This window comes from Oxyura jamaicensis, chromosome 2 (genome assembly GCF_011077185.1).
Source record: "Oxyura jamaicensis isolate SHBP4307 breed ruddy duck chromosome 2, BPBGC_Ojam_1.0, whole genome shotgun sequence".
Classification (NCBI taxonomy): Eukaryota; Metazoa; Chordata; class Aves; order Anseriformes; family Anatidae; genus Oxyura; species Oxyura jamaicensis.
In genome coordinates this window covers 118,492,535-118,615,479 of record NC_048894.1, presented here as the reverse complement: position 1 = coordinate 118,615,479, position 122,945 = coordinate 118,492,535, and the positions used below count along the sequence as shown (strand labels likewise).

The following is a 122,945-nucleotide window of genomic DNA, read 5'->3' as shown; positions in this document are numbered from 1 at the left end:
TCTCTTCTGAAAAGCTTATAGCCATTGATTGCAGTGTTCCAGTTTTGTGATAATATCCAAGCTCAATATTGGGTATAATATTTGAAGTATTTATAAATTTATAGTATTTATAATATCCAAGCCCAATATCCTCCAGCCCCAAGGAGGAGCCACCTGCAGGTAAGGCCAGATGTTCATTCCTGCTGATACTCTCCTGTTCTCCAGCCATCTGCAGCTGATGTATATGATTTCTGCCTGTTTAGTAACACAGTGGATTTCTCCTCATGCTACTTATCCAGTTTTCCCCTGGAGCCATCATCTGGCAGTGAATTGCACAGGTCTGTCAGCTGTTGCATGAGAAGTCACCTTCTTCATTTCTAATACGGCTTCTATCAGCTTCCAGTGACACTAGCATGTTAGAAAACTGACTGACCTGTATGCAGCTGCTATGCTACTGGATTATATATATGTCAATCATATTCCTTGTAATCTCTTTCCCAAGCTGAAGAGCCCTGGCATATTCAATGTTTCTTCTCTTGTTTTAGTTGGACTGTGTCCTAGAAGAGATATCTCCTTTGGACCAACACTGCACAAGTAAGTCTGACTGAGGCAAGACAATGCACTTTGAGTATGATTTTTAGCAGACAGGGTTTTAAAATGTTTTACTAACTAGCAGAAAGGTCTGTGTAACAGTGCTTAGGTCATTTTAGCTTGCATTGGCAAATGTGTTTAAGCAAAAGTGAAATAAGCCACCCTTAAAAATACCTGCTGAGGATACAGGTTTTAAAAAGGCATATGTAATGAAGCTGGTTTAAGTTTGTGCTTGACAAGGAGTTTGTCTTGTAGGAAAGTAATGCTTCACATTAGCACAGTTTGTGGTTGAGATGCCCTTCCGATGGAACTTGAAAAAATTTACCCGGTAAGTACAAGTTGAGTCAAATTTGTAGCTTGTAGCAAATGGACCTTGCCTTAGTGTGCCAGGGGAAGTTCATGAGAAGGACACATATAGAACAGGGCAATGGGCTGCAACCAGTGGCAGAGGGCATTGTGCATGAGCCCTCCACTTCCACACACCTGCATGACTCTGGTGGTCCATCTTTTTTTCTGCCTACCTTCTACTGGCCCATGTTCTGTTCTCACATGTCCTGGCCTGAAGTGCTGCCTTGTCTCATTCCCTGACTCTAACTTCTGTTTTCTGCTCTCACACATCATGGTTGCCCACAGCATCAAAGCCCTTCATGGACCTTACAGTTATTATTTTTTTTTTTTGTGATAGCAAAGACCTCCACTTGCCAGTGACCCTGGGTTTGTAACTTCTATCTGTGCTTCTCAGTGTGGCATTGCCTCCTGGCTGGCTTCAAAGCTGTTCATTTCTTCCTTCTTTTGAAATCCCTTATCAAGACTAACTTCCATGACAACAATTGACCAAATAAGGGTAAGTTGAGGGGTGTTGAGAATGCTGCCCTTAGCAGTTGAAAGCAAAACCAAAACAAATCTATGGAATGTGTATATTTTATGTACAGAAGGTGTTCTCAGAGTAACTCTTCTGTAATTCTGAGCTCCAGCCTTACAAGCACGTGTACCGTACTGTGTGTAAGAAGTGCTGTAGAAGTAAGGCAAATATTTTTGAATCAGGCTGGGGTTTATATTATATGCTTATGGAAGAACTCATACTCTCCACTCTTTTCGTGGAGAAAATGATTGGATTATACAGCTATCAGAATATAACCAGAAACCAAGTCTTTTATCAAAGGCTTGGTTTATAAACAGATTTAAACAGAGCAAAATTTTCTGGGTTACATGTTACAAAAGACAAAGTCATTCTATCACCTTTCTGTAGTGGACAAGCTCAGAGAAATATCTAAGAGTAGTTTAATTCACTGTGCTGTATTCTCTCTTACCAGCAAGTGATATGTAGCCTGAATCCCATACATGAAAACCTATAATCTGTGCAATTTATATATGGGAAGAATAGATTCAGCTGAAGTATCAGGAAGACTTTCTGCATTGTGTTCACTGGTTCTGGTTGAACTAAATTCCAAGTATATGTTTTTATCTTATGGCTTCCTGCTTGGCATCCTGTACCTTTTCAGTCTTTTTCTTTACATTTGCCAGAGAAAGAATGACTTAAAGGGACATTATTCCAGTAAACTGTGGGACAGAAAAAGGCAAATGGCAGTATACAATGGAGTGTATATGGTAAACTATGACATAGTGATTTTTTGTTTGTTTGTTTGTTTTTGTTGTGTTTTTTGTTTGTTTGTTTTGTTTTCTTTTTGGCTTGAAATACAGACTCTAATAAAGAGGAGAAACTGGAGGAAATGTCAGTTCTTCAGCTGTAGATGTTTGCAGAATGATATAGAACTGAATTAAGCTTCAGTGACCCTTGAGTCCTCTAAAAAGGTGTTTGGCAATGTATAAATGAGCAAATACTCAAATACTATTTGTGCCTTGAAGAACTACAGGTCTCTCAGAATTATCCCTTTTTTTTTCTTTCTTTCTTTTTTTTTTTTTTTTTTTGAAGGCTAGAGCCCATTGTGCAAGTGCTATCAAAAGCTATCACAAGGTCAAGGTAGTTTCACAGATGATTTCATGGCCATCTGTAAGAGAGATATTTTTCAGTGTCAGAAGCCCCTTTGGCACTTAGATATGAGTGATCTGGTGCATGAGGAATTAATCTTCCGCAGCAACGGTGTCTCAGAGAGAATTAAACTCTTGTAGTCCCAGAAACATTGCACTTCTAATTCTTATTCAGCATATATTCATTTTTCTTTGTTTTAATTTTGAAATATATTAATAAATTCAGCATATTCTTTAAATGTTTGATGAGCCAAACAAATGTTTAGAAGGACATCAACAGAACATGATATCCAGTCATGTTATTTAGGTCTGCTGGTTACTACATCGTGCATTTTTGATCCCATGATTGCCTTCTTAAGTCTCACCCTTCTAGTGATGGGCAGACTCCTCTAGTTTTGCTGTGGCCATACTCAGATTATTATCTGTCATTATACAGATCTATGAGAGATACAGGTTCCTGTAATCATTGTGATTGCCTTACCTGTTGAGGTTTGTTTGGCATGTGCAATTGCAGTGAAACAATAGCAATATGATGAATATGAATAACGTTGAACAACAATTACTTAGCTTTCACAGATGCAAAGCAAAAGTTTTTAACAGAAAGTCTATTGAAAAGGAAGTAATAAAGGAGTGCTTAGGTCACAGCTATCCATCCTATTTTAAATCAGAATGAATTTTAATTGCTCTTGACTTTATACATTGAAGGGTTGGGTAGGTGTTTTTTAGGGGGGAAGAGAGTTGTGCATTTGGGGGGGGGGGGGGAAGGGGGCAGAAACTTTTCTGTTTCTTTTTCAGTATAAACCATGACAAATAACCTTATGTGACATTTTGCCAGCGTAGGAGAAATTCCCACAGAATAGATAACCGGTTTGTTGCAACACTGGGGAGTCACATCAGTTATTGGTAGCAGCTTTAATTCCTACATGAAGCATCTTTTAGCTCCCACTTGGAGACAAAAGACAGAAGGGCTAGAAAGATAACAGGTAACTTTTGTAATGCTTGTACCATGGTTTTGATCGTCCCATTGTTTCATACGTCTTCACAGTGCCAGAACGAATACCGCCAGTGCCTGCTGTCTTCAAACAACTCTGAATCCTGGCTGAACAATAATTAATTGGAGCAGTACCTGTTTGGTCTTGCCAATTGTCAGACCCTGGTGGCCTTATACTTCTGTTTCTACTGATTGTAGTCTCTGGTTTAACTTTTTATATTCTCTCTTTTTTTTCTCTCTTTTTTTTTTTTTTTTTTTTTTTTTTGTATGGTAGTACATGCCATTAAATCATACCCAGTCATGTAGTCCTAGATAATGGACCAAACCATTAATTTTTAAAGCAGCCACGTTTGAAAGTGCTGCTGATGTAGCTGAAGCCAGAGAGACCACATCCTGTGACTGTGAACACACTGGGAACACCTTAAAAAATTAATTTAAAATGTGTAGCTTTAATTCTTCTTTACTGTAAAGTGCATTTCTCTTTGAACTGGGCTAGATTTCATAGGTGCAGCCGTCTCTGACTGTGCCTATTAGGAAGTTTTATTACAGTTCTCTTCTCCAGGGCAGCTCTGAAAATAATAACTTTATGTTTCTCTGTTCCTTATTAATTTTTCCTTTCAAGTTCGTATACTTTCTGGCATTATATAAGAGCTGGAGTGACAGACTATTATAAAAAATGCTATGCACATATTGAGTGCTTCTAATCTAAAGAGTGGGTAGGATTCTTTACTTTGTATAACAAATGCGAGAATTTTGTGGAGATTTATTAAACTTTAAAACAGGCCAAAAAGTGATGTCAAAGAAAGACAAATCAAAGGACATGGCCATAGGCAAGAAGTTATAGAAGCAATTAATTTTTCACCTCAGCAGCTACCACTGACCACAAAACAAGATCATACTGGTTGAAATAACTGCAGGGTAACAAAACTAATCTATCAGATCTAGCATCCCAAGAAACAGGGTAGCAAATTAGGGACATGCCCTTGCCTATCTGCAGTAGAGCAATTTAATGTTAGTGCTTCAATAATAAAAGTAATATCTTCCATACAGTCACTGTATTTGTTCCTGCTGAGGTCCTGACATGCAGATGCAAGTATGACCTTGGGTGCAATGTAAGACCTGAAGTTTGGGCAAGATTTAGCCATAGGCTGGCCATTTACTAGAGCTTCTTATGTTAGAACTTTAAATGACCAGTAGCTTTATTAATTTCTTTCTGTTAAGTTCATAACAACTGTATGTGCATTTTTTTTTATTTTTTATAATTACATTTTTATTATATGGTTTTAAATTTATTTGCTGTTTTTCATGATTAGTATTTTCTGTAAAATTCTTGGGGATATATTGTTTCTCTGGAACTACTCACCGAACCATCTTGCTTCCCAGTTCGTATCTGAAAATCCCAAATCTTGAGATTAATTTTTCTTTTCATATTTTTTTCCAGAATGGGAAACTTTAATTTCTTTCTGCTTCTTTTGCACTCTCCTAGCCCGACAAGTATTTTTAATTTCCTTATTTTCTCATAGTTGTATATTTTAACTGAAGACAGTTTAATCATTTAGGAAGTAGCTCCCAGAATTCAACAGGTTGGTTGCAAATAGCACTGAAGTACTTGAGGAGAGACTACCTATTGAAATACAATTTACAAATAAGAAATTTCCTTTCTCTATTACAAATTTATATTAAGTGGTGACCACACAGAGAGAGGACTGACACACAAATGCACCCAACCAGCAAATTCCTTTGAAGTGAAGAGCAATATAATTAGAGGATTAGGAAGATGTAATTTCTAACTACATTTATCCTATGAAATGAAATATTCAATCATCAGACTTAAAGAGCTATTGTAAATTGAGTGTGATTCAGGGGTACTTAAGCTAATTGCTTACTATTTTTGTAATAGTAAGGTCCTTTTTAAGAGGCCACGTTACTTTTTAAACATATGGGAGTGTGGCGGAGAAGACTTGCTCGACTCACAGGCTTTAACTCAAATCAGGATTAAAGTAGTTTATTGATTTATTAAACAGATAATTATCCAGCAATTGGTGAACTTTACATGGTGGATCAATATCAGCAGTCCAACAGAGAAACCAGACTACAAGGCACTCAGAAAACTCTGACAAGCACCTATAGGTTACCAAAACCCTTTCATACCTGGTGCCTAAAGCTCCAATCCCCCATGTATGTTTGTGTATGGGCACCCCTCTCTCGTCTCTTTGGGCTGTGCAGGTTCTCCATTTGACGATGGGGGTGCTCCTGCTTTGTGCAACCTGCTGATCCACGCGTGGGTGAGAGGCCAGGCCAGGAATCTCTGTGTGCACTCTGAGATGTGGGTTCTGCTGCTGCTGCACCCCAACCCATCATCCGACCAGCCTGCCTTCTGCATGGGATGGGGAGGACACCCCATCAGAGCTAGATGGGGAAAAATACGAGGTGGTCCAGCACTTGGTGTTCATTACTGTGGAGCCATCCTTGCTGACTGCTTGTATTTCTTTGCTAGGTTACCCAGCCAGAGGTGCAGTAGCTGGTCACTGTATATGTACAATATGAGGAAAATATTCTCATTGCATGAGAGAATCCTAAATAAGAAATATTTTAAATTAAGATATTTAATGAAACTCACAGATATATCTACAGTACAACTGATGAGAAAATAGTAATGTAAAGAGACAAACCAAAAGGGCAATTATTCCAGTCATCCCTCTTCAGCCATGTCCAACCATAGCTAAACACGGCTAAGGAAGAAAATAAGAATAAGCCAAGTATGCTGTGGTAGTTCCCAAATAAACTTCCCAGCCTTGATTGATACTTAGTGGGTGTAATGATATTTTCTGTTTTGTTTTCTATTTATTTTCTTCTATTTGCCAGCATTCACTTTACTTTTGACCATAACTGAGCATTGAACTCAGTAATAGCATTTTTATAGCATTTTTATTTTATTTTATAGCATTTTAATTTTATTTTTATATTTTGTAATCTATTAAAACTTTAGGATCTCTTCCCAAGTGGCTCTCACAACCTATCCCAGACTGAGCTTATTTATTACTACAGAAACAGAGCAACTTCCTACGTCTTAGGAAATCTGTGGTGTCCTATAGCTCACAATTGCTAACAGAGAATAGCTTGCCAAAAACTTCTAATGTAGCATTAACATAAAACATAGCAGTGCCTTTTCTCCTGCTCAGCATCTCATTTATTAACATTACATTTTATCTAGTGGATATGCAATAAATTTCTGTTCTGCCCTCTCTCCACACACCTTGATTTTTTTAGTTCTTTTAAAATATCAGTTCCATGATCCAGTTCTGAGCACAGCTTCTCTTGATGACTCCCAAAAGTGACGAGGCATGTGACAGGAACATGGGAGCAAGGGATAGGGACTTATTACATCTGGTTTGCCACTGGAGAAAATATGATGTTGGATGACATCCCAGGAATGATGGAGGTTAAGCAATGTATCATTAAATTATTTTTATTCATGACTCTCCAGGCTCTAAAATAAAGCTCTTCTCACTGTGGGCAGGTGATGATTTAGCAAGCAGGAAAGGCCATTAAATATGTTGCTGTACTCATCTCCCCTTCTGGAAACTACCATGGCCACAGCTCTGCTAGTGACAGAGAAAGTTTGTGACCATTTGGTTCACCAGAAATAAACAATCTGGGTCAGTCTAATACTTGAATAACCAGCATGAACTGAACAGGCTGGTTGAGGTTGAAATGGGCCAGCAGTGTTCAGGTGAGCTGTCTCACCAGCTGAGCTGGGAGATTGGTGGTTTCTGGCAGAGAGGCAGCAGCAGCAGCCAGGGCAGAAAGTGGTCCTTCAGCCTCTGGGACACAGGAAGAAAATCACATTTTTTTTTTAATTATTATTTTTTTTTCATTCATACGTTCACCAGACCATTTGTGCTGTGAAACAAATCCTATCTGTTTTCTGCCTGCAACTAGAAAGGTGCAGAATATTCCTTATATATATATATTTTTTTTTTCTGATAGCTCAACTGTTCAAAGATGTTCAGAGATGACCTCTTTAGGTTTTCTTTCCTTTCCCCCCAGTACTTCATTTACTGCACTTACAGTATTTCCTAATTATTTACCCCGTATTTCTTTTGCTGCTTTTATGATCCAGTGAAGATTTCACCTACACAGCTGTCTCTGAGAATGGACTGGATCAGAATGGACCCATCCTACTTGAGCACTGTGTGGGCAAACCTCATGGAGAAATTAAGCTGTTGTCAAATATAACAAAATGTGTCAGCAGCTAGGAATTGAATTCTTTTACAAAGTGTGTTTTATGAGATTTTGCGGTGGGGTTCCTTCCTCCAAGCGTTTCCAATATAACTGTATTTCCATTGATTAGAAATTCCTACAGCCTTTGGATGATGCATTTTCCCTGTTTATGTCATGAATATAAAGAGTGAACTACCCTGAATGTGTTTGTTTTTCTTTTTTTAAAATGTCTTAACAGGCAAAATTTGCGCTCCTGACTCTAAGAGACAGGCACCAAAAACACAATGAAACTTGCTGAAAGCATTATTAGAATGAGTTCCTGAACATGAGAAAGTGGACATTTTAATACATTGAAATATTTTATCCTGAGAAGTCTTCAAAACTTAATAAATTGCTAGAGCTTGTGATATTTTAAGGGAGACATTTGAATTCTTTAAGAGATTTATTTCAATGTACCTGTTCTTAAAATGAAAGTCACTGCCCATAGTAATGTTGTTCTTTCTATAGGACATCAGAAATGCATTCTCTATTCTAGATAAGCTCGTGCCTGTCTTGACCTCTAATTATCACGGAGGTTAAGTGGCAGGTGCAAGCATTTGGCCTAGGTCATAAGAAATTATGTTTGTCATATATTTTTTTCCTCTTGGCCTCAATCTTAGGCTGATTCTAGATAGGCCAAGGGATGAGACGACCTTGCCATCAGGTTGGGAATATTACAGTAAGGTTACAGGGAGTGACGCTATGAAGTTTTTGTTGAACTGTTTTTCCATTTAATAGTACACGAGTTTTTTCTGCAGACAGTTTAGCTAAACATCAAAAGGCATTCTATCTCTTTTCCAAACAAGTGATACGAGACTCAGACAATCTGTGTCACAAAAGGGTTTATCACTCTGAACTGTTTACTGTCTTTCTCAGAAAAATATGTAGGTTTAGAGAGTTTGCAGCAGAATTTTGTAGGTGATTACTCTCATCCCTGTATTTTCCCATTGGTGTTATTTTAGTGTTTGTTAATGCAACATTGTTGTTTTTGTTGTCAGCATTTTTATCTTTGAATGATTTTATAATTTACATGCTTGTTGTTAGCAGTGATTTTAGCAAAATGCACCTCTGTGATAAAGTTACAGTGAGAGGAATTACCCTTTATGTTGCTACTATATGGGGATTAGCAAAAATAAAATCTTTCCCCACTGGACTCATTCCCAGTTCACTAAAACTGTAATTGAAACTGAACTTCTGAACATAAACTAATTTTAACGGGTAGTCCTTGCAAAGGTGATTATCACTAAACAACTCAGGACTGCATTCCTTTAGACACCATGACTGAAAAACTAGTGCTGAGGAGGGCAAGATCTAAAGACAGAATAGGAAATACGAAACAAAGATTGTGTTTCCTCCCAGCTTCTGTGTCATATATATTAAATCATTTACCGTCCCTAGCATTTTGTGCAGCAAGAACATGCTTTTAATTAAAAACAGTTCCTAAAGATAAAGCTGATTGATTCTTTTCCCTACTAGTTTCTTATGTGCTTTTTTAATGAGACACACTCAATGGATTTGTTTAATGGAGTTTAGATTTTTTTTAAAAAAAATTTATTTATCCTAAATAGCATAATAAATTCCAATTTTAAAGAAGATTTCATCTATTGGGCCCTTGTGAATTGAAAGGTTGGGTTGTTCTTTTGATAATGCTTTACACAGGTCCAAGCAAAACCCATCAGTTCACCGTGTCATGTTTTTAATTAGTATGACTGTGGCAGAACCAGGCAGTAGTGAAGTTAGGATATCCCACCCATCAGGGTTCCTGGTGAGCCCACATTGGGTCTGGATCAGGCATTTCTTCTGAATTAGAAAAAGGTAGAAGAGGGAAGAGGAAGGAACAGGAGGGGAGAGGAAAAAGCCATATTCTCTTTTCCTGGGCCATTTGTCTAAATGTTTTAAGACTTCTAGGACTTAGGCACATGAAAGCAATTCAAGACCCAGGACAGGGCTCTCTTGCTGGTGTCACATCAGGTCTCACATCCTGGACATCCTGTGTTACAAAAACAGGGGCTGCCCCACTGCCCTCTGACGTACTAAAACACAGTGATTAGAAAAGATATTTCCACAGGAAACACACAGTGCTTTTTTTTTTTTTTTTTTTTTTTTTTTTTTTTTTTTTTCTTCTTTCTAATTCTGTTCTGTTAAATCTTTATATTAAGTGGTAGATTTATTCTCTGCTCATCATTAAGGATGAAGTACAATATTTCCTGAAATGGTGCAAAACCATAATGAATCCAAACAGAAAGAACTTTGCAATGTGGCATGCAGGGATGGATGCGGTGTGCAGGTAACAGACAGAGAAGGGTGTTCTGGCATTTTCTGATAACAGCGGCTTGTGGCACAGAGAGAGGCCTGGGGAAGGAGTTTTTGCATCATGGTGCTGGCTGGAAGAGATTTCCAGTTGTAAGTCCAGAAGATTTCTATAGTTGCTTGAGTCTTCCAGAAGTTGGAAAAGCAAAATGCTGTACACTATGATAAAGTTGTCCACAGTTATGTGATTTTACCACAAGTTTCTTTTAATCCACAAATTTCTAAACACTTAAGCACACCAGAAATAAGTATGCAGACAAAAACTTTAAATGTGCACGGCAGAGGTCTTAGACCTGAGGAAGATCCCTGTTCTCAGTCTCTGATTAGGATCAGCTCCATGCCAGAGGAATGACCTGTTCTGTTCGTACTAGAACAAGTACAGCGAAGCTGTAAAAAGAGGGACCAGATTTCATATTAAAACATGGTGGAATGCATGATTTTTTTTTTCTTCCCTAGGCTTGTGTGCAGAATGTCCACAGAAGAGATCAAAAGGAAGAAACTGTCTGTTCCGGCAGCTACCATCTGTGTTGCTGGGGTTGGTGTCAGTGCTGGCCTTGCTGTTGCTCTAATGATTTTCTTTGGGTGTTGTCAATGTACAAAGCTGAATGCTCTGCAAAATCACACGGAGAAATGGAAGAGCTTTCACCACTGAGGTGTATTTTTCAGATTGCACACCCAGCTCAGTGGCTGTGCTCTGTTTTTGCAAGCAGTAAAATCACTGGCACCACTGGCCATGTGACGATCAGATCAGGGGTCAGGACATAATTTATAAATCATGTAAAAAATAAAATCAAATATAAATCAAATTTTTAAATCAGGCAAGGAGGTCTGCATAAAGTCTGAAGGTCTCCCCTACAACCATCCGTCCTCTCTGAGTATTTGTCCTCCTTTACTGTGACCAGAAACAGCACAGCTCGCAGATTTATCCTATAATTATCCATTAGCAAATGCCTGTGTAACAACTGTGCATTAACCAACAACCCAGTGAGCTCCACAGTGCCTGCTGAGAGCCTCTTGCTCTCTTGCGGAGGATCAGCATAAGCAGGGTGACACAGGCAGAGTTTCACAAGTGTGCATTGTGGCTCTTACTGACACACACTGTATTATTAAATGTGGACTTGTGAAAAGGTTGGGATACAGGGGCCAGTAATTCCACAAAGATGAGCTAAAAGACAGTAGCTAACAACTAGTGTTTGTGGGTGATTAGAAGAGACAAAAAGACAACTAGTCTAAGAGACTAGAAGAGACTAAAAGACAAATAGTGCTTGTGGGTGATTAGAAGAGAGGCAGCATGGTTGGGAACATTAGTAAATGGAGTAGACTAATGCACATCTTGTTTTCAGTTTGATCCTTGTCTAATACTTGGAAGGTATTGCCATCTTCATCTGGCCGTTTGCCTAATGTACAGAGAATTTGGGATTAGCTTGGTTAGCCATAAGCACAACAAAACATCAGCATCATCAGTGGCATTTATCCTTACTGACAGCCTCAGGCACAGAGAAAGCAAACAGGATGGGGAAGGGCCAGGTGCTGGCATGAAGTCATCACTTCTGCTTAATTACTAGCATGTTCCCTGCAACATTTTTGGCCCAAGACACCCAGCAGCCTCCCAGATGGTTCCTGGGGAACAGCATTTGCCAGCCACGGTTCCCAGCAGGCAGTGTGGATGAGTGCCAGTCTGTATCCTAGTACCACACATAATGAAGAACCTGTAGGTGCCTTACTGAACTCAATACAACAATTCTACATGTGTGTGTGTTTTATATAATTGTACATATACGTATTTGTGAAGTTCATAAGTATTGGCCATGTCATTACTAAAGTCCATGAAAAAACCCTAATTGATTTTCAAAAGGATACAGTACAAGCTATGAGTATGAATTACTTTTTCCCCCATAAGGTGAGGAACTTGTTTGTTAGAGCAGTTAATTCTGTCATTAGAGTACCTAAGAAAGAGGAATAAGACCAATAAAAAATAACTAGAAATAGCACAGTTAGAGAAAAGAATCTGAAGTCAAACAATAATGGCATTCCTGATAATAAAATATAAATATAGAAAAATAAAGTGATTTAATGCTTGAAAGTAAACAATTGTATTAGACAATGCCTGGAGATGACAGTGCCAGATCAGAGAAGACATATCTGAAACTTCTGCCTTGCTTCATGGTTGAGAATAAATATGAGATGAAAGCTCTGGAAGAAAACTTATTAAAGAAGAAATTAGAACATAAATCTATTTAGCATTGGTTTATAATGACAATGTAAACATATCAGTTTTGTACCTCTGATGTGCTAAACATACAGACAGTAGCATAACCGTGAATAATACAAATTCAACCCGCCTCTGTTGTCATGCTGATAGCTCTGTGGGTAGCAAGCATGGATAATAGCAGCCACCCAATAAACAAGACGTAAACCTAACTACAGAGATTTTATCTTGTCTGTGTTAAATCTCATTTACAGCTTGAAGTCCAGGGCTCCAGGATGATGCACATTGCTTTGATAGGCACTCCTGGAAATCCCATCCTGCATGGTGCATGGTGGGCTCTGGGCACCTCCACACTTTGGTCCTCTCCTTCGGAAGAACCTGGTGCCACCACCACCATGGGATTCCCTGCTGGCCAGGTGGGTGCTCAGTGGCAGGTGTGAAATATCGACTAAAGTCTTCAGGATGTTTAGAAAACAGAATACGTAATGAATTAATTTAAAGCAGAAAAACTCCAAAGCCCACAGTAAAGCAAAATACAAAACAAAACAAAACAAAACCTGAGAGATCAGAACAAATCTACAAGAGACTGAGAAAATACAAACCAGAGAGATACACCAGCCAGAAGGAATAAGGCAACACTAGATATAAAGAAACTGTTTTCAAATATGGATGGAGAGACAGATATAGAAAAAGGAGAATCAAACATTACGCTTCTTACCAGACTAGAGACTAGAGAAAAGGCAAATACAAGAAATAGTATCATGAGAATATTTTAGGAAAGAGAAGGTGTACTTTATTTAAGCTGTAGTAATTTGATTGTTCTCAGACCTCAAGAGCAGGACAAGGAGAGGGAATTTATGTTCACATAATATAAGTACTTACTCCTATAGAGATATATGATGTACAAACATTTTTTTTAAGAAACTAAAAAATCATAACAGTCATTTTCAGAGTCATTTCAAGTCGGTTGGGGGATTGGGAGAGTTTATGAGTAGGAGATACTAAATAAAGAGTTATGAAGCTAAGCAAGAAATAACAGACCTCTGACTTTTAAATCAATTTGTCAATGACATATTGAAGAAATCAGCTTAAATATACACATCCCTTTCTTTTAGGCAAGATGATTCTGGAAAACAAAAGGATCAGTGTGTGTTGTATTTTTAGATAATCAGAAGCATTCCCCATGAGGGCACTGGAAATGCAAAGAAATCCACTGGCTGTGCTGTCATTTCAGTGTGCAGCTGTGAAGGAAACAAGATAGTGAAGAGTTGAATTACGAAGCTGAGACAGTATTTGTCCTAACATGAGAGGTTCTTTAACTGAATGAAGTAATGGTGTTTTACATACTCTATTAATTGAGTAGCCAACATACTAAGTCAGTACTGACCACTGGGGCACACTGCTTTATATACCTCGGAACACCAGAGTTAATGGAAATAGAAAATGTGTTTCCCTGAGCAGACTCAGTATGCTCTGTGAAATTAAAAGTTAGTAGTTTCACAATGGATTATGCTAAAATTGTCTATTTTTTTTTTCCTTTTCCTAAGTATGCTCTGTGAAATTAAAAGTTAGTAGTTTCACAATGGATTATGTTAAAATTGTCTATTTTTTTTTTCCTTTGTCAAATGCTAAGCACAGCATAAAACTAGTAATAAAACTGTACAACTACATGAGACATCAGAAATGAGTCCTCTCATGCTCAGTTCAGTCTCAGGCCTCCTTGAAAGATAGGTCTTGCAGGAGCTTTGGTGTACTCGGTGCCAGACATTTTAGTCCAGCCTGCTGTTCAACCTCACCCTTCCTGACTCCCTGCAGTCTCTTAGGGCAAGCAGTCTGAGTTTTCCACCCGCCTGACATTTCCTCTAGAAACAGTGAGCAGTAAGATAGCAGCTACCGCAGTGTGAAGTGTTAGGAGGCCTCAGAGCAGACATCCAGTTTGGGAAGGAAGGCCGGCTCCCCCCATGCTCCAGCATGCATTCAGTTCATGCTTTGAACAGGAGTCTCAGTAACATCAGTGCTGGGAGCTTTTGATGGCTCCTTAGGTTCTGCAGAAGAACTGTGCAGGAGTAATTGCTGCCCTGAGGATAGCCGGGAGGCCCCATAAATCTCCCTGGTGGTATTTAGCATGAAACTTTGGGGCAGAGGGTGGAAGAAGCAGGAGCAGATCCAAGGAGAAATTCCATAAATGTGGGGTAATGCCAGCTTTGAAGGAAGAGCAGCTTCTGCTGCCAGTAGGCTGGGTTCTCCACCAAGACCCTCTGCTGCAGTGGACAGTAGGCTGGTGGTGGTGTCTGTGACCTTGGGACACCATCTCCTCCCCCAGCTCTTTTTTGAGAAGGTGCCCAGGCTTCTTGGAGGTTGGTCCTGGATCTCCAGCAGACGAACCTCATTCCACCAACTGCGGTTGCTGAGCCTGGAAGCTGCTAGCAGGCCTTTTGGCCTCTCCCTCCCTCCTGGAGCACTGTTTTCAAGGGATGAGAGGGCTCTAACATGGTGATGAGCATGGGAGAGTTTTCTGTTGGTTGAACAGTGAGAGGGCAGTATGTGGAAAAAAGAGGAGCCATGGCACTTGGCCACACAATAGACTTTCAAAGGCCTAAGTAAAGGACTGTACAGGAAAGGAAAGATCTGAGATGAAAGCAGGATCTTTTACACCGCGAGCAAGTCGTGTGGGATGCTCTGGGCAAGGTATTGTTTGAATCTATGGTATCAGATAAAAAGAGTGACATCTTTATGAATCTGGGAAATGTCAGCTCTAGCATTGGCTAATATAAAAGCTTGAAAGTGACATCCTGTTAATCTTCAGGAGTTCCTATGCTAGTGGTGAGAGATTAGACTAGCAAACTGACTTTTAAACTGAAAATAAATCAGGCACGAGAAGATTATTCTGCTATACCCTCCTTATGGCATTTCAACAAACTCTGCAAGAAATCCTTGTTCAGGCCAGAATAAGAGAAGCTATAATGCCAGACATTTGATGCACAATACAGAATTTCACAGATTTATTTTCTCTTTTAAAGCAGCCCTGTGCATACAAGTGCTTCCTTGCCATCATTTAAAAAAAAATAAAAATAAGAATCCCAGTACATTGTGTTTTTATTATTATTATTATTATTATTATTATTTAATATATATATTTTTTCTGCTGCAGACCAACTCCCTAGCTGCCGTCAGTGGGGTTGCAGCCTGCAGTGCCTCCTGGGCCAGCTTCTGGAACATCATGTGTGGCTTGTGAACCTCTCCAAGCAGGGGGCGTTCTGCCCCCAAATCTTTGCTGACAGCTGTGTAAACTGTTTTTTACTACAGTGTTCGCCAGAAAATTATTATAGTTTCTGCTGCTTATCTTTTCTGAGTAGAATTTATTTATCTCAGCTTCTTTCACACGTCAAAGCTTTAGCCTTGCTCTTTTATTACCTCTTGCTTTTTTTTTTTTTTTTTTTTTTTTTTCCATCTAAAATGTCTTCATCTTCACTCCTTAGCACAGTAAATCATACGATTTACCAATGACATACCTAATTGTCATCTCTATTGGCAGTTCTGGGGTTCTGGGCTCCTTCCCAGGCTCCTTTCACTCTCACCAGTTTTGAAGAAGCACTTAAAGAACCGCACAGCTTTGAACCTGCTGTTAGAAACACAAAGAACATAGGGTGCATTGTGCTGTTAGCTAACCTGCTGCCATGAGAAACTGCCCCAGAGCCTCTTCTTGTTTTTGTTAGTACAGAGTTTTCAAGGTAATTGTGACCTGAGATCTCCAAATGAGTGATTTTTGCAGGTTTATCCTGACATATGTATTTTGCTACTTATTTTAAAACAGAGCTGCTAGAAAATAGGCTTTAGTTTCTATGGTTTATTTTATTTTATTTTATTTTATTTTATTTATTTTATTTTCTCTTCTAATTTGAGGACAGTTATTTAAAAAGTACAGTCCTTTGCTGAAGGAGGAGTCTGTGTTGTATCTTTTCAAAAAATCAAAAAGGCCAAAATGTATCCAAAGTCAAATATGCTTCCAAAATCTCAGCACCTCAGATTAAATAAAACTTTGTCTAACAGTGTGTTAAACAAACCACAAAAGTTCTTTGGCAACTTAGAGACATGGAGATTTCTTCTGAAATCCTCTTAAATTTCCAAGAGAGTACTCTTTTAGAACCTGCATTTGCCGAAGAATAACATCAGAAATTTGCAGTCACCTCTATTTAAAATGTGAAGCAATATGCAATGAGTATACACAGCTTCTTTTGAAACATCTTTATTTATTTAAAATTAAAAATATTCTCAGATCTTTACATTTTTACTAGGAGTTAAATACAAAGAGATATTTTCTGGCAGCAGAACTTTTTGTACTTTTTGTCCAGTGTCATCTAGTTATCATATGTTCTTCTAAGAGACATATACACAGGGTAGTCATCTAGAAAATGTATTTCTCTGAGCTCGCAGAAGTTTTTGCATCTGTTAAATATTGCTAAAATGCCACCAAATCCAAGAAAATATAAAGACTGTAACTTTTCAGATTTTTTTCTTTGTGCATTTTAGAGGATGCTGTGGGCAGTGTATTAGACTTCTTATTTTTTAAGCTGAAAATAGAAAATGCAATCTTATGTGAGTCTTTCAGTCTTTTGCCTGGTGGAAATTAAAGTCCCAGTGCTACCTAGAAAGCAAACAAAAGGAATGTCCATGGATAGGCTGCCTTTCTTCACCAGTTTTACTTTTTTGAGCAGAACTTTGAAATTGTGTGTGCAGGTTATTTTGTGTTTAGAATTGTCTTTTTTTTAGGAGTCTCTGTTTACTTCCACATTTCTGAATAAAGTGTAAATTTTTTTACATGTCAAATTGTTACATACAACATTATTTTTTTTAGAAGTTACTGTACAGTGTTTCCAGGGTGGATAACATAGCTCTGATTTTCAGTATTATGTTAAATCACAGTTTCTGCTTCTTCTCAAGAACAACGTAGTGGAAGCAGGATGAGTACCTAAGGGACTATGCAGATGGCTTTAACACTTGGAAAACTTTCAGATAATCAAAGATCTAAAGGGTTATGCTGTGTTTCCAACCACTGTAGTTCCAACTGGGACTCCTCAGGAGTGATGTGACTAGCAGCAGGGCCTGCAGTGTTCATTAGAACACTATGGAGAAGAGAGGCTGTGTGTTTCCTGTCTCTCAGTCAGCCTAGTTTTGAGTATAGGTACTCAAAAGTTAAAGATAACACCTTTACAACTCATATAAATACTTGTTGTGACGTACTGAGTTCTTTTGCAGGAGTAACTAATGATATTTTGCTAAGACTACATGATGGTTTATTTAATATTAAAAAAACACACACACACAAACATTTAATTAATATTAAAATATTAAAACACCATAAAATGTATTTGATATTTTCAAATTTAATAGTTTTACAATATTTACCACTTTGATCAAATATTTCCAGTTACATTAGGTGTAAAGCAGTGAGGGCTGTTTCAGAGTGCAAGGGAGCTTCTAACATCCTTTATGAGAGGACTCTCTTCTCCTAATAGCAGCCACAAAACTCCTATTAAAGCTGGCTGTTAACACCAAGACAGTAAACTCATGGCCAATGCCAAACATCAAATAAAATCTAAGCTGAGGATTTGTTATTCTTTGCAAAGTCTAATGAAAAGTGATCACAAAAAATAAGTGGTTTTTTATTATTTTTAATTTTTATTTTTATTGTTAGGACAATCTCCTGGGCTTAATGATGTGATGATTTTATGATCATCTTGTCAACTTTCAGAATTATTCTAACTTCCTTCATGTAGTCATTTATTTTGGAGTTGTTTTTAAGCATAAATTTACATTCCAAACAATAATATGGTACATATATTCATGTATTCATGTTATACAAACTAGGGCTAAAAAAAGTTGTTTTGAACTGTTTTCTACTAACTACAGAAGTGTCACAGAAGCAATATCATCAACCAGTTTTAGACCTCTGTGACAAAATGAATGATATGCAAGCAAAGCATGCCATATGCTATTCTCTTGGTTTGTCTTCCCAGCATTTTGACCATATTGACATTTTGAAATATTTGATTGCTGAGACTCAATGACAATTGCTGACATATTTAATTCATGGCTGCCCAATGAATATTGACTTGTGTACTTTCATTTATTGTGTCTCCTCAGCGTGTTATAAGGAGGTAAATTGTAGGATGACATGCATGAAGCTAGTATTGGACGTATTACATTCTGAGCACCTGCCTGTTTATGAACAGTGTGATGCAGAAAATGCATTGGGAGGACCTCTGCTTATTGCTTATTGCTGCAATGTTGTTCTTATAGATTACATTTGATTCCTGCAGTAACACAGGCTGGCTCTGCCACTCAGCAACTAATCGCTTTATCAAGAGGTTACCAGGTAAATTTTTCTATGGTAAATAAGATGTTTAGAATGTAAATTTGTAATCTAAATGCAGACATGGGCCTCCGTACCACGATATACAGAATGGATTTTTCATTCTTCTGTTCAGTATTTCATTTATGCTTGCTTCAGTCACAGCTACTGTCAGCTGGGAGAATTAATTCCTTAATTATTTTTACTATCATTGATGTCAGAGTTGCAAGCAAAGGTATGAACCATTTGACATAGCTTGTTACATCAGCATAGCAAATGGATTTTATGCAGAAATTAAATCATGCCACACTGCTGTGTAGCCAAGTAGAAAAGGCAAATAGAGGCTTTTAGAACTGTGTGAAAGAAAAAGGGGACAGCGTAGATTTGGCAGAAGCAAGAAGACTCCAGAGCTGTCTTGCTCAGAGAATGATCTGGACAGGATATGTAATTCAGCCCAAGGATTTAGATTCAGCTCTCTGTGACCTGTCTTCTAGTTTGGTGTGGCAAATCATTAGCTTAGAGCTTTGAGAAGACTGGGTTTGAGTTGTGAGGCAGCACCTGAGCTATAGTGATGCAAGGTAAGAAAAGTAAAAACTCAGACAAAGTGTAATTATTGAGGTGGCAGTTGTTAGCAACTGAAGGATAGGCAATAGCAAGAATAAAACAGAGAATTGGAAGGCAATGGTAAGCAGGTTGATGCTTAACTGGGTAGCATGTTAGTCCCAGCTATCTATTCTTTGTTTAGCCGATAAATAATTGCTGAGTGCTCTTGAGCTGTGTATATGCTGCTCATAAAATGTCTCAATGAATGATAAAATACAGTCAAAACAGTAGAGTAAGAGTTACTGAGGGTCTTTATTTAATTTGCTGTATGTATATAAGAGAGTCTGGAGGCCATTCAGATGGCTGGACCAGTTAGCAAGCTGACTGGGTCCTGCCTTCTGCTTTGTGTCTTGCCCTAGGAAGTAAAATAGCATAGCTCCTTTATTTCTATCAGTGTGCTTATCACATATGTGACTGTATTGCTCTTTCAGGATGAGGTGTAGATAGCCTAGTAATAACTAATTTTGCACACATCTCTGTCTCACGTTACTAGAGCTGACACATCCACCATTTTTACAGTTCTGCCATAGGGCCTACTTTTATTCCAGCCCTCATCCCTTCTTTTTCAATTCTTCTGTGAATATATCTCAAGTAATTTAATAAATTATAGAATACAGGCAGTAAGTATAGATATTATATTTTACAGATTCACTTTGTTTTAGTCCATACTGGTAAACCACAGGCCAATCAAGTTATATTACCTTAAACATGAAGATGTTCTCTAACGACAGGAAAGGGAATTGTATTTAGTAATACAATAAGTTGTGTGTAGCTCTATGGGCTCATGAATACAATTGCTTCAGCAATATGAAGAAAATCTCTCTGCCCCACTACAGGCCTGCATCTTGGCTGTGCAAAAACTGTCCCAGCAGGTCCACCCCCTTAGGAACATATAGCTTCCTCCTCACATTTGCAAGAATTAAGTGATAGATACTCCAACCAGGACTAGAGGGGCCCTGCCCCTGGCCAGGCAGAGGAAAGGGACAACTGGATTTATGAGACTGTGTGGATCTGATGGCCTGGCACATCGGAACTGCAGAAATATAAAGCTCTAGTGGACACAGGTGCACAATGTACCCTAATGCCATCAGGCTATCAAGGGAGAGAGTCCATCTGTATCTTTGGAGTGACAGGGGGATCCCAACAGCTAACTGTATTGGAAGCTGAAGTCAGCCTAACTGGGAGTGAGTGGCAAAAGCACCCCAATGGTGACTGGCCCAGAGGCTCAGTGGATCCTTGGCATAGAATACCTCAGGAGAGGATATTTCAAGGATCCAAAAGAGTCCTGGTGGGCTTGTGGCATACCTGTCTTGAGTACAGAGATCAAGCAGCTGTCTATTGTGCCTGGCCTCTCAGAAGACCCTTCCATTATAGGATTGGTGAGGGTCGAAAAACAGCAGGTGCCAATCACTACCACAACGGTGCATGGGTGGCAATATCACACCGACTGAGACTCCCTGATTCCCATCCATGGGCTGGTTCATTGGACAAGGAGTGATCAGCAAGATTCACTCACCCTTTAACAGTCCCATAAGGCCCACATGAAAGTCGAATGGAGATTGGAGGCTAACAGTGAATGAACTCACACCGCCGCTGAGTGCTGAGGTGCTGGACGTGCTAGAACTACAATAGGGTGCAGAGCAAAAGGTCTCATTGCACCTCCAGGCAGGAGTATCAGGATAAACGTGTGCTCAGCACCAGACAGCAGAGCCTCAGAGATAAGACTTTCCTTCATAATCTTACTACTGAGGTGAAAGTGTGCTAAAGTAAAAGACGTAGGTATAGCTATGAGCTCAGACCCTACCTTGGCAATCAGATCCAACTTAAACTTATTTTTAATACTCTGTGGTTACTTAAAACAGTGTAATATTACACCCTGTATTTAGTTCTAGCAGCTAGAGTTGAGAAGTCCGCAACTTCCACAGTTCTTGTTTACCACCATTTTCTTTGTTTCTCTTCCTTTAGCATTGCCTTTTGACCTGACTTAGAAACTTTATATATGATATGTCATTTGGCTTACTAAAAGATCTATCACTGTTATTACTTCCCTTGTTGTTTTCTCTGAGAATGTCTTCCATTTGCTTTCTGGAGCAGGTGAAGACCTTTTTGTGTTTACCTAGTACTTTGCTCTAATGGATTCTCAGTCTTGTGGTTTTAGATACTATTCAGGTTTTTACACGGGAGGTAAAACAGACTCTGAAGAAGGAAAAGAGGGAGAGGTAGGGTAGAGCACACCACTAGATAATAGGATTGTACACGCGCTGGAGCAGTTGCTTAGAAAGGGTCAAATGAGATTTCATTTTGCTTTAAATAAAAGTGTTCTAATGAAATACAGACCAAGCTGTGCCAATATCTGCCCTAAGATATATGGACAGACTGTTAAAAAAAATCCAGTAGCAACATACAGGATGAAGGGAATGTTGCAACTGCTTGCAATACATTGGCTATTACCAGAGGGGCTGGGATCAAAACAGAAGAAAGGGCGAGGAATTGAATTTCATCTGCTTATGTTCTTTTTGACCTAGGTGGTAGTCTAAATAAGTGGGAAAAAAACAAAAAAAAACAAAAACAAACACCACCACCAAACAAACAAACAACACAGATAGGGTTAAATATGAAGGAGAATTTTTAAAGGACAATATTGACACAAGATCAAATGGTTATCTTGGTAATAAATAAATGCAAACTAGACAGCATATCTGAAGACTGAGGTCTGGACTAATGTCTTGAATAGAGTCCTGAGTGTGAAAAACATACAGGGTTTTAAAACTGAGTCTGAAACATTTTTGAAAAGATCTCTCCTTTGAGAGAAAATTAAGTTCTTGCATATTGCATGTATTATTACCTCCAGAGGGGCAAGCAAGCAAGTCTGGATCATTTCATTTACATTTGTAAATCCAAACATTACATTGATCCCATGTGCTAGTGCTTCTGCTGCTTATCTTTGGAGAAGGGTAGGAGGCTTTTTTTTCCTCTTCCTTCCTAATCCTGGGCTTGCAGGACAAAATACCTTTGTTTCTATTGGCATTAACATCGCCAAGGTGTGTTTATGGTGTACACTCTTTATGTGCTCAGAGCTAATCTGTTTCCTGGATCAGCAGAGAACTTTTCCCTGAGTTGGTTTTTCAGGGACAACAGATTTTTTCCCTCCTCTTAGCACTGGACAGGTTTATGTTACAGTATCATCTGGGACTTTAACAAATTCTTCTTGTTGCAAATATCTCTGTCATTAATAACTCCCTTAATCTGTCCTGTTCTCCACCTGTGACACTTAATTGCTATGGCTCTTGATCTCTTATTAAAATTCTTAAGGTTGGTAATGTGGAAGCACTGTGTGTCATTGCAAGTGGAATAGATATTCTCTGAGCTTCTCCAGTAGCCATCAAGCTATACCTGAGACATCTGGAGACTGGGTTTGCCCCCATTTATTCAGTAGCTTGCTCCTATCAGTTTTTTTTTCCTCACTGAAGTTTTGATTATTTTTCCTAGAATGTACAAATTTCAGCTCTGATGAACACAGCAAGAATGAAACAAGAAGACAAAAATATTTATCTCACCTAATTTCAAGATTATTTTGTTTGATCCACTTCTCCTGATAAAACAGCCTGAGGAGGCTTAGTCATTGGGAATCTTTGTGAAAAAGATGTTACACCAGATCAAGTTTAATTTGGACATGCAGACTGTGTTTTGGACATCTTGCTTATCGAAAGAAGGATGTCACCTCGTGAACCAGCTGGGGTTGGTTACTGACTTATCTCCTGCTTGAATTAGCTTCCAGAATCTGCAAGGATGTGAACTACTATTCTGAGTCCTTCAAAAGGCCTGGACAATCAAAAGGGAGATTTCTGAAAAGAGAATTAGGAGCAGTGTACTTAATTTAGTTGGTAACTGGGTAACTAGAAACAGATATATTTTAAAAGAATGTTGAATAAAATGTCATATTTGGGAAAGCGAGAGAAGGAGTGATGAACTTACAGTGTTACCGTTGTACGTATTTGACCAGAGTAGTTTTTAAAATCTTAATAAAATAAAATCTGGCTAAAAGAGTGTTTGAATAGCAAATGTTACAGTACTAATTTTGTGGGCTGTCGAAGAAATATCTAATCTGGACTAGCTACAAAATCTTTCTCTCTTCTGAATAAACCTCTGGATGAGATACAAGCATTCCATCAGAGAGATTTCTCCTGTTGCCTGGGTAAAATAAGCCACTACCAGTACTTCAGGTTTTTCGTTCTCCCAGGTGAGGGTGACCATAGGTCCCCCAGGGACTGGAGACACAGGGCTTCGAAGCAGTTCTGAGGAATCAGGGAAGGAGCAACAGGCAGCCTCTCATCTCTTGTAGTTATCTTTATAGGCCAAGGTAAAATATTAAAAGAAAACCATCGACCAAGCACAACCCAGCTTACATGTAGTCTCTAAGCAGAACATATAAACAAACAGATAAGACTTTTTGCAAAATGTTAAAATCAAAATTTTAAATGAAAAGTATTGCTTGTTGCTTTTTTCTGTTTGGGTTTATTTGTTCAAAACTCTGATGTCTGTTCATATGACAAATGAAGTGTCTCTTATCTGTACTCCTGATTAAGTTGTCTGTGCTTCCTTTTACTGAGCAATTAATATTTATGTCATTTACTGTGAAGAAAAAAGACAATAAGAAATGCTTACCATGGAATTCATTATCATTATATTACAGGGAAGAGAGAATTTACAAATCAAACAGTGTTCTTCAAGCAAGAAAGTAAGAAAGCAAAAGTAAGTGGAGTTATGTATGAAACCCTCACATTACACCAATATTGTTTTGAAGTTATGATTACAGAACTTAAAAGATATTTTGAATAGAAGTTAGTATTATTGCTGATCATAGCTGCTAATGAAAAATAGTAGTGTGAGAAGTGAGGGTGTAAATTTGTAGAAGATTAAAAAAGAAAAACTTCCAGAATTGCATTTCATCTAAAACCGTGAACAATGCAATCCAGATTTAGTATGTGAAAACTGAGGGAACTGTGTTTTTATACTTCCAGCAACAAATTATGTGTTGGGGAAGAAATGTTCATGTACAATGTAACTACAAGTCTCAGCAGTGAGGGCTTTTGAATGTCTCAGATTGTTCTTGTGATACCTGGATATATTTTTTTTTCTAAATCGTAATGACCTTTTTCACCAGATGGCATACAATGGCAGAGATGAAAAAGACATTTTACACTCCAAGCCTAGTTGGGAATAGTGGGAGTTTATGTATCATCATATGTATACTTTTTAGAAATGCCTGAGGCACTTCTTTAAACTTTATACAGTAACAATATCATGCCAATAGAACAGAAGTGTTCAACCTACCAGATGTTCAATGGGTTTACTCTAATTATTTTTTTTTCAGAAACAGGTTCTAACCTCCCTTGGAGTCTCCTTCTAAGCTGGGAGTAAAGGTCTTCCTTTCAGCAGCTTTAAACATAAGGCAGGTTACCATTTCTGCGTGTGGTGCCAGGCTTTTAACTCGAGGTAATTATTGACTTTCCCAAATGACTGGCAATAATTTTGTGTAAGATGAGGAAAACTAATCAGAGGAGTGCTAGATGAAATGGTAACCATTTATTAAAATAAATCTAGTTTTCTGGAATTTCAACAGATTATTTCAACAGATGATGCAATTACCACTATTATATGAAGGGAAATATATCTGTAATGCAACTCTCCAGCTGATAGATGATAATAATTATGGGATCAAAGGATGTTACACATACATACTTACTTATGTACTCTAAAAATCCCCCGTATAAGACATATGAGATGTTGTCCTGATATACATGTTTTTCAAAAGCCTATTTTATATATTATGCACATAGGACCTTAGTTTTTCGTTTGTTTGTTTTTATCATTTACAAGCAATTTATACAAAGAAGCACTAAACAGAAATGACATTAAGATTTGCTAATGTAAAGTCTCAAATTGCCAATCTTAGGCTCACTATTGCAACGTTAGCTGCTCTCTTTTATAGACAAATGTGGTGTAATTTTCCTCCCATTGGACACACATGTTAGTGCAGATGTGTTATTTAAGGCACATGCTCAATATTTATCTTGTTATTCATGGCTTTTTTACTCTGCAGAATCCACCTCTATAAATGCTTCTCTCCTTTCAGACCTAACCTGAGCTTTGAGACCCTGATCCAAAGGAGTTAATTGAGTTCCTGAATGAGAAAATATGCTGAATTATTTTTAAAGTGAGAGACTATTTTGGATAAGAATTTATGGTGAACTAACATTCAAACATGAATTGCCAATAGTATGTCAAGGTATCAGCAGTTTAAAAACTCAAAAATGTATCATAGTATATATTTATATCAAAGTTTACTTTCATACTTTCACCAAACAAGTAAAATCAATAAAATCAATAAAAATACATAGTCTGGATCCTATATCCCTATTAAATTTGTTTCTTTGTTCAAAACAAAGAAAAGCTAGAACTACAAAAATACTTCTGTTTTTAACATAGACTTTGCTATTCTAAAACTTTATTATTAGGTACAATGCCTTATGGATCTCTTTTATCTCTTTTTAGAAAAGGAACAAACCCAAAAGCTCAGTCTGTATCTAGACATATATAAAATAAATTCAAAAAAAAAAATAGTGATGGAGAAAGACTCTCTATAATGATAACTGTTATGCAATATTATTTGCAGGCGCTGCTGTAACCCAGATGATTAATAAGATTATTTCCACACCTGGGTGGTGTTGATAGAAGAGTTAATTATTTGCTATAACTTTGATTAAACTGTTTACAAACTATGACTTTAATATCAGCTCTACAAAGTACAGTGTCTAGGTAAATGGCTCTCCTGTTAGTTTCAAAGATGGTCTTGACCCATCGTTGTGAAATAAATTAATGCTTTGTTCTCTCACTTTTACTTTAATGATCCAGGTAACTTCTGACCAGGATGCAAAAGGAGTGTGAATCTTGAAGTCTGACTTTAAACAGCTTCTCATACTGGCCACATTTCTGATAGTCAGCAGATGCTTTTTCACTGAGGCATTATCACACTGAGACACATAAATAGGGCAAGAAAGCTAAGAAAATAAAAATATACTCAAATTTATTTTTTCCTTATCAGCTACTCCCAGCTGCAGATGCAGCAGAATGGTTTTATCAGGTGAAAGATTCCAAAAAAGATACTGTTCTGATGACCCTACAGGCTATAGCAGATGAACTTTTTTTTTTTTTTTTTTTTTCAACACGTCTTTGGGATACAATGCTACTAAGTAAAACTTCTGAAAATCCTGTTAACTAAGCAGTCCGTTGATCTATCAATCTATCTGTCTACATTTCATGATGTTGTAGTGAATTGTAATGATAGCTGGATTTAAATGGAGACACTTCTTAGCAAATACCCTGTACTTTTAAGAGTACTTTCTGCACTGTATTTTAGAAATATAAAGAAAATGAGTAAGAACATAAGCAAATGTATTCTTAATGTATTTATCTTGACTCGGGATATTAAAAAGGACATAAGTTTTTAATGCATTCTTTGATTTGTTAGTTCTTTTGTTCAACTGTGTGTTCTCAAATAGAAATGGTAGAAATGTTGGTTGCTTCCTACCTGAGGATGACAGGAGCAGGAAAGCATACAAGGAACAATGGTATTTTGTTTGCAATTTCAATTGTTGGGTTCTGAGTTATGTGGATAACCAGTACCCTTGACGGCTGGAAATAAGAATGATCTCAGCTGTGGGACTGAGTCACAGGACAGACAGGCAGTCACAGGGCTGCAACTGAAAGAGGACATCAATTCAAGATGAAATCTGTAATACCATGACCAAATCACCAGGGAGTGCACTACTTAGGATTTATCCTTTACCTGATAATTACAGGTAATAATAGAGCATTTAAGAACATACAGGTATATTTATAATCTACCAGAATTATTTTACTCCTTAGGGATCAACAAACTTTTCCCTGTCTGTTGAAGAACAGATAACTAGGACCATTGTTGACATGAGACTGTCCTGAGCCCGTATCCTGTATCTGAGCTGCTACTGCATTAAGAACTGGCTAGATTATCCCATCTCTAGGTATTCTCAACAGCAAAGTAACTGGAGTTCATTAAAGTTCTTTTAAATACATTTAATATATGAATATTTGCACTGTAATGTGCCCAGTCTTTAGAGTTTGAAGCATTATCAGCCTTACAGTAAACAGGTAGGTTATGATCCCTTTTGCTTCCTTCACACGCATGAGTACACAGGACAAAAAACTGTCTGGCATCAGTCTGACTCTCTCCTGATGTCAGAATCCAAGAGTTCATGTTTGTAGTAGATTCTGGAAGAGAAACAAAGAATATCAAGAAGCAAGTATCCATAAAGACAGATCTGTTTCAGAGAACTCCAGCTGGGAGAAGTAACTTTTTTTTTTTTTTTTTTTTTTTTTTACCTTCAAGTTGTTGTTTATAAGCATGTTAACGTCATGGGTTAAACTAAGGAGCTGCTCACAGTTACTGAGTGACGGGTTTCATAATCCATTATGTAAGTAAGAAATTTAGAAGCCTTTACAACTAGTGGTGTTCCCCCCGGAGTCCTCAGTAGTGACACAGTGGTTGGAAGCAGTATGAAGTTACAGATGGGACGTAGGCAACAGAAGAATTGCATTATACATCTTTTTCTTACTGAAGACACAAATAGAGCTTGAACTGGCATGAACTGTGATGACAAAGGACAGTTCCATCCACTCTAGCAGTGTCATAACAAGCCTTGGCACAATCTGTCCTGTACACTTCCTTGATGTGGAGATGGCTGTAGCCCTGGCTTTCTTGGCTGCTAATGTAATCAGTTTACCAGACCATTTGAAACAAATAGCTGTGGAGGAGATGGCCCTCTTGATATACACTTCAGCATACACCTCAGCCTCAGATTAATGAGGTTTAGGAAACAGCACAGGTACTTTAATCTTTGGATTAAACTTCAGTATTGTTTCTGGGAAACAAACAAACAAACAAAACAAAAACAAAGCAAAACAAAACAAAACAAACAAATGAACAAAAACAAACAAACAAACAAACAAACAAACAAAAACAGTGTTAGAGGTAGCCAACCAAAAGTGAATATTAACATTTGAAGAAGCAGACACATTGGCCTTGATTTCTTCCTACTTCATCATACTGTTATCACTGGAAAAAAAAAACCATGCTGAATACATGTAAGAATGAATAAATATCCAGGGCCCCAAAAAGTAGATCCAGGAAGGTTGTGAATACTAAAATCAAGCCTTACTAACTGATGGGCTTCTAAAGACAGGAAAAAATTGGTCTATGCCTTTAAAAAGTTGTGTACAATTGGATGTGGAAATACTAAAATATTTAAATATATATATATTTGTGGAAATATTGAAAAATTGAAATGTCATGCTGTCGCCCAAGTTAGCTACCAGATTATTTAGTTCTTGATTGAACTAAAGAAATGATAGACTCCTTCAATTCTAACAGAGAGTTCAGGATGGTTTTAAAAAAGTTGAGCAGATGGAAAGGTCCAACAGCACATTATAACCTGGTGCACTTTGTCAAATGAGCTTTGTCAATTAATTCTTATAGCCAGTGAGTACCTTTTTCATAAGGAAAGAACAAGCAGGTTCTCCGAATGCAGATCAGCAAACATTTGAGCCATAAATTTAGGCAGCTGTGGGTTCTGTGTTAGTAAATTTGGAAAAGGCCAACTTCTATGATTTCTTGCTGAAAAGAAAGTGGAACTCCATATGAAAACCACTTACTTAATGCTTCTTCCTGTTTAATCCAGAATAAAATCTCCAAGATTATGCATGCTAAATTATCAAGCATGATTTTAATCACAATGTGCAAGAACTTATTGGATTGACCAAGATCTCATAACTTTCTCAAAGGCAAGGCTAGCAGTCAGTGATGAGAATACCCCTGGCCATTGCTTGTTACCTCCTATCTATCTTCCCATGACCAGTGACCAAAAAAAAAGAAAAAAAAAAAAAAAAGAAACAGAATGACATCAAAGTTCTTTGTCTTTGACTGGAAGCACCTTTGACTGGAAGCTCACACTTGCTGGTTGATGACTTGAATAGACTGCTCTGTGGCTCAGACTCCTTACCCAGAAATATCTATTTTACATGAAATCACTTCAGGAACTCCTGGAAAACAAACAAACAAACAAACAACAACTCTAGTTATCCAATAGGAAGAGAAAATTGGTCCAATCCTCAAATAGGTGCAAGCAGGACTTATTATAAAATACTCCTAGAAAAAAATTATGAGGACTATTTTTCTGATTCAAGTTATTTGATCATCAGTGGCTGAGCACAGGCACATTCACATGGTGGGCATAGGAAGGAATGATATATGTGAAAATACAAAATGGATTTTAAAAATGAAAGTAGCTACATTTTATATGTATCTCTCTATATATGTACATACTCTGTCCTTATAGAATCCCTCTTATACACAAGGGGGACAACACTGTGAAGAAGCCCAGGAGACAGATAAATAGTAAGCACCTTTTCAGGTGTATTCACACTGCTAGAGGAGTGCAAAATGAGCTCTAATGTGAATGAGAATAAAGGACCCTGCTCTGCTGAATCTTCTTTGCTATTAGAAAGATCTTTGGCACAATGAATGAAATAAAATGAATTCAGTTTACTTTAACACATTGCAGCATATCTATTAAATTCAAGCTCTATTCTGAAACATGGCCATGCAAACAAACAAACAAACAAACAAACAAACAAACAAAACAAACTTCTTTCATGGCTGGCTCTTGTTATTTTAGAAACATTGATTTTTAAGCTTTTATTAGCAGCTATTTATTGTAGATATTAATGTAACCTGACTTACAAGTAAATCTAAGGAAGAATAAAGTCACTGTATTGCAAATCACCAACTTAATTTGTTATTAGTCATCAAGTTCTTGAAAATCCTAGCTTTGATCAGGCACGGTGTGGCTTATCACTGAAAATCTAGAAATTGACAAAAAAAAAAAAAAGAACTAAATTCAAGAAGAACTTTGGTACTTTTTCTTAAAGGAAACGGGTTGAAAGACATGCAGGACAGAAAAATGGTTTAAAAGCAGAAAAGCAGTCTGGTTAAGAAAGTATGATGGTTTAGGTTTGCTTTTGTATTATTAAAATATAAACCTTTTCCCTGTTTTTCAGATGCTTTTCAAGTGATAGCTTTGCTCCTGAGAAACCACTTGAAAGCATGATTTAATATATATATATATATATATATTTTTCCCCAAGGATTACTCCATTTTACGTATTCCTGAAGAGCTCCCATTATTTTTTTCATGTGCCAGGAACTGAACATCTAGAAGCGCAAAGAGGAAAACACATGTGCATCTGTGGTTATTACTAATTTTAATGCACTACTAAGATGCCTTAATCCATCACGTTTCAAATCCCTTGCAAAGGACCTCCCAAATTCTCTGCCTTCTGAAACATGTTTACTTTACAGAAAAAATCATAACAAAATAATAATAAAAGTTTTGAAGTGTGGAGGGATAATCTCTCTCACCAGATTATTTTTAGGCTGAGATAGACAAACATCTATGAAGACATAGAAGCGCTGCCTTGGGCAAGAGGATGAACCTGATCACCTCTTAAGATCCCTTCCAGTCCTCTCCTCATGATTCTTTGGCAACCGTGTCTCTGCTCTGGCCATAGAGGGTTGTCTATTCATTTCCTGGAATAAAAAGATCTGACAGCATTTATTTTTTTCCTGTGGAGTGATAGCAGAGATCATTGCCATTGCCCTTGAAGTCCCTCAAGTTTGCTTGAATTCAGTGCTTTGTTGTTACCAGAACTGGAGACAGAAAAGTCTGGTCTACTCCTGATAGAAAATCCTGGCCTCAAATATATGAAAATCTAAAATAGTTTAAATGTTTTGCAATTAACTGTTTGAAAGGGTGGTTTATTGAACAACTGTTAAGATATATTAGTGGTCCAATCCTGGTCAAAGCATGTTATGCAGGCATTAATCTCTTGTACTTTATATCATAGGAAAAACTGCCTGAGTAAGAAAATGGACTACAGCTTCTGACTTTCCACCATCCTGTATGTGAGGTTTGTCAAATTTACAGTTTCTCTTTTTCTTCATGAATGAAACACTGCTGTAACCTGAAATAAAGTTACAGTATTTTCTCCTTTCTCGTTGAAAATATTGCTCTATGAAAATAAATATGTTCTTTGATGTTCAGATTTTCAACAAACTCAGACAGGCTGTAGCCTTTTATTTGTGCTGTGGTTTAGATGAGAATTCAGATAGCAAACAAAGAGAAAAACATTTTTCATTTCAAAAAAAAATATACACGTTAATCAGTTTCATAAATGTTCAAATGAAATAACTTGATAGTACATGAGAAGATGAAAAAGAAGAGGGAAAAACAAAACAATACAAACAACCAAAAAAGCAACAAAACATCACACCCATATAATATCTTGTTAAGCACTTTCCTCTTAAATTGCTGAAACATCCTAAATTGATCAATTCAGTAAAACCCATGTTCCTGTGAGATCTTACAACTCTTCGGCCCTGTTCAGTGTGTACATCCTGCGTGGGCAAACTGCAAGGGTGTATAAAGGAGGCATGTCACCCACACTTGCTATTACAGCTCATCTACTTCATTTTCAGTTGTGCACATTCTACCCACTTAAGCAATTGCTACATATACTCCCACTCAACAGCTTGCAATAGAAAGAATGCTATTACAGTATTTAACTGAAGTAATAACTACTGCAAGGCTGCCTAACCTCCTGACAATCAGGACCTGAATTACATTACAATGTTTGTATTGGGATTCAATGGCGAATAAGGTTTATAATGCTTGTGGTGGTGGAAAATCATTCAAGAGCAATGGAGCCCTTCAGGGGAGCCCTTCAGTTAGACTGCTCTGAAGTGGAGACCTCAGTCCTGACTATAGTCAAGCCACGGTATGAGCGGTACCATGTTATGCATGGGCAAAATGTCTGATTTGACAAACCCATTTTTTCCTGTGTCTCTGTATGCATGAGTTTCAAAAATTACCATGTATTTAGGTACACATAATAGCTAATACCCATCTAATATGCATAAATGTCCATCAGCCACATCACCACAGGGCAAGTGCATAGATATAGTTCAGTCCTGTTAAAAGATGCATACTTATGGTTATCACTAGTTTTTTGACTGCTCACAACAGCACTGGGCTTGGTTCTCTCTGCCTTGAATGGTGATGAGTTGTCAGAGAAACTACGTATGTATGTTTTGCTCATGCACAAGTGTTGCAATCCAGAAAACAGTATGTAGCTTCCGCAAACATTCCTTAATCTCTGTGTATATTTGGGATGATTTTTTTTCTTGTCTCTTCTCTGAACCTTTTTGACAGCAGGTTGGGATGTAATAATCACAATCTGGAGGCAAAGAGTGAAGTATGTCTATTCTACAGGCTATGCTCCGCTCTTAGTTGACCTTAGCAAATGCTTGTTGAGCTTTTAGCCATTGACACGAAGGCTAAATTTTTGTTCCATTGTGAAGCTGGAGTGAATGCAAGGAAATTACCAGATATATTTCTGACCTGTGTCTAGGCTGACCTACTACTAAATTTAAGTTGATGTGCTTATGTTAAAAAAGAGGGACAGTTTTTTATATCTAAATACTTACAAAGATGCTGTCCTCTCTATACACTGCATTTTGTCAAAATATATAGCGTTGATCAGACTACATCTAAAGAGAACAACTCCTCCTAGTTCTGCTACCTCTAGGCACAAGAACAGCTCAAGTCTATCAGTGTAGGCAACTAAATTTTGGGGAAGCAACTGAATTCCAGGAGACTGGAGGCAAGGAGGAGTATAAGGAACTGGTGGAGGTTGTGGGAAGGAATGTTGGTGGATTGGGAAACATCAGTGGGGCTTAAAAGATATGAAGATGGGTGAGGAGGCTGGAGAGCAGTCTTTTTTATTTTTTATTTTTTTAAAAAAGGATCCATAGTGCATAAAAGGTCGAAGAATGGACAGTGGAATTTCCAGGTAATAAAGGTGGGGAGATCCAACAGCTTTGGAGGTCCATGAAGGGGTCCTGGGAAGGATGCATTAAATCAGAGAGGGAAGCTGTCATTGGTGACATTGTGATAAACAGCAAAGAAACCAGGAAACTAGGTGATGGTGACAAGGCAGGGGTTGTTCAGGTGAGATGGGTTAATGTTGAGAACAGAAAGTCAGAGATGTGGAAAGGAGAGAAAGAATCTCAATCTAAGAACGAGCATTGGGAAATGGCGACTGGGAATAATGCAGACAGAGATTAGATGTAAAGGATAGGGAGGGAAGGAAACTGATCTGAGCATCAGTAGATAGGAGATGCATTGGAAAAGAACACAGAGGAGATTTGCAAAATATTAATATATGAAGAAAAGAAATAGGATGATACCTGCCAAGGAACAATGTTTCTTTAGAAATTGGAAGACTCAAAAATTCCTTGTCACTTGTTTCATCTCTGCCAACAGAAAATTATTTGCTGGAAACCTTTAGCAAATTATGCATGACAAGGCAGGATGAAAACCTATTATATAGTGATGGGTTATACTTCCTTGCAGTGCCAAACTCCAGCTGCGCTGTTTAAAATGTTTCAAGCCTTCATGGGCTGAGGACAATCGTTTCTGCTCGTGTTTAATCTGGGAACAGCTGGCCTAGATTAACAACTCTGAAAAAGAATAATGAGACTGAGGATATGAAAAAGAAATGCAGAAAGTGAATAGCAAAGAACCATGGATGTCATGATCTTGTATATGTAAGAGAGCTGGCACTCAGGAAAGCGTGACAGCTCTGAGGACAACTCACCTGCAGTGTCCTGGTGAGACTGGGACCTCAAGAGACTGGGACTTCCAGCTTTCCAAAACCTATTTATTAGATTTGGCTTACAAATAGGAATAGAAACTCTGTTACTTCTGAAAAGAGCTCCAGGCCCTCTTCTTCTTGCCAGAAATCTTATCTGAATATAAAACTTGCTGAACTTACAGACTGACCATTAAGACTCACTTATTCTGTGCTTCAACTGACCCTTAACTCAGTTTTCTCCCAGTTTACCCCCAAAATCATATAAAGGCAACAGCCATGACCTGTTTGAAATTTCATTTTACTAGGTGCAGGTAAGACAAGACACATGCCTCTGTCTTATTCCTAAGACAAGCTTTTGCATCCTTGTCATCTTTTGGACTTTTTAATGTATTTTTTCAGTCTAAGTTAATCTTTATGAACAGGAAGGAAATGCATTTAAATACAGTATTTTAAAGAATGTTTCAGTAATGCCTTCCATGGTTACAGCCTCTACACTGGAGGTAACTCTTCACTAATCTTACAGGAAATTCATGTCAGATACATCCTAAAGTTATTAATAAAATCCCTTCCATGGTTTCAACAAGTTGGCAGCTCTGCCACTGATGTGATTTTGTTTGTATAGTCCAGTCTTCTCTTCATCTGCTTCCACTGATATGCCTCCTACCAATGGTATGCACCATTGCACTCTAAACTGTGGTGTTTTAGCAGTTATTCCTGAAATAACTTTTTTCCCCCATTGTTTAATTATCAAGATTGTTCATCTTCCCATAGAATATTACAGTTCTTCTTTGTACTGATGCTTACAAAGCTGCTCACAAGTAAATTTCATTAGTCCACTCTCTTTATGCTGCTGAAATGGCTTAATCATTTCATTTATGATTTATTCATGATGCACACCATTTATAACATCTTCTTTCAGTACAGTGTGTTGTCACCCTCTTAGCCAGGTTCTACGAAAATCAAAATAATTCAGCTTGCTATAAGATATCATATCAAAAACTTTCATGAAGCTCAGATAGATGAAACTACGTTTCCTTTTTTTTTTGGTTTGATTTTTTATTTTTATTTTTAGTCTAGTTTCTTTGGCAAACACAGATTGGGTTAGCTTGTTAGGATTTACAATTAGAAAATGAAACATGAGTTTATCATCCCTCCACATCCGGACTTACTGATTTCTTAAAATACATTGGTCTGAAACTTATTGTGCAGTACATAATACAGGTAAATCCTAATTGTTCTCTTCTTACTTTCTCAAATATTGGTGCTAAAATTGCTATTCTTCAGTTATCCTGTATTCTTAACTTCATGAAACTGCTCAAAAATCTCTATTACTTGGCCTGCAATTGTATCTGCTAGATGTTTTTCTGGTATAGATGAAGAAAACTAATTCATCCTTACAGTTGCTGAACATTATTTTTTCCTTCCACCTTTGTACTTTCCAGTTTTTCATCCTTTCTATCAATCTACCTATGTCTTATTGCCCTTGTTCAAAATTACTTTTTTAAACCTATTAATTTTTAATTTCTCTCTCATTTTCATTGGTTGCTACTTTTGTTTTGAAGGTACAAAATCTCAACTAGTTTTTTCCTTATTTAACATATGCTCCTGATTTGCAAGAAACTGCTTCTTATACTGATAATTTCCTTTTTCTCCATTTCTCATAGAATCTCCATATTCATGATAATATGCATTGTACACTAGCTATTTTTTCAATTATTTTGGAAATTTCTTTCTAAAATTTTTGGCCATTATTTCATTTAAAAATTCCAGACTGTTGAAATTTTGCATTTCTTTAACACCTTCTCTTATTCCATGAGATTTGAATTCTTAAATTCTATTTTCATGTTGTAACATAAATTCCTCAGAGTAGTTTATCTGCCATTAGAAATCTCCTTTTACATCCAAATATGCTGCTGCAGGCCTCAATCCCTAAAACTGAAAAAACTTCCAACCATTCTTCAAGATCGTTCTTTGAAAGAGAAAGAGAGGGAGGGATAGCAAAGACAGCAATGAAATTCTTTTTTATAGAATCATAAAATTATAGAATGACTTGGGTTGGAAGGGACCTTAAAGATCCCCTAGTTCCAACCCCCTGCCATGGGCAGGGACACCTCCCACTCTCAGGTTGCCCAAAGCCCCATCCAGCCTGGCCTTGAATACCTCCAGGGATGGGGCATCTAGAGCTTCTCTGGGCAACTTGTTCCAGTGCTATTCAATACTCTTTATTCCAAATGCATCTTTCAATATCCATATTATCATGGTTGTTATTTCATTATACTTCTGTTTTTCAATAGTAGTTTCAGTTCTTTCATTTCTATGCAGATTCCGTGCAGGACAGTGCAATCATGCAAATACAGGAAAACAAATCACATGTAAACAGAACAAATCACTTTATTTCAGCTAGATTTTGCATTTGCCGGTAAGCATAACACACAACCCTTTTTCTATCTGCACTGACCACATAAATATACTTTTATATTTTTTAAAACATTATTTCTGTGTTTTGTTAACCTGTTTTGACCCATAAAAGCCAGAAGCCAGCAGAAAAGCATCACTGGTGAATGCTTTTCTGCCTTCACCAAGTTTGTGACTACTTTCCTTGAACCAAAGCTATAGCCTAATGTATGGGCAGGAAGAAATGTACTGCGGCCATAATTTTTTATCTCATGGGACTCATGCAAAGGCAGCAGTTTCTGTCTCGGCACTGTGATGAATGTGGGTATATGAGGAGATGGTCAGGTGGGAGCACTGCTTGCTGTCCTCTGCATCTTCTGAAGTGCAGGTGGCAAGCTGATCTGCTCACGTCAGCTGAATCCAAAGACTTCAAAAGTTTGGAGGGAGTCTCTGTTGAAGAATCCTCCTTGGGAATAAATCCTGCTGGACCAGCTTTCCAAATCCTCTTCAGTGTTACTGAATATTCTTGCTTAGCTCCCTGAGCATTTTCAAGTCTGGGTGAATCTTTCTGAAAGGGTGACAGCAGTGTCACACTGTGAACGGCAGCTGACAGACTATTTTGCCTGCCTTCAAGACCCATGCCAGTCTTGAATCAGCATGCTTTACCCTGGGAAAGATGAACTCTGAAATCTTCCTTAGAAGCCTCTTCAATCTTAAGAAGTTTTCTCTGATCATATATATACGATATGTATATATACATGATCTATATATATATTACTGTTCACTAAGGAAACTAGATTGTAGGTTTCTCTCATCTTCATTTACAAATCATTGTTATCTCTTAATTTCTTGCCCAGTTTTAACCAAACTAATGGACCTGTCCTAAAGAGGTCACACTAATCCTTTTCTGAACCTAAAAATTGGTATCTATTAATCTTATTTATGTACAATCTCAGTCATATTAGCCATACAGCGAGTAATAGTAAAACAGAAGGGTATTCTGCTTAATTTAGCAATAATAGCAAGGTTTAGGTGCCTTCTGTTTAGTTATACCCTATGTCTGTCTGGCATCCTGTTCTAAGTCCTTGAAAGACCCTTTCCTTCGCCCAGAGAAGCTGTGGATGCCCCGTCCCTGGAGGTGTTCAAGGCCAGGCTGGATGGGGCTTTGAGCAGCCTGGTCTGGTGGGAGGTGTCCCTGCCCACGGCAGGGGGTTGGAACTAGGGGATCTTTGAGGTCCCTTCCAACCCGAGCCATTCTGTGATGGTTCTGTGAAAAGCATTGCGCACTCCCAGCTCAACAGGTGATGCCACTGCCCGTGAGTTTCCCCAGCCGATGCAAAACACGCACTGACGGGCGGCATGCCACCAGATGCAGTGAGTGGGGCGCTCCCCCATCACGGCCGGTGTGGTGAACCCCAAAACCCGCTCCCGGGGGCTGTTTGAACCCCATCCACCCGCGGGATGCAGCGGCTGGGCTGCCTGGCATCTGTGGGGAGCCGGGTGGGAAGCCTGAGAGGGGGCGGGCGGGCGAAGGTCCTATGTCCCCCCCCCGCCGCCATTTCCTCCCGGTAGGCAGCGGCGCCCCCCCAGCACCGGAGGCAGGCTCCGTACCCCTCCATTTAAAAATGGAGGTTTGGGCACGGAGCCCGCCGGGGCTGACAGGCCCAGCCCCAGCCCCGCCTCTCCCCTGCGCGGGGGTGGCCGTGCCTCTTATCCCGGGCCAGGGGCGGCGCGGCGGGGTGCGGGGTGCTGCCGCGGGCAGGTGAGAGGGGCGGCGGGGGGCACTTCTCGCCGGGGGGGGAGGGGGGAATTAAGCGACATTTCTTCTCAGAAAGAGCAGTCTGGCATCGGAAGGTTGCCTAGGGGGGTGGTGGAGTCGCCGTCCCTGGGGGTGTTCAAGGAAAGGTTGGATGTGGTGCCTGGGGACATGGTTTAGTGGGTAATACTGGTGGTAGGGGGATGGTTGGACCAGGTGGTCTTGGAGGTGCTTTTGAACCCTGATGATTCCATGATTTTATGTGTTTGAGTACTAAGAGAGTAGATGGGAAGCAATCCACTGGGTTAGGTACCCCTGTTGTGTGCAAAAGGTGGAATATCCACCAAAAGTGGGGGACCGGGCTCTGTAGTTGCTTACAGGCTGGTGGTTTCTGCTTCAGAGGGATGGTGCCTTCAGTTTTGGGGTGGATATGCTGCTAATCCATTGAGTTAGGGGAAAGCTGTAGAAACATAGCAACATATGAGGTTTGTGGGTTTATGTGGCAAGAAAAACATGTGATGTCTATGAGAGGACAACACGAGTTATTTTCTGTGGAACTGCCATAAAAATTCTGGAAAACACGAAACTTGAATTATATTTGCATTGAAAGGCAAGCTGTAGAGCTGGAACTGATCTATTGCTTCCCTTGAGAACAGAGTGGTTGCGTTTGGCAGAACAGAGTAAGAGCCTGCCACAGAAGAGCAGGTGTCAAAAAATTCAGTACAGAAGAGTCTCCAGCTACTTAACGCTACTCATCCCACTAGGACCTGCTGAGCTTCCTGCCAGGAACAAACAGCTGAGCGCTGAGACCAAGATCATCATGCTTTTAGCTGTGGTTGAAAGGCAATTGTGAGGCTTTAATTTTTCTGCCACGTCTCTTGTGACAGTTTTGTTGTTGTTGTTCTGTTCCCTGGAATTATAACGTTAGCTGATAAAATTATCCCTATTGTCAAATGCTACCTCAGCAAGGGCTGGGGATCTGAACTACATCTTCTGCTGGAAGGGGAGCTCCCCTTTAAGTAGGGAGACATTACTTCTGTCTCCGTGTGACATCACCTGTAATTCTACATTGTCGATATGGCTATTACTCTGGAATTTGATATGCTTTATAGGTGGAGCCAAAACAAACATCTAGCATGTCAACATAGATGTTGTTCTCTGAAAGAACAACGAGATCACTCAGAACAGTAATGCTTCATCTCCCTTGCTAGATGAGATAAGGAAATATGAAGAGAACTAAAAAATATTTTTCACAGAACGCTATGTCCATTTGCTAGCTTTTTACAGGTTGTTCAGTAGTAAAGAACATGGGAGCTGTTCCTGGCTCAGATTTGATAAAAGCAGAAGAGAAACTTTTCCCTAAAGTTCCGAGACTTGGGGGCAAAACAGCAGTTATGTGTAAATGTGTTGTGGTAACTTTATTGTATTGTACTGCAGTGCATAACCAAGCAGGTCTCTAGTAACAGCTTTGTACCATGCACTCCAACAGGTATGTAGTAAGTTCTCTGTGTAGTGTTGGACACGAAGGATGCTGCAAAATTGTGTTTGTGGTCTCAGCAAGGGACTGGTGAGGGCCAGACAGTAGGAGACAGCAAAAATCGAAATCCTGTCCTGTTACAACAGTCCTGTTACAGATTTTGTTATACTGGCCTTTGTTATACTGGTAGTACGGCGAGATACGTTTGGCATGGTGGACTCAAACTCACGTCATATGATTGAAACCCTGCTGATGGTTTGTTCTTTCATTATGAAATGTTGGAGGAAGTGTACAACTGCAGTGTGGGAGCTGGAACTGAAACCTGGTCGAGCATCCTAACTACCAGAAAAAGCCGTGCTCCTTCTTGTTTTCTTGCTTAGTCAATTTTTCGGACACTCTTTCCACTTGGGCTTGGATTCAGCTGGATTGATGTAGAACTTGCTTTTATCCCAGCCACCCTCTCACCCAGGTGTAAAGTTAACTCACTCCACATGTACCAAACTACTTTCATGTGTCCAAATCTGTGCTGCTGATGCCTGTTTTGTAGGTTTTTAGAATTACTTTTGGACACTTAAGTCTTTGAATTTCTTTTTTATACAGCCTTTTTCAGTGTATATATTAAACTTTAAATCAGAAATGAATAAATAATCAATGTTCATTTGTACTGTAGTCTATGAGCAAACAAGATTAAATATAGAAATCTTCCATCCAGCAAGTCATTTTCTGTTGCATTAAAAGTGAGATGGAGAAGGAGTCAGTGGGATGTTACATTGTCTGCATTGATCAGTGTAACATCCCATTAATATTAGGAGAAAATTCTGAAAATCCTAAATAGCATGGGATACAGAATCAGCTCCCATCAGTGGCAGAATGCCCATCAAATGGGAACTTTCTTCTCATGTCACTTAACATATGAAATGAATGATGTCAAAATGAGCTTTATTTTTTTAAACAAAATGCCAAGTGGCATTAGTAATGTACTTTCATAATCACTGTAGGCCAGGTTAAGTTTGGGCTGTTCCCAGTAGTGGCTTTGCTTTGTGCCAGCATTTATTTATTAGCAGGGAGCCAGCTGGTACTGCTGCAGACAGGGCCAGATGCGGAGAGTGGTGGTGGAAAGGTGGGTGCTGCCTCTGAGCAGCTGCTCACATAAAGCCTACACAAGATATAAACCTCTCACCTCCTCGACATACTGAGGTGCATTTGCTTACAAGGTCATTTCCCACAAAACTGTAATGACTGGCATCAGTTACATTTGTCCCGTACCAGCTTTTCAGTAATCTTGCTGGTGATTTCTCTGGCTGCTGAAACTGTAGCTGTGTTGGGAGACTTTGGAGTAATATTAAATTTCTTCCATTCCTTTGGATTTTCCCTAGTGATTTGAGGATTACCAAAAATGAGGTCAGAAGGATTTTTTTTTTTTTTTTTTTTTTTAAGGATGTTAGGTACAAGAAGATACCTGGACATATTAATCTTAGACTGGAACTTGGCAATTGACATGCTCAATATATTCAAGTTAATTTTCATATCATACAGCGGTTAGAAATATTTACTTTATTAACAGTATATTTACTATCTATGTGGAAGCTTTATCTCCAAATTCAAGGAGACCTAAGTTATGCTGCTGGCTGTAGTATTCTCTGTTCCCAGTCCGAAGCCTCCATAACAACACCAAATCCCTTCCTTCATCCCATGTTACAGGTTGAATGAGTTATTCCCAGCAGTGTTTAATACTTCTGACTCGGTAGCCTGAGGCAAGTTCTTAACATTGCCTTCTCCCAGGCCCTTTCAGCGGAGCACGCTTCACAAGCACTGAGGATTTGTAGTCCTTACTCTTATCACCAACTTCAAACAAGTAGTTACATCCTTACTGCAGAGTAGCACCACACCATCCTTCTTCAACACCTTCAAAATAGAGATCTTAATGTCCAAATCATGCAGATTACTGCTTTTATTTCTTTCATGTTACCTATAAAATCTATCTTCAGTGAAAACTTCTAGATCTTGGTACATTTTAGCCAGGTACTTGTCATCAGTATATAAACAGCTCTGCTAATTTAGTGATGTTATTTGTCATGTAGGTTTCATTTGTTTGTGACATGCTGAGCATGATTTAAAGCAGTGCTTGCTTCATTCGTGCTCCTAGTTTGCTTTCCTTAGTTACTGTATTTGTTTTCCTTGGGTTGGGAGCCATCCTGTGTCCTGGAGAGCTGAGCTGTGTGGTACCAGAGCTGTGCTTTACACCAGTTCACGGAAGTATTTTATCCAGTGGTTCAGAGAAATAAAAGATAGGAGTTGAAGTTGGTACTGCAGAACAGGTTTGTTCATACAAGTAGCCAGCTCAAGTCAGAAGAGTCTGGGCTTGCCGTGCTTTATGGTCTTGGCACTGACTGGCAGCTGTGATTTGTTTCTTGTTTGTACTTGTTCCAGTGTTGGACCAGAAAGTTGCTTGTTAAACAAGCAGTAACCTGATTAAGGTAAATAAAAGCTGCGTTCAGTTATGAATCACTGAATATGATCGTAATGTCTGGCTAATTCTTAAGACTTAAAGCAAGCAAGAGATGCTGTAATGCGCTTGCACTCTAGAGAGACCGTTACCTGCTGTAATGCAGGTAGCCAGGTGCAGGAATAGGCTAAGGAAACAACTGCTTTTTGGGGAAAAATATTGCTAGGCCCACTGAGCCTGGCTAGTCTGAAAGAAGGATGTGTTGGCATGGTTGTACGGATGGGGAACAGCAGTGAAGAGCTGCTTTTTGCAGTGGTGCTAGCAGTAGCAAATGCTGTCCCAGTCACCTCTTGCCCTCCAGAAGGAGCCACAGCTGTCCAGGTTTTTCCTGCTGGCTCTTCTTCTAGCTCAGTCACTTGCTCTTTTGTTGGTTTCCCTCACCTAGCTACCGAAATGAGAGCAACCAGAACCAAAGGAGGGGTTCTGAGGAGGATCTAAAGAGCCCGTACGTCTGGTGGCAGTCTTCTTGGCCGACTGCTGAGAGCACTTATTACTTAATTTTTAGAAACTCAAAAGAACGTTAAGTCACTTAACCATAGAAATCTTGCACAGATAAATGTTTTTGACACTGGATGTGTTCCACGTGTCCTCAGACTTCCTTTATGATCCTCCAAGAGCTTAATATAAAAGTGCCTTTCTGTTGTAGCTGGTAACTTTCCAGAGGTTGATGGTTTGAGCATTCAATTGTCTTGAAGGTCTGTTGGGAAGAAAGGTGTTCCTAAGGTGTGTAGCTTGCTTTTCTGATCCTCTGGCTGTACTCCAGACTCCAAACCTTGAGTCCCTATTGCCTAGTGGTATCAAAAGATCTATAAGTATATATGATAATCTCATCACTCCTTACAGGCAATAGTGGATAGCAGCTATCTTAACATGACAGAGAGAGAAAAAATGTATAACTCTGTGCTGTAACAAAATACATCAAGTACATCTACCGTATTTTTTTTTTTTTCTAAACGAGAAGCTTGCATAATCAGAGAAATTAAACTTTTTTCCTTTCTCTCATGCAGGAAGTGATAGGTAGAAAAGAATCCTGTGCCTCAGGACAGCTACCTATGAGCTACCTAAGCTGCCTTGCTTACATACTGGAAGAATGGACTGCTGTGGAATACCTGAAGAAATATTTTTTCCATGTGGTCATCATCTTGCTGACAATTAGTGCATTGCTAATTTTTTTTATTGTTCCTTTAACAATCCTCTTTTTCATTTACCTTACTAATGTTTTGCTTTTAATATATCAGAGGAATGACGAGGTAAAAGCCACAAAAGATCCCTTGAGTGAAGTTTGGGATAGTGCAAGGAAAACTGTGGCAAGCTTTTGGGATATATATGCAAGAATATGGCACGGTAAGTGTGAAACGACTTGCCTGAGGCTTTAAATTACAATTCTGAGTGAGGTACAGTATAAATATTAGTTCTGCTAACTTCTCTGTAAGGGAAGTAAATGCATTTTTTTTTTTTTACTTTAGTAGCTGTTTGTAACCCACTTATATGATCAAAACAAAACAACTATTTGGAACTAATTACTCTATTTTTAGTTGGAGAAAACTATTCTGTTATGAAATCTTAAAATAATTCCAAGATCCATATGGAAAAATAAATGTGGCATCTAATTATTTCTGTTTGTACTGTAGCAGAATTTACAAGTAATCTGATTTTTCAGTTTTGTTATATTTAACCTTTAGATGCTTTCACCACACCCTAATCCCTAGGAAAATTCTAAGCCACAAGCTAGGCACCTGTTCTTACCACAGGTGTAGTTTAAGACTATTAGCAAGACTTAATTTGCTGCCCTAAGGATAAAGAGTAACAGACTATCTGTTATTCTTCCTCACAACTTTTTCCTGTAATTTTGAAGTGTACTGCAGTCTAAAACTTTTTCCACTTCTTGCTAGGACCTTGCCTGTACTGTCCGTCCTAGCCTTCAAATGGCTTATGAAAGGAGCTGTAGCAGGGATAGATATAAACGCAGACCAGATGGAATAGATTTTTTTTAGTTAGTAGAAGCTGTGGTTTTCTCAAGCCTTTGTATGCATTAGTTTCCTGGTCTGGTTCCACCTGAAACCTATAAATACTTCTGGCTCTTCCTACATTTGATGTAGAAGTCCATGCCTATGAGGAAGTTCCCTTCGCTTGTTGAGTGCCTTTAAGTCTAATGGAGAGAATTTCTATTTGGGATTCTTGTGGATTCTGTCTTGGACTTGATCCTGCAAACCAGGTCAACTTTTTATTATGTCAAATCAGAATGAAAGGGTCCCCAGCCCAACTCTTTGTAACTTGAATGCTTACCTAAAAGGTCATCCATTCCCAAACTTTTCATTCTGATACAAAAGGGAGATTGATGCAGCAGATGTTACAGGAAAGACTTAGCTATTTGAAGCAATGTCATTAGGAGAATGAGAGTCATAACAGTATAACGTTTTCTTGGTTGTTTTTTATTGCACTTAGAGGTCGAAAAAGTTCCCAATGGGCAACAGTTCTGGTTCAATGTCAGGTTAAAGTCTGATCTGCTGATTAAATTGATCAACAAATTAGTCCATCGAGTAGGATAATCTGTGGTGGTTTTTCTTTGCTGTTAACTGAAAATTCCATCCAGAACATAATTATTTTAAAGCCACTGCGCAGGCTTTCACAACTCTATGGAAGTCCTTTAATAAAGGACAGTAAAAAAAAAAAAAAAAAAAAGTTTTGAATTGCCATATAATTTACAGCTAACACTGTTGGTGTGTTGCTTTACATCCCAAACAGGTTATGAACTTCATGGTGTGGAAAACCTACCAGAAGGACCAGGCATTCTTGTTTACTACCATGGAGCTATTCCCATAGACTACCTTTACTTTTTATCTAGGCTCTTTCTCTGGAAGAAAAGACTTTGTCTGTCAGTAGCTGATCATTTTGTCTTTCGTTTACCAGGTAAGAGCATATTCTTTTGTACTTAGGCATCATGAATTCACTCAAACTGTTGTTGGTTTTCATGGAATTAATATTTATTACACTACAGAAGGCAGCTTTTAAACTAAAAGACGGGGGTGTAAGCTTGTAGATGCAGGAAGCAAAACAGGGTAGAATACCCTGCTTGGTAAGTGAAAAATCATAAAAATACTATTAGACAGTCCAAAGCCAAAAAATAGACATATTTGGATGAAATTTCATGCTTCATTAGAGAGTGTAGGTTAGGACTATGTTATTAATCTAATGCTGCTTCATCAGCAATGGGCTATGAGTGCAGACGAATCTGGTAAATGGTAGGGTATTAATTACCTACCTACCCTCTTTGGGGGGGTAGACATTGCAGTGGGGTGTGATGTCAAAACTATACTTTTGAACAAGGCCTGGAGTGGGGCACACAACTTGTTTGAAAAATTTACTGTCAAAGAGTGGCTCTGTAATACTGACTACTACTACTTGTCCTCTTGTTTGGGAGAAGAGACTTAGGAGAAGAGGCTATTGCTTGGGAGAAGAGCTCACCCTGCTATGACCTCCTTTGAGGTAGTTGTAGAGAGCGCTAAGGTTTTCCCTGAGCCTCCTTTTCTTTAGGCTAAATAACCCCAATTCCCTCAACAGTTTCTCATAAGACTTGTTCTCCAGGCCCCTCACCAGCTTTGTTGCCCTTCTTTGGACATGCTCCAGCAACTCGATCTCCTTCCTGTAGTGAAAGGTCCAAAACTGAACACGGTATTCGAGGTGCAGCCTCACCAGAGCTGAGTAAAGAGGGACAATCACTTCTCTAGTCCTGCTGGCCATGCTATTTCTGATACAAGCCAGGATGCTGTTGGCCTTCTTGGCTACCTGGGCACACTGCTGGCTTATATTCAGCTGGCTGTCGGCCAATACCCCCAGGTCCCTTTCTGCCAGGCAGCTTTCCAGCCACTCTTCCCCCATCCTGTAGCATTGCATGGGGTTGTTGTGCCCCAAGTGCAGGACCTGACACTTAACCTTGTTGAACCTCATATGGTAGGCCTTGGCCCACTGATCCAGCCTATCCAGATCCCGCTGTAGAGCCTTCCTGCCCTCAAGCAGATCAACAGTTCCACCCAACTTGCTGTCATAAATTGTGTGAACCATTCACTGGTTTGTGCAATGCTGAAACTGTCCTCTTAACTTGTGCCATTCGTGCATCTAAAGAGCCATACAGCAGCCCAATTTAACCCAAGTAGTTTGCAATTTAATCACAGAATACTTGATTTTATAGTTTAAAAACCTTGATGTTTATAATGTTCAAAATTACATTTTAAAAGAACACTAAAAGTATGTTTGTTTGGTGTTTATTTTTGCAATAACCTATATTGTACTGAAAAATATAAATTCTTCTGTATTAAAACCTATTTAAAAAGCAGGAGGAAGAATTAGATGTTTGTTTACAGATATCTAGCTATGAGGCACAAGTCTCAGTTGCATAGCTGCTGGTTTGATAATTACGGAAAGGAGCATATGTAGGCATTGGCTTATGGTGGTGCTCTTGATAAACTGTTTAATCTTTATAACATTTGGGCAAAAACACTGTCACTTAGCCAATATTTATTCTGTACATGTTTTATTTACTTAGCACAAATTTGCCTTAGTCTAAACACAGCAATTAGATTTTTTTGTTTAGCTGTAGTCTTGTTCTTACATGCTACTTATTTATTACAGGACTCAAGTTACTGTTAGAAGTGACTGGTGTTATGCCAGGTACGAGGGAGGAGTGTCTCAGTGCACTGAAGAACGGTCACCTGGTGTCTATATCACCAGGTGGAGTTAGAGAAGCACTGTTCAGCGATGAAAGTTACCAGCTCATGTGGGGAAATAGAAAAGGCTTTGCTCAGGTTGCTCTAGATGCAAAAGTGGTGAGTATTATGTTACCAATCCCAGTTTATGCTTATTGCATGCAAGTTTCATTATAAAATGCAGTTTAGAAGCACTGGAGTATATTCCATACAGAATAAGAGATTTGGGAGTAGAGATTTCTTTTCATTTTCCCACCACCTTCAAACACAATAAGCATGGGGAGCATGAGTTTCATGGAACTGTATAGCCTTTTTTTCCTGGATGCCTTGCAACAGCTTCATTTCTTCAGTTCTGTTTCTACACTTCCATCTTGTGGGCATCTAACATGTCTTGACTGTATTTCAGGAACCTACACTGTGGTCATTCACAATGTTGTTGTAATGTTTTTTCTCATCTTACTATACTTATTTTCTAACTTTATCTTTCTTTTACTTCTACCTACCTGATCATTCTCTTGTGGTTCTTTAACGTCTTATCGTTATATTCCTTTCTTTTCCTATATTCTGAAAGATTCCAGGATTTATTCTTGCCGTTACTTTTCTTCATGTTTGTGAAAGATTGCATCAGCTTAACACAAGGTGCGTCTATATTAGTGTTTGAGTTTGAATAATATGTGCACTTCTGAAGCAGTTTTTCTATCTACCTCACTTATAATGCTTTCATTTGCATCGTGGAATAGTGTTTGAGTACCAGAGCTGCATGCATTTTTGTCTGATACTAAACCAGAAGTGAAACCTAATACGCTCCAGATGCAAGTGTGTGTTCAGTCAATGGTACAAGACAAGAATTAGTTCTAAGTAGGTGCAGAGCACTGAAATGTATTTGGTGTTGTTGTCTGATCCTCAGCATCATCTCTTTTACTCTAGAGGAGTGTCTCTGATTCACACTGTGCAAATATTTGTATGGACACAGTTTCATTTAGATTTTCCATATGGATGATGATCTACAAATGCAAGCTTCCACCACTGGCTCTGACTTTTCCCATCTGTGAGACTCCCACATGTGAAACTCTTTCTCTAATATAGACTCTAGGAGATAATTTTATTTGGGATGGCATAGAGTTCGAAGAGCAGCAACCCTGTCTCTTTCTGAACTGCCACTTCCTATCATCATGACTAGAAACCAGTTTTCTTTCTTAATTTAGACTTAGCATACCTAGCACTGTGTGTGTTTGTGACAGTACTAGTACACATCCAGGCTTCATCTGTTCTGCTGTGAGTCATCTCATGAACTGTGAAATCATAATTTTTTTCTGTACATTCTTATGAATGCCCCATTTACTCCTGTGATTTTCTCTGGCCTTCCAAATAAATGTAATCCTTTTCCACCTATATAAGAGAATTTTTACAGGAAGTGGAGTTCTTCCCATAACACTTGAATTTCTTGTCATTCTTTTTACTTTTTTTTTTTTTTTGTATATCTGTATCTATTTCTCTTCCCCATTCAGCATGTTGATCCTCAAACTTTTGGTTATTTGTGCCTCCTACTAAAAAGTACCTAGGGTTGCAAAATGCATGCTTCAGTTTAATAATTCTTCATAACTCCATCTGTCTTTAAAAGCTTGTTGAGATAACAAAACTCTAGATAAAATTCAGAGGAATTGGATTATTCAATGGATAAAGCATTTTTAGACCTGGCGTCCTATTTCTGCCTCTTTATGTGGCCTTCTAAAGGCCACATTTTTGTGCTTTTGTTCCCCCTCTCTACCCTTTTTGAGAAAAGCACAACTTGTAAAACACCACCACTACTAGAAAATACCAGAATTTGAATAGGATAAACCCAATCAAATTGATACGGGCATTTTGAATTCCCTTATAGTATTTCCTCTTCTGTATTAATAATATACTTGAACAATCAGAAAGATGTCACTTCAACAAGTGATTTTGCTTCACTTTATTTTCATATGTCTTTCAGGCTACCTCAGACACTTCAATAATACTTTGCCAGATGTTTTCACTTCACTTGCAACTTATAATGTAACTCTTAAATGAAATGTCAATTTTTTAAATAAAAATTGAATTAAACAATTCAGAGTGACCTTAATATAAGGCCACTGGGGTTTCAGTATGGTGAGCATCCCTGTAATTAACTTGCAGACTCCACTGAATCTTGGGCGTCTTTGATATTTCTCTGGAAACCTTTGACCAGAAATACCTTACTAAAGGTGACCAAAACACTTACTAAAACAAACAAACAAAAAAACAAAAGCTGTGCATTTAACACTAGAGTGGGCCACATTAACCATATATAAATTTTATATATAAAGTTATAGAATCATAGAATCATAGAATATCCTGAGTTGGAAGGGACCCTTAAGGATCATCAAGTCCAACTCTTGACACCGCACAGGTCTACCCAAAAATTCAGACCATGTGACTAAGTGCACAGTCCAATCTCTTCTTAAATTCAGACAGGCTCGGTGCAGTGACCACTTCCCTGGGGAGCCTGTTCCAGTGTGCAACCACCCTCTCTGTGAAGAACCCCCTCCTGACGTCCAGCCTAAATTTCCCCTGCCTCAGCTTAACCCCGTTCCCGCGGGTCCTGTCACTAGTGTTAATGGAGAAAAGGTCTCCTGCCTCTTGACAACCCCTTACGAGGAAGTTGTAGACTGCGATGAGGTCTCCCCTCAGCCTCCTCTTCTCCAGGCTGAACAGGCCCAGTGACCTCAGCCGAGGTTATGCCAGAGTATTAACTGGATTCCATCTTTTGACAAAGTTTGATTTCTCTTATTTACCCTTGCTGCATCCTTTCCATTACTGGTCAAACCAGTCTCATAGGTTGACTCAAGAGTGGGGATGGACTTGTCTAAACTAACAGAAGTTGCTCTGTAATGTAGCAATCCATGTGCTTTCCTAATACTTGGATCATGGCTGAAGGCAAAAGAAGACTAGCATCACCTTGTTTCGAGTTTATTAAGCATACCGTGTAGCCATCAACTGAAGAACCAAACACACTTTACAGTACTCATAATAACTACGTGGCAGTTCCAAACCTGCCACAGCTTACTTGGACTGGAGGGTTTCAAGACAGAAATAACTTTACGTATCTGAATATATATTCCCATTCTTTATTTAATGTTATGGAGGTTTAGCAGTTCTTCCTTTGAAAAAGTTGACAAAAAGCAAACAAGGAATGTAATCTCAGCCTCAGTACTAGCCTGCAGATTTCCCCATTCAATTTCCCCTTCATCTTGTATAACTACCCTGCTTACACAGAGTCAAGAAGGAAAGCCTTACTATTTAATGTAAATCCATGATCTTCCTGGACATATATTTGTATCAATTGAAGTTAGGTATGTCAGTGACCTGACCTTCAGTAATACTCTCTGTCTGTGCCTTGATTTTGATGGGCTAATGGGGAGGAGTTGTCATTTCTGAAGATATTTTATATGTGCCAAAAAATGGTTCAAATCTACTTAGGTAAAAGATAAGCAGAAACTATTGTTTGTAACTTTCCTATAAAGATAGTGCTTTAAACACTTCGGTTTTCTTTCTTTTCTATAATTTAATATACACACATGGAAGTTAAAAGAATGCTAGAATTATGGTGCTAGCCCCTTTAGTTGGATGCTGTCGCTATGTCACGAGGCCCTGCTTTCCTGTAACTGGTGATGGTAAACTAGGGATTAATAACTAGGGATTCAGGAGAAGGGAGGGAGTAATCAACAGTCAGGTGAGGAAGTCGTGGACAGGCTCATTTAGCAAAGGGTCGAGGGTGATGTAAACAGCAGGAACATGGTAATCAACAAAACTGCTGAAGTGAGCTCATCCTGAGCATAGGCAGGCAAATAAAGAAGTACCTGTAGGACAGTGTTGGCGGAAAGCTCTCATACTGTTTCTGGGAAATAAGCCTGCTTTAGGTGCTTCTCTGAAGTGCTTGTACACTGATGAACACAGAGGAGGAGTTAATTACAAGTTTGGTCTGTGGGATGAACCAATGAGTGCTGAGGGAGCTGGCTGATGTCATTGCAAGGCAACTGTCAATTGTCTGTGGAGAGTCCTGGTGATCAGGAAAGGTTCCTGTTGACTGGAAAAAAAACAAGTATCAAACCTGTCTTCAGGATGGGCGAGAAGAAGGGTGTGGGGAACTACAGGCAAGCCAGTGCTGCCTCAATTCCTAGGGAAGATGATGGAGCCACTAGTAATGGAAACCACTTTCAGACACACAAAGTGCAAGGGAGTGATCAGTGGTAGCCACCTGATGACCTTCTATGGTGAGATGACTGGTGTGGAGATGAGGGGAGAGCAGTGGATATCGTCTGCTTTGACTCTGGTAGGGCTTTTGACACTGTCTGCCACAACATCCACATAGACAAGCTGAGGAAATCTGAGCTAGTTAAGTAGACAGTGAGAGGGATGATTGGGGACTGGCTCAACGTCTGGGCTGCGAAGGTGTTGATTGCTGGCACAAAGTCAAGCTGGAGGCTGGTCACTGGTGCAGTACCTGTGGGTCAGTACTGGGTCCAACGCTGTTTAACCCTTCGCTGATGATCTGAATGATGGGACAGAGCGTGTCTTCAGCAAGTTTGCTGGTAGTACGAAACTGGGAAGAGTGGCCAATACACCAGAGTGTTGTACAGCCTTCCAGTAAGGCCTTGAGAGATGGGAGCAGTGAGTAGGCAGAAACCTCATTAAGATCAGCAGAGGGAAAGCCAAGTCCTGCTCATAGGGGATACTAACCCCAAGCACCAGTACATGCTGTAGGCTAACCAAGATGAGCAGGGATTTTCAACTGGATGATCTCCAGAGGTGTCTTCCAACCTCAACTATTCTGTGATTTTTGAGTTGGCTGGGTGTGATCCAGCTCAGTTCCAGCACAGCCAACTAAACCTATAGGTTACTGCTTCTCAGCTAATCAGCCCTGTGGATCGGATTGTGTCTCTATTACAAGCACAAACTTACATACATTGTGTACCACTTTTTATCAGCTTAGGGCCTGAATTCTGCTACTTTCTCTGTAGTTCATCAGCTGATCATTGTATGCAAGTAACTGTTGCAGTTGCCTGCCAGGTTCCTTACAGCCTAAGAGATGTTTTCTTGCACTGTTACTAATATTTAAGTGTTTTGTCTCTTGGTAGATGGCTTTCTGGCATTTTAAATGACATAGACATACGGTATTCAATTAATAGCAGAAACTTAACGTGCTATTTTTAAACTGTCCAGTAGTTATATGACTTTAGAAGATATTACTGATTATTTTTAAAAGTTAATTTATGATAATTTCCCATAATTTCTTATTCTGAAGGATTTGCTACCACAGCTTTACGTACTTCTGGATATTTTTGCTGTGTGTATTTTTTCCCCCTCATTAAACGATCCCCATTTCTTTGAGTTCTTTATTTGGATTTACTTAGGTCTTTTTCTTATTTTTTTTTTCTGTGGTTTCTGCTCTATGGTAGTGATTACTAACAGGATGAAGGCATTCTTTCCTCGCTTTCAGAAGAGTAATTTCAGCAACTTGTTCAAAATATGGTTCCAAAGAATGGAAAGGAATGATGCAGGGGAAAAAAAAAAAAAAAAAAAGTAATTGTATGTACCGATACAATCACTGTTAGTTTGTCTGCAAACTATGAAATCTTACTGCAGACTGCAGGACATGACTTTCAAGTCCAGGTATCTCACGTGTCTTTCTTTTTAGTTGCAGTAATGAAGTGAACTTGTTTTCTTGTTCAGTAACTGCCTAAGGATGGTAGCGCAGTAGGCCATGAATCGTGTAGTTGCTCTCCAGTAGTGTAGTCCAGGTCAAAGAGGGCATATAATTGCCTTATTTGTCCAAGGGATTTCTAGAAGTTTCTTCCAATTACATTATTATATTGTGTGTACGTTGCTACTTTAGTGAGACCTTACTTTGAGGAACTGAGGTGAGCTGAATGTGAACGTCTACTTGCATTCTGCAACACTTCATGAGCTGACCACTTTCTTATTCATAACACATGATTTTAACTCTAGAGAAGTCGCAAAACTTCTTGTTTCAGTCAGCAATACTGCAATAAATGTATGCTTGTTATTTTTTTAGACTCCCACTTACATTTTATATGTACATCCAAAGGGAAAGATATAAACCTTTAATACAGTATCACTTTCCTCACAAACAGCGACTTAAAAACAGCAATGTTTGTGGGAGCTGAGAAACACAAATTGGTTTCTATTATGGAGCTTATTTATATGATACACTGACTTGCTGACTTTCAGCAGGATGTTAAGGTATTTCACTTTTAAGCTTTTATTGTAATATCAGTTAACACAGATTACTCAAGGTACGCACTTCTAAGGCACAGGCAGAAAAGCCAGACATAATCAGGATGTAAGTCTGCATCCAAAAAAGCCAATAAGATGGACTAAAAATAGCTGAGAAAAAAGAATCAGCAGCTGAGAGGTTACCAAATAATCACTAGGCCTTTTCTGTCTGCCTGTCTGCCTGAGATAGATACCTTGCTGTAAACAGCTACTGAAGTTCTGTGTCTTTCTAACAACACAGTCATAGTAGGGCTAATACATTCAGAAAAAAAAATGTATTTTTGAAGTTGCTCTTCTAATTTTCTGTTTTGCTATGAGAAGTTTGATTCAGTTACCCCTTAAAACATCAGAGATGAAAAATATGATTCTGATATTGTGTAGCTGGAACAATCCTTGAGTCAAACCCAAGGATTTAATCATCTGCCTGCTCACAGGTAAGTACTGCACTGCATCACAGTATAGGAAAACCAGGGCTAACTCTTACACCAACAGCAGTTCATTTACATGGGCTACTGTGCCCCATTCCCCATGTGGACTTCCAAGCTATAGCTGTACAGTGCTGTAGGTGGCTGTACTCACACTGTAAGTCTCTGGAAGAAAAATAGAAGAGCAATTCTGAGAGCAAAAACTGAAACCTGGCACTTGCTCCTCCCAGCTAAGTGTCCCAAAAGAACAGTGCGTATCTTACGTTGCATGTGTGCTCACTTTTTGTTGTTGTTGTTGTTGCTGTAGCAGGCAGGATGTGCTTCAAGGACATTTGTAGCTGTAGGTTTGAACATTCAGAAGGCGGGGAGGGAGTTAAAGGTATGAAGTCATGTTCTTCTGTCATCTCAAGAGAGCAGGTAGCAGTTAATTGCTTGAAAGGAGTCTGGACATCCCTGTCTGTTGGAATATTATGGCACAGTGGCACTTCTAAATTCAACTAGAAACTAGCTTTCTAAAAATAGTATAATGGAGGATAGTATTTGTAACATTTACGAAAACTAAAATTCTTCCCAGTATTTTAGTGAGTACAACCTTGGGTTATCTCCATAAATATATCTACTAAACAATGTACCTCTTTATTAAAGGTAATTTCCACATTGCAAAATAAATAATTTTGATAATTTGGTTAGCTCCACTTAATGTCTTCTCCACGTGAACAAGGAAATGTATATTTCACAGATATGAATGAAAAGCAGACTAGCTGGTGAAAATGTCATTTTAGCCTTTTTTTTTTTTTTTTTTCTGTGTTCTAAATAGGATCTGTCATTAAAAGTGATATCAATTGTGCGAGTTTTGTAAATTTTGCAGGCTTATATAGATCTCTGTCAGTGATCTGTGTGAAGTTGACGGTTTCAGGCCATACTTGATTCTTAACAAATCCACAAAATTTATATTGCTCACTTACACTTTTTTCCTGATCACTGTGAAGAGGATATATAATTGTTTGTTGTGGCAAAAAAATAGCTCTTTGTTATGATTCAGCATGTTTTGCTTTTTTAAAATTTTATTTGGGAAAATAAAAATGTGTCTACCAGAATTTTCTGAAAACACTCTGGTTTCATTGGTACAGTATTTAGGTAAGATTCCTGAGGTCTGTGATGGGCTTTCAGCATGGGTTCAGAGACATAAAACTCAGAACCAATGTCCTTTTAAAGGCACTTAGTGCCAGCGTGAAGAAGCTTGTTGATTTACTGTCTTGGTTAGGCAGAACAGTTGTTTGAGCCTCTCTCATGATCACCTATGACGTGGAAAACATTCAGCAATCTGTTGGCTACTGGGAGGCGATGCACTGTCTGTCTGCCCATGCCTTCCTAAGAAAAACGTTAGCATGCATCTGTGGCCCAAACTGAGATGTGAAATATAATAAACGACCAGAAGTTCCACTCCAGGAGTGTAAGATAAGTTCCAAATAAAATGAACTTCCATTGCATTACTCAGCTCTCAGTATATCAGTGATAACAAAATTCTATGTATGCTACCTGGCCAGCTGATGACTATCTTCTGTATTCAAGTCATTTGATTAGCTGCATTAATGGAAACTAAAAAAAAATCCAACCTGTGTATAACATTTTTACTTATGTTTTTCATGATTCCATAGCCCATCATTCCAATGTACACTCAGAATGTACGAGAAGGATACAGGATGTTTAAAGAACGAAGTAAGAATGTTAAATATATATTTAAGTATTTAGCATGTTTCCTCCACTTTTCTCTTAGGTTTGTCTCACTTTTCTTTTAGACTTTGTTTTTCAGACTCTGTAAATTAGCTTCTCTAACATGCCTGCTGCGGGTCAGAGGTATCTCAAATACTGAACTAGCTTGTGTGTAACTGGTTGGGGCTGTGTGATTTGGTTCTTTAATGATTTTATTTTTATTTTATTATCTTTATTTTAGGGATCTATTAATTCTATTAAGCTTTGTTTTAGTGAACAGCTCTCTAAACTCTGTAATTTCTTCTTGATTGTCAGATAAAGCATGCATTTTTAAGGAGTCTTTCAAATCCATCAGATTTCAAGTTTCTGTTGTATTTTCTATGATTATAATCACACTTTTTCCTCCTTTAACTGTTACAGGATTTTTTAGAAAATTGTATGAAAGTACTCGATTGCCATTTACTCCTCCATATGGAGGACTTCCAGTTAAATTTCGCACATATATAGGGGAGCCGATCCCTTATGATCCAAATATAACTACAGATGAGTTAGTTGAAAAGGTAAGTTGGCTCTACTTGCAATATTGAACTACACATTTTGTCCTCTATTATATATGCACTTGAAACCAGTACCCTTTTACTAGCTTCTTGAAGTAGTTAAGCTGCAGGATTATAAAATGGATGGATACTTATCAGTACGTACTGACGTACTAATAGTTCATTGGGGTGCCCCTACCACTTCAAAGCATGTGAGCTCTGTCTTTCTGAGAATGCTAACTTTGTTTCTTGCATGCTTTTGATAATCTTGATAACTGAAATGATATAAGCTAGGTTTTCAGTTCAGTTTTCAGTAATTAGGAAAATAAGTTTCATGTAGAACGAATGTCTTTTGAGAAACTTTCTAACAGCTTCAGTCTCGTTTTCAAAAGAAAAACATCAGCAACAAAAATTTTCATCCAAAATACAAAAATATTTTGAGTACCTACAGCTTGGTGAAATCAGTGGTGCCTAGGAACGTAAAAACTTCTCTACATCCAGGATTTAGGCATTTTTCAAAATACTAATTTACAGAAAATGCACGTTTTTGTACAGAAAATGAATAGAGGGCTTTATTAAAAAAAATCTGGTATTGTCTAGAAATGCACAGATCAAAACATTGGTTAGAAATTAGTGATCTAAAAGCCACCTTGATGTCATGAAAATATGCAAGAAGGCTAGCATTACTTTTATTTATTTATTTTTAATTATTTAAGTATCCTCAGCAGATTTTTCAGGGCTTTCTAACAGTGAAACCAGAAAGACAGGTTTCTTGTAAGGTTCTTTCTTAAAGGTTCTTAAAACAGGTGGTTACAATAGAACTGTCCCAGCAAGCTGTAGAATTTGTTCTTAGCAGGCTTAGGAGGCTGCATACAAAATCCCTGCTAAGACTTTTTTTCTTATATTCCTGGGTTTTGGGGGAACAGAATTTTTGTATACCTGCAAAAGTGAAATTTAAAGTTTGCATGGAATTGATTTGCTTTACTTGGTCAGGTGTTTGACCACCTACTTCAGTGGGAATAGCGTTAGGTGTTGTGTGTCTCATATTAGTTAAAAGACTTAAATTGCATTTGAGTTGAGAGCAGTGGTCTGGTTGACAGCTATCTGATCCTGCCTTGGAAAGGAGCCAGGAATTGAATCTGTCAGCAAAAGTTTAGCTACTCTTTTCTCATATTCCCTGTGATATTCTACCATTGCTGTGGGGTAGATCACTGTAGTACTTGGCTTCCCTTAGTTCAAATTTAAATACATCCGGAAAAACTGAGAGGTTATTTCCTTATCACTAGCAGAAATACCTAGTATTTTATGCATCCTTGTCACAAACTTGCATTTGAATCTCACATAATGTAAAAGTAAACAGAATTTAGATATGAATTGTCTTATATGCATGCTGAGTATGATAAACTCAGAGAAGAATTCTTGTTGGGGAGGATATACGGAGGTCGGAATTCCTGGTCACAGCAAGAGATCAGACTAGGTTAGTGAGGTTGTATCCCGTGCTCTTGAAAACCTTCAGGGATGGAAGTTGCATAAGCTTAATGTCTGCATATGTTGAAGGCTACTTTGATGTAGTCAATCTCAAGTTTGTTAAGTATCAATAATTTGAGCCTATCCAAACTGCAATTTAATGTTTTTATTCCCTTGCTTTCCAAGGAGAGCATTGTTAGGATAACTAGCTGATATAATAGACAACGTTTTTTCTTAAGGTAGATCTGTGTGTGAATTACCTGATACCTTTTAAAACTGTGAGAAGGAGTCAGTGATTGTACTGTTCTTTATTGTATACATAGGTATGTAAAGGCCAACTTTCTCTTCTCTTTTCAGACAAAGACTGCAGTTCAGGCTTTAATAAAGAAGCACCAAACAATCCCAGGCAGCATATGGAAGGCTTTAATGGACCGATTTGATAGACATCATAAAAGTGATTAGAATGCTTATGTTTATTTCATTCTTTTTACAGTCTATAGTAAAAAACAATGTCCTGTGGCAGTGATGACTAATTGGTGTTTAACCGGTTTAATGTACAAGTTTCTACAGATTCAACAGAAGAAAACAATAACTTTTTGAAGATTCCCCTGTGTGAGCTCTTTCAGTCAATGGCTTTTTGAGGATATTCTTGAAGACAGAAAGAGTGGGCCCTTGAACAAGAAAACTTATGTATAATAGCAAGTGCTGAATTTACCAAGAAGAAATCACGTAGCCAATATTTGACACTTTTCTAAGAAAAAAGTATTTACATATATCTGAAAGTTTGAAAAGTTTTACCTAGTTCTGTGCTTTTTTTTCTGTGCTGTTCACAGTCCAGTGTCAGTAGGTGTTGTCCCACTGAATTGCAGTCTAGCAGGCACTCTCTGTCAGTACCTTCCAAACTAGACCTCACGCAAGTGTGAGAAGAGAAAATGTCTTTAGCTAATGATATGTTGCTTGGATCACTTTTCTAGAAATGTATGCAAAGAGAAATAATCCCATTAAAACAGATATTAGACTCATACAAATACATCAGCTTAATGGTTCATTATCCTAGGAAGTAAGAATTCTGCATTCAGGACTTCCCTTTGACGGGGGAAAAAAGTCTCCTATCCCGTTTCATGTCCTCCTGTCCTTTTATGAGAGAATGAAGCAAATCTGGCTAACTCTAGGGAAGAAGTAATAGAGTAACAGAAATACCTGGTTCAGATTCCCACTACACTTTGAGGCAAAATTTAGTTTTATACTCTCAAAGAGAGGGGAAAAAAAGCTTCAGTTAACTGTAGCACTTTGCAAATACACGTACTTTCAAGTCTGTGCTGGTACATTCATGCACTATTGCACCATGCAATACTGATTTAGCAGACGAGGCTGCCTGTAGTCGGAGTGACTGCGTCACAGTCTATTTGCAGTACAGATGTGCTACACTCACCCAGCCTTCCCAGGGAGTGGGGTGAGGGGAGCTTATCTAACGCAGGCCCGAGGCTTGTAACCACTGGTGGTTTGCCTAAAAATGCGGTACTGCAACACGTCCGTTCCCATATGGATTGAGCCTAAGTGCCTGCTCGGAAGGGAGGATATAGGCAGTGTTGTCTTCCTAATACAATCTTCAGAATACAGAAACTTGCTACAAAACAGAACGTGTTTTTACAAGCTATGGGATGTTGTTATTGGTGGGAGTGGGAGACCTTTATGTAATATTTTCAATGTGCCATTAAAAGCAACCCAGTCTCTTAACTTCAAACATGAAGGAACGTAATTTTTGTGCCTCGTTTTTTCCTCTTGTACTTTTGATATCTTGCCCTTGCACATCCTAAAAAATTATGTGGCATCTAAGAAATACATATATAACACTAGCCTGTTGTCACTAGAAAACTAAATCCATTTTTTGGATTAAAATAAACCTCTCTTCTCATGCTGCTTCTCTATAAGTATTTCTTGCATATATGAAAAAGGGAGCGGAATAGACAGGTGAGCGTCCCTTGAAGAATGCTATTTCCCTTGAGCAAAAAGACAAGAATCCTGTCCTGAAAAAATCTGAGATCTGTCACGGGACATAAGAATGTTTATTTGAACCCCTTAACTATAAATGCAGTATGCAGGCAGAAAGATTTTTCTCTCAGCAGAGATGCAACATGCATAGGAGTTGATAAACTAAAGGAAATCAAGATGCTGACTAGTATGCCTGGACATGAATAAGAATTCAAACCATGAAGCCGTGCACTCCAACACTATTCTAAAATTCACAGTCTGAGTTAATTTGAGTGAGAAAATGAACTAAAAGAAAGGATTATCAAGTACTAAAATAAACAGATGATGAAGCAACAGGAATTAGGAGTAATGAATCTAAAAGCATTCCTTGTATTACAGAACTATGTGGAAGGACTAGACAGTGTCATTCTCTATCCTATCCTATTTTTCAAGTACATTAACATCATCAGTTAGTATGCTTGTCATCTGTATTCTGAGAGTAACACAACCTTCAAACTCCATGTGCTCTGGTACCTGATAGGGGTCATGCTGCAACTTGGAATAAAGCACTAGCCTTGGGTAGAGGATATGTAATCAGAACAATGGTTATCTTTCAAAATGGGGATTTGAGCCTAGAGCTCCTGTATCTCAGAACAGTTTGTTAATAAAACTCAAGGTTTTTTTGGGCTATTTCATCTTACACCTGCATCGCTACATTATCTTCAGCTTATCTGAAGTGAGATGGAGTGAAACTTACTTTGTTTGTTTTTGTTTTTGTTTTTCTATCATAGTTGTCTTAGAGTATTTACTGGGTTCTCAAGATGATGGACAAAAATGTTATTTAGAGAGCCAAGTGGTTTTTGAATGAAGAATAAGACTGATTTTTCTCTAAAAATAGTTAACCCCCCCCCCCCAACATGCTAGAATACTGCTCTAATACAGAATTCTAATATAGAACTGCTCTAATATAGCAACTAGAACTACAAGCTGGTCTTACAGAAACTAGCAGAAAGTAGAGCTTCTTTTCATAAAAATACAATTGTAATTGCCTGTGAGATGACTCCTCTGCAATGCAAATTTTCTAGCTTCTTTGTAATATATATAAAAAAAGAAATGAAAACCCAGCAAATGGAGATGACCTTTCCCTGGTCATCTCCAAACCAAACAAATTTATGACTTTTTAAGATGCTGCACTAGGGGAAAAAGTGCTACTTGTAGCTTTGGAAAAATAAATTGTCAATAATGTAAATAAAGTTAAAAAAATACACAATGGGACAACCCCATTTCAGAAGACCAGGAGATTGTGTAAATGTAAAAGATAGTCAAAAAAAAAAAACAACAAACATGACAAAGACACTCTTACCTAAAGGTGATGTCAGAACGGTGCTCTTGTTTTGAAAACCGTTGAATTTCAGTCCAGCTGGTACAGTAGCTAAATAAACTTGTTTGTCTGGAACCAAGCTGGTGTAACTGCAATATCCTCTTATTTATTGCATTTATTTGTATAACCTATCAAGTAGATCCAGGAATCATATCCAAGGCTGCAGGACAGTCAAATCTACATCAACATTGCTTAAAACATGTCCAAACTGGAAAGATTCAGGAATACTAAATTCCGTAAGATACTGCACAGAACAGCATGCACGACTTCAGGAGCAGAGTATGAGAACTAAAGCAGCATGACTTAAGCCATGCTGAAAGGCAGAATTACTCTGGACTGTATGGTTTGGACTCATGTCCAGGCATATTAGCAGACATACACTGAATATAGTCTGCATGCGAATGAGGTCCCCACCCCAATTTTATCAAATACATAACATCTGCACAACCCTAACATTATTTCCAATGAATCCCAGTTTTGTTGTTGTTGTTGTTTGGTTGGTTGCTTGTTTTTTTTGTTTGTTTTTTGTTTGTTTTAACTTCCAAAAATGAAGTCTATTGTATTCATAAGGTTCTTCTAGAGTTGTTTCTATAATGGAATATATTACTATTTCTCCCTTTCCTATACCAAACCCCTCCCCACAAAAAAATAAAAATAAAAAAATCCTTCCCCAGTACAATCCTTAAAAAATCCCTCAATATAGCAACTTCACTTTATTCTCTGGTAGGAATACCAACATTTTCTAAACATTCCTGATCTCTGGCTAAAAAGATTTGAGGCAAAGAAGTTTTGGTTTATGGAAATAATTAGAGAACAAGTATTTGAGTTGTATGCAAAACATGTCAAAAAGACCAAACACTGTAAAAAACAAACAGATACCAGACATTGTTTAGATAATGTGATTTGCATATTGTATTGCCTTCTCTTGCCCTAATCAAACTGAATAAAAGTTAAATCTTTTTACTTACAGTTGTCAAACTGGGGAATAAGGATGTTACAAATTTGTCAGCGTTCGCCATACTCAGTCCGAATCTAATCCAGGTTTGAACTTCCTGACTATTTCAAATGTCGCTGGAAAGAGACCTCTGTATTTTTAAAAGTCTAAGCACAAATATTTGCAGTTGTGTAGGCATATGCAGTTTTAAACTTAAACACGTTACAGTTTTAAATGGAAAACAGGGGAACAGGGAAGGTGGGAAGCATGAGTTCTGGTCAATAGAGAGCTTTTGGAGAAGTTGCCAAGTGTGCAGTGTCAGCAAGCGTTGGGAGGAGGCTCAGGGCAGACCTTACTGCTCTCTACAGCTACCTGAAAGGAAGCTGAGGGGAGCTGGGGGTCAGCCTCTTCTCACAGATAATTAGTGATAGGACTGGAGGGAATGGCCTCAAGTTGCACCAGGGGAGGTTCAGGCTGGAAATGAGGAGACATTTCTTCTCAGAAAGAGCAGTCAGGGATTGGGACGGGTTGCCCAGGGAGGTGGTGGCATCACTGTCCCTGGGGGTGTTCAAGGCAAGGCTGGACGTGGTGCTTGGGGACATGGTTTAGTGGGTGACATTGCTGGTAGGGGGTGGTTGGACCAGATGATCTAGGGGCTGTTTTCCAACCTTACTGAATGTATGGTTCTATGAACGTGCCTTCACAGACCTACCGGTTGAAAAAAAAAAGAGAAAAATCTTCCCCCAAAGCCCTCACACAAACCACGGCCCGGCAGTGTAATGAAGGCAACCCGCTGCACAGTTGGCCGCCCGGTTAAGAGGACAGCGAAGACGCCGAGCCCTGCCCCTTCTCCACACCGACCCAGATCCCCGCTACGCCCGCCCGGCCGCCGCCGCCGCTCCCCGGGCTCCGGGAGCCCCGCAGCAGGGCGCGGAGCAGAGCCGGGCGGGCGGCGGCGCCAATGGCGGCGGCTCCCCCTGGCGGCCGCCCCCGCCACGGAAGCAGCGGGCGGCGCGGTGCGGTGCAGGCAGGCGTCCGGGCGGCTCCCGCGGCCCCGGCGGCGCGGGGTTCCGAGCGGCTCCGTCCATCCCTTCTCCTCCTTCATCTCCTCCTCCTCCCCTCACGCTGCCGCCCTCGTTCCCTCCGCCCCGCGGGGAGCCGCCCGAGCCCCGCCGCCCCGCGGGCACCCGGCCTCCGCGGGGGCGGTGGGCGAAGGAATAAAAGCAGGCCCCGGGAGGGGCGAGGGGCTGCAGCCGGAGCCCCGGCCAACAGGGGAAGGTGAGCGGGGACCGGCACCGGGCTCGTTACCGCGGGTTTGTAACTGGGGAGCGTGGGGCCGGGGCTGCCCGAGGGGCCGCGGCTCCGGCTGCGCTCCGCAGGGCGCTTCGTGCTGCGGAACGGCACCAGGGCAGCGTCCGAGCTACAGGGTCCTCCCCCTTAGATGCTGTTGGCAGCGTTACTGGGCTCTGAAGCCGTCTTGTTTTCGTTAGTTTTGGTGGTAGCTTTGCTAATATCGGTGAAAATACCTCCGGTGTCTGCCCGGCGCAGGAGAAGGCGGCGTGTTTCTGCAGGCTGGGGCGTGTGGTAGCTGCTGTTTTGCAGACACTTCCCAGTTTTGGGGCACTGGGATGCCTTCTGGAGGTCCCACTTGGACTTTTCACGCATGTGGTGAAACTGCAGCGTGCTGGTGCTCTGCTTCTCGTGGCACCGGGAGCCACCGTAGCCCAGTGTCTGCTGAGGAGCACAGTTATAGTTCATTTAAGGACTCGTCTGGGCCATATGCTAGAAATGTTAGCCTTGTTTCCAGTCTCCATCAGTGCAAAGCCTTCGGTGTAAGTCCATGTGCAAAGTCGTTAGTCAAATGAGAAGTTGTATCGCTATCATCTAATGAAAGTCCAGATCGGTTGCTCCATTAGGAAGCTAGTATTGAAGTTATAAGCATTAGGCTCAAGCTCTGTGTCAGGAAACGCGATAGAGATGCCAGCTAAAATAAGTCTTTTAAGGGTACGTTCATGGTACGGAGGGATTCTGCTGCAGAGCTGGCTAAGGCTGGGACTTGGTAGTGCTGCAGTTTTTAGGTTTGGGTTTGACAGCCGTCAGCCCACCTCTGGCAGGGAGGACAGGGCAGTCTCTCCTCCTTCACTTGAAGGAGGTCCCGATCAGAGCGGTGTCACTGGTGCTTCAGGAAGGCAGGATACTTAATTTGTAATTTTACCGGTGCTGGGCAGTCATCAGCTAAACAGCTCTGAAGTGGGACAGACCGAAACGTCTGTCTATTAGTAGTGCATATGAACTGTGTTGGGCCTCTGTTCAACTCAGGGCATGCGTGTGCTGTTTTGGTGATGGGGAGAGAGTCTGTCTTCTCCGCTGCCCTTACCTTTGGTAGGGCGTTAGGTGCAGCTGTAATGTAAATCACATTTAGGCTTGGGAACAGCATTCCTGTGGACCATCGTTTCTTAAAGGGAGAGCAAATTTACAGGCTGGAGGAGACCTTTATCTGGTGGATGGTAAGTTGAACGCGAGTGAGGATAGCTGTCTGCATGCTGGGCTACATGGGCAAGGCCATAGCTATTAGATGAGGGAAGCGTTTATTTCCCTCTTCATCACTCATGAATCCACGTGTTTAGAGCCCCACAATACAAGAAAGGTGCTGACAGCATGGAGGAGGCTCAAGTGCCACCGACACTGTTAGGTGATGGGAGCACATTGCAAACATGGGGAGGTGCAGGGAGCTGTGTTGTTCTTCTTAAAGATGAGATGGATTAATGGGGATCTTACTGCTCTTCTTAGCGAGTGGTTGCAGGGAAGGTGGGATTAGAGTTCTCAGCCAAGGGACAGGAAGCAACAGGAACCACCTGTAGTAAGGTAAATTCTAACTAGATCAAGAAAAAGCATTTTCACCATGAGGGTGGTCCAGCACTTGATTAGGGGCTGAGAGAAGCAGTGGGAGCACCATACATGACGATACTACAAATGGGACTGGACAGTGCCTTGAGCAACCCAGTCTAACTCGTTGGCTCTGCTTTGTGTAAGAGGTTGTATTAGTGCTGTCCAGTGATTCTTTCCCCTCTAAAATATTCCATGATTCCCTTCAAGATTAGGAAACAGCATTATTCAGAGTAGAATTGACGGTCCCTAAGGGAAGGCAGTACCTCAGCTGTTATCTCTGTGGTTGGCAGCAAAGAATTTTTATTTATGTTACAGGTTACTGCACAGATACATAAGCAAAGCTATAAAATTGCAGTGAGCTGCAATACCTCAAATGCAATCACATTTCATGCAGAAGGCCAAGTTATATTTTGCAAGACCAACATGTGTGGACAGGACTTAAAGTTTACTTGATGAGGACTTTGTGTTTGGAGAAAGTCGTAAACAATTAAAAATGTAGTAGGAGGGAAAGCATAACTTTCAGTAATCTTTGAAGTTCTGTATCCACCTCTGAGTTTTAAAAAGCTCTTGTGCCATAACTTGTGCCCACATACTGTTCTCTGGTTCGTAGGTGGAACCAGTGGAGAAGTCCAGGCATGACAATCTGGTAACTATCATCATGTTGAAATCCTACTCCTAAATCCTCCTTGGTCTCGGAAGTTGTGTTCTTTGGACTTCCTGTGGTTGTTTGCAGCCTCACAGGTTCTGCAGTTAGTCTCTGACAACTGGAATGAGAAAGAACTTTCCCTTGCTCTCTTTACCATCCTTTTGTCCAAACTGATCCTCCCTGCCACCCCTTAAATGCACACTCATGAAATTGGTGAAGTGCCTTTAACTAATGCCATGTGCTTATGCGTATATGTATATTAATCAGCTGTTCTTCTCATTGTCCTCGAGAACATGCTGAAGAGCAGAATTTTGTAAGCCAGGACTGGTGGAACAGGCATGGATCATGGGAGCAAAGCTCTTCTCAGGAGATCCTCTATCTTCTCTTGAATAGGAGTTACCTGGAGCAATGTGGGTATAGGCAAATTTCAAAACACAAGTGAAAGGAACATCCTTGTTATATCAATATGGGAGGAGAAATTGAGACTGGGAAATAAGTGAGCTGAGTTCTGTTCTGGGGCATGCTTCAGTGTCTCATAGCAAGCGTGGAGTGAAACTGATCTGTTTCTTAGTATTTGCTGTAATTGGGATTCTGATAGCATTAGCAAAATTATCTTCTGAATTTCAGTCTGTTGTTGCTTGCGATACAGAGCAAGAGTAAAGGAGTGATGGATACATGTCTCTCCGTGTAGGAACTCTGCAGTAAAATGTTGTAAGTCATATTTTAATAACAAAAAAAACCCTCAGATTATTTCAGAATTTATTGGTTTTAATTAAAATCCATCCATTTCCCTCTGTAAGTCTGCATTGTAAATGCTTGACCAAAGCTTTTCTAGACTAGGAATTTTTTTCCAAAGGTATTTCTCTTGTTCTAGAACTCTAGCTAAGATATCCCAGCATACAGATTGTCTCAGGTTTGTAAGATGAAGTGAATAGCAATTTTTCCCCTAAACCCTACCTATCAGAGGAAAAAAAGTGTTACTCCAGAACTACAGAAAACGTGAAATATCAGCCCAGGGAAAAGTAACACCAAAACTTCTTAGGAACTGGCATGGAAGAAGGTTCATATGCATAGACACAGTAAATCCTGAGCAATTAAAGTTTTTTGAGGACTTTTTGTGATCTTTTTCTCCTCCTTTGTGGAATGTCTCTGTGTTGTCTTCTGGGACTTGCATTTCATGATCTCTAAGTTTCCAGATGCAGTTAAAAGTCTCTACATGAGCAAGACTTGCTTATTTGAGGCTGTCTCCTTACTGAGTTGTTGTATGTTCATGGTTAGTGGAAGCATTTGGTAGGGTTTTTATAGCACTGAATTTGAGATTGTACTGTTTTCTGCTGGAGTGAATGCTTGGGACAAAGTTTTGAGTGTACTGCATTTTATGTACGACAATAAATTATACTAATCAACTAATTGGTGCAGCTTTCTGAGAACTGGAAATTAAATAGATGTCCTGGATCTCTATAAGATGAGCAGTTGTTACTGAGAGAAAATAGCTTGAGATGAAACAACCATTCTGTCTTTCTCAGATTAGAACTGTCAGCATATCCGCTACACAAAAATGACTGAAAATAATCAAGTAATGGTTGAACCGTTCTGTTTCTAATGTGGCCTACTGGCTTGTGTGGTACATGGTATACAAATAAAATGCATCAGTATTTTGTATGATTCTGCAGTATATGCAGGTTTATGGCTGTCTTTTAAGGCTTTATTCATCTGCATTTTTTCTTTTTTTTTTTTTTTTTAATTAAACAGAGGATGATAGGTGGAAATGAATCCTGTACTGCAGGACCAATATCGCTGTCCTACTTAACCTGTGTGGCTCACTTACTGGGAGAATGGACTGGTGTGGAGCATCTTGAAGATTATCTGGGTTATACAGTCTACCTTTCATGGTTGCTTCTTCCACTTGCAATAGCTTTTATATTTCCAGGAATTTTCTTCCTCACCTTTATCTACAGTGCTGTTATCCTTCTTCATCTTCATAAAAGGAAGAGGAAATCAAGTGGAGATAATTCAGGTAACGTTTGGGATGGTGCAAGAAAAATGTTGACAACCATATGGGATGGACATGGAAGAATATGGCATGGTAAGCAAGATCTGACTTTTCATTAAAAAGTGCCGAAGCTCTTATTCCTGGCTTTACCTTTGTGGATTATCAATGTACATCTGATTGTTGTTGCTGTTCAATGAAATTTGAAATTCAGGCCATTTTTTTTCCCCCTAGTTTATCAACGACTGCCATTTGTACTTCAATAATTTCGGAGCTGGGAGAAAAAGTAATTGAGACTCTTTCGGATGTAACGTTTTCAGTCTTGCACTTTTATTCCTTTGCTGCTACCTTGAGATCTCTCATCTAGCTGAATATATGCTATTTTTAAAATAGTTTTTTTTTTTTTTTTTTTTTTTACTTTTTAATAACTACTGGATTTTCCTCATTCCAGGAGGACTTGAAATTATAGCTATGTTAAAAATCAAATTAATTTGCCACGTCCCATGAACTTTTTAGCAAGCAATAAAAACCCAAAAACCTTCTTTCTGTTCTTTCAGAGTGAATATATGAACACTGGAAGCTAAATGACAGTTATAACCTAATAGCTAATACTGTTATGACCTAATAGCTAATATTTCCGCACATATTTGCGTAGTTTAATTACAAGTAACCGACATAATGCCAAACAGTGGCTAAAAGGAACCATCAGTGTTGGTTCACGTATTAGTTGCTAATTTAATTTGACTTCAGAGCCCAAAAGCATTACAGAACCCCACGTTTTATATTTTCTTTCTATGTATTTTTGACAACTACTTTCTCTAGTAGAAGAATGTCAAAACTAAGGGCTCTGTTCCTTGTCCTTCTACTATTATATCTTTTATAAAGACAGTCTTAATCAATGATATGGCTTTTCTTTCTAAGGAAATCATAAGCCTCTTTCAGAACCATTCACTCTAAATGCAGCTAAAGGAGAAAGAGATGTTTAAGAGCAATTTACATAAAGAACAAATCCTTCTTGAAAATCATCTCTATTTGTTCTCCAGTCAAAGGGAAGAGGGTTTTCAAGGCATTGATAGCCAGATGGTGCAGCGGCTGTATCAGATGGGCTTTGTAAGACTAAGATGTAACTTTCAAATCTGTGAAAGTACACTAGATCAAAATCAACAGCAAAATCAAAGAGCTTAAAATGCTCACTTCATAATGAAAAGCTATTTACTTTTTTCATAAGAAAATGATTTTTTTAAGGCCTTGGCGCTTTTCATCTGTAGTAACTTCTTTTTTATAAAAAGCCTAACTTTTTATTTGCACAGAAAATATTCTTATCCAGTCCATCATCTACTGATGTGACTTTTTTTCTGCCCTGGCAGCTGCTTCCGTGTTCTCTGAACACTTCTCTTACTAAATAATGAAATAATTTGTGATACTTGTTTTCCCTGCTTGGTTAATTGATATATCACAGGAAGAACTCTTCCTCCTGAAATCTCACAGCAATGGGAAAAAACAACAACAAAAACCAAACAAATAACAGAACCCTAAAACGGTGTGTGATACCTCTAACCTGTGCACGTGTTAGACACAGGTATCATTCTGGTTGTGCACAGCTGGCAGGGAGCTCAGTTAGTGGCCACTTGTGATGGCACAGGTGATACGTAGGTGTGTTTGCTATAGGTTGCAGCTACACGGCTGTAGAAGGTAAAACAGTGGGAGAAGAGCCAAAAGTACAGACAGAAATTTAAAAAACAGGGGCATGGGGGATTCTTCTGATAACTTCAGAAGTGACGGTTAAAAAGAAAATAAAAACAAACACTAACAAAACTGCTCAGTATTAGCTGAATATGTTTTAAACTGGTCTATTTTGTTATTTTGTGCTTACTGAATATTTTCTTCACTGTTAACTAAATGAGAAACAGAAGTACAATATGAAACTTGTACGTGCTCATGCGTGTTTCAGTTGAGCACGTAAAGCCTCAGACAGCTTTTAGTGCTTAGTGATGGAAAAAACAGAGCAAGCATAACTCTGAGATAAGTAACAAAGATGAGCTTCACATGCTGGAATAAAGAGCCACATAAATGGATGTTGTCATGTCAAATCTTAAACAGCTACTCGTGGCAATGAACTTGACTTTGAAAGGTAGCTAATAGCTTGAAATGGTAGTGTTTCAACACTTCTGTCCAATTCTTATTTTGTTTTATCTTGAATGATTGATTCAGAGGGCTACAGCCTTGAAGGCAGCGAACTGGAAAAAAATAAGGTAAAATTATACAATAGTTGAAGAGATCCAGGCTGTTGTTTTTGTTGTTGTTATTCTGTCTTTCTTTAAATGTAGATCTTCTGATTTAAATGAAGCTTGTATTTCCTGTGAAAACAACTTAGTAAATGCTACAAGTCACCTCTTGACATTTTAGCTGTCACTTTGCTCTAACACTTCTCAATAGATACCGCTTTCAGCTTGCCAGCTTGATGCAAGTTAGTTTCTTTGGGATAGAATTGTATCATACACTGACATCCCTTATGTCTTTGATTCCTAACAGGTTACGAGATTCATGGTGATGAAAACATTCCAGAAGGACCTGCACTTTTTGTGTTTTATCATGGAGCTTGTCCTGCTGACATTATCTATTTCATATCTAGACTTCTTTTAGAAAAGAAGAGATTTTGCTACGTAGTAGCTGATCATTTTGTCTCTAGAATACCAGGTAACATGCTTCATTATAACTGATTGGTTTGAAAACTCTATTGACACTTTTTTTTTACAATGTAAATAATGAAAGTTGAAGTGCAAGCATACAGTTTTCAGCACAAACTCTGAGACAAATTTAGTTGATGCCTGTTGGAGAACAGCTGTTCTCTGTAAAGAGCATATTCAAGAATGAGTTTATGCAACTGGCCCATGCAGGGATGAGTTGTACTCCTGGCTGGGCAACTCCTCTAACAACTCTGAAGTGTTTAGAAACAAAGAAAAAGAGGTAATGGGAGAAACATTTGTATTAATTGATAGCCAATACTTCAAAGAGGTGTTTCGTCTTTTATCAATATAGGCAGAAAGAGTGGTGTATAACCTGATTAAGAAATACATTGGAAGCAGTGCCCTTAAAATTAGTATGGGAGAATAGAGGATGCCGTTGTATATCTCACTCAGTTGAGTATGGTGGGCAGTTGAGACTATCCCCAAGAAGACTTTAAATAGGATCTTGTCCAGAGAAAAGCTGTAGAGGTGTCCAAGTTTGTGTGAAATGTATAGAAAATTAAAAGTATGTTTAGGGCAAACTTTTGGCTGGACAGCCTAGGGAAAAACTATGCTGAAATAAGTCAAGTTAGTTATGTGGGGATTTAGTTTTTTTTTTTTTTTTTTTTTTTTTTTTTTTTTTTTTTTTTTTTTTTTCTTCTGGAAGGGTGGAAAAGGGCAGTTGAATTTCCAAAATACATTAGAATCCAGTTCTCTTACCAAATTCAATTCAACTAAAAACCTCATAATTTGTCTTGTGAATTTATAGGAGTGTTATGTAATGTACTAATATACAACATCAGCAATGCTTTTACTGAAAGCAGTTCATATCAGAGAACTAATTTTGCCATGAAATTATTTCAGCCTTAGTCCCTAAACACAGAACCTTTTCAAGTGGTAATGTTAGGTCTTTGCCTCTACAACTGCTTTTGCCAGTAGACGAAGATTTGGGTTGATTATCAAACTTTTTGTATACATCTGACTAATGCAATCTATTGTGTAGTTTATCGGGTATAATATGGAGTCAAATCTAATAAGTATGCACAGTTGTTAATTAAATATTAGTTGTAGTGTACCGAACAATACCGAACTGGAGGAGCATTTGACCCTCCAAGGGTTAGAGCCGGTATTCAGAGTAACTTCACAGGAAAAGACTGGCAGAAACATCACAAAGTTCAACAAAATTGAATGTGTAGTTATGAATTATTGATGAAATAATCCCATGTGACAGTACAGGTGAGACTGAGTATAAATTGGCTTTGTCAGGAAGGATTTCAGTGTTCTAGTGGACGACAAGGTGAACATGAATCAGCAGTGTGCCCTTGCAGCAAAGAATCATAGAATGGTTTGGATTGGAAGGGACCTTAAAGATCATCTAATTCCAAACTGCCTGCCATGGGCAGGATAGAAGATTAAGTGCATGCTGGCCTTTTTTAGCATGTGTGTAGTTGAGGGAAGAAATTATTTCTCTTGGTTTGGCACTTGTGAGAGCACATCTAGCAGTACTGCGTACAGTTTTGGATGCCCCACTATGAGAAGGACATTGGCATATTAGAGCCATATTCAGTGGATGACTGGAGGCTGGAGTGTGCAATGAGGAGAGGCTTAGAGAACTGGATTTATTTGGTCTGTAACAGATAAAGGTGGGTGGAGATATTGCTGTCTTTGATTACTTAACGGAGGGGTGCAGAGAAGTTGGAGACAGATTCTTCTCAAAGGTGTACAGCAGTAGGATGATAGGTGACAGACAAGCTGCAACACAGAAAATTCCAGTTAGACATGTGGCAAGGTATTTTATGATAAGGATGATCACACACATGAACAGATTGTACAGAGTGGCGGGGGAAACTCCATCCCTGGAGATTCTCAAAACTCAGCTGGCTGAGGCTCTGAGTAGCCTGGCCCAGTTGGGCCACTTTGGGTGGGAGGTTGGACTAGATGACCCTTCCATACCAGGTAACTGATTATGTGAATGATTTAAGGCTGCTCAGGGAAGAGAAGTCCAAGGAGCCCAGACTGTTGTTCTGGATTGTGTCTCAAAGCCTGTACAGTAATCTATGAGTGGCAGCCTAGGTAGATGGAGCTTCTCTTGGGAATCAAACCAGAAAGATGGCCATCCTTTTATCCTAATACTAAGACTGCCTGATCTCGATTAAGGCTTCAGATTAACTTGGATGCCTTTCCAGAAGATGTTTTAATTAACCAAAAGTTACTAGACTCACTCTAGGAGAAATGGAAGAAAGGCTGTGGGCTTTTAGACACACTTGGATCAGATGATTTACTGATCCTTGTGTTTTTATGATTTGTGAATCTGTTATGAATAGCTGTGAGGAATGGCTTGTCCCATGAATCTGAATCTTGGACCCATGCCAGTATGCAGCTGACAATATGCAGTCTTTTTGCTTCCTCTACACTGGGCACTTCTGTACTGAATTAACTGTGATTAACTGGATCATATTTATAGAATATCGCTGTGCCCCTTGAGGGATTCATGAGCCTGCAAGGGGTCAGACAAGCTTCCCCTCCCTGCTTAAGTCTTGACAGATACAGCTTGGTAACCTATGGAAGAGAATTTAAACTAATAGAAGAACTCCTTTAGATACCTGGAAATTCCTGTTGAGCATTGCCTAATGCGTCTGTCTTTCAAGTAGATGCAAAGGGAAATTATTTGCTTGTCTCAATTTATGCTAAATCAATACTATATGTGCTTCTCTTGCCTGTATTTTTGGGGCAGAAAGACATAGAATGCAATCCTTGGGCTAATTTTCTTTTCTTTCCCTATTTTTTTAATACTGGAAGTTGGTCACGGGGAAAAAAAAACACCTTCTGGTACTCCCTGGTCCTTTAAATTCTCATCTGTGTAATAGCCAGGATTATATTGATTTCTCAGAGGCTGAATTAAAATGAAGTCTTCTCCTGAACAGTGGAGAATAGAAGAGTGTGCTAGGGCAAAGGGCAGAGTCCAGGTTGAACTGTCGAATAAAATCAACTTTGGATTTCTTGGTGTTTGGAAAAATTAGCATACCTTGATGTTATGTCTTTGTGTTTAGGATATTTTTTTTTATTATTTAAAATGGAAAAAGTAGATTCATGGTGGTTGTCATGCTATAGCCAGGTACTACCCCAGCGCTTCTTATGATGAGCCTTACCTTGGGTATAGAGTACCCTGGCTGTTTCTTCCGGGCCACTGGATTAATTCCTGTCCTGCTGCTGCTCTGACTTGCCAGGTTCTTCATTACTATTAATACCTCTACTCCCACAGCAGAAAAGTATGATTTGCTGACTAGGCTATGAAATACAGCTCAGAATATAAGGTTTACAGTAAAAGTCAAGGGGGGAAAATACGGCTGAGGAACTTTGTGGAGACCTGAAACCTCACCAGTGTTCCCTATTACAAAATATGGCCTATGTTCTGTTCCTGGTTTCTTTTTTTTTCTGATCTATGAAATGGGCAGACTCATATGGTATTATTCTATCATCCCTGTTCCTTCTGCATGTCTACTGTGGAAAGGAAAGCTATTTTCACAGCTCCTGTTTCCTTGGAGTCCATCTTCCTTTGTGATTCTACCTTTGCTATGCCTGTTTTTATTTCTCCTGATTTCACTGACAGAAAAGAGCTGCAAGATGAGCAGCTTCCCATCCCCAGGTGCATTCCAAAGAGCTTTAATGAGTTTGGGAACGTAAAACCTTGTAAAAATAAAAAATAAGCTATTTAAAATCCCAGAATCAAAACACCTGAGAGAAACGAAATGTGAAAAACTAATTCAGGAGTCACCTGTGCAAATGGTACTAGATGAAGCCCGCTAGTGTTACATGCGGTACAAAGCAGATACAACAAGCTGTGAGACAGCTACAGCAGAGCTTGTGTTCTGGTGTTATGCTCACGGATAGATTCTGATTGTGTGTAGGTAGAAATCAGGAGCAATTATACTCATGTCACTGACAGATTCATTGGAGTTTAGCTAAGAATAAGCTGATGGATGATATGCTGCCTCATGATCTCCTTCCAGAGTCTTTAGTTTATGCAGTGTGTACAAAAGGATAGAGCTTTGTCTTCTTAACTGTACCTTCTCTTGTGTGTCTGTTCATGTTAACAAATCTTCATTTGCAGAGTAAGAAAAGGTGATCTGTTATTGAGGGTTAGGCTTGACTAGATCAGTTCTGTGCCCTCGTTTGTGGCTGATCGGGTTAAGTTCGACTCAGTGGGAAACATCAGGAAAGAGAAATAATCTTTCCTATGCTGCTCAGTGATCTGAAGCTCCTGTTCCAGTATGTAGTACTCACAAATGCTACATAAATTGAAAAATTATTGATGTAAGTGAACATGACTGGCTTCCTGCTAGTTACGTTCTTTTACATTAGATTAGTAGTCTAAATTGAGCTTGTGAGATAGCATGTGATTTTACTGGAATGGAAAACATAAATTTTCAAGTTTTTAGACTGAAATTTACAAGCAGAACTCAATGCACCAGTCCTTCTAGCACTATCTTTGGGATTTTAGACTAGTAGACAAATTTTAGCCATTGTGTTCTGTCTTGGGAATTTCTGCTCAATGATAGTATGAATTAATGTTTTCTGAATTAATATCATCTTACTTTGCAGGTTTTAAAATATTAGTTGAAGCATTTGAAATTTTGCATGGACCAAAAGAAGCATGTGTCAATGCTCTGAAGAAAGGCTATCTGTTGGGTATTTCTCCAGGTGGAGTTCGGGAAGCACTTTTTAGTGATGAAACATATGTTATTATATGGGGCAATCGAAAGGGCTTTGCTCAGGTTGCCATTGATGCGAAAGTGGTAAGTATGAGTTATTGCAGAAGAAAAGTTTAAAAAAAAAAAAAAAAAAAAGCTTACACACTGGTTCTTTCTTCCAGGGGAAGCTGTTTGGATTACCAAGTATTTGGTGTTACGTTGCTGAGTGTCATGAATACAGTCTACTTGCTTTTTTAACTAAACTTCATGACTTTTGCTCTTTTTGATAGAAGATTTTGGAGTCACCTGGGAATAGTGTGGTCAGGAAATCCAGAGTTTAAAAGAATAAGAGATGAAATCTAGGGTGGTTTCTACTTCATAAGCTTGTGCTGTTTTACATCTACCTGGTCAGGGTTGTGACAGATCAACCTCTGACCGGAATGACTGCAAAACAAAAGTATTTCTCTTTCTCCTGTCATTGAAGTACACTGTGACTCAGCAGACCTGCCTGTGCTGTTGTACTTGTACTAGAAGCACTGGCTTTATATACTGCATTGGTATTTATGTGCTAGGAAGGGATGTCTAGGGCATATAGCAGCAGCAAGAGCTGCTGCTTCTTGGTGTGAACTATTTCTTTTCAGTTCTGTCAGTTATTAAGCATTGTCCTGGGTCCTTGTAGACAGGTGGTTATTTATTTGGGACCAACTGTGAAAAGCACATAAGTGTATGATACATTTGAATTGTATCTATTTTAATAACCCTTTCAGAGTCCCTCTCATTCTATATTTGTACTTGAAAGTTGTGTTCGTATGTGTATAGGTGTGCATATGCCTGATTTAAAACTAATTGTCACTCCAAGAGGTTTATATGTAGGTACTGTCAAAGAGAGACTAGTTAAATCTATGAATTTTATACCAAACTGGAATACTTTTAAGACTTAATTTTAAATATATTTCACTTTTATCAGGAGGAAGATAACACAGTTTAAACAGGATATTTTCAATAGATCAGATTTTACTAATACATTGTAAAAGCATACAAAAGGCCATACATGGGGTTTAACTATGCTTGTACTGCTTATGTCTAGTTCACTGAACGTATATTCAGTTCCTTTGTGCACTCGCAAAGATCCTGCAGCTTCAATTCCACCCTCCTGCCCAATAATTGAGAGATTCAAAAGAATATAAATAGTGTTGGAGGCACTCTTAATTGTGAATATAATTCTTCATGGGAAAAAAAAGTTTCTGAATGTCAGTACTGGGACCTTCAGCTTCCTTAGATTGTCTCTTCTCAGCAGTTTACTTGCCAGAGTTACTGCCATATAAACCAACTTGGTACATGCAGAAATCTCTTATTTCTGTGTCAAAAGTAAGCTGTACCAAAGAAGATCGTTCTAGAATAAGAAAACGCATTACCATTAGTCTTAGGCAACTACACTTCTTATTCTCTATTGTTGCACTGGATTATTTATAAACTTTTGAAACAACTTTTTAAACAACTTGATACCTGTATAAAAAGTTTAATTTACTAATTCATCTACATGCTTTAAAAAAAAAAGTTTGAAAGAATCTGGATGTGTGAAAATCTTAGAGATCTCTTTCTGATAATTTGCTTGTAAATTGATGTTAAAAATCTTAATGTAGTAGAACCTCCCTCCCCACACAGTCCTTATAAATCTTGACAGCTGTTTGCAAGTTCAAAAACAGCAATAAAAGCTTGAAATATTAACACCATTCCAAACATTCATCAGCAGAAGTGACTCATGGACCTGTACCAAATATGACACATCATGTGTGAAGCAATGCTATCAGTGTAGGAGAGCTGAATCAGACAAGTTTAGGGTCCCAGTCCTGTCAATTCTTTGAGCATAACTACAAATTAGGGAAGAGGTTTAACCACTTAATTCACAAATGTGCAAATACTTCTAGACAAGAGGAGGCTTAAATGCCTAACAGGTTCTGAAAACCTGTACTGCTTTAAGAAAATGGACTTGCTGAAACTTCGTGGGAGAAGGTCACAGAAGAACTTAATGAATCCTTGTTTTGCTCTCTGTATGTCCTTGTATGACAAACACTTCTGAAATTAATTTGCACATTGGGTTTAAGTGAGGTAGAAGTCTTTTAGATAGTGTTATCTTCATTGAATTCTTAATATCTTTTTTTCCCTCCTAGCCCATCATTCCTGTGTTTACACAAAATGTTCGAGAAGGCATTAGGACATTAGGAAGAATAAGTAAGATATTTTATATATACTTTTTGTAGTTTATTTTTCCATATGTGGTTAGCCTATTTCTCTAGAAATGAACCCCATATAAATCTGAGATTTGACATAGCCTTGTTACTTGAGGTTTGCTCACCAGCAGAATCCAGAGATTTTTATTTAGATTTAATATCAGCATTAGATGTGGTATTGGCTCACCTAAGTTATTGTCAACATGATAATGTGCCTTCAAAAAGAAGTAGAAGAAAGGAAGAAGTAGCCAGAAAAAGGCAAATAGCTAATGTCTGCTAGACCAACTCTGGGTCTTCTGCTGTCTGTTAAGATGCAGGGGTTTACAGTTGTCAGTATCTTTAAATATTCTCTTAATACTCTATGCTTAGACCTCTATCTGTCTTCAAAGGGTTCATCCTTAGTATACTATGCAGCTCTAAACCTGTAGTTTCTCACAAAATCTTGCTTTTGCCTGCTCTCTTTCCTCATTTTTGGGAGTTCCAGCACACTAACAGATAGGTGTTTGTCTGAAGAGTCCACCTCTGGGATAATTAGGTACCCATATCTCTGCTTATCTCCTCTTGTTAACTGCCCCTGCACTTTTTTTTTTTTTTTGCATTCTTCAACTTGCTGTTAGCAGAAAGGACCTGAACAGTCTCTTCTGTACAGCATGTTCTCTTTAAAGTATGGCATCATCTTCATCAAAGGACTGCAGGACAAAACAGTTCCATTTCTTTTTCTCTTTAATTAAAAGCTATATATTGCATGGAGAAAGCCCAGGCATCCAATATAGATGTGCAGAGTGATTCACACATTCTCCAGATTCTACAAAAATAAATAGCAATTAATTGTTACTATGTTCTAGAGAATCTTCCCAAACTGCAAGTTTAAGCCAGAAAAATATTGTGACTTGTGTAATATAACAGAGGTGCTAGAGGATTTTAATTCTTTTCATTGCTCTTGTTCAAATACATTGCTCTTGCTTGCATAGTATTTGAGTATTCTTTGTTCTTACGGGTTGTGTACAGAAAAATTCACATCTGTCACAAAAGTGTTTTTTTTTTTTTTATGCCAACACTAAGTTAAAGGAATTTCTTGTCTGAAATTGAAGAAGAGAATATTAGCACTCATTTTGCAAGGAATGTGTTCTAGTTGTGTTTGGGACAGATGCTTAGGAAGTGACATGAGGAAGAAGTCTCCTCTTACAGCTGACTTAATTTTTTTGTTGTTTTCTTCTTTATGTATTGTTTCACTGTAAGCAGTGTGTGGTCTGAAAGAGCAATTCAGCATTTCAACATGGCTGACTTTTAGGTAGATATGACTATTTCTGATCCTTTAGACCTCAATGGGATTAAACAGAACAGCAGTCTTCTATGAATACCAGTTTCTTACGCTAACCTGTAAAATTAGCTAAATGGTAATACCTGTTGTGTATGTTCCCTTCCTCTCCAGAGGCAGCTTCAGAACTTTATTTGCTTTCATCTTTGCAGCTGTTCTTTTGGGGGGATATTTCACACTAAAGTGATTTTGGAAGCAAGTCTTATGTCAGTGTTAATGCAAATTTTGGAAAACGAAAGGTAAAATGACACATTCTCTTGAGATGATACATTTGAGAATCTGGGTCATGGGCTGGATTACTTGACAATCCAGTTTCAGTTTTAAAACGTGGTGAGGGGGAAAAAAAAACCTTGTGGAGTAATCTCAGTCTCTCTCTTCTCTCCCCCCCAATCTGTGTTTTTTTTTTTTTTTTTTTTTTAATATTAGAAATACTTAGGAAACTATATGAACGTATTAGATTGCCAGTAGTTCCTATGTACGGTGGGTTTCCAGTCAAGCTTCGTACATTTGTTGGAGAACCCATTCCATATGATCCAAATATAACTGCTGAGGAACTGACTGCTAAGGTAAGAGATTTGTGTATATATATATGCGTGTATATATATATAAAATATTTACTGATCTGCTAGAAAATACTGGAGTAGTCTTGTCAAGAAAGTGGTCTATGTAGTGGAGGAACTAGTTGTAGAAGTTGATGAAATCATAGTAAACTTTGTACTTGCTTACCTCTAAATATTCCTCCTAAATGCTGGTGTATTGCTACACCTTGTGTATGTTCTGGGCCTTTTGAAATCATTATTATACTCTATTTGCTTCAAGAAACAACTTGCTTTAGGGCCAAAGGAAGTTCAGTCAGCTAAGACTGCTATGGGGTGCTAAAGAAAGTCATGGGCAATTCACCCAGGGAAAGTGTTCTGGATCTTTATCACTTAGAAAGTTACCAATGAAGCCTTTAAAATACAGCAAATCTGTGGTCACAGACTGTTGAAATTCTGTGCAATGAATCAACTAAAGTTAAATCATTTCATGTCTCTGTACAGTCTGTTTCCATTTCTATTTCCCCCAACTTCTCACCCTACAAGTTAACTCTGAATGTTCGCCTTCTTCAGACTTCAGTGGTTTGTAGAGAAGCTTGTCACGTTCTTGTATTCATTCAACTTGTGAATAGATTTCACAGTGCAGATATAAAACGTGTGAATCAGTCAGATTGAGGGCACTGAAACAGCCATTTTGAAAGCTTCATAGGGGTTCATGTTTAGCATTCTAAAAACTTCATATGAAAGATCTTTGTTTTTGACAATGCAGGTGTCAGTTCAGTTTTCTGTCATCACCTGCTTATTCTTTCATTTGGTCACTGCAAAATGACTTCTTGAAATGTTTATCTGCATTATCTTATGCCGTGTTTATATGGCTAACTGAGTGCTTCTTTTGGGGGTTCAGTCTGACAAAGTGTTGTGGTTTAACCCGGCCGGCAGCTAAACACCACACAGCTGTTTGCTCACCCTCCCCCCTCCCTCTCTGGGATGGGGGAGAGAAACGGGAAAGTGAAGCCTGTGAGTTGAGATAAAGACAGTTTGTTAAGACAGGGAAATAATAATTACAATATTAATAATGATAATAGTACTACTAATAATGTGTAGAAAACAAGTGACGCACAATGCAATTGCTCACCAGCTGCTGACCAATGCCCAGCCCATCCCGTAGCAGCTGCCCCCCCCACCCCGGCTAGCCACCCCTAGATATTGTTCAGCATGCCATCAGATGGTATGGAATACCCCTTTGGCCAGTTTGGGTCAGCTGTCCTGGGTCTGTCCCCTCCCAGCTCTTGCTGCACCCCCAGCCTGCCCGCTGGCAGGACAGAGCGAGGAGCTGAAAAAACCTTGGCTTGCTGTAAGCATTGCTCTGCAGCAATTAAAACATCAGCATGTTATCAGCACTCTTCTCATCCTAATCCAAAACACAGCACCCTACCAGCGACTAGGAGGAAAATTAACTCTGTCCTAACTGAAACCAGGATATAGAGCCTCAGCACTGTTGGTTTGCAGAAGCAAATGGGTGTGTATAAATGACTTTCAGCCATGCTTTGGAATCTTACATTTGTACACACCCTCACTTCCTTCTGCCTTAAGGGTGCATTCTGCTAGGTTGAGCCCACGGAATATGAATCCCCTAGAATCCCAGAGTGATTTTAATGTGCTTCTTCTCATGTTTCTGACTACGGTATGGTATTCATTTTCCCATTATATATAGCAAAAAAAAAAAAAGTGAGCTTAATTTTTTTCCTAATAGAAGCTTTGCTCCTGTAAGGACATTTAGGGCGTGGACAGGGACCTGCTCCCAGGACTTAGCAATTGATGGCTTACTTCACAGGAACAATGAGACCTTGCACCAAGAATATCTCTTCCCCTCCCTGACCCAGGGTCTGCAAAACCAATAGGTCTCTGTTCTGTCTCTTACCATGAGACTTTAATAGTCTGTGCTTCTGTAGATAGAACAGGAAAGTTGCTGTGTGTCTTCACCATAACTTCTGTGTATTGCTGCTTTTCAATGTTCCCCATACAGGTATTATGTAACAGAATGGCTGTTACTAACTTCTGGGCCTGCTACATTTTTGAGTGCAAGTGAATAATGCTGTCATATGCAGTTATTTAGGTGTGATCTAAGTATGCTTTGCTGGACCAGTCCCTTTAGGGGACTTGGATGCAGGGATAAATATTTTGTAAAAAACAAATGTACTTAGATGGGATACAATTGTGTTTCCAGTGCTGCTTCTGATCCCGTGTATAAGCAAAATTCTTGCATACCAAGTGTTACTGATGCAAACCTGGGCATAGACAGAAGTTTGAATTGCAGTACAGTATACAGGTACTGACATGCTTTATAGATCTAGGTCTCTGCTAGCTTACTCCATCACCATTTTACTATTGCGTATCACTAATAGAGCTTGTGAACACAGCTAACAGATGAAAGATACTAGTTTGCTGGTAGTGATCCCACAGACAAATCATGTGGATTTAATAATGGAAAAATAGTATTTTGTACTTAAAATAGTTCTTCAATATTTGAAAGGATGAAAAAGAGCCTAGAAATGGTGTTTGTGTGTGAACAATATAAAGATGACTTAATTTGACCCAACCCTTTTCTCTTTCCTTACAGACAAAATCAGCACTCCAGGCCCTAATAGAAAAACATCAGAAAATACCAGGAAATATATGTAGGGCTTTAATGGAACGATTTCAAACACGACAGAAAGAAGACTAAGGTCTTCTGAGTAAGCTACTATTTAGTTACAATATTCTTAAAGTCATAAATATGACTTAGTCATTCTCCTAATCATAGTTTTTTAAATGCTGTCCTATATTTTAGGATACAAGATAATTTCCTTTGCTTTTTCCCTTGTTCAGTATTGGGCTCAGGAGCCCAAACTTTACATTTTGCCCCAATACAAATCATTTAACTTTTGACAAATGCATTCCTATGTTGAAAGTGTTTATGCAAAAATGACACTTGAAGTCTTTCTGTTCACAGTCTCATTTTTTTTCCTTTTTTTTTTTTTCTTTTTTCCCCCCATCATCTATGGTTGCTGGTTTAATCTGGATGTTAGACCCACTGCAGAGCTAGGGTCTTACTGTCTTAATCATCATCACAGCAAATAGGTTTTATAGGCCAGATTAACTATCCTACATTTATTAAAACTTTCTCTAGGTTATTGCTTTCATGCTTCTGACAAACCTGTTGCTGACAGTAGCAGTTAACCTTCTGTGGCCTGCAGTACCTCTAGCTATGCCTGTAAAACCTGCAGTGAAAACTGTTTGGTTTTACTGGGTTTGCTCAGAAAGCAGTGAGTAGAGATTAGAGAAAAGAACTGCAGTGAACCAAGCAGGTTTGTTATGGAAACCAGTCTGATGTGGAGCGAATCACAACATGACAGCATGGTTGCACTTCCAAGCTGAGCCTTAATGGATATTTACCCTCAAGTACGGTGTTGTCCTGTATACTTCTCAGTGATTTTGAATGCGCAAATTCTCCTTCAAATGAATAAACCAAGCACTCAAACTTGAAGAAATGGAAATGAGGGTACTATTTAGTAACGCAAGCCCAGAAAGCTTTATAATAAAGGAAAGAAAAAATTAATACAACACTCCTTTAAAAAGTGATGGTTCTTTTGAAAAAGAGTGTGTGTGTATATATATATTATACATGTAAACTGTTAAACCGCCATAGTCTTCAAACACAGTTTTTATGTAAATTATTAAATCAGGGTTGAGAGGGAGATTCTATGTACTTCCCATAAGTAAAAACCATTGAAGAAACAGGAAGAAATTGTAGGGTTGGGCTTTTGTGCACTTACAGTAAGCTTCTTTTTTCTTCCCTGAACTGAACCTTACACTTTTATTATCCAAATAGGAAATATCTGAAATATTTCCTCTGATTGCCAGCAAGTTTAATCTATAGCTCTTTAAAGAGTTCTCAGATGCTAATTTCTTTTAGAATGATGACAAATTCCCTAAGAAAGGGTAAAAGAGTGTTTCTGTATATTATGTGGTCTCCTTTCAATAGTGTTGGGTTTTGACCTTTTTTTTTTTTTTTTCTTGAAGACAACCCCAACTTTTTAAAAGAGCAGTTGTATTCAAATAAATATCCATTACCCCAAACACTGAGTGGTGAGGGTGTCTGTATGTAAAAGAAAACTCAGTTTAAAAGTTTCTGGTAGGCATGAACAGACCTTACCTTTTGTGATCTGAGAATCTGTAAAATTTATTTTGCTAAATGTGGGATATTTGATGCAATTTTTGTCCCTTGAAGAATTGAAAGATGAGTATGAAAAATGAAGGGCAGTATTGCAACTCTTTAAGTGTTTGTACTTGTATAGGCCTTTCATATTTATTTCTATATATAAGATTGTATAGAAGACACCTTTCAAATAAAATTGACAGTTGGAACGGGTTTCTGAGGTTTTGTGTTGTGTTTAATCTAAATGAAATTATGCATGGCCTGCCCTGCTGAACCTTTATGTACGTAATACCCTTGAAAAGTTCTGCCTGCCTAGTGCTTGAATAACGGGTGGACCAAAAAGGAATGAATTAAAGGGAAAGTAATTGAGGTAAAGGTGGAAAACAGGACAAAAATCCCATAAGGAACAAGGTCTGAGTTTTAATAGTTGTAATCAATGTCGCAGGAGGCCTTAAGGGGCACAGCAACACCACCATGATTACATTTAAGATTCCACAATAAGAAATGTCATAAATACTGACTTAATAGGATTTATTTGTGCAAGTAGGGTAGATAATCATTTGCACACCCAATTTTGTTGAGAAGGAGGGAAGGACAGATCTGGAGACTTACACAAACAGGATTACAAACTACTTTTAGCTGATTTGGTTTACTGCGTGTTAGGCAGAAGTATTTAAAGGAAATTTTCACAGCATTAGACTAGACCACTGATTACATGATTAGCCTTTGGATGTGCTGAAGATTTTCCAGATTTCTCTGTGCAAACACCATAACCAGGATGTACGTTTTTAGGTTGGTTGGAAGTAGGAATGGAGTGACTGCTGTACTGATAGGTATTTGTCATTATCTCTCAGCAAGATAACAAACCTCCTACTGGCCAATTTACTGTCCTGTTGTGTAACAGCAGAGCTCAGCCTGGCCATCTATTATTAGGATGCTTTCATATGAAATTAATCACTGAAATGCAAGCTAGAGCAGTTAATCAGCATTGTCAACACAATCGTGCGATTCATCTTGTATTGGGTTTGCTGCACAAGTATACCATTATGTTGCTTCACCCTGTTATTCTGAAGAGAAAGATACAGTGATGGTGACACTTAACTTGTTAGCTCTGCAGTGCTTAATCCCTATTAAGCCTGCCATACCAACAGGGTGCCAAAAGTAAATGTGCTTAGAATTGCTGCATGAGTGTAATAGCATGGAAGATGCATATTAAGAAAGGTAATGCTCCTAAACATTTCTGCTGAAATTTCATGAGGCTGTGTGATGTCACTTATTTTCTTACTTTTATTCACCTTGTTTCTACAAAGGTCTTTGACAATACAGACCAATGATGCTAGTACCCTTTTTTTTTATATATACACCTATATTATTTTAACATTCACGACTAGCCAAAATGAACATTGGTCTCAAAATGACTTACTCTTCTCATCACGGGTTATTCACAGTACTTGCTTGTTTGCTTTTCTTAAGTAATTTTGTTTTGCACAGACTTAATATCTTGGCTTTTATATCTTGGCTTTTGGTCACTACACACATTGAGAGATGATATCAGATGTTGCTTCCTGAAACATTTTTTAATTGTTATAGTGATCTCTCAATGTCAGAAAATTGCTCACAGAAGTGTAATGAACTGTGGGGAGAATTTTTCTTAAACTAAAAAACTTGCTTACGTGCATATGAAGTAGGTACAATACTTCTCCCCGCACTATGAAGTTGAGTCAGCTGTTGTAGAAACAAACCTATTCTACCAGGCCTTGTGTTACAGCCAGCACATGTGAGCAAGACTGCTTTTGAGAACTTCTGCCTAACCTGCAGTAATCCAAATGAGCTAAAAGGAGTCTGACAGCAAGACTGTCCATACCGGTTACTGTAACTGGAGAGAAAGTGCAGCATGATTCTTCAAATTACATTTGGCTCCTGTTTGCTAGCTAATTGCATTGCATGCTCTGGAAACAAGAGGTGTTCTAATAAAATAGAGAAAATCTTAAGTTTAAAAATCTATATTAAAAAGCATTAAAGTTGCAAGGCAAGAAATTCAACTATTTTTACCTAGTTCATTTTAATGAGAAACAACTGACTAAACATCAGGGTGGTCAGTAATTCCTAAGTTCATGTCATCTTTACAGGGAACTCGTAGCAGGTGAATTGGGGTGATTCCTGTTGCAGATATACCTGATCTTCATGCATTCCAGACTGGTTTTTACTCTTCTTTTTTTCCCCAGTAGTGGTTTCGTATAGCTGGATCTGTGCTGTGCCCAGAGCAGTTCCAGTGCTTCTTCAGTTACTACTTAGGCAGGAACAGAAGTATGGAACCCAAAGAATATTTGTTTGTTCTCTTTTTGATCTCTTTGAAGTCCACCAAAGATACCTAGAAACGCTTCTGAACTCCTATTCCAGCTGCTGTGATGGAGATGCCAGTTCTCCAGACACGTCTTTAATGGCCAGATTATATACCTTCTGGTATGAAAACTACTTTCATTGTGGATCCACCAAAACTTTAAAAGTGCCCTGTCCCTTCTGAAATGTATTCATTTTCTGTTGTGGATATCGTCCATTGGATTACTTTTCATAATCAGCTGGCACAGCAGCTGAAGGCTTGTGTGGTCGATTTTTTTTCCTGTAGATTTCCACATTCCCGACAGACTTCTTGGCATGTTGATCTTGCTTTGTGAGAACAAGCTTGAGGGAAGAGGCTTCCTGCAACTTGGCTCAGTCTCTAAAGGCTGTGAATGAGAAATATGAAACAAGGCCTACAAATGAAACAAGCACACCCAAACCCCAAATGGCTTTGGAATCCTAATTCTGGATAATCCTGAGTCACATTTAGAGAAATAAAGCAGCCTGGCCCCTTTTTCTCCTTGCAAAAGCAGTCTGCTGGCACAGAAACATAGCAGATCTGGCGTTATTTTCAAGACTGAACTTGCCATATGAGTTGAGCTGTGGCAGGGGGGATTTTAGAAGGAGCAACCTCAGGAGAAGGCCTGGCCACCCCATGCTCAGTGGCTCAAGCACCCTCAAATACCTTGCTTGGCCCAGGGCTGGCTCAGGTACAGCTGAACAGGTACTAGGAATTACAGCAGAGGAGATAATTTAGTTAAATGCGGTTCTTTGTTTTTGCGCATCCCACCACCACCTTTAAGATCCCCATACAGAGCATGCCTCACAAGGGGAAGCTGCTGTTCTGACAAGTGAAAAAGCGTTATATAAAAGAGGCTCTGGTATCTTCTGTCATACATAAAGCATCCACAAACACCACTTCTGGGAGGTAATGAGGCTTCTGCACAGCAGCTTTGATAGATAAACTGACAGATGCTCTTATGCTACATAAATTATTCAGCCCTTCTGGTGGAGCATCTGGTCTGTACGTGGACCTAAAGTCAGGCTGAACACAGCAGTTTCAGCTTGCTTTGGTTGCTTCATACACGGTGCCTCATTATTTAGTTTTTCAGTGCTTTCCTCATGGCACAGTGGATGTACAGTTTGGCAAACATTTAACATTGGAAGATTGATTTTGTTGCTGTCTGCACAAAGGTAAGAGGAGCTCAGCGTGTAGGTGGCTAAGCACCACCAGTGCCCAGAAACGCACTCAACAGAGTAATGGGAGCAGAGAGTTGACCAAAAAAAGGCAGGCAGAAAACAGCCGATGGAGTCCATTAATCAGTCTTTTTTTTAGTTTCTTACCTCTTAGCATCTTCTGACTATTAATGGCTACAGGACCAGATAGTATCTAATCTAATTAGGCAGCAGCGTGTGTCTGTGCATGCGTGATTCCCTGTTTCATCTGTATAAACTGGAACTGTGGCACCTACTTTAGCTACTGTTGCAAGACAAATAGCAGACCATTATTATTCAATCCGCCTGCTACTTTTGAGAATGTCAAGATGGTATCTTTCAAGCTTGCTTTGTCATTATTTTGCTTAATCATTTTTTATTAGCTTGCGGACTAAGTAGTTTCTGTAGATGTACAAATTTCTAACAGGACCATCTCTTCAAACAGCAAAACATGGACCATACCATGACAGCAAGCAAATAATGGTTCCTGGGTTATCAGGTACATTACTGTAAGTGTAGGAATGAAGTCTTTAGGAATCTTTTCATCAACTGGGAGGTTGCACCTCTGAGGATTTGGGCCCCATTTCCAGCGCCTAAAATGGACAGCATCCATGTTAGCAGCATGCTCGCATCAGGACAAATAAAGCCTGAAATGCTGAGGTCCCAATGTACAAATATTTGCAGTAGTGGTCTTCCTGAGTGCCAAAGTAACATATAGAGGAACAGCAGGTTCAACAACGAGGGAAACAGACACACTGAGATATAAGGGATTGTTGGCTACTGATGCAATCTCACCCAGAGAGGGGGGACCTCTTGAAAAAGACTGATATTCTTTTGTCAAGGCTGTCCTTCAAAGGAGTTTTATCTCCTTGGCAAGCTGTCCCGTTTCACCAGTCACTCATGGTTTCCAGGGAGGTGCCAAGCAAGAGATGGCAAAGGAGACATGAAGAAGAAAAACACATGAGCCTGTAGTATCAGTTTTTTTGGGACAGAATGAGAATGTGCTTCCATCAAATTCAATCAGATTTAACATTAAATTACTGGGAGCTGCAACTGTTTTGCAACTGGGGAGAACAAAAGGTATTTGGCTGAGCATTGGTAGGATGCATCGGAAGGTGGAGGTGATTCATCCCCATGTAAATGCTGTTGCTGGGGTGGGGCAAAGTCAAATTGAAGATGTTCAGTAGGTGATGGCAGCTCCCTGAAATAAATAAATCAAATGGAGAAAATATGACTGGCTCCATGTAATTCATATGCTGATGAGCCAAGTTTCCTTTCCTGGGATCCCATGGTGTTCTGTGCGTGTGCTGGATTCACTTCTTATTTCAGCAGAAAAACCTGAAGGTTGATTTCTTGCAAGAATTCGCTGACCTTACAAGAACCCATTAAAAATGGAAACTCTTGATCCTGCTGATTTTTTTTTCCCTTTCCTCACATACTTTTTGCATCTCAGCTCAGTGAGCAGTGCTGCCCCTCACCAATTTCTGCTGTCCGCAGCACAGAAATGGATTAATATTTAGCATGGCAGGCTTTCTTATGTTTGAAAAACTGTCAGAATGCAAGATGGCTCAGTGATGCTCAGATAGTGCAGTTGTGCCCCTTTTTAAGATGAAAGGAAAACTTGTTTTATATGCTTGATCCTCAATGTCCTTTGCCCCTTGGGTGCTTCTTTCACACTTGCAAATACAGAAGCAATAACTCCTAGCATGGAAAAACACAACATTGCATCACTTTTGCAGGCATCCAAGGGCAAACAATGGAGGGATCTTTGCATGCGGAAGTTTACAGTATAAAAAATGATTTGCAAAATTTTTGGCTGTTTTTTTCTTCCCTCTTCTCCCCGGGGCATGCTGGCTGAAAGTTTGCAGCCAGTGTTTCTAATGTCAGAAACAATGAGGTCATGAAAATTTAAAAGCACTGCTGCCTTGGCACGAGTGGGAAACCACACTGCTGAAGCAGAGGCTATTGCTCTGAATACTTCAGCTGAACTTTTCTGGGCTTTAATACCAAGTCCTACGTTCATGTCCTGGCAGCATGCATGCAGGAAGAGCTCAGGTCAGGGCTGTACACCAGGTAAAACGGCAGCGATGCAAACTGGCACGCAGGAAGAAAGCTATTCACACAGCCTGATGTGGGCTGAACACACCCTCCAAAGAGCCCTCTTTGCAGCTTCTACTTAAAAACTGGACATGCCCAGCTCCATTTCTCACCCTCCCTGCTATGCTTCTCCAGCTGTGTCTCCTCGCTGCCTTCTCCTTTTGCATGGTCTGATCTGGACACTTACACCTTCATCTCTAGGCACTGCATTTGCATATTTTTCCTATAACTCGAGGCATTTGTAAGAGAAGTAGCAAAAAGATGCTGAGACCAGAAGCTTCCCTGCTTTCTTCCCACTGCACCAGATGCCTTAATAAGAAGTAAATCATCTATTAAGAGATCTGGCTTCCTGTGTGAATTCAAATGACACCTCTTCAGAACTTCTTTTGAATCGAGGTAGCAGATAATGCAGAGCAAATTATTGCTTCTGATAACTCAAGTTTCAGAGAAATGTCAGATAAATTCTTCAAGGCAAACTGTAATGAACACAAGGCTTTTATGTTCTTCCAACATTTTTTGTTTTTCTCTAAGGCTGCCCTGTTTTTTCTTCCTCTTCCTTTAGGAAATGTGAGAGCTGTGATCTCAAAATATGTTGCATGGGTGCACACAAGAAAACATACTCCAAAGGATAAAAGTGCTACCAAACACTTCCCTTCCTACTTTAATTCTGCTTCAGGCGGAAATAGAAACAGAGCATATTATCTCTATGCGCAGGAAGAAGCATCCTGTGGCATAGTATGCTGGCAAAATGAATTATATATGCAAGAAAAGTTAATTAAAAAAAGGTTTTATGAGATTGTATTTAAAACAATATTAAAAGAAGTTGAAATTGAGGTTTCTCGTGTAATACTTGTTTCCACTACCAGTGAAATGCTATAAGTGTTTGGAAATACAGTTCAGTGACTTCTCAGCCACAGCTCAGAGGGGATGTGCCACACCAGAGCAGATCACATCATCTGCCCATATCGCCATGTAAGCCAAGGCATGCACTGGTGAGGACTACTTCAGATCATGGGTAAAAATTCTGGCAAGAAGACTTGCCCTTTTGCAATTCCACGGGGTTGTGTAACAGATAAGACACACACAGACCCTGCAGCAGTCTTATCCCAGCAATCTATACAGGGAAACTGAAGACAAGTTTTGTTTTGTAACTCATTCTGTAAAAAAGCCTCACAGAGATGCTCTACAGGGAAGAAAAAATATTTTCCATGCTAGATTAGTATGCCACTTTAATGAAATCCTGTCCCAGTAGGGTGTTGAAGAAGACATTATCACTGAAATCTGGGGGAAAGCATCATCCAGCCTCATGTCTTGCTATCACAGAGTAACAATTTGGGATAAGGTGGTGTGTCCAAATACAAAAAAAAACAACTACCAATACACAAATAGAATAGAGTTGGTTAGTTATAACTTTAAAGATCAGGTGGATCAGATATTAAAGCAAAAGCTCATCTAAAACTTGATTTCTTATTAGCTACATGTCACACACGACAGCTCATGCTTTAGAAAGATATGACTGTAAGGCATGCTTCTTCTTAATTGCCAACACTCTCCTGCCAGCTGTTGGTTGGGGCAGAGCCCCCCCTCCGCCAGAGCTGTAACCCCTGCATGGGCACCAGGGCTTCCCACAAGAGACTAAACAGCCCATTTCCTCCTTTATACCATAAGACTTAAACTTCAACCTCATTTTTCCTTTGCAAGCTCATAAAAGCCTGCACTGAGTGTGCTGCTCACACGGGTATGATATTTGGAGATGTTGATTAAGGGTTACCCTTAAGGTATGCTATACGCTTTAGGCTATAACGGTGTTTAAGCACACAGCAATTATTTACATTCCTTTGGATGCTTAAAATGCCTCCACAGAAATAGCAAGTGTTATAGCCCACTATGGGCCAGCAGCAAGTCCTCATTTCTAATTTTATTTTTGTTTGTTTGTTTTTTAGATTTGAAAATATGGGCGAAGTGGAGTGACACATAAAAGTCAAAGAAATTGCAAGTCAGCACAATTGATCCTGGGAAGAAAGCAGAGGCAAAAGGTGACACTACTCTAACCAGTCAGAGAAGTTGTTCTGGGGATTAAGTTTCCTGCCTTTATCAGGACATTGGTAGGGCATGCCTGAGGACATCAGACCTCTGATGAAGTACCACACAGGTACAATGTAACCTCTCCCGCTGCTGCACTGGCACAGCCTGCTGGAATCTGAATCATCATGAGAAGGTGGCAGCGTTTGAAACATAGACACTACAGATGGCAAGCACAGCCCCAAGCAAAAGCAAATCCCCAAAGAAAAGCACACAAAAAAGCAAATACCTGAGACAAACAGGCCTTTAAAATAAATGAATGAACAAACAAACAAACAAAAAAGAGAAAGCCTTAAAGGGAGACCCTTGGAAGAGTTACAAAGATTGCTAGGAACAAACAACACAATAAGGATGGGGTGAATTGCATAATGCTGCCTGATCCATCTAAAGGGAGTCTCCAGATGTTCCCTGTAACTCTCACGTAAGTACAAGTTGTGAAATAGCTAGTCTGCTGTTGAGTAGCTGTGAGAAAATTAACACTGTGTGTAATCTAGGCAGCCAAGACAAAGCTAGAATGGTGCATGGATATCGGGGGAACAGCACAATTACTTACTAGGTAGAATTTACTTCAGAGCAGGTTTCAAAATTAGTTCATTATTCATGACAATGTCTTATTTTACAGGGAGATGTGAGTTGTCTCATCAAGAAAATGCAGCTGGTGGATGCAGGAGTCAAAGCTTATTTTTCCAAAAGCATCCTCTAATGCCACTGTACATTGAGACGCTTTGGATATTCAGTCTGAAAAACAATGGCCACATTTTTCAGAGCTACTGAGCGTTGCTGGGTCCCACCTGAGAGGACCAGAACTTCAGGCCCTGACCACCCTCCAAAATGCCAGGGTAAGCTCCAGCTAAACCATGTTTCCTGCAGACAGACATCATTGCCCAGTGACTTTTTTGTTGCTGATTCCAGGTGGAAACAAATATCCCTGCAGAGCACTGTGCAGGACGAGGATTCAATTATGGACTAAGCTGGAGACAGACAGAGACAACCTGCAGTAAAGGCAGATGCTGCTGGCACCAAGCCAGTGCTCAGACGACTTTCCCCTTTTTATTGATTTCTGCTTCCAACAGTGGAGTTGATCAAATTCCAAATTGGGACTCCTATGAACTTTACAGACAGGTAATTTAAGGTCAACGCAAGATTAACTTGCTTAAAACTATGAGATAGTTTGGAGATGAACTGCCGGAGCCGTAATAATCCATTAGCTCATTTTCAATTTATTTATAAAGCTAAAGTACTTAGGCTTATCCCTCCATACTTCGGGACATTATCATTGATCTTTCCCTCTCTAAGCTCGTCTACTTGGTTAATAATGCCAGTCTTGTGAGTGCCTGTGGCAGTCACACAGCAGTGGGAAACACTTCCCATGCTTGTTGATGTGCTCATGGCAGTACAGTTTATGCTCACAGCACTTAACAAGAACCCAACTGAAAATAAATGGCTTGGTTACTGGAAGACCCACTAAGTATGAGCATCCCTTTGTCTCTAATTTTGTGTGTAGCCTATGAATGAGAAATCTTGGAAAAACCTACTGCTTAGGAACAAATATGAGGTCTACAATATGCATGGTCCAGTATGCAAGATGAATGCAATGGCACACAGGTAAAAGATGCCTGTCTGGTCTGTCTGGCTCTACATGCTCTGGAGCTATGTTTTTGTCAGTAAATTGAGTTCTCTTCCCCTTTCACAGTGAAAAGAAGCACTATTAAGAACAAGAGAATAATATTAATGTAAATTAGTTTAAATAGGTATTACTGTGTGAACAACCTACTTAAGAGTGTAAGAGTGTAGTGTACATTAGAGCTCACTAGCCCCAAAACATGCCAGACAGCAGGTTTCCAACCCATCTTTACATCAAATTCACTTGTGGTTCTGTGCCTGACCCTGGGGCTGAAGTACTCCCACAGCAAAAATACTATACAGTATAAGTACTTTCCTGCCTCAAGTATATAGCACAGAAGTCACTGAATAAATGCCTTTTGTCCCTGTGCAGTATACAGGAGAATAACTTAGGTTGGCCTTTCCAAGATTCTTATTGTGGTGGTAGGAAGGCACTACTCCTTCCCATACCATATACGTAGGTCTCTGGGTACTTTATGAGCAGTTAATACTGCTCAAACTTGTACTTTATGAGCTAAGTAAAGTAGGAGAAAAAAACATTCGTCGATAATTTTGCCAAGGCACTTGGGATTTTTATTACCAAGTCCCTATATTTATTTATTTATTTTTCAGCATGGTTTTCTACAGGAACCATAGCCATTTCTCTCTTTTAAGGCAGGAGAGGTGATGACTGTTCTGAATAAGCACCATTCAAGCAACTTGCAAAATTTTCTCAATTTCTTTCCTTTGTTAAAGATCTATTTAAAATGTCTGCTATCTTTGCTTAACTCAGAAAGACTTTGCTTTGCTTCTCTCATGTGGAAAGTTTACATTTAAAACATTCTGGAGGAGACTTTTGCCTGAGAGGTTAATCGTTTGCCTAGAAACATGTCAAGTAAATCCCTTTTACCCCAGGGTAGCTAGTAGGTTCACTATGGTAGCTACCCACCCACTTAACGATTTTTTACCTCATGAATTATATACTTATGGGGTGTCATCAAATGACTTTACAGTGCTCAAGACGGTGGTTTTGATGTCTTCTGCCCCCTGGTTCACATGATTAGCTAAGAATGTTTTTTATGAGCTTCTTTCTTTCTGGATTCTACTGGTTTCTTTGGTGGGGAGTCACAAGAGTTACAGGGACAGAGGATCTAGGACTCTTGTGACAGTAGGACAGTTATAATTTCTGTTGCTGGGCTGTTGCTTCCCCATTGCACTTTGCCAAGCTACAAGAACAAACTGCTCCCTTCTTAGCCAAACTACAAGATGTATGTGAAAAACAAAAACTTGAAGAATCCGTCAGTCACATGTAACCACCATGTGCTGTAAAATTCAATTACTCAGCATATATTTATATAGATATATGTCTCCTCTCTTTGAACTCACGCTAATTAGTTGCTGCTTGTTGGGTTGTTTTCCCCTGGTCTCCCTTTCTTGGTCACCTGAGAGGCCAAGAAGAAACATCTAAGGAGTGGGAGCATGGCTAAAGGGGCAGAAAGGCTGAGAGATTTGGGTGCTGTCCTTTGTTGCACAAACTCCAGGTGCTGCCTGGGGTGACATTGCACACCCAAATGTGGCAATGAAGTCCAAGAGGACTGTTAAGACCATTGGTGCAGGCAAAGTCAGAACAACTTGTGTAATAATCTAATAATTAAAGCACTTGTGCAGGAGGCAGGAGTAGAAGAAACTAAACCCTCCTCAACCCTAGGGGGTTTGAACACAGGAAGATCAAGGAAGCTGCTTCTTCTCTGGCGTTTTTCCAATTACCATGCTAAGGATAAGGATGGGTGAGTCCTACCTCTCTCTCACCCACCACCCTATGGGGCTCACTGCACAGTAAATAGCGATGCTTTCAGGAGTCTGAAAGGTGAATAAAAGCAACAGAGCACCATCTCCTGTTCTCTGTGGACAGTGGCCTTCTCAAGTAATGGAGGGGTTTCTGTCCTGGGTTTCTGCACTGTTCACTCTTTCTATATTCATTCTGGTTGAAATGCTGCAAGAGCCCTGAGAGCAGAGTCCAGAAGTCTCCCCCTTGCCTAGGGAGCACCCTCACTGCCCAGCAGCAGGGTCAGGCTCCCCTTGCTTCTCTCTCCACGGTGCTGTGGATCCCCAGGGATCAGCCAGGGAGTCTGGCCCCATGCTGGAGAGCACTTAGGCCCTGAGGGCCAAGGAGCAGGGAGGGCCTGCTGGCCTGCTCCATGTGCAAGGGCAGCTTCTGGGGAGGTCTTCCTTTGAAATACCATTCAGGGCCCTGACTGCAGTGGCCAGAGCACCCTGCTCTGGGTTAGGTGGCCATTGGGGTGTCTGGTGGTTTCCTCAAGCTCCCTGCTGTGACAACACCAGTAGGATTGTCTAAGTCTCATGTGGAGCTGTCAAGTCTTCTACAGGTCGCAGGGGTAGCCTGGGAGCTGCTGGCACCACTCCTGTGCTTAGGGATGGTGCTCCTGTGATGGTTATTTCTCATATCACAGAACGATTAATGGAGGGAAGGGTCTCTGGAGGTCATCTGGCCCAACTCCCAGTCAAAGCAGGGCCAGCTTTGGTCTTGCCTGATAATGTCAGAAGCTCAAAAGATGGCATCATTCGCTGACCCATCATGGTAGAAGAGTTTTAAGAAAGACTCTAGAGCCATGGTAAAATGACCACAGTGTACTTTATTTAATGATTTTGGTACCTTGTGTTGCAATAAAATAAAAAAAATCTACAAAATCCAAATATATAAAATTTTCAAGTTTTCCTTTTAAGTTTTACAAGAAAAATCAAGTTGTAACCAAGGAAATTTGTTAGTATGAAGCACTACTTTCAACTTCATTTCATCACAAATTGCAACTTACTTAACAGACCAAAAGAACTATGGTACTGCAGTACATCAAATACTTCACACACTGTGTTCTTTACTATAGCACATGTAACCTCTGCCAGGGAGACAGCGGTCTCTAGCCAATAAAGACACTCTTCACAATCTGAACTCTAAAGGAATGTTTGTATACATGGAATCAGAATATATATATTTACAGGAAGATTTTTTAATAACTATTTTGATTCTTCATTTCAAATAAAATACCAAATACATTTTTACAATGTTTACAAGTCAAAGCACAAGTTCAGCAATGATTATCATTCACCTCAAGTCACTGTGCTTGTACTGGGGGGATATCTACACTGCTCCATAAACACAAATGTGATCTTCCATAACTTCATTTCCGCAACGGTGACTAAGGAGTATAAGCACAGTAACAATTATTTTAGCACAATCAGTGTATAATGCAACAGTTTACAACAGAGAACTGAGAAACTATTGGTCCATTCTGTTCAATTTGCTGTTTATCTGCCAACTGTTACGTGAGTTGTTGTCACATAAATTGTGTACAAGATAAGAGTTAAATAACACAACTCGAATAGGAGAGAGCACACATTTTTTAAGGCAAATTAATAAGCAGCTTATGGTGTTTTTCATTAAACTATACCCCAACAGAACCTAAAAATAAAATGTATGTTCTGCAACTGTCAATGATTATGTCTAGTTAAGTTGTTCTCCTCTATAAATTGATCAACATGGCTTTAAACCTAGTTATTCAAAATGGAAATAACTCCTCCCCCCAAATCCCCAAATATAGAAAGTGCATGATTTTTATGTGCCAAAACAAAACAAAAGGCAGCTGAGGTAGTTAGATGTAAAATGTATTTACGAAAAATAACTGAAAAATTAAATCCAGGACATATACAGTAAAAATTCACCCATTTGGAATTAATTTTATATCATGCAACAACTTAAAGCCAAGCAGGAGTCTTTATGATTTCTGAACAAAACAAGAAAATGATTTTAGTAATAATAACATAGGAATGAACAAGGAATATACTACTGGAATTTGAATTTCAAGTATTTGAGTCTATTTGCATGTGCATTTTTTTTACAGGCTTTTTGTAGTGTTAGGAAGTAATTTACTTTTTATCAGGCATCACATAAGATCTGGACTACCTCTGGGACTGCAGCTCCTGAAAGGCAGAAATACATCATGAATGCCTGAAGATGCCTGTGCCCAAAGCTACCACCATTTCAACTTGAGTGAACTTCTAGGCTCCCATCCTCCACTGAGGCCACCCAAGAGTCACAGGCCCAGGGTCCCGTCTTGTGGGAACTGATAGGATAGACGTTCTGCAGGCATAACCTGGGATGTTCCCACATGTCTGAATATGCAGGGGACATACACATGTGACAGGGATCCCCTCTACCAATGTTCCTGCTCATTCTGTGTAAAACCCAGCCCAAGCAGATGACAAGGCAGAGCGATGGGGCCACCCACTTGTGCTGTCCCATGCACCACACTCCTGAGAGAGAAGATCAGCCAGCACCTTGGACCACAGAGTAGCTCCTCTGTGACCTCCCCACCCTCACGCAGCACTACTGCCTATCAGGAGGCATGGTGGCATTTTCTTTTCTGGCAGAAGGGATAGTGACCTCCCTCCTGCAGACAGAAGACTCTGAGGAAGTGTTGGCTTGAATCTACCCTGGATGAGCAGGGATTTGGGCCTGCACCTTGGTCCTGAAGCTCTGGCCAACAGCTCCAGCACAGAGACAGCCCTGGCTTTCCCTTCAGACTCCTGCCTGACCATATGAGTGAGGCAGCTTTTTCTACCTAAGTGCAGAGCTTGTCTGCAAGCACAAGAGGAGACTGCAGGCTCTGGAAGTGAATTTCACAAATAAGCCTATTTCTAGGATACAGGCCAAATTGGAGATGTGTTCTTCTTGTCAGTACTGACCATGTAATTAATTCTTCCCCTTATCAAATGTGCATTGTTCTGGCTCTCCTGCAGCCTGCTGTTGGATCCCACTGCTGATCCCTGCAACAACACTGGCACATGCAATTTGGAATCATGAATTCTGCTCTTGGCACCAGACATAAGAAAATCACAGAAGGGAGCATCACAAACTTAAATTATTTAATTTTTTATTTTTGTGATTGGCCTGTGAAAACATAGGGTTTGTACTTCTGAAATGTGTGTATATCTTTTTTTTTTTTTTTTTTTTTTAATAACTTATGAAAGAGAGAAATGTATCCACACCTTCTTTAATGTTTGTGTTCTATTAAAAAAGGAAATCCTGAAGCTCTTTTTAAAAGTTTTTTCTTTCTTTCTTAATTTTACTTTCTAATCTTCCTGTATTTGATGATGATTTTCAAAAGCGATGTGTGGTTTTTTCCAACTTCATTTCTGGTGGCCCAAAATGAGGAATGACTAATGTTCAAAGTGCGTTGAATGTAAAAACTAAAGTGGCAGGGTAAAGCCACTCGTAGTTGCCAATTACCCTTGCACACTCTGCACATCATGACCTTTAATTTTTCCTGCTTTTGCCACAGAACTAAGGGGAAAACTAGAGCACTGGAGTGCGAGACTTCTTGGGGCAGTGTGGTCTTGCAGCTTCCCCCAAAATGCTTGTCAGGGGCTCCTGCTCAGTTAATCAATTTTATTTTTTTAGGAGGTGGGAAGAGGGGAGGGAAGGGGATTGTGAGAATTCAGTTCCTCAGAAAAGACAAGGCTATATTGTTTTGTGTAAACCTAAGAAGAAAAAGGTTAATAGCCTAATATTGGAGGGGAGAGAAGTATTTTTTCAGGCCTTCATAAAACCCAAGATGCTGAAAGGCACACCTTTGAAACAGCTGTGAAAATGTTTTTCTTCATGTGAAACAACAGTAAAGGCAATCCTTTGTTTTTCCCTCTGCATATCAGTCTGCGAAGGACAGAAAACTGCAACTGGCATCTTTGAGGACTGCATTGCACCAGCTAATAAACTTGTTTCTGTTCTTAGCACTAACCTCTAAGGACTAGGCATCCAGCTTGATGTTTTTGTATTTAATTCTTCATCTAATCCTTCACTGCTTTACAACTTTTATTCGCTGGCTTTCTTTTTCACAGTGGCAGGCTACAAACACCACCCACAAGTCTCAGCACTCGAAGGCAGCATCTGTGCCAGGAAGAAGCAGACCCTCTCCCCATCCATCACCAGTTCAGCTGTGTCAGTGGCAGCCACTGGAGGAACTGGAATGAAAGAGGATCTGCCTGTACCTGCCTGACCCTACCCTCTTGTGGTTGAGGTGCCTCTGTCCCTGCCTTGTGGGATCCAGCACTGAAGACTGAGATGGGGTTGATCAGGATCCAAGTGCTAGATCCATTTTCAGTGGTGTCAGTGGTGAAAGTAGGACACACAGGTACTGGGAAGGGCTGGCGTGGCAGACTGGCCCACCCAGATCCATTTTGCCTCCCCAGCTTGTCACATTTTCCCCTGCTGCCTGAAAGCCCAATGACTTAGGCTTTAGTGACATATGGATTTTTCTTGAAATTGAAATGTGTACTTTGAAGGATACTTTTTTCATATAAAATATTAAAATATTATTAGTACCTTAATAAGACGTCTGAAAATTTAAACAGCTATTTAAATTTATTCTGGAACCCAGCCAGGTGTTTTGAACTCATCCAGTGACTCACAGATTTGGAAGACCTAGAAATGCTTTACTATTATTTCCAGTGGACTATTTTTTTGAATACAAAGCCTGATATGCCTTCCCCAGACATTTTCTTTCTCTTAACCTAATCAGAATTGCATGGACAATGACTGACAGTTCACTTGATGGTGGAGTACAAGTGAGCTATAAAATAGTGACTAAAGAGATTCCTTAAAAATAAATTTAATCTGGATAGGCATTGTGAAATTTAAAAGCAAAATGCACACATGCTTACTCCTGGGGCTTACTGGAGTCCGTTAAAGGTGAAAGCATCTATTTACTATGGTGGACCTTCAAGCAAGCCCTTTATGACTATAAACTGTCTATAATCAAGGCAAATCACAGTATGCTCCTGTCCAAAGTGCTGGTGTAAGTATGTCTTATTGGTGTGTTCACCAGGCAGAATTTCTTTATCAATCCTTTGAGAGTGCCTTTTGTTGTTGTTGTTGCTTTTGTTTTATTTATTTATTTATTTTTGCTTAGCTGTAGACCATTCAAGAAGGTTTTGTAAGCACAACCGTACAACTGTTACCAAGTCTGAGTCTTTTAAGATCATTTGTCTCACATGAAATTGCTTTGCAAGGCTCACTAGTGTTACTAATGAGGGGTTGATGATCTGAAGAACAAACTTTGAGCTGTGTGCCTTAAGAAATGAAAGTGTACATTTTCATATAATGACTGGAGAATATGCTCTTTTCACTTGCTACTGGGTTTATTAATAGTTTTTGTAAGAATCCATTTTGAATGTGTAGAGAGGAAAGGCTTCTCTGATGGGAATTAACTAACATTCTCCTCACACATAGCAAATAGGAAGAGCAATGAAAGGTTTTTGTTTGTTTCTTTGTTTTTATGTGTGTGTGTATATTTTTATTTTTTTTTCCGGGGGGGCTGGGAGGGGCTTGGGGTTTGGTTTGTTGCTGCTGTGTTTTTTTTTTTTTTTTTGGTTTTGTTTTATTTATTTATTTATTTGTTTTGAAATAAAAGAAGATTGCAGAGAGCTGCACAAAGTTTTAAAGCACAACTGCACCCTGGAAAATTACTGTAAAATCAGCACATTAAGGAACTTTGTTTATTGCATCTCAGTGGTATCCATGTCCAATGCTTGCAGTGAGAAGATGACTCTCCCATTTGCTAATGCCCTGAGTCAAATCCAGAAGTCAGACTGGGCTTTGCATGGATCTGCAGCATGACAAACAATTGTTAAATTAGCATTTGATTAAAGATGCAGGTAATGAGCATGGGAACAAGAACAGAGCCAGCTTCCATTGCTGAGATAATCTTACACATGGAAAGGCACCTGCAGGAAAATACAGTGATGCTCATTTGTTAGAATAAACATTAGCTTGTTAATAATACACAACTCAAAGAATAGACAGTAAAATATCTGTCCCATCATGTAGAACAGATTACACAGAGGACAGTCTGTGCCCTTGAGAACCAATAGGAATTGATGTAAAGGAACTGCAGTCCAGTTAAAGAAGATACGCAGTGGATCTGTGCTTGCTAAGAGATCTGTGCCTGCTAATCTAATGGGATCCCGATAGTGGTTGTTCTGCCAGTATCTCAGAAACAAGGACTATTCAATCTCAGGTTATTATGGGCATATACCACAGCTTTTGGAATTATGAAGCAAGATCAGTCAAACAGCAAAATATGACAGCTATCTTTAATTTTTTTCTTGTTTTGCACTGGCTAAAATTAATTCAACATTTGCATGATTAAGTTGCTTTTCCTTCTCTAATTATAGAGTTTATCTCAATAGCTAGTTGTTATGCAAATGTTTTTTTTTTGTGTGTGTGTGTTTTGTACTACTAAATGAGGAAAAAAAAGTCTGTTTTATAACCTGAGTGTCGTCATCTCTCAGCAGTGGGGTTTGCATATGACATGCATAAGCATAGGAAAAAAATGGAAACAAGGAAGAAAATCAGAATAATATCTAATACATCTTGCAAACTTTTTTAAGTGGATCTTTGAAGAAATCAGAACTGTTATGACGTGCTACACTTACAGATCATGCATGAAGCTTATGGATGCCTCCACAGTGATTTCTGTTGAGAGTCAGGGTGATACTGTTTCTACTTCTAAACAAGCAAAAATTAATACCTTATAATACAGGTGAAAGTCCTTCAGCAGTGATTTCCATGATGAGCTGAGTGACAGAATACCTGAGCATGAAGAAATACCATGAGGGCTCACCTACTCTAAAGGTTCACAGCTGTTCCCTAACTATAAGGCTTTTACCATGACATCTACTGCTTTCCATCTTTATTTTTCATCTGCTCTGCACCTTTACAAGTGCATACACACCTCTCTCCCCATCACATATGTGCTCCTGACCTGTACATGAATGAGCAAGTTGATGTGGGGAGTTACTGAGCTAAAGGAAGATGCACTTGCAAATCCACTATTAGCTTATGCATGTACTGCATTAGAAGCTGAGATCAAGAAAAAACGCACAAGCACCTGAACAACACTGAACAAACTATAATATTCCATATACAGAAAAGCCCATCTTATGAGCCTGTTTTATGTGATATGTTTTTGTGGAAGGCATCTGAGATTTATCCTCTGTAAAGAACAATAAAAAGAAAAAATATTTGACCTATAAGCTATTATAAAGATCTATGACCTCTAGATTTAACAACCGTTGACATAACAACCATAAAAAATCTTTGTCTCTCAGGCCTTAGTTTGAGACACTTTTTTATCTTATTGCTAATAAACATCTCCTGTCAATAGCAACAGTTATATCTATGAAGTGTCTTTCACTGTCTCCCCATATGTTACAGTTAGTTCATAATACGCCTAGAGCTTTCTTAACCAGCATCGTTACTAGAGAAAAGAGTAACTGCACCATAAAAAGTGTTTTGGCGTTTGATTTTTTTTTTTTTTTCCCCCTGTTAAAAGACTCTGCTCCTCCCTTTATTCACCGAAACAACAGGGACAGCTTTTCCACAGTGTTTCACAAATGCCTCTTAACCCTGACCAGAGGAATCACTTACTTCCTAGCTTTCAAGTCTTCTTGATCTCTGGCCTCCCTGCTGTGGTTACCAGTGGATGTGCTTCCACAATAAAAAAGTACATACTGATTAGTCATCATAATGTACGCATGTGTGTATCCTCTGAAGACATTAGGTATTTTTTTCCCTTCTGCTTCACATCAAAGTAGCTAAAATCCACCAGCGTGTTAAAGGCAATGGGAAAAAAAAAAAAAAAAAAAAAAAAAAAAAAAGTTTATCCACTCATCTCCACCTCCACTCATTCACCAGGTTCCTAGTGTTCTAGTGTTATAAGGTTTTTTTATATAGTCATTTCTCCAGGAGAAACTGTTCCACAAGAGGTATGGTCATTTCTGAAATGAAACTGGGCTGCTGTTGGTTAGAATGACTCTTTGGTTGGTAAGGGAAGAGATGACCAGAAGGGGAGTTGTCAATACCCTCCAACAGTAACTAGAGCTGTCTCAGCCCCAGCAATCCTCCTTAAATACAGCTCCTGGCTCATACAAGACAAATCAAACGGATGAATGATTCATTAGATGAATGATGAGAGCTTAGCTGGGATGAATGTTGCCTTTCTTGTAGATGTCCCTTTGCAGTGTGGGCACCATGCTGCATGCAGCTAGCAAGGGTTTTCTTTCCCCCGCCCCCCAGCTGATTAACGTATACTCATGGGATCTTGATTACTATATTACAAGTCACAAATTTGCGAGATTAAAAATGTCTGTTGAATTAATTACTGCAAATCAACCCAAGCAAAGCTTGACAAGTTCCAAGCTGTTCCAATAAAATAAAATACGAGGAATCAATAGCAGCCACAAATATGTGACCATATGCTGGCACTGCGCAGCTATAACTGGTGGCAATTTCCCTTTCTGCTGATTCCTGAAGGTTTCTCATTGTCTGTGCAGTGCTGTCTGAAGGCTAAACCCTGCTCAGAGCATCGTGGCAATCCTACGGATGTCCTCAGTGAGTTATCTCCTCTGTGTGTCCCAAAGCAGGGATGCTGGAATGACATTAGGGGTGATTAGTGGCCTCTTCTGAACTCATCTGAGATGGCCACCATGATTACTTTTGTATCTGCCTATAGATCAGGTCCTGTGGGAAAGTTACGATAATTTCCAAGTGCTATGCTGAATGAGTGACAGAATACCTGAATGATGGTTGGGTCAGGAGCTCAGTCTTACAGCTAAGCTTCAATACAACCCATGCTTTCATGAAGACCAATGAGCTATTTTTGTGTTCAGCAAGGGATTTGCAGAATTGGGTCTTTACACCTTTTTAAAGCTTAAAAAATGTTTACGTGTATCACACAATTGAAAACAAAAGCCTTTGGTTAACTGGCTAGTGATCTTTTCCTCAGCTTTATAAAATGTTAAATTAATTCTTATCAAACATTAGTTAAGAAACAATCTGGGATACACAGATAATAATGCAGAATGCATACTGAAGAAAAGCAACAGTAATTAGGATTTCAGAAATAGCTCCTGTGTATTCATGGTACAGTTAAACTGACAGAGGTATTGTTATCATCAAATGCATGCATCTGAAATTTATCTTCAGTACATAATCCATAAACCAGCATATCTGTCCTTCTGACAGCATGTATCAGGCAACTGTATATATGCTGGCTAACAAACACTCATTTCAGTGTATTTAGTCAAATTTCAAGTAAACCATGCTGATTTATTACAGGTTATTTCCTTGGTAAATTACTGACATCAATAACACTGATACTCAGTGAAACAAATATAACCAACATTAAAAGAAACAAAGGGTTAATCAGTCCCTTTGTCATTTGCCCATATGATTTTATTTTTCTCTACTGTGACATATCCTTATTTATTTGATACAATTCTTTTTTTTTTTTTTTTTTATTCTATTCTTTTACTAAAATATTTAAGGTGATGAAACATAGCATTAGACCTTTTTCCTCCACAACTTTTCATTAAATTACTGTCATAATGCATCTCAAAATTGTTTCCAATAATGACTGGAATGTGTTTTTCGATAATGTGCTTTTCCTTTTGCACTTATCACTTAATTACCCTTGATGATGGTGCTCCTGAAGCTTTTTCTTTAGTTATAGAATTTAAATGAACTATAAGATTAAATCCTAATAGAATCTCAGGACTCATTGTCACGACTATACACACAAATATATACATACATACATGAGTATAAACACATGTATATATATTACATGTGTGTGTATATATATGTAAACACATTTGATACTGTAAATTTGCTCTCAAGGGAGAGCCACGATGATGTTATTTTTATTATGGGAAAAGCGAACACTCTAACAAAGAGTACTCTTTACAGCATGCTCCTAGCTGTGGACACTTATTTTACTACATGTGTATGTCATACCCCTTGCAATTTGCACACTACTCCATTTCAAACATACTGTCTGGAGAAGCCGTGTCTACTCCACATGCATCCCTAGACTACATACAGCCAATTTGCGCTTTATTCTGCTCGAAGTGAACTTTGTTCTGCAAAAGACATGGCATCACAAGGAAAGTGCACCACGGGCTCAGGAAGCTACAGATATGGCCACATGGTGTAGCTCTGGTGCACACATAAGATCTGCCTGAGCTTCCACAAGAAACCAGGTGAATGTGGCCAGGGTAGCAGACAGTGCATTAAGAGACCTGACTGAAGGCAGCGTGTATTGATTCAGGCTTTGTCACAGTGCTAACCATGTTCATACAGCTTTTGGTCAGGTTGGAAGGTGAGCAGAGGGATTTTGCATCTGCCCCAAAATTTTGCTGTAGACATTACTCTGGCTGGACAGGCAGTGGCACTGGACATGTGCAACAACTTCAGAGTCCTCCACATTAAGGGGACTGAATACATTAACGCACTGGAAGTATGTCTACATTGCACAGCATAGCCTTTAAGTTTTCCACAAAGAGGGAGAACAGCCTCAGCACAAGAGGGAGTGAGCATACCCTTCTCCTCAGTAGCATGCAGCCCTATAGCCTTCCCCTGAGAGATAGTAGATAGAGATATGAATCATTGCTAGCTGAAGAGATAACTGAGCCTGGCTCTCCCCTCAGTCTCTACTTGCCCCAAGACTACTGCAGGAAAAGTAGTCATGAGTGTTTCTGTGCAAAGCTCCATCTGATAGCACCCCAGAGGACCCCTGCCCTTCAGGTATGACAGGCTGGAAGGACCAGCTCGAATGATCCTGGTGGGCACAGGTGGGAGAGAGGAGCTGAGCTGTGAAGACCAAGATGTTTCTGACCAAGGCCAGGAGCCAAATTTTAGGTGTCTGAACCTTCCAGATGAAAAAACAAAATAGGAGCTCTGGTTCTTTCAGTTTGGAAGATCACAGCATTAGCTTGAGGCCGCTGATGTGCCTGCGCTGATGTGACTCCTGGGGTTATGGCAGAGCTATCTGCTCCCTGTGTGCTGTGGCTTCATCCAACCCATGCAAGCGGTTTTCCTCTCTGTGGGCTCTTTGGTGCATGAGGTTGAGGAAGAACTGGGGAACTACACCCAGCCCTTGCCCCCAGTGGGCTCAAACACCCAAGCAGCCTGCATCTTGCCCGAGCACTATGCTACATCTGTGAAGGCTCTTCCAGACATTTGATTAGCAGCTTTTCTATGGTGAGGAAATCGCTTATGGGTGATTTGGATGTGGCCTTGCCTATAGAAGAACAGATTCCTCATGTAGAAAAGCTGCTAGCATACCTAGGGCTATGGCGTGCCTGGAAGTACAAGCCAGAAGCAATTGCTTCCAAAGCTGTATGAAATACAAGGCTGAAATCTACAGATACAGATATGCTTGTATCGATAGCAGTCATATCTTTGTTTCTACGAATACAGCGTGTAGTTTCATTGACAAATCCATTGCATTTTTAAGCTTAACCATTCCTGGAAATGAGAGTTTTGGTTAGGTTTTAGTTTTTCGGTTGTTTTTATCTTACAGTGCCCTGCATGTAGACATTTAGATTTGACCTTAATCTTGGCTGGCCACTTATCTCACAATTTCTTGCAAATGTCTATCAATTCATACAGCACCTATAACTCCATTGAAATTATATGCAAGCTCCTCTCTTACATCTGTAGCATATGCAAATCACCCCCTAAATATGCTGAAGAGGGCGTTTTTTCCCTGCATTTTGCATATCTGTTCTCTTTGCTCCAGGATTCAGAGTAGGCACATGGCTTACTAACGAGTATATATGACTCTCTGCATAAAAATCAGATGCTAAGAACTCAGAACAAAATGTAAGTACAGGAGCCAAGCTTATGTGTTTAGGAAAAGTTCCTTTTAATGAAGGTGCTGGTCAGCAGTTGGTTTGTATAAGGATCATTGGAAATAACTGTGGTTTCGTAGACATTTCTCAGTGTCCTTAAAAGGATCACAAAATGACAACTCAGTCAAAATGGAAATATTTGTAAATGTTTGAACTAAGGAGGAAAAAAAGAAGAAATGTTTTGATTCATGCTGCGGTAGCACTGATTACTGTACGTGCAATTATTCACTTTTATTTTTTTCTCATGTTCATAGCAGAGTAAAAGTGAAGAAATCCCACCAAACACCTGCAGTGAGGTCAGTATGGTAAAACAGGTTTACAAATGATCCCAGTGGACTGCTCACATGTTAAAAAAGTTTTGCAAGTGATCTGTAAATCAGCAACACTATTCCTCTAACCTTGTGTGAGCAAGGCCTCGTGAGGTCATCCCCATCTCTCCCATAATGAAGTCTGCTCATACCAGATGTGAGAAATCATCTTGGATGCAGATCACTGAGCAATCTGAAGCCAAGTGGAAATGACGACTGAATGTATTTCAAAAAATCACTACGTATGAATCTGTTGCTTTTTTTTTATTATTTATTTATTTATTTATTTATTTATTCCCAGATTTAAAAGAATCTATTCTCATTTTGAACTTTATCTGTTTTATCAGAATAAAGAGGAATGGATTCAATGCTGTAATGGAAAGACCTAGCTCTATAAACAATCAAGGGAGGGTTTCAAAACATAATGTCTCTGGTATATAAATGGCTGCTTGCCACTTACTCCATTTGGCTTTCTGCTGAGAGCACGGGCTTCATGCAAGCTAGTCTAATTGCTACAATTAGCAAAATTAAATGGCTTATTGTGTATTTAGACAATTCTTCCCACATTCTGCATTGTTACACTGCAGAATTAGTAATTACAGTGTTGAGCTTGTAAATTCATGGACACGTGTTGTGATTATTTTCATCACTCAACCCTTGTAGGGCCTCAACCTAACTAAGCTTGTTTAGCTGGATGCACAAATGCAATTCAGTCTGCTTCCCACCACGCACAGGAGCAAGAGAGGCAGCAGTAGGACCACAGCAATCTGCTGGGGTCTTTTCCTTGGCATTGTGCAGGCAGTGCAGGGGGTGCAGAGTTAAATCACAGCGTCTTAGTCACTCTGGATTACACGACTTCAAGGGCTGAGCAGAAAAAGGACGGTGGCTTTGGGAGTTAAATCACTGTCAGAGCCAACTAAAACTCAGTACAGTGCCATTTTTAAGGCTTCTAAGGAATTGTATTTTCAAGTCACAAATACTTAAAATTTTGTAATGTACTGTTCTAAAAATACAACAGGCTAGTTGTGAATATTTGCAGGCCAATAAAAAGTAAATGAATATGTTTTTGTTTTAGAATGACTGGGAGTCCCTTTCCAAAAATAGCAGCAATTTCACTTTGAACACCACTCATGAATTGCTCTTTTGGAGATATAATGATATATTAGTGAGACTATCATATATTTTAAAAAAGTGTTTAACAGTTCATATATTAAAAATTGCAGCTCCAAAACATTTTTAATTTTCCTCCTCTGCTTAAAACTTTACAAAATCAGGCAGCTGAGGCCTAACATTTAATTTTGGAAGGAAAATTTTCTCTAATCCAAGTGCTGTAGAAATTAATTAATAGAAAATTTATTGATTTGCCAATGACAATAGCATTTATATGCCATCAAGGCCAAATAACCCAAGCACAGAAACACTGTTCTAGCACAAGAAGCATATTTTAACTGACATAAACAAAAGTGGAAATGAGTTGTTTTGTTTTGTTTTGTTTTTCATTATTAAAACTGCATTAAAAAAAAAGTATTGCACATATTTTCAAATAACTCTTTAAAAAAGATTATCTTAATATAGAACAAATAACACTTCTTTTAAAATAAGACAAAAAGTTTTCTTACATTTTCTTATAAGTTTTCTGAATGAACGTGTGTATGCATTATGTCTCCTTTATGTAATTAGAGAAGTAACTACTTAAATTGCCTTTTATCTCTCTCTTTTTTTTTTTTTTTTTTTTTTTTTAGCATAAAATCCACAGCTCTCAAAATTTTAGGACTAAGTCTTTAATCATGTAAGTTACCTTCAGATTTGCTGGCAATTTTTTTGGTTCATTAGGACAACACTTACATGATATTTGCTTCTAACAAAGAGAAGTGATTGCTTTTATTTACCAGAATGTAATTACGAACCTTTTAATTTTCCTGTTAATCTGTAATGGAATTTAAAAGACCTGATTTTTTTTCCCATTATTTCAAAAACAGAAGTTATTTTATTTATTTATTTATTTATTTGCTATTGCTGTCTTAATTGAATTTTATTGATAGACCTTAAAATTGTCTGTGTTAAAAAGAATAGTGCATATTGATTAACTGTCCATAAGGCCATCGTGGGATTTCAGCGTGGACTATGTTTAATCTTGGCAAACTCTATAAAAATTCTTACAGCCTGTAAGGTGGCTGTTCACAGCAAAGCAAATCAGGAAACTATCCACATAGTCATCTGAACATTAAGATTATGATGGCCGTCCTGTTCTCAGCGCAAGTATCACTGGCATTACAAACATAACTGAGCAAGATTTTGGAGAACAGATTTTGACTCTTTATAAAATGACTTCTCCCCTTTGCAGACTGCATTCAGAAGACAAGCTGTGTATGCGTACTGCCACTGCGTATATGTATTGCCACATGTGGCGCCGTGCACTCAGAACCTGCAGTATTTTGCTTGAGATAAATTTACAAACTTTACTAAAAAATTTAAAAAAAAAAATTAAAATGATGGGAAGGTAAGGAAAGTAAATGGTAGATATTAACAAGCAAATGAACTAATAATGCCCCTGTGTCCTTCCTTCCAAAACCAAATGAGAGAAAATCAAACAAAAACACCCCAAACCTTCAGAAACCGTGCAGTGCAAGCACTGTTCCAGACTGTAACTCTTTAAATTCGGCATTAAGCAATGTTTCTTCAGTTCTGTTAGCCCCAGCCAAAGGGCTTACATCTCCAAGGAACAGTGAGACAGGTTAAGAAGGACATCAGAAGAGGACAAGGCTTGCTGGTAGCTGTGATGTTGCCCCTCTCCCCAGGAGGTGCCAGAGGGACACAAGAGCCCATGTGGAGTGAGAGCACTGCCCATGGTGCCTCACTCATGCTAGCATTCCTAAGTTACTAAAGAAGTAGCAAATATATAGAACAGTTTACAAAAGAAACCCTCACACCTTGGATTACAAAGCTTACAATTTGCTTTGTTTGCAAAGGAAAATGGCAATTTCTTTGTGTGACCCAGCATTGGATTCTGGAGTGAAGGTTCTACCAAATTTGTCTGGACAAAGGGTTTGCTCCCCAAATCCTTTTTTAAAGCAATTCTTGCAGTGGTATATTATTATTATTATTATTATTTTTTGAAAAAACATGAGAGCTTTTCTCTGTACAATCAAACATATCTGCATGGCGAGAAGGGCAATCACTTTGTACAAAGCTTTGGGTTTGAACTATCAAATAATTATTTTATTTAAAAATGATTATAGAGGCAGCTGGCCACTGCTTAATTCTAAAATACCTAAGAAACCCTTCAAAGATGAGTGTTTTCTGATCTGCACAAAGTTCCTTTAGGCTTGCAAGTTCCTGCACTTCTACAGATTTTTTTTTTTTTTTTTTTTTTGAGGAACTCGCCCCAGCAAAAATCAACAGATATTGAACACTTCACTAATTAAAAAAAGTCAACATTAAAAATGGCTAATTGAACGCATACAAATAAACAAAGGTGTGTAACCTCTGCTCTTTCATAGTACAAATATTAATAACAGGAAAGGCTGAATTTTACCCAGCAGCATATACAGCAGTGACTACACTGAATATACCTGACAGTGAAGATTAAAGTACCAGTCATCAGGTCTTCTCCATCCTGACAATGCCATTTAAAACAGTAACTCTTCAGTTCTGCTTCGCTTTCCTAAAACGGTTGGAAATAGTTATAGCAAATTGTTTCTTATGGAATTGCTTGGTGTCTTTACAAGCCACTTTCATTAGAAGCAAGATCCACGGTTTATGGAGTTTTCTAAAAGTACCCATGTAGGCTTTCATATGACATTACACTGCAAAACAAATCCATAATGTGAAAACCAGGTTTGTATCAACCTGCAGAAGCTAGTTGATAAAATTCATGGACCAATTCTTAAAATCTAAGCTATAAAGAGAATGAAATGTATTAAAAGATTTGAGGTTTATAAAAAGTAACCTTTTTATATCATATTTTTACTTTACAAAAATATTGAAATAATTCATGAGTTTTTCACTCTGCACCAGCTTTAAAAAAAATACTATCAAATTTTGACTTGCACCTTTAATGCATCTGAAAGCACCATCAGGGGATACTTTTAACATAAAGAAGGATACCATTGACTAGATTTAGGGAGGTATTTAAAACCCAAAAGCTTGCAGCAAAAGCACTCTATTACAAGAGATTCAATGTAATTTTTAGACATATCTGGAAACAAGTCTTGAACAGGCAGAAGAGGGTCTTCCACATAGCTTGGTTATATCATACTTCACTGAATATACTTACTAAGAGGTGGCTGAAAGCCTTTAAAAGACATCACTTTCACCTTGGGTGGGAAAAAACAGAGCTGTCTCTACACGTTGAGAACTGGATCTCTCTTTCCCGCTTCTTGGTCTCGTAGGGCTCATGCCACGTATTATCTGTCCCTCAGGCAATATCAGTCTTGCAGTTATACAATGTTTGGCACTAGAAGGGTATGGCATGTCACAGTCTCTTGTCACCCCTGCATACATTCACACACTGAATCATGCATTCACAGTCTTGAAACAGAAAGAAGTTTCAGTGTGTTCATCTCCTTGTAATTTCTTCTGAAATATCTGAATGGGGTCCTCCAAAAAGTTTAGAATATGAAAACTATACTTCCCTGTTCTTTTACATATATATATATTTTTTGCAAATTGAACACTGAATCATGATTATCATTTAATTTACATCACTACGTGCTAGAGCTCCTTATTTCTCCTGAAAACCATAAGTGAGCTGCATAGGATTTCTGTTGAAAGCAACATAAAGAACTTAAATTGCAGTTAAAAAGACTTTGAAATTCCACAGAAAACAAACAGTTCTGGTGGCATCTATGTTTATGAGCTAATTGATCAGAATTTAGTTTATTTTCCATTTATAACCTTACAAAGATGATGATGTATCTTTTTAATTAAGAACTATTTTGCAAACCTATTCTAACCTGAATGGTCTATTTATGGGATGTTGAAGACTATTATGCTCCTATTTTTTTTCCCAGAAACCAGTTTTAATAACAGCAACATTATGTGCTATAGTTTTGTTATTTTTGAAAAGTTTTTGTTTGTTTGTTTGTTTGTTTTTCCATTGATTATGCAAATATCAATCATTCATTTCTAAAATAAAATGCACTACTGGTTAAAGTTGAAAGCTCTGGTCAGAGCCTCCTTATTGGTTTGCTTGTAAGTACTGTGCAGTCAGTTTCATAGCAGCAATGACTCATGGGTGAGTTTTCCCAGATGGAGTAACCAATCTCTATGTGTGGGTCAGTGTTTTTTTTTTGTTTGTTTGTTTTTTGAGGCTTTCAGGTGATGCTGCTGTACCAGTGTCCTGCAGATAGACTGCACACAGTGGATCAAATGATAATCATGATGGTAGCCAGACTAAGAACACTACAGCTTGCTGCTCTACTTGTAGTATGCAGTTTAGTTAATCCTACAGCCCTACCATCAACCCCTAACTGGGACTGTAATGCCAGAGCTTCTTCAAGCTGTGTTTTTGTTTCATTTATAATGTGGTTTCATATTCCAAGCGCTCCTGGATGAGGGCATCATCTTTATACTGTAGCCGTGGAGGAGCAGGGGAACATTCAAATGCCAAGATCGCCTTCCTCAGGCTTCTGTCCAACACGTGTCTCTCCCAGGCTGGGTACCTGTTCCTGAACAGGTCGATTTTAATGACTGACTCCTCAATCCTTGGTGGCCGGGATGAAGGTGTGGATGGTGCAGTGGGTCTCACCTGAAACACAGGCACACACCCATCCCGCTCCGCGAATTTTTGATCCCGTTCACTCGTGACACTCCGGTTGTTGGAGATGGACCGAAGAGTGTTTGTTGCCACTTCTGTGGGTAGGGTGAAGGCAGCTGCAGGGTCCTCACAAGCACAGCTTGGTGACTGCCCAAACCTTGGTCCGTTGGGATGAAAGAAGGCATAGTACATTAGCATAAAAACAATGCCTGTTAAAAAGCTGCTGAACACTACGCACAGTGCTGGTATGGCAAATGCATCAGAGATTGGTGGAGCCTTGTACAGATACCAGAGAGCACTCAAGGCGGTGTTTTCCAAAAGGATCACAAAATAGTAAATGAAAAGCCTACAGCGTGTCCTTCCTTCCTTGACATTGAACCAGCTGAAGATATAGATTATCCCAACAACCATGTCGAAAACTATCTCCTCCCATTTGGTGATGCAAAACTCTGTCTCGCAGTGGACGATCCAGAAGGTCATGATGCACCAGTGGAGCACGATGAAGATCCCAAAGTACAGCTGGAAAACTGAGGCAAACAGAGCAAAAGTAATGACCCTTGCTGCAATGGTGAAGAAATGCCAGCAAAACTGGATTATAACAGCCATATAACTGATGGGTTTCTTGTCATCACGGGAGTCACGGAGAGCCTTTTGGTAGGAAGCCAGAGCCCAGGCTAGGGATACGAGAGATGCTGCAGCAGTAAGACCTAGAAGGAAACAGGAGATGCAGTTAAGGCATAATGAGTATGTCAGCACTTGGTTGAAACCAATGACATTCTTGCGGGTTTAAATGCACTCTGCTACTCAGGTTGTAAAATCTCTTCCTTCTCCTTTAGCTCAGCCAGGAATGACAAGTGGACCTCTATTAGATTTCATTGCCCTTACAAGCACACTGACGTGTTAGATACACACGAACATGAGTGGCTAGCAAACTATAATCTGAAATGCTTCTTTGGCAATTTTATATTTGAAACAAATTAATTAATTTACAATTTTGAGCAAGTCAGAAATGGATAACTCTGTCAACTGTGCAATTTAACAGACTCTGCTATGGTTATTGCATTAAAGAATATGATTTTCCTGATTTAGATAAGAAGTTCCATATAAAGCAACCAAGCCTTTCTAAGTATTTATTAATCATTAATTGCTTTTTAATTACAGTCCTGTATACAGTATACTAAATCAATAAAAATGTAAGCATATATCTAAGTCTTTCAATTAAATTAATGTAACTCCTGTTATATCAAAGTTTAATTACCTTACTTTTGCTAAGGAACAAAAATTATGCCTATTTTGATATTTTCACCATATTTTAACACAATTTTAATAAGTAGAAAATGTCAACACTTCATTTTCTCCCAATTGGAGGTTAAATTAATTGTAGAAATGTTCGAATTTTCTACTGAATTAAAATTCTGAGTAAAGATTTAATTAATAAAGCGTTATAAATTAACATTCATATAGCCCTTGTATCTCCCATATATCACAGAATTGCCTATTTATAAGACCCTGAATTATGTTTCTGAAATGCCTATCAAATATTTTTTATAAAAAGTATTCAATACAAAATTATTTCTCATGAGATTTTCATTCTCATTTTCATAATAATAATTCCTATTCCCTTGAAAATATATAAAGAGTGAAAAAAATATTTTTACAAAAACCTTTCAATACTTATTTTTGGTGTGTATTATTCGTTCTTCCTAAAGTGAGTTTGACTGCTGTTGGTAAGTTAAAAAAAAAAAAAAAAAAAAAAAGTTGCTTTGCAATTGAATCTAATTTTTAAACTAATCTGTTACTTCTATTCAGAAGTGACAATTCCATAATCCAAAATACACCTTACATTCCCATTTAAGTGGTGATATAGTTCTGAAAAATTATTCAAATGCTTAACACATATAGCATTCTGTTGAAAGGAATAATTCTTCTTTACTAGATTATTAATTTTTATTTATTTAGGACCTGTATGAATGCCTTCGATGGAAATGAAAATTGAATAGAAATGCAGAAACCCGGCCTTTGAAACATATTTGTTATTCAAATAATTTTTTGATGAATATGCTGTATACGAAGGAAAAATGTATCAAGCTTATTTTATAGTTAAAACCGGTTTATTAACAGAGAAAATTTTATTAACAGTTAATGAATGAATTCATAGCCCATAAAAAACAATGACATTTCAGTTTACTTGATTTCTAAGTACTTTGAGCTAGTTATTAAAGTAAATAAATCTAAAATAAATAAAACATTTTTTGTCTGCTGTTAAAAGCTGTTTAATTATTTCAGCAAACTTTGGATGTGGATGAATAGTAGATTTCCTCCCCCTCCAATAGCTTTCTTTAGTACCTAACCATCAAGAATATATTACTTAAATGTTAGAAATTTTATGCATATTTTATTAATATACAGTGGTAAATTTAAGCCTACATATATATATTACCATTCACTTTTGAAAAAAAATAAAACAGAAAAATGTAGGTTATGGAAATGATGCCTGATTCTGAAGGAAAAAAAAAAGTTTATTTATTTAAGCAATCCACCTGGCTTAACCCAGTAAGATTTTGCTCAGTAAATAGTATACAGGGGTTCATTGCTTTCAGGAGGGATGGTTTTTGCCAATGTTTCTCCCTCAGTCACTTGCAAGGCGCTAATTATATGCTCCTATGAATCCATGAATTTAAAAAGCCTTAAAAAAAATAAGATTAAAAAAAATGTAAGCAGTACTACAAAACATACTTAGGATTCCATAAAACATCATCATTCTTCCTGCATAGATGTCTGTATGCCAAAACACTAACATTACTTCTGTAATCCTCCTTCACACCAAGAATAAGCAATCAATGAGTAAGACAGGAAGAAGACATGGTATAAATTGTATTTTCATTTCTGATCTGTACATTTGGTTTTCATGCTGGGCTGCCTTTCAGTGACCATTATCTCTGGAGACAACATTAACACATGAAAATGTAGATTCTCGTGTTCCTATAGGAATGCCTGAAGTATTTCTGAAAAAACACAGTTCATTTCCCTTATGAAATGAAAAGTTTGGAAAAGTAGATAAATAGGATAAAGGATAAGAGATTCTTTCAATACAATTGAGCCAGTCTGAGCAAGAGCTCAAAAATAGCATTATCAGCACAGAAAATAATAATGTGAGAGAGAAATCCATACATTTTCTTTGCAGATCTAACTTAAATGACCTCACACGCTCCCCCAGAGGTTTGTACAGATATCATCAGTTTTGCATTAGGAGGTGTAAAATCATTCATTAATGTGCACAGAATGTTCCAGATAAAATGTTAAAATTCATAGGAATTTCCAATGTTCTAATGCTAATTAATTCACAGTCATTTTCTGTGACAGAAAGAGGCAAGTACAATAGCAAGGTAAGTCAGTTATTTAAATAGTCATTAATAGGGAAACATTCTTGGCTTTTACAGAACAAACTCAGGGATACTGACATAATACAAGAGGGAAATGGTGACAAGGGAATGCACAAAAGGAAAGAAATACAGCTTAAAGCAGTATGCATCTACTCTTGCGCTATTGTGTTAATGGTGTTAGAGATAAAGAGTTAAGAGATAAAGAGTTAAGACTAAAGGCTTCATGGACATCATCCATTTTTCTTTATTGATTAGACCAATTATTATTTTTAAAATAATATTAATAATGGGATAATTTAGAAGTGAGGCAAATGGCAGTTTGCTATTAAAGAGGTTTCATAATATAAACAATTCACTGGGAATGGTTAGCAATAAACTGAATTACTGTAGAACTGAATGGATAATTAATTAATTAGAACATATCAATGCTTTTTTTTTTTTTTTTTTTTTTTTTTTTTTGAGCATGTGTTCATAAAATTCTCCCTGTCCATATTTCAAAATAATTACTAACAAAAGTTTAAGGGCACTGAAATGGCATCAGGAAAAAAGGAGAGGATTTTCAATAGTCCTAAGGGAAGAAAAATAATTTGTGACAAAGGAGATGGTTTAACCTTAGCAGTTGCGAAGGCTTAGTTGCCATTTAGAAATGAGCAGACAAGACTGGAGCCAGTTTTGTGGAGCCTAAGTTCATAAAGAACAAGCATGGGTTTTCCTTTCAGGTTCGGCACTGACTCTTCAGGCACCAGTGCAGCTTTCTGGTGTATTTCACAGTCTCATATTTCAGTCTTGTATTAAGGGTCTTGATCTTGGAAATCAAGATTAACTAGCCATTCTAAGTGAATAAATACTCAAAAAGTATGTACTCAACCATTACAGACTATTAAAAGTTCGGGAAAGTATAAATTCCTTAACTGCCCTTGTGAAACATGAAAGTATGTTCCTGTTTCTTCATTTCTGAAGTTGAACCTTCAATTTGTTTCCACAGGATGTGATTTGGTCTCTTTAGTTCTGACCTGAAGAGGAAACTGGCTTTGAACAGGAAAAAGATTACTTCAAATACTACATGAGGCAAGTGATGCTTTTGTTTGTTTCTAAAATGTATATCTGAAAAAATCTGAATAACAGCTAATTGTGAGCTTCCCTACCCATTGCAAGCCTTTGTAGCCTTTGTAGTTTACCCTACATACAATAGTTTCAATGGTGAGAATAGCCAGTAAAATATTGTATTAGCACAACTTTCTGCTAGGAGCCAATTAGAATCTGTTCTGAGTGAAAAAGGCAATTTTTTTTTTTTTTTTTTTTTTTTTTTCTGTTAAGAGTTTAGCATTACTTAATTATATTAACTGTGTAAAGGAATGACAACTTCACAATCACAAATGACTTTCAGCTTTCAGATGTCCTTGAGGTAGTGCACTTCCTATTTGGAAACACAGAGCAGAATTGCCTTGATAGAACAATGATGTCTTTCCCTGGAAATAAGTCATTTCTCCGTATGAGAGATGTTCTTTCATCTTGAGGGTTTGTCATGTATGTATTGGTACTGTAAATATAATTAATAATAAACAACAACAAACTACACCTCATTAAAGACAAGATAAAAGCCACTAACATGTTTTTCACAAATGAAAGCAAACAAAGGGAAAAGAGATTGTATACAGAACTGGATACATTTACAAATGTGATATTATTTCAGGGAAACAAGCTCAAATAGCTACAGGAGTGCTAATGAAGTTCTCCTCAATAGTTTTTGTGAGAAATCTGACTGAAATGTTTTGTTCAAGAGTAATCCAAATAGAATTACTCACAACAGATAGGGATTTCCATACTACATCTCTGCTTGACAATCACAACTTAATTGTATCCTGCTGACACCTCTGCCTTTGCATTATAGCTCTTCCAAACATGTAAAATTTATTTAACTTTGAGGAAAGCTATTCAATGTCTAAGCAGTATATACAATTTACTGATTTGTATTTTCCTTCTTCTCCCACAATATGATCTTTAGACTTGAGTATAAATGAAAAAATCTGTCTCATTCTCATGGCAATTTTATCTTATTCCTGATTTGTATTTGAGTGCATTTGAAAGCTAACTCAGATTCACAAACTACTTTTAATCTAATTGCATTGGTCCATAAAGCCTCTATATAATAAGCAGAGAATACCTCAGGACAGCTGAAAACATTACAAGTTAATGAATTGATTAGAGAAAGTGCTCCTTGACATAAAACCTGATTTCAGAAATCTAATGATTGCCTTTGCTTCTCTCTCTGCTTCATCCTCATTTTTAAACTTGTACTCATCTTGTCATTTCCAGGAGTAAATTCATGCTAAAAACAGGAATAATAAGCACAGCAGGACATCTGGGAATGACAACTTTGCCTGAGATCTGGAACTATGAAATATTTTTAAAGGAAACCTATTTTTATGAGCCTCCTACCCAGTTGGAGAAGTGACAAAACATGCAACCAAGCTTCCAGGTGCTTCACTGAAACAAAGCCAAGAATCTATAACACACAGAGTTTGTCTTCAGGCCCTAATCCTGTAGGAAACAGTATATCACCACTACTCCCCTCCAGCTTCATAAAATGATTTGCTATATTTACACAGCCTTTACCAGGCTGTTCTGTGAATACTTGTGGAGGCCTTGCAGACAGCCCAGCAATAGTCTGTGGGTTTCTGCACTAATTCTTTTATTCCCATGCATTAGCATGGCAAGGTACAATGTGGTATATATACTGTACAGTCACATGTGGTTTAGTAGACAGGTCACTTTGCATGCTCCAGGGACAGTTTATGGTCATATCTGGGACTGTGTGTTCAGGTTCTCAGTGTGTGTTTCACACTTATGGGTCTTGTTCTCTGACCAAGACTGTGAGATAAAACCTACAGATGAACCTTTGCTATTATCTGAAGGGATAACAACCCAAACTCTTGCCCTCACCTGGGTTATTTTTCCCTTGGTGACTGCAGGTGTGGGCTGCTGGGATAAGATCACAGAATTACAGAATTGTAGGGGTTGGAAGGGACCTCGAAAGATCATCAGGTCCAACCCCTCTGCCAAAGCAGATATAGCAGATAGTAAATCAGTTCTGCCTGGCTCCAGATGGCTTTTATGTAGCAGACCAGGCTTCACGGCTAGGAATATTTCATGTACAAGGATCCTTGCTGACACAGTCTTTGCCAGCACATTTTTTTATTTTATTTTTTTATTTTATTTTATTTTATTTTTTCCAGGAAAGGGAAATGCCACTAGCTAAATGTCCGCAGACAGATCTAACCCCCTAAATATGAAGGACAGTGACCTTAACCTACCTGTCTGTACTCTAAGGCTTTGTGGCCTTGTTATCATGAACAGGTTCCAGGGTTATTCAGTAAGCATGTTGGTGAGAAAATCCTACTCTTTCCCATACTGGCAAGCTAGTCTTATATTAGCTGTCTTTGCTTATAGTCTTTCTGTGCAATTGAAACAAAATGCTTGAGGTCAGAAAAGGATTTTTATTTTTATTTATTTATTTATTTATTTCCTTACTGGCCACTGATGGTGCCTAGATAGAAGAGGCACCTTACTGAAATACTCAGTTTCTATAGTTTTGTTTAGACCGTTCACTACCTACAACCATGGCAGTGAAAGTTTTTGAGAGTGTGTCTCCTGTAGCTCATACTTCCAGTGTTTGCCAGTGGTTACAATTACAACTGAGGATGTTCAAGGTAATATAGAGGGTTTCATCATCTCACTTTCCAAAATATTCTTTAACTTTCTCCTGCTGCATACTGGGGTGGGGTAATGCTGTGTGGGGGATGAGAGGAACACTTCCCCATTGAGATGTAAATGGGATTTATGCTTAATATTACTTCTCTTAGCATGCTCAGTAAAGCTTAGAGAACATGTTAGCATATATAAGAATAGCTTCTCCCATGCAGCTGCTTTCTACAGATACTTCCTGATGAGACAACTTCCAGCTCTTTCTTTAATTTAGCTCTCCACAGCAACTCATCTTTGCCCTGGAAGCCTAGGAACATTATATATATTAAATCAGTTACAGTCAATCTTACTCATTCAACAGACTCCTAATCTTTTTCCAGTGGTGGTTCAGATTCAGTGTGCAAGACCAAGGTCAACTGCCAAAAGGTTGGCTTATTGTGCATGCCTTTAGCAGAACCTCGGGGTCTGTACCAGACACCTCCCTAACGGTTTGGCTCTGGCTGCTCTCAAGGTCATATCCACCTTAACAAATCTAACTGTTAGATATACTGTTGAGATACTTCTGCTGATCACAACTTTAAACAGGCCCAAAGGTATACCTGAATGGTGATCATAATTTCATTTCAAGTTAATATGAACAAGTCTCCCTTTTCCTCTCCCCCAGTTCCAAACTATGTCTTTTACATGAATTTTGTTGTTATTATCTCAGAATTTATTTTGGAAACTATGAATAAAATCTACTATATATAAAAAATAATAAAAAACCAACAACTCAACTTAGCATGCAGGGACCACAGGGACTATTAAAGCTGAATTGTTCTTGTCTTTTTTTGGGACTTTTCTTCACAGGAAGCTAATGATAAAGGGTTTTGGGGCACAGCAACTAAAAGCTCTGATACCACCTCATCAGTCTGTAAAGGTAATTGACACACTGCTGGAATATGCTAACAAATGCCAGTTACCAGGTGAGTGAACATGCTGGATGATCTCTCTCACAAATGTTTTCCTAATATTTATTAGTTTCTTGCTCTCCTAAAGCATTATAAGTTAAAATTCAGGAGTCCTTATTAGCCACTAATGAAGTCCAGTCCTTCACAGACAGTGACAACTATTGGGTGCTCAAGTATGTCACGCAGTCTGCACACTGCCAGGCTTGGCAAGACAGCTTGAAATAATTTGGAGTGTTGGTAAGCTAAACTTAGACTTCTGTACTCTCACAGCTAGACTCCTTCTTGCCTGTTAGGTAATTTGGAATCTTTATATTCCAGTGAAGTATGTGCAGCATAAACATACCCACTGACTTCAGGCTCATTTCCATGATTAACACATTTCTTCTGAGGCAAAAAAGTACTTTTGACATCTTGAAGCTGCTGCAAGGAGTTTATAGAAATCAAGGGATTATCTGGAGAGTGCAGCAACCCTGAGCAGAGCAGAACCCCTGCCACTACCTCTTGAAGAGAAACATCATGACAGCTTATTGCTATCCTACAGATATGGCACCATCTACGGGAGAAGGGTCCATCTGCACTGCTTGGTTCTGTAAGCTGCACAGCTGGACACCTTCCATAAAGTCAATGGCAGAAACAGTAGCACCTCTCCCTGCTAGCCTAACAGGGGAAAGAGAAAATGGTGTACTCTAGTAGACACATAAAACATTCCGTTAAAACATATCAGAATTTATGGATATTTTCATATTCCTAAAGAAAATCTACATTAAAGAAAGAACATTGTGCTTAGTCTACAACAGAGGATGAACAGGGAGGAAAGTATTATTAGCATTTTATGCTTTCTTTTGCAAAGTCACTGTAGTAAATTTTCTCTAGGTTTGTATGCAGGCTTTTCCAGCTCAGAGCCAGAGGCTGCTTGCTCTAGGTGTGGACTGAGCCCATATATCAAAAGTTGTCAGGAAAGTAAAACTTCAAAATAATAATTCTTAAAGCAACAATTAAAAACGACAGAACAAAAAACTATACACATTTTTGAAGGAAATCAGTTAAAGTGAAAATGTGGCGATACTAAAAATCGTATTCATTTCCCAACCAATCCTACATAAAACTGTTTTCCAAAGTACTGGGAGTTTTTTGCAAGTGGGGGGAGAGGCTGCAGGGTTGGCCTCAATGAGAAGACACCAGAAGCTGTCTTGTGCCAGACACAGCTAGTTCTAGCCAGCTCCAACACAGCCACCGCAGGACACAGCTGAGCCCATCAGCCAAGCTGGCAGTGCCTCTGTGGAAACATATTTTAAAAAGGGTAAAAATGTCAGATAGGCTGAGGAGAGGAAAAGAAAGGAGAATGGAAACAGCAGTCTGAACATCATAGTTTAAGAAGGAGGAGAGCAGTAGTGTGAGCTCACACTGCAGCCTCTGGAGGACCCCGCACCACAGCAGCTGAATACGTCCTGAAGGAAAATGCAGCCTGGGGAGGATGAACTCTGTAGGAGCTTTTCCTAAAGGAACTGCAGCCTGTGAGGGGCACCCATGCTGGAGCAGAGGAAAAGTGTGAGGAGGAAGGAGTAGGAGAGGCAAGCTGTTATGAACTGACCACAACTCCCTTTCTCCATCCACCTGTGCCATGTGGCAGAGAGGAGGAGGAACAGTTGGGAACAAACGAGTAAAACCTTGTTAAAAGAGGGTGTGGGGGAAGGCATTGTTTTAGTTTGTCTTTGTGTCTCCCAATCCAAATCTATTTTTTCAATAACTTTTCAAAAAGCTGAATCTGTTTTGCCTGTGATGGTAACTGGTAAGGGATCTCCCCGTCTTTATCTCAACCCACAGACTTTTTCATCATGTTTTCTTCCCCGGCACTGTAAGTTAGCAGCTGGGTGGGCGTCTAGCAGGTCAACCCACCACATCACTGCAATATATTTCTGCATGCACAAACCACACCTGTAGTTATTGAAAAGTGACATTCAGGCTTCAGGGACCAGGCTGTACCTGTTCTTTCAGGACTATTCAAGAAAAAGACTTTTTCCTTGCACAGGAATACCTAGCAACATACCTCAAATTCTGTAAACCTTTCCTCTGAAGTGTTTTCTGCTACCTGCCAGCTTCCCATAAGGCACTGGTCACCTCATACAATGGATATCGGAGACTTTCAAAACTGCCACATGATTTCCTAAGATTTAGTTAGATGATGTGGGAGCAGAATGCACCTAATACCCAGGAAGACTGGAAAGTTACTACAATATCAGTGTTTCTTCTTCTGTAGAGAAAAGTGTGAATTCTGGAAAAAGGAACTATGTATCAACATTTTTTTTTGTTTTAATTTAACAGTCACAATAAATTTACTGTCTTCTTTCAGTGAAACATGCACAAAATTTGATACCTAAGTAATGCATTTCATATATATATATCTTTAAAGTGAGATAGTATGATAGAGTACAAAACAAACCACAGAGCTTTGCCTCACAAACAAAGAGTGAATACCATACTTGTTTTAAAGTAGGGGTATAATAATTCAAAAGTTTAAAATAAGAGTGAAAAACATTCCAAGGGTTATTTACTTTCACTTTAAAAATGCACTTTTCCTTTTTTTTTTTTTTTTTTTTTTTTTTTTCCCAGCCTAACTCCATCTACCTATGGTATTCAGTCAGTAATTTGGCTGAAGTTCTATAGAGTTTACATGACTTGAGTGTAATGTTTCATGGACCTTCAGAATTTTAAAAGCAAAGGTTTCTAGGACATCAGTTTGTTCACTTGTTCACTTAGGAGCCCTCAATACCTTTGAAATAACATAACACAGGGCATCCTGAGAGATATGTAAGTTATCATTGAGTAGCATTGCTCAAGATATGATGGTGCTTCAGAGA

The 122,945-nt window shown here is 38.9% G+C and overlaps 3 protein-coding genes across 8 annotated transcripts in view; 2 read left to right on the top strand and 1 right to left on the bottom strand.

The window, feature by feature from the left end:
• The first annotated feature begins 38,130 nt into the window (after positions 1 to 38,130).
• LOC118162582 (transmembrane protein 68-like) lies at positions 38,131 to 59,289 on the top strand. 2 transcript variants are annotated; one of them, XM_035318813.1, is made up of 8 exons: positions 38,155 to 38,251; positions 43,236 to 43,373; positions 43,467 to 43,572; positions 44,974 to 45,138; positions 46,858 to 47,051; positions 55,312 to 55,372; positions 55,787 to 55,926; positions 57,727 to 59,289. In XM_035318813.1, the coding sequence occupies exons 2-8, from the start codon at positions 43,281 to 43,283 to the stop codon at positions 57,829 to 57,831; spliced, it is 864 nt and encodes a 287-aa protein (XP_035174704.1). In that variant the 5' UTR covers positions 38,155 to 38,251; positions 43,236 to 43,280; the 3' UTR covers positions 57,832 to 59,289. The 2 variants fall into 2 exon arrangements, with proteins under 2 accessions (XP_035174705.1, XP_035174704.1); XM_035318814.1 differs by having other exon boundaries at positions 38,131 to 38,251; positions 43,236 to 43,572.
• Positions 59,290 to 62,687: 3,398 nt separating this feature from the next.
• LOC118161757 (transmembrane protein 68-like) lies at positions 62,688 to 96,471 on the top strand. 5 transcript variants are annotated; one of them, XR_004748152.1, is made up of 9 exons: positions 62,688 to 62,933; positions 66,943 to 67,276; positions 69,713 to 69,877; positions 74,509 to 74,702; positions 76,769 to 76,829; positions 78,573 to 78,712; positions 81,303 to 81,417; positions 90,476 to 91,035; positions 91,237 to 96,471. XR_004748152.1 is itself a non-coding variant. In XM_035317390.1 (8 exons), exons 2-7 carry the CDS (start codon positions 66,946 to 66,948, stop codon positions 81,405 to 81,407), a joined length of 996 nt encoding a protein of 331 aa, XP_035173281.1. In that variant the 5' UTR covers positions 62,688 to 62,933; positions 66,943 to 66,945; the 3' UTR covers positions 81,408 to 81,417; positions 81,852 to 83,093. The 5 variants fall into 5 exon arrangements, 4 of the variants coding, with proteins under 4 accessions (XP_035173281.1, XP_035173278.1, XP_035173280.1 ...); XM_035317390.1 differs by lacking the exons at positions 90,476 to 91,035; positions 91,237 to 96,471 and adding an exon at positions 81,852 to 83,093; XM_035317387.1 differs by lacking the exons at positions 90,476 to 91,035; positions 91,237 to 96,471 and having other exon boundaries at positions 81,303 to 83,093.
• Positions 96,472 to 106,581: 10,110 nt separating this feature from the next.
• XKR4 (XK related 4) overlaps positions 106,582 to 122,945 on the bottom strand; it is a 224,548-nt gene continuing 208,184 nt past the window's right edge. The window contains exon 3 of the mRNA XM_035317386.1: positions 106,582 to 112,756. Within this exon, the coding sequence (XP_035173277.1) occupies positions 111,810 to 112,756 (947 nt within the window). The 3' untranslated portion in view covers positions 106,582 to 111,809. The remainder of the gene's footprint in view (positions 112,757 to 122,945) is intronic.

Excerpts from the sequence above, each read along its gene's own strand:
- LOC118162582 (XM_035318814.1), top strand. The coding sequence starts at position 43,281 with ATGAGCTACCTAAGCTGCCTTGCTTACATACTGGAAGAATGGACTGCT. Across the intron at positions 45,139-46,857 it reads TTTTGTCTTTCGTTTACCAG|GACTCAAGTTACTGTTAGAA; the intron begins GTAAGAGCATAT and ends TATTTATTACAG. Across the intron at positions 55,373-55,786 it reads CAGGATGTTTAAAGAACGAA|GATTTTTTAGAAAATTGTAT; the intron begins GTAAGAATGTTA and ends TAACTGTTACAG.
- LOC118161757 (XM_035317390.1), top strand. The coding sequence starts at position 66,946 with ATGATAGGTGGAAATGAATCCTGTACTGCAGGACCAATATCGCTGTCC. Across the intron at positions 74,703-76,768 it reads TTGCCATTGATGCGAAAGTG|CCCATCATTCCTGTGTTTAC; the intron begins GTAAGTATGAGT and ends TTTCCCTCCTAG. Across the intron at positions 76,830-78,572 it reads TAGGACATTAGGAAGAATAA|AAATACTTAGGAAACTATAT; the intron begins GTAAGATATTTT and ends TTTTAATATTAG.